Source organism: Mustela erminea, chromosome 14, assembly GCF_009829155.1.
Source record: "Mustela erminea isolate mMusErm1 chromosome 14, mMusErm1.Pri, whole genome shotgun sequence".
Lineage (NCBI taxonomy): Eukaryota > Metazoa > Chordata > Mammalia > Carnivora > Mustelidae > Mustela > Mustela erminea.
Genome location: NC_045627.1, coordinates 91,971,436 through 92,113,928, shown reverse-complemented (window position 1 = coordinate 92,113,928; position 142,493 = coordinate 91,971,436). Strand labels below are relative to the sequence as shown.

Below are 142,493 nucleotides of genomic sequence, written 5' to 3'. Positions count from 1 at the left end.
CAGGAAGAAGACCAAGTACAGACCAGGGTACAATCCCTCCCCTGATGGAGTAAATGCCATGAGTGCGGGTACAGGAGGCATTAGCAATGTGAAACACCAAGGTCGCCAGCTGAAGGCAGGAGCACAGATCAAGGCCTCTCCAGATACGGGGCTTGGAGGCGGCTCTGAGCTAACTCTGGGAAGAAGAGAGGGTAAAGAGTGATAAGGAGAAAGTATCTGCCCCTGCACTGGTCCATGCCAGCTGCCCACCACTCCTGGCCACATCAGTCTACACAGATGGCACAGCCTGGTCTCAGGATGGGCTGGCTCAGGTCCTGCAACCATCAGTGGGACAGCTGGCTTCAGGGCTCAGGGACATGCTGAGGGAATTGAGAAGGAAGGCTTCCCCTCTAAGGTCATCCCCTCCTTGAACAGACAGCCCTACAGGACTGCTAAAAACCCACTAACAGGTTCAAAAGACGTGGCATGGTTGAACCAGGGTGATGAGAAATTGAAAACAATATTCATTTTTTAACTTCAGAGCTGTAAGCTCAGGAAGTGGGGAGAGCATCCCTGAGGAAGACTGAGGGGAGGGCAGGCCAGGCTGAAAAGGGAGATGGCTCTCTTGATTGGGGACCTGCAGCCCCCTTTCAGGGCAAGGTATTATCCTCACCTCACAGGGGATCCATGGAAGTGTTCCATCAGGGTACTGACAAGGGCTGCCTCTTTAGAAGGCTACCCTGGCATCAGGTTTCACAGAGCAGAAGAGGAGGACCAAATGGAGGGAAAGCAATACCCCGAAGGTCATGGACAAGAGGGCAAGAGTAGAGGCTCATGACCATGAAGATGATGAAAAGTAGGAGGCAACAGCATGGGAGCCCGCCGGCACGAAACTACCATGGGCACAGTGTCCACAGCTACAGTGACTGGGTGTCTTCGGGCCAGGCATGACTGACCTCGTGAGCTCCAGATTAGTCCTGACCACAACCCCGGGAAGTATGCACCACCACATCCGTCCTCTCCCCGTGTTGCTCGTAGGAATCACAGTCCCCAGATCCCAGTCAGCTTTCATGGAAGTCAAATAGTGCCTCTCCCCACACACTGCCCTTCTAGTGGCACTCTAGTGTGACCCTTGTGCCTGGCCAGGGACTGCTGTCTACCTGACTCCACACAACTCAATACACAGGAGGGTGTCCCTGAATTCCACAGGACATGATGAGACAGATCCACACGCACTGCTACCCCACCCACCACCAACACCCAGTGGGTCACTCAGGACCTCAGCTATTGTCATGAAGCTCACCATGCCCTGTTTCAGTCACTTTCAACAGAAAGCCTAGTTCTAATCCCCCACAATACCATACATCCTGGTTGCTGACCTGGGGCCATGCCATGAACTCACATGGCACCTTTCAGTTAGAGAAGGGCACCCCTGCACCTCATATAAAATGCTTCTAATGAAGTACACGTCCATCAGGACTAAATTGTGAACAGTGATGCACAGCCTGCATGGTAGTCAGTACTTCTAATGAGGGTTAACCCCCACCCCGACTCCAGTCTCACAAAACCTCCCTCTGTCCCCACAGAACTCATGCTCTTCCCTCAGAAAAAAAAAAAAAAAAAAAAAAAAAAAGGAAACAAACATTTAATCTGAATGCTCCCTTCACCTTCTAGTTCAGATCTTGTCCAATCACAATGATATGAAACTGGCCATCATTCACAAAAAGAAAATGGGACTGTCAAAAATATGGGGAGATTGAACAACATGCTACTAAACAACCAACTGTCAAAGAAGAAATCAAGAAATTTTAGAGGTACCCTGAGACAAAAAGGAGAACCTACAAAAACTTATGGGATGCAATAAAAGTAGTTCTAAGGGGGAAATTCAGAAATTCAGATCCTTGTCAATCCAGAAGAAGGCTCTCCAATACACATCCATGGGAAAAAAGGAGGGGGGAGAAAAGCAAATCCCCAAATCAGTAGGAATAAGGAAATAACAAAACGAATGTGGAAATAATTCAATGGAGACTAAAAAGACAAAAGATCAATGAAATAAGAGCTGGGAGCCTGGGTGACTCAGTGGGTTAAGCCTCTGCCTTTGGCTCAGGTCATGATCTCGAGTTCCTGGGATCGAGCCCTGCATAGGGCTCTCTGCTCAGCAGGGAGCCTGCTTCCCTTCCTCCCTCTCTGCCTGCCTCTCTGCCTATTTGTGATCTCTGTCTGTCAAATAAATAAATAAATAAAATCTTTCTAAAAAAAAATAACGATGTATTATACCTTGCCTAATTGAATTTAAATTTTAAAAAATGAGGAACTTTTAAAAAAGGAATGAAAGATGATCCATGACGATGAATTCCACAAAAATACAAAGGATCATCGGAATACTATGAGCAAGTAGAGGCCAACACACGGGAAAACCTAGAAGAAATGCATAAGTCCCTACCAACAACCTAGAATGACAGAACCATGAAAGGGAAAAAATCTGAACAGACTGATCACTAGTAAAAAAAAAGATTGATTTGATAATCAAAAACCTCCCAAGAAACATATGTCCAAGACCGAAAAGTTTCACTGAGGAGTTCAGCCAGACTGTAGAAGAATTAATGCAAATCCTTCCCAAACTCTTTAAAAAATAGGAGAGGAGGGCATCCGTTCAAACTCATTTGAGGAACTAAGCACTATCCTGCTACCAAAACAATTTAAGAAAAGGATTCAATAAACATACAAGAAAAGGAAATGCCAATATCCCTCATGAACATAGATGTCAAAATCCTCAAGAAATTAATCAGCAAACTGAATTCAACAATACATCAGGAGAATCCCACAACATGATCCACTGGGATTTATCCCAGTGATGCAAGGACGATTCCACATCTGCACATCGACCAATGGGATACACCACCTCAACAAAATAAAAGATAAAATCATATGATTGTTACAATAGATGCAGAAAGAACTTCTCACAAATCTGGGTATTGGGGAACATACCTCAACACAATAAAGGCTCTATATGTTGCATGGAGCACTGGGTGTGGTACATAAACAATGAATTCTGGAACACTGAAAAGAAATTTTTAAAATAAATATTTTTTAAAGGCCCTATATGAAAGGCCCATAGCTGACACCATACTCAAGAGTGAAAAGCTGAAAACTTTTCCACTAAGACCAAGAACAAGACAAAGATCGCCACTTTCATTCAACACAGCACTGAAAGTCTTAGACAAAACATTTAGACCAAAAAAATATATGAAATCCAAATAGGAAAAGAAAACAGTCACTATTTGCAAATGACACGATACTATAAAAAGAAATCCCTAATGATTCCACCAAAAAAACTGTTAGAGAAAACAAATTCAGTAAAGCTGCAGGATACAAAGTTGACATACAGAGACCTGTTGCATTTCTTCTTTTAAAAGATTTTATTTATTTGACAGAGGAAGTATGAGCACAAACAGGGGGAGCAACAGAGGGAGAGAGAAAAGCAGGCTCCCCACTGAGCAGGGAGCCCAATAAGGGGCTCCATCCCAGGACCCCAGAATCATGCCCTGACCTGAAGGCAATTCTTCAGCAACGGAACCACCCAGGTGCCCCAACTTGTTGTGTTTCTATATACTGAAGACAAACTTTCACAAAGAGAAACTAAGAAAGCCATGCCATTTACAATTGCATGGAGAAAAAATATCTAGGAATAAGAGTAAGCAAGAATAAGAAAGACCTGGTACACTGAACACATGGTGGAAAATAAAGGAAGTGCATGTGTGCGTTGGGATGGGGAGGAATGCGTGGGTCAAAGGAATGGAAGAAGATGACACAGATAAACAGAAGCGTATGCCATGCTCATTAACTGGACATTAACATGTTCATCATAGCCAAAGCAATATAGAGATGTGAAGGAATCCCTATCCGAATCCCAATGACATTATACAAAGAAATAGAAGACAGTTCTAAAATTCATATGGATTCACAAAAGATGCCAAATACCCAAAGCAATCTGGGGAAAGAAAGCTGCAGTCGCCGCACTCCCAGATTTCAAACTAGAATACAATGTTATAGTCATCAAAACCGTATGGTACTGGCATAAACACACAGACACAGAATAGAATAGAACAAAATAGAAAGCTCAGAAACTAACCCACATGTATATAGTCTTAACTTACTATACAGGAGCAGAAAATGTACAATGCGGAGAGGACTGTCTCTACAGTGAACGATACTGAGAAAACTGGACACTAAATGCAGAAGAATGTAACCAGATCACAACACCGCACACAGAAATTTTGAACGGATGAATGACTTGAACATAAGACCTGAATCCATAAACCTCCAAGAAGAAAACACAGGTAGTAAGTTTCTTCACATTGGTTTTGGCAAAGTCTTCAGATCAGACACCAAAAGCAAAGGCAACAAAGGCAAAAATAAACAAGTGGAACAACATCAAACTGAAATCTTCTTCTTCACGGCAAAAGAAACCATCAAAACCTTAAAAGGCAACCTACCCAATGACAGAATCATCTGTAAATCATACATGTGAGAAGAGGCTAATATCCAAAATACACAAAACACACATACAAATCTAAACAAAAACTAAATTAAAAATGGGAAGAATAGGGGCGCCTGGGTGGCTCAGTGGTTAAGCCGCTGCCTTCGGCTTGGGTCATGATTCCAGGGTCCTGGGATCGAGCCCCGCATTGGGCTCTCTGCTCAGTGGGGAGCCTGCTTCTTCCTCTCTCTCTGCCTGCCTCTCTGCCTACTTGTGATCGCTGTCTGTCAAATAAATAAATAAAATCTTTTTTAAAAAATGGGAAGAATATGTGACTAGATACTTTCCAATGATAACATACATGTGGCCAACAGACACAGAAAAAGTTGTTCAGCATCACTAATCGTCATCAGGGAACTGTAAGTCAAAACAGGAGTCAGCTGTCACAACTTTTGGAACGGCAATTATCCCAGAGACAGATACCAGGTGTGGTCAAGCATGTGTAGATGAGGGACCCAATGGGCTGTTGGTGGAAATGTACATTGGTGCAACCACAGTGGCAAACAGTAGGGAGGTTCCTGAAAATAATAAACGCAACTACCATGAGACCCAGTAAATGCTCTATCAAATATTTTTTGGAGGACACAAAAACACTCCCTCAAAAAGAGAGATGCACTCCCAAGTTCACTGGAGCATCGTTCACAATAACCAGACATGGAAACAAACCTTGAGAGCATTATGCTAAGGAACGTAGATACAGAATGACAAACCAGATGCTCTCATGTCCAGTCCACATGGACACAAAAACATAATGAACACATACATACTAAAAACAAATTGGTGGTTTCCAGATTCAGGGAAGTTGGGGGCAGGAAACAGATGAAGGTGGTCAGAGGCGCAATGTTTGAGTGATAAAATCTGCAAGTCATGGAACGTTCTGTGTCACTAGGAGACTAAAACTAACCCTGCGCAATGTTTGAGTGATAAAATCTGCAAGTCATGGAACGTTCTGTGTCACTGGGAGACTAAAGCTAACCCTGCGGGAGGGGTCCAGGTTCCCCTGTTCTTTGAAAGTACATTTTTCCTAGGAGACCTTTCAAAGCAGAAATTGTGTAAAGAAGGAATTACCATTAAATTGTACAGAAAAATTAGTGAGTATGATCGGACTCTAAAAATTTCTTCTCCTTGGCCTTTCTTCGGCCTCAGGACACAAATTCCTAATGGATACCCAAGATAAATGGAGATAAAGCACAATGGATGCTCACAGACACAATTCAAAACAGTGGTGGCTGGATACGGAGAGCAGTGCCCAGGAAGGAGATGGTTGGGTTCACGCTGCCTCTGTAGGGGTTCCCCACAAAACAGATGCTGAACGCAATGTCCACTCTTTGACCTTTTTCATAAGAGGGAAATCCTCTTCAGGTTTCTTCCTGCTACTGAAGCTGGGTGAAAATGTAGATCTTTCAAAAGAGTCAAGTGTCTTACCATGAACTTTGAAAAAGTGGGGGAGACTTGTACTTGAAAGTTGCTGAGGGGGTAGAAGTTCAGAGTTCTCCCAGACACGAACATCGGCAGGTCCACTGTGAAAGGCTCCTTCCTCGGCATGTGGAACACAGACTCCCTCCTACTCCCAGAAACCTCCTCCTTCCCCTCACTTGGGGCAACCAACAAGAGCTGGGAGTTCTCTCAATTCCTCCTTTCTCCCATTCCCAATATCCAGGCCATCAGCAAATCCTGTGAACTCCGTCTTCGAAATGTACCCAGAATAGGATTAACTACTCCTTCCAAGGCCACCTGTCTGGTCCACACTAGAACCTATCTCTTGCCTGAGTTCCTAGAAAAGCTTCATTATTGACCTCCCTTGTCTATCCCCAACACTGTGTTATCTATTCTCAACACTGTAGCCAGGATGGCCCAGTGAAACAAGGTCCCATGGGATCAAAGCCCCATAATGGCTTTCTATCACCCTACTGTCACCTCCCGGAGGTCACGTCCTAAGCTGTCTCCTGTGGCCACAGGGCCTTCTTGCTGCTCCTGGACATACCTGGTATGCTCCTGTCCCAGGGCTTTTGCACATGCTTTTCCTTCCATTTAGAAGGCTCTTGATGTGCTATCAGTCACCTTCTTTAGATCTTGATTCAAGTATCACCTTCCTAGTGAAATACCACCTTCCCCCATGTGAACATTGACCACCACCCCACCTCCCTTTCATCACCCCGGCCCTGCCTCCTGCTTTGTATTTCCAGAGCAGTTATCATAGTCACCAGTCCATCTTGGCAAGGGAGAAACAGAGGCCTACATGGATGGTTTCACTTCTGACTCACTCCAATTTCCTCCTCCAGAGTCCTGGGGGAAAAGGTGACCAGAGCTCTTGCACAGTCAGGATGCCTGGGCCAAGGAGTCCACCTAACGCACCCTCCACACACCATCAGGGAAATGAGCCATAAGGGGAATCCACTTGCACATGAAACCTGAAAACAGACACCTTCCTCGATTACAGGTGAGCACACACACTTCCTCCCCTTGCCTGATGAGCTCACCTGAGAAAGCGGAGCAGAAAAGCATCCCAGAGCCCCAATCTCCCTCTGGTCCACGTCCTGGGAAACAGACAGCTCTCTCCCTACACCGGCTACCTGTGACGGACGTCCGGCGCCCCCCTGTGGTCAGGCAGAGCGCTGCACCTATCCCTCTTTCCTGGGATGTCGTCACAAACCAGACTTTGGTGCACAGTTTTCAGGAAGGAACCTGCAGCAGTAGCAGCAGCAGGCTGCCCAGGTTTGGCCTCAGTCTTGCACATCAGGTCCCAAGCGGAACTAGAGCTTCCTGGAGACTGGTGTGCTGTGTGGCCTTGGAACCTAATAACGGGAGCTGAGATTTCAGTTCCAAATGAAAACTGGCCTCTTCCACATAGCACAGGAAAGTGGAGGATTTCTCAGGGGTGTGGCTTTGGAAGAAGTTCTTCTGCTGGTTGAATTCATAGACACCAGGCAGAGGACACCTGCTGCACCTCGTTCAAGAAAGCAAGGGGTACTCGGGCAGGATCAATAAGGTTACCTGAGGACTACTTCCCACCAACCACCCTGCTGAGCCGAGGGCATGAGAACCAAAGAGAAAGTAGCTTTCGTGGTACATCTGCAGCAGTAGGGCTGGCCAGGAAGCAGAGCCCTGTCCCTGGAGCAGGATGGCCTGCCCTCAACAGTGATGGTCCACCACCACGGCCTCACAATCTCCCAGATATCTGATCTGACAATGCTTCCAGTCTCAGACCTGCTCACATGATGAGTCATAAGATCCAGAGACTGCGTTTCACCCCGGCTCAATGCTACTCACAAAGAAGCAAACTCCAGCCTCAGGAATGTATTCATCATTAGCTCTGGGATTCCCTGGGTTTGTCTACACTGGCCCACCCAAGTGTCCCATCCGATCATTCCTCAAGTGCCTTAGGGTTTCAAGCCACTTTCAAGCTGCCCTTATAAAGGCAGGAACTGGTCCGAGTAGAAAGACCAGCCAAGTGACTCTGCGTGCTGGAAACTAGGACAACATCCTCCCTGTACACCACCACTTCCAAGTCCAAGCTTCAAACCTTTGTTCACTGTGCACTGAGGACCATGTCAGCATGAACACTGCTCTGTCAAATCTCTTATCTCCCATTTCTTCACATCAGAAACCAGGCTCCAGTCACCACTTCCTTTTCCCTTCAGAGAAGTAAGGAAAAGGATAGAATAAAACACTACATGTGGGGGCACCTGGGTGTCCCAGTGGGTTAAGCCTCTGCCTTCAGCTTAGGTCATATCTCAGCATCCTGGGATCGAGCCCCGCATCGGGCTCTCTGCTCAGCAGGGAACCTGCTTCCCCCTCTCTCTGCCTACTGCTCTGCCTGCTTGTGATGTCTCTCCCTCTGGGAGACACACGCGCGCAAGATGGCGGAGAAGTAACAGGCTGAGACGACATCAGGTAGCAGGAGACCAGCTAGATAGCTCGTCAAACCATTGCGAACACCTACAAACCCAACAGGAGATCAAAGAGAAGAAAAGCAACAATTCTGGAAACAGAAAATCGACCACTTTCTGAAAGGAAGGACCTGCAGAAAAGCGAATCCAAAGCACAGGAAGATAGACCGCGGTGGGAGGGGCCGGCTCCCGGCAAGCGGCGGAGCAACGGCGCACAAAATCGGGACTTTTAAAAGTCTGCTCCACTGAGGGACATCGCTCCAGAGGCTTAACCGGGGTGAAGCCCACGCGGGGTCAGCACGGCCCCAGGTCCCGCGGGGTCACAGAAGGATCGGGATGTCTGAGCGTCACAGAGCTCGCAGGTATTAGAGCGGGAAAGCCGGCTACAGAGACAGAGCCGACAGTGAGCTCTCAACTCGGGGTTACCTTGGACCGGTCGCAGGCTGGGTGAGCTCGGAGCATGGCTGGAGACCAGGGAGACGGGAGTGATTGAGCGCTTTTCTCTGGGGGCGCACTGAGGAGTGGGGCCCCGGGCTCTCGGCTCCTCCAGGCTGGAGACCGGGAGGCCGCCATCTTCGTCCCTGTCCTCCGGAACTCTACGGAAAGCGCTCAGGGAACAAAAGCTCCTGAAAGCAAACCCAGCGAATGACTTAGCCCGGCCCCTGATAAGGGCGGTGCAATTCTGCCTCGGGCAAAGACACTTGAGAATCACTGCAACAGCCCCCCCACTCCCCCCGACCCTCCGCAGAAGATCAACAAGAAATCCAGCCAAGACCAAGTTCACTTACCAAGGAGAACAGCAGAATTCCAGAGGAGGAGAAAGCAAAGCAAGAATTCATGGCTTTCTCCCCATGATTCTTTAGTCTTGCAGTTAATTAATCTTTTTAAATTTTTTTTTCTTCTGCTATTTTTTTTAACTTTTACCCTTTCCTCTTTTAATGTTTTTTAACTAGTTTATCTTAACAATACCTTTCATTAAAAAAAGATAATCATAATCTTTTTTTTAAAGATTTTATTTATTTATTTGACAGAGATCACAAGTAGGCAGAGAAAAAGAGGAGGAAGCAGGCTCCCTGCCAAGCAGAGAGCCCAATGCAGGACTCGATCCCAGGACCCTGGGATCATGACCTGAGCCAAAGGCAGAGGCTTTAACCCACTGAGCCACCCAGGCGCCCCAATCATAATCTTTTTGAACCTTTGTTATTATAGTCATATTTTATCCTTCATTGTATCTAACTTTATTTTTTTTTTTTACACATAAGGTTTTTTCTTCTAAAAAAATTTGGGGTACAACTTCTAATAGATCAAAATATACCCTAAATCTAGCTCCAGGCCTGTTCTAGTCTCCAGCCCAAGCAAATTCTCTCCACTTTCTTTTTCTTTATTCTCCCAACCAACTTACTATATCAACTCCTTTTTTAGAAATTAAAATTTTTTTCACCTTTATGGGCATGTTCCATCCCTTCATTGTGTTTACCCTTAAATATGTTCTTCATTCTTTAAAATTTGGGAAGGTAGTTTCTTCTAAGAGACCAAGATACTCCCAAAATTAAATGGGTGACCCTGTTCGAGTCACCAGTCTAATACATATATATTTTTAATCCAGCTTCCAGGCCCCCAACTGGGGACACTCCTGCAGGATCCTGACCGGCTATGACCACCAACCCCAGGGCATGAGGCACAGTGCTGAAGTTGGGGGACTACTCTGAGGATTGTTGCCACCACACCTGTGCCTGGGGGAACAGGGACCTGGAGGACCCTTATGCACAATCCTGACAGCCTATTGCCACCATCCATGAGGGACACAGGGAACAATGCTAAAATTAGGAGATGCCTCTGGGGCATCTACACCTGTGCCTGGGGCGGGAGACAGGAACCTGGAGGACCCACCTGCATGATCCTTGCAGGCCTTTACCACCATCTCCAAGGGACACAGGGCACAATGTTGAAGTTGGGGGTTGGCTCTGAGGCTTGGTGCTGCCACACTTGTGCCTGAACAGGGGGACCCTGCTGAGCTGGAAATGCTGCTCAAGGTCCATTACCTGCACTGTGTCAGGGACCGGGGTGCAACCCACTGACGTGGGGACTGTGTGCCATCCTGACATGCAGTCTTCCAGGGGAACACTGGGAAACCTGAAATGTCCACAACTCATCCCACAAAACCAGGAGTGAGTGGGCGTCCTAGAGTTCAAGGATCTGGGGGGTATGGCCAATTAACGGATATAGGGCAGAAGGGACTTTCAAGGGAAAAAGGAGAACTCATCTGAGTTCCCAGGATTAGCTCATTCCATGCCCCCTTCCAGTACCCCCACTTCCCACGTGGAGCTCAACCTACCACCCGGGTCCCCACCCCGGCCCACAGCGTGTTCTCACCCACCAGGGAACCCCCACAGGTCAATCTCGCTTTCTCCTGCCTCACTGCTGTATCCAGGGGCAGCTGGGGGCCCACCCACAGAGAGGTAGCTCCACCCCCACATGGTGACTGGTCAGGGAGGGTGGTGCCCCAAGCCCATTGGTGGCTACACCTGCCTGCATCCAAGCACCAGAACTTATACCGGTGCCTCCCTGTAACTGCAGGGGGTCCTGGAGGCCCTACCCACCTGTACAGCCGGCTGCAGCTGGCTGGGCCACACAGGCATTGGCGGAGTTTGGGGCGGGGCCCCCACAAACAGGGCCCCTTCCCCGGATTCCTCTAGCTGCAGACCACCCTCAGAGCCTTGCCCCTTCCCTTCCTGCACCAACACTTCCTGAGGAGTTGTGCCTGGCTCCTGACAAGGTCAACTGTTCTCAGACCTTCTGAGGCTTGGGCTTCAGGAAATGCAATGGTTTCCCACATTTCCAAGACAATTTTAAGACCCAAATAGTAATGCTCCAAGTGGAAAGAACTTCATTTTCTGGTCTAACCCATGGAGTGGATAGTGCTTCTTAGACCTTCAAAACACCCTTCTAGGATGAGCCCATTTGTGATGGAATATATATTCCCAATTAAAACTCTTCAGAGTGTAGGGATAGAGGAACATTCCTCAATTTCATAAAAAACACCTATGAAAAGTCCATGGCACATGTCATTCTCAATGGGGAAAAGCTGAGAGCTTTTCCCTTAAGCTCAGGAACACAACAAAGATGTCCCATTCTTGCCACTATTTTTCAACACAGTACTAGAAGTTCTAGCATCAGCAATCATAAAACAACAAGAAATAGAAAGCATTAAAACTGACAAAAAAAGTCAAACTCTCTCTCTTCACAGATGACATGACACTATATGTAGAAAACCCAGAAGACTCCACCCCCATATTACTAGAACTCATACAGCATTTCAGTCATGTGGCAGAATACAAAATCAATGCACAGAAATCAGTTGCTTTTCTATACACTTAAAATGTAACTGTAGAAAGAGAAATTAGGGAATCACTTCCATTTACAACAGTGCCAAAAACCATAAGATACCTAGAAATAAACCTAAGCAAAGAGGTAAAGGCTATATACTCTAGAAACTATAGAACACTTATGAAAGTAATTGAGGAAGACACAAAGAGATGGAAAAATATTCCATGTTCATGGGTTGGAAGAATAAACATTGTCAAAATATCTATGCTGCCCAGGGCAATCTACACGTTCAATGTCATCCCTAGCAAAATACCATTGGCATTTTTCAAAGAGCTGGAACAAACAGGAACCAGAAAAGACTCCACATAACAAGGGAAAGGTTGAAAAAGAAAACCAAATCTGGGATCATCACATCACGATGCCCAACGTCAAGCTGTATTACAAAGCTGTGAGCATCAAGACAGCATGGTATTGGCACAAAAACAGAACATAAATCGATGGGACAGAGTAGAGAACCCAAAAATGGATCCTCACTTCTATGGTCAACCCATCTTTGGCAAATCAGGAATGAATATCCAGTGGAAAAAGAACAGTCTCTTAAATAAACTGTGCTGGGAAAATTGGACATCCACATACAGAAGAATGAAACTGGACCATTCTTTTACACCATACACAAAGATAAAATCAAAATGGATGAAAGACCACAATGTGAGACAGGAATCCATCAAAATCCTAGAGGAGAACATAGGCAGTAACCTCTTTGACCTCAGCCACAGCAACTTCTTTAAAGACACATCTCTAGGGGCACCTGGGTGGCTCGGTCATTAAATGTCTGCCTTCAGCTCAGGTCATGATCCCAGATTCCTGGGATCAAGCCCCACATAAGATTCCCTGTTCAGCAGGAGGCCTGCTTCTCCCTTTCCCACTCCCCTTGCTTGTGTTCCCTCTCTCCCTGTGTCTTTCTCTGTCTAATAAAAAATTAAAATCTTAAAAAGAAAAAGACTTGTCAAGGGAAACAAAAAAAGAAATAAATTTTGGGGACATCATCAAGATGAAAAGCTTCTGCACAACAAAGGAAACAGTCAAAAAAACTAAGAGACAACCCATGGAATGGGAGAAGATATTTGCAAATGGCATTACAGATAAAGGGCTCGTATCCAAGATCTATAAAGAACTTATCAAACTCAACACCCAAAAAAACAAATAATGAAGTCATGAAATGGACAGAAGACATGAACAGACACTTCTCCAAAGAAGACATACAAATGGCCAAAAGACACATGAAAAAGTGCTCCACATCACTAGCCATCAGGGAAATTCAAGTCAAAACCACAATGAGGTGCCACCACATTCTAACACCAGTTAGAATGGCAAAAATTAACAAGACAGGAAACAACAAATGTTGGCAAGAATGTGGAGAAAGGGGAACCCTCTTACACTCCTGGTGGGAGTGTCAGCTGGTACAGTGACCTTGGAAAACAGTATGGAGGTATCTCAGACATTAAAAATAGAGCTACCCTACAACCGACCAATTGCACTACTGGGTATTTACCTGAAACATACAGATGTAGTGAAAAGAAGGGACATGTGCACCCCAATGTTCATAGCAGCGATGTCCACAACAGCCAAACTGTGGAAGGAGTCGAGATGCCCTTCAACAGACGAACGGATAAAGAATATGTGGTCCATATATACAATGGAATATCGCCCCGCCATCAGAAAGGATGAATACCCACCATTTGCATCAACACGGGGAAGAACTGGAGGGGATTAAGTCCAGAACTGGAGTGAAGTAAGTCAACCAGAGAAAGACAACTATCATACAGTTTTACTCATACGAGGAACGTAAGGAATAACATGGAGGACCATAGGGGAAGGAGGGAAAACTGAGTGGGAAAAAATCAGAGAGGGAGACAAACATGAGAGACTCTGGATTCTAGAAACCAAACTGAGGCTTACAGAAGGGAGGGGAATGGGGTACCACGGTGATGGGTATTAAGAAGGAAACGTGTTGTGATGAGCTCTGGGTGTTATACACAACTAATGAATCATTGAACACTACATTGAAATCTAATGTACTATATGTGGCTAACTGAGAATAATAAATAAATAAATGTGCTTTCTACATGAAAAACAACAATGGGAACAGAAATTCAGATTTGTAAGATGTAATGTTCAGATTATAAGATGAAACGTTCTCAAGATCTGTTTCACAGCAGTGTAAACACACTTAACACTGCCAACTTTATACTGAAAATGCTTAAAATGGCAAAATCAATGTTCAATTCTTTATAATTTTTTAAAAGTACATTCTGTATGATGCCATTTTTATATTTTACTCATTTATTTCGGAGAGAGAGTGTGGGGCATGAGAGTGGTGGGAGAGGCAGGAGGGGGAAGAGAGAATCATGAGCCCAAACTGCACTGAACACACACCCTACACTGGGCTCAATCCCACATCCTGAGCCAAAATCAAGACTCCGTGGCTTAATTGAGCCACCATCCACCTCCATAGGCACTAGCATTGTTTACTCCGCTGCTATCGCCACCACTGCTGTGTTGAACTCTGTTGAAAATACATGTATGAGGGGCACGTGGGTAGCTCAGTGGGTTAAAGCCTCTGCCTTCAGCTCAGGTCATGGTCCCAGAGTCCTGGGATCAAGCCCCATATCGGGCTCTCTGCTCAGCAGGAAGCCTACTTCTCCCCACCCCACCCCCAACTGCCCCTCTACCTACTAGTGATCTGTCTGTCAAATAAATAAATTAATCTTTTAAAAAAATACATCTATGAAAAACTGTGCCAGAGCTTCCAGGGGTGAGTCGGAGTATAAGCACTGCCAGGTGACGGGTGCACCTGTGGCCTAGGAAGGGTGCTGCTCATCATTCTCCCAGACAGGGGTGTCCGTCACCCTTCTCTCCAGGGGAACTGCAGGAGACCCCCTGTCCTCAGGCACCTGAGGTCCACCTGACCCAGGAATTCACCTTCTCTAGCAGAGGACAGATGGGACTTCCTTCTCTGGCTAAGAATATGAACCTTGGGGGCGCCTGGGTGGCTCAGTAGGTTAAAGCCTCTGCCTTCAGCTCGGGTCATGATCTCAGGGCCCTGGGATCGAGCCCTACATCGGGATCTCTGCTCAGCAGGGACCCTGCTTCCTCCTCTCTCTCTCTCTCTGCCTGCCTCTCTGCCTACTTGTGATCTCTCTCTGTCAAATAAATAAAAATATTTAAAAAAAAAAAAAAAGGATATGAACCTTGATCCTGCGAAAGGAGAGCTCTGCTGGGACTCCTGGCCTAGTAAGGAAGCTGTGCCCACTGTGTATGTGACAGAGCCAGAGCAGCTGGGCATGGAGGGAATGAGTGCCTTAAATCAGCCTTGTGTGGGGCAGTGTGGGAGAAGCAGCCCCTGCTTCCTGGGTAGCAGTGATGTGTGCAAAAGGAGGGAGGCAAGGGTGGAGGCTTCTAAGCCACACCAGTCTCACCCTTGGTCCTGAAACCAGCAGGAAGAGAACGCTGAAGACAGAGACTCCAGGGGGATTCCCATCCAGGGAACGGGGGTCCACTGGAGGGCACTGAAGCTGCCAGCCCCGCCGACCACAGGCCATTGGCACAGGATCACCTCTGGCACTTCCTTAGCATGTTGTCCATGTTCGTGTGTGGATAGTGATTGACCCACTGGTGCACTTCCAGAGTCAGACTGGAAAACTTCCAGTGCCTGCTCATGGGTCAGAGGACCCCATGCCCAGAGAAGCAGAGGATGTCCCTCTTTCTCCAGAGCTGGAGAAGGCAGCCACCATCCTGGGGCAGGACCCGGTCCAGGCATATGTTCTTTCTGAAGCTCCCACTTTCGGTGGGCATTGCTGCACCTGAGAAAGGCCCCCTCAGCCCCAGAGTCAGGAGCCTTAAGGGGCTGTCTCCCATTCTGGCCCAGGATCATGACTAGAAACAATCCTGACTTTGAGATGAGGGGTCTTCTTCAGGAGCCAGAGAGAGGACTGGCCCCTCCCCCTTCCCAAGTCCAGGACGCCCAGGACCCTGCGAGAGCTCTTCATTCAAGGAGGAGTCATGGAGAGCGTGTGTGTCTTGTCAGCCCAGCAAGTGAAAGAACCAAACCCCAGTTCTCAGGTTCTAACAGAAGCAGAATTTCAATGTACTGCTTGGGGGCACCCACCTCCCCTCTTACATGGCCTTGGGGAACCCCAGAGAAAGTCTTCCTTGCTCTCCTGCCCTCAGAGTGAGGAGATGACCCCGTGTTCCAGGGTTCCACCCTGTCCCACTGCTGAGGAAGAGCCACACATAGGGACCTGGTGTCAGGAATGTGGTCTCTCAGGGCCTGACAGCTGCGTGGAAGGGCTGAATGGCTTTGGGAGGAGGGGTGCTCACTGGCAACACGGTGCACCGTCCCCCGCAGCACTCTGCAATCCAGACTCTGTGCCCACAACAGGTCAATCACCAGCATCCCATATGTTCCTGCCACGGGAGTGATTGATCATTCGGGATCACTGCATTGCACAGAGGCAGAGAGTGAGGCCCAGAGAGGGGAGGCAAATGACTCCAGTCACAGGGCTGCTCAGCAGAGGGGCTGGAAGGCCAGCCCTCCCGAGCCACCATTAGCCCAGCCAGGGATTCCCTGAGCCCAGGGCGAGCTCTCCCCTGCCTGCCCAGCCACACACTGGCCCCTGAGCTGGATGATGGGCTGTTCTTGGCTCTGAGGGTGTTGCTGACCAACTAGGAGAGGGAGTCCAACTGGCAGGACAGGCTGTAGCTATAGGACAGAGTGACAGTCTGAGCTAGCACAAGCCACACTCTGGTTTCCCTCCCAGAGCCTGCCTGGGAGCTGGAGTATGGGTGCCCTAGGGGCCAGCACACAACAGGGTCTGTGCAGACCAGGGAGCCATGGCCCCCAGGGAGAGTCCATTCTGCCCTCTCCCTGCTCCTGTGCCACATAACCTCTCCTCACTGTGGGACTCCAGGACCTAAAATCAGGCCCCATAGGGCTGGTTTGGCTCCAACTTGTAATGAGTTTAAAGCCTCCTGGAGCAGCAGAATTTCCTGGGGCTGGAGGGAGGTCTGGCTGCAGACGAGGACTGGGCTGGGGGAAATGCGGGCCTCATGGAAGGTGACGGAGGGGGCAGGGGCCGAGTCCTGGGGCCACGGCTCATGTCTAAAAAGGGCTGAAATCCATGCGCGTCCACAGGGTCCCTCATTACGGTAACAACACCCTCACACTTGGGCATCCTGGTGGTGACCCCTCCTGCCTGCCATCCTTCCCACCCCTCTGACTCTAGCCAGGGCTGAATCCAGGGACAGGCTAGAGCCCTGTCCCAGGGCACAACCAGGAAGACAAGCAGAAGGAGGAGAGGAGAACTGGAAGGGGCCCACTGATCTCCCTGCCCTGACTTGGCCTCCACTGATGTCGCCAAGTCCTCGTGCTCAACCCCGCATTTAGCTGGACCCTGTAATGGAGTCTGAAATCCAGACCAGCTGGGTGGGGGAAATTCAGTGACTTTCGCATCCCCGGATGTCCAACCCTCCTGGCCTTGCACACTGAGCCTAGCTTCCCAGGATAGGCACGGTTCCGGTGCTCAGCAGACTTTGGGGCCAAAGAGGACTTGGCAGTGGTGAGGGAACATGGGGGACCAGTCGGGGACAGCGCCATGGTGGGTACGCATCCACCACAAGGCTGGGTCAGGGGACAGGTGCTGTGTGCAGGTCTCCTGGGCACACCTGGCCCTCTCGGAATGGAGGTCTGTGTGTCTGATGCACCTTTCCTCCACCTTCACCTACCCCTGGAGGAATGGTCAGGTTCAAGCATTTCCATGTCCAACCCTCAGGGACAGTTGGGAACCTGGGCTCAAGAGAGGCAGCAACTGGCCCAGGACAAAAATCGGGTACAGAGTCCAAGGAGCAGAGCTTCCCTCCAGTCCTAGGCAATTCCTGACCCTCCCATGAGGTTTGCTTTGAGGATGAGAGCTCCTCAGATCCTTGGGGAGAGCTACCCACCCCAACCCATGTAGGGACATGACCTCGGGCATCCCCAGACATCTAGAGGCATATGTGTTTGAGTGTGCGTGTGTGTGTATGTGTGCGCACGCACACATACACACACACGCACACACCCCCACTCTGCCCAGCTAGGGGTCAGAGGGGGAGACACCTTGGGAAAATGGTGGGTAACAAGGGGGAAAGAAGTAAGAGGTTGGAGACAGCTGGGCCATGGGGTCAGGGGCATCAGGGCTCCTGGCAAGGACCGAGATCCAAAGCATGGGGAGGGGAGACAGGACAGGATGATGGTCAAGGGGTCCCCAAGGGGCCCAGGTGCTTTGCCAGGGCACTGGGTGGGGACAGGGTCTGGGGCCTGGTGTCCATCACCACCCTGGACTACTGGAAGTAGGAAGAGGTACCCCCCAGTGTGGACAGGCTACAACAACGAAGGCCTCCCCTTCCTCTTCTATCAGTGGGGCCGTAGAGACAGGGTGTCCCTAGTCTCCCACAGGCTTGTAGAAGAGCCTGTTGGCCTTGGATCTCTGTCCCTGACCCACTGTGCTCCCAGTCTTGGGAAAATGCTTTCTACTCCCTCGAGGTTCTTCTGAGCAGAAGACAGCCTGGGGGCTTGGGGGGCTGACCTTGTGTGCTTGCAGAATGTGGCAGAGCACTGGACCCCTGGTCTGGGGACCCAGGGCAGGACCCTTCTTGTTGCAGCCTCAGGGTCCCCATTGGGAAGAGGTTCCAGAGTCAGAGCTCTGCTCAGGGTGAGAAGGCCTTACTTAGCAAGGAACCGAGCGACAGCCCAGGAGAGGGAAACAGGGACAAGGGAGACTTTGGAGGTTTCTCCCATCACCCCTGGAGCCCACAGATCCTGCTCCTGGGAGACACCCACGAACAGAGACAGACGCAGGCACAGAGACAAAGACAAAGACAGAGACAGACACTGAACCCAGGAGAGAGGGAACCAGGAGAAGTCCCAGACTTTCCTTCATCGGCTGGGAAATGGCAGCCAAACATTTTGTCCCCTTCTCAGTCCCACACGCCATCCACCCTGGGAGGATGGATTCGGGAATTCCCGGGGTCCCCTGTGGGGGCTGGCCAGCACATGGGCGCAGACGAGGCCCTTGGACCTCAACCTAATGGGAGCCCCGGGAAGCCTGTGTCACCAAGGTCAGAAGCCATGCACTGCAACCTTGCCACGGGGGATGGGACACAGGCAGGAGGAGGGTGGCTTTGCCTGGATCCCAGAGCAGATCCAGGCCCCTCTGGGCTGTGTTCTATGCCCCCGCCCAGCCCCTGGCTCACCCGTGCCCAGCCAAGGGTGTGCACCAGCCTCCTGGGAGAGCGGGGATGGAACGTATGCAGGGGTCCTACCCCTGATGGCATCCCTAGAAGGAGAAGCCAGGACACCCCCAGTGTGCAGATGGGGAGAATGGGGAGGCCCTGAGAGCCACAGGGTGTGTGCGGGCTCACAGTCCTGGGCAGGAGCAGGAGCCCTGTCTGAACCCAGCTCTGGGCCTTCCCAGCAGGGACAACAGCTGCACCCAGGCCTCCCAGGGGCTGTGGGGAGGCTGTGTGGGGGTCACTGGATGGACAGGGCATGGGGTGGAGGGGGAGCCTTGAGCAACTGGGGGAGGGGCGCCCTCAGGGAGCTCTGGTGGGAGCAGGAAGTTGGGTAAGGAGCCCCCAGGCAGTGGTGACCTCACTTCCCTGACAACAGAGCCCAACGGACTTGGAACCCACGTATCCAGGCACCCACGTTCCAGAGAAAACCCCCCTGCCCAGCTCATTTCTGGGCAGATCCTGAAGGAAGCGACATGTTCTGCTGCTGCCTACCGAAGCCCAGAAGATGCAGGCAGAAGAGAGCTCGCCCGCCAAACACGTCCCCTCACTGGGCAGGTCGTGTCAGGCTTCCCCGACGACTCTGGCCCTTTGGCAAAAAGAATCAAAAGGTGACACCGAAAGGCTCAGAGTCAGACAGCCCCACACCTTCTGACCGACCCGTGTAGGCCTAGGGCTCCTCCCCGTTTGTGTGTGTGTGTGAGTGTGTGTGTGTAATGTGTGTGTGTGTGTGTGTGTGTGTAAAGAGAGCTAATCGGGGATGGAGACGGCCCGAGCAGGAGCAGGCTGATGAGGGGTCAGATGCCTGGTGGGCAGGTCATGTTCACACCCCAGGTTAAGGCTGGCTAGGTGGGACGGAGTGTGGGGGCTGCACCCTTCTGCCCAGGGTTGATCCTGAGACCCTGCAGGGACGGGTCACTGACCCAGGTGCGGGGCTGTGCACGCTCAGGTCTGCGTGGGATCTGGGAGAAGCAGGGGCACTGGGCAGGAGCACGGTGGGTACGGCCAGGCAGGGCTCTGACGCCTCTTGCACACTCCCCGTCTCCGCCTTGGCAGGCCACGGATGAACCAGGAAGGAGGTGGGAAGACACGCACTCCTCCCCGACCCCGGAGTCCCCGGTCGTGGGAAGGCCCCCGCTACCTCGCAGACCACTGCCCGCGGTACTCCACTGGACTGCGGTCCTGGACACAGAGCCCACGGAGGACAAGTCCGAGGGTGAGAAGGCTTGGGTGCGGTGCCTGTGGCTGTGTGGGGAGGGGTCGGTGCTGGGCCCCACAGGGAGAAGCCCCCATGGGCTGGTGTGGGGCCAGGAGCCACGACTTGGCTCGGAGCACCCAGGGGGTGGACTGCAGTCGGGGAGACGTCCCAGGGAGGGTTCCTTCGTGGCTGCGGCTTCTCCGGGAGGCCCTGGGCTGTGCTCGGTCTCTGCAAAGCCACAGGGAGAGGCAGGCCCGCGGGTGACCTTCTCTCCTCTCCCAGCTACTCCAGCCAAGGAGCTAGACCCAATTCCAACTTCAGCAGCTCCGGAGGGGCACATGGTGTCTGGAGTCACTTCGGCGGGAGACCGGGAGCCCACAGGTGACCGGGCGCCTGCCCACGGAGATGCTGATGCTGTCCAGGGAGAGCTGGCTCCTGCTCCTGCCCCCACCCCTGCTCCTGCCGCTCCCCCTACTCCTGCCGCGCCCCCTGCCCCTGCCCCTGCGAGAGCGACTCCCACTTCCACTGTCCCTGCCTGTGCTCCTATTCTGGCCCTTGACCCAGATCCTCCCTTGGTCCCACCCCTTCCCCGACCCCTCCCTGGGCCCCTGTTCCTGCCCCAGACCCAGCTCCTGCCCTTGACCTTGCACCGGCCATCACCCCTGCCCTTGCCCCAGCTCCTGCCCCTGCCCCTTCCCCTGCCCCTATCCCTTCCCCTTTCCCTGCCAGGGCCACTGCCCCGGCACCTGCCCCTGCACCTGCCCCAGACCCAGGTCCTGCCCCTGCACCTGCCCCTACACCTGCCCCAGACCCAGGTCCTAACCCTGGTCTTGCCCCTGCCCCTGCCAGGAAGTCCTCCACTTTCCCTGCCTGCGCCCTTGCTCCCGCCCCAGACACAGCCCCTGCCCCTGCGTCTTCCCCTTCAACTACCGCCATCCCTTCCCCTGGCCCTGCCTAGGCCCCTGTTCCCGCCCCAGACCCAGTCCCTCTCATTTGCTCCTGCTCCTTTCCCTGCCCTTGCCTGTGTTCCTGTTCCTGCCTCTGACCCAGCTCCTGCTCTGGACCCTGCACTGGCCACTACTGCTGACCCTGTCCCCGCCCCTAGCCCAACCCCTGCCCCAACACCTTCTCCTGCGGGGTTCCCAGACCCGCATCCGGAACCCACAACTCTGCGGGGAGATCTCCCCAGAAAAATGCCGTCAGTTCCATCCCCTGACCCCGACATCCCCCCAGAATGTTTCATCCCCTCCCCTTGTGTCCTTCCTCTCCTGTATGGAGCCACCGTTGTCGTCGCCGTCCATCTCCTGTATGCCGTGTATTATTTATTTTAAATAAAAGTTCTTGTTTTCCCTTGAACACGTCATGAGCATGAAGTGCATTCCCAACGCTGTGCCACCACGCCCCACAACATCGTTGCAGGCTATCTCCTTCCCCAAAGGAGGAGACCCTGAGCCCAAGCCCCCCTGCCCATTGTTCCCCCCAGCCTGGCCCCTCGCTACCCCTAAGCTGCTTTCTCTTTCTGGTCCCGCACGTGTTCTGGAGGTTTCTGGAAGTGGAATCCCTCAATAGGTGCCTTTGTGTCTGCACCTATTTTCAAAGGGCCCTTGTTTGGGGTTGGGTTGGGTTGGGTTTTTGTTCCTTCTGTCTGTTTGACATAGAATTTCCCTTATTGGATGTTGAGACGCCCAGTGGATTACAGAGGAGATGTCATCCTAGGGACCCCTTTAGGAATCTGGGCACAAGCTCGGGGCCAAGGCTCCTGTTCCTGCTGGGACACCACAGTCGGTCCCCAGACAGGACACGGCTGTTTCCTCCTGTGGCCCACACAGAAACCAGGGAAATGCAGAAAGCTGGAAGATGCTCCGCAGAGGGCAAAAGCATCACTCACAACCCTAGGCCGGAGAAAGATTTCCCATGAGTCTTCTCCAATCCATGCTCCAAGTCACTGGGTCCCACAGGGACAGAGACTAGACACGTGCAAGTTCAAGGGGGAGGAGAGGCACACAGGGAGTATGTGTCAGGAGATGTGGGAGCTCCCGGGGAAGGACTCAGGCAAAGGAAACCCTGGGGAGGCAGTGCTGGTCCCCCTCAGACTGGCAGGTGTCTGGTCTGGGGACCAGCAGCCCTGGGGAGAAGAAGAGGGGAAGAGGGGAAGAAGAGGTCCGATGCAGGGCCCCTGGAAAGAAGGCAGACAGGCACCCCTGTCTGGGACAACAGTGAGCAGCGCCCATCCCAGGCCACAGGTGCACCTACCTCCTAGCAGGGCTCAGCCTGGGACTCACCCCCAGAAACTCTGGCTCGATTGGCCACGGATGTGTTTTCACTAGTATTGGGCACAGCAGTGGTGGAGACAGCAGGGAATGGGACAGTGTTCGTGCCCAAGGAGATGGAGGGGATCCTCATCCCCGTCCTCCTGACACAATGTCCTGGGGCTCCTTTCACAGTGTTGTCTGGGGCACAGGATCGGGCAGCCCCTCTGAGAGCCCACTCCTGCCACCCTGTTCCTGGGGACATTTGTAAGAGTTGAAGGAGGAGGTGGAGAGGATCCAGGATGACAGAGGTCCAAGGGGAAGGAAGGTCAGCCCTGGGAGGACCGAGGGACGTGCCCCGAGCCACCATCCAGGGCCTGAGCTGTGGTTCCCTCAGACCTCACCCAAAATAACGGCTCCTGATGCACAGACTGGCCTCTGCGGTGTCACTCCCTCCCCTGTCATTCAGTCCCTTGCCATCCAGTCCATCCCTCTCCCTCTCTCTCCTTCCTCCCCCTCCCCCCTCCCCCCTCCCCCTTACCCCCCCCTAGTCCTCCCTCCTTCCCTCTCTCCCCTCCTGGCCCCTCCCCCTCCCCCCCATCCTTCCTCACGCCCCCCTCATTCAGCAGAGGATTTGGGGCCCCTGGTCTTTACCAAGCACTGGGGCTTCATCAGTGAGCACCCCCTCAACTCACGTGGTCACGTCCGTCATGGGAGGTACAGGGGCAGTCCTCAGGGCTCGCAGTGGGGACGAGCACCAGGAATCTGCTCCTGAAAACAGAGGCCAGTTGCACAGAAAGAATGGAGACCCATGCTTAGCACTCGCTCTACAAACACCTAGTCCTGAAAAAAGTGACAGTAAATATATCCTAGACTTGATGCAATGTGAGATCTAACAAACAGTAAATCAGCCAGGGTCAACTGGGGGGTTGTGACCAAATGACTGCGTTTCAGCAAACATCTCCAGGACCTCGGAGTTTTCCCAAAGGGCTCTTCGATCCTCTGACTCTTCCCTCGACGTCCTTGGGAAGCTCTGTCCTGTCACCTCCCACCTTCCTACCTCTTCTGGAATTCTCCTGTGGCCTCCCCAAACCCCACCCCTTCCAGAGCCTCCCCCGCTAGGACTTCTCATGCCCTGTGGCCTGGTGCCTACATTCCATGCTGGGTCCCATGAGCTCAGTGCTTTGTGCACAGCCTGAGCACTCCCCTGGGGTCACTTGGAATCTCCCTTGCAGTGGCCTCCATCTTCCAGTGCTGGGTCTCCTCGGATGAGTCTGGGAGGCCAGACTGCGCCCTTATTACAGGCATGGGAGCATGAGGGCAGAAGGTCCACATGACCTGCTCCCACTCCCAGCACGTGGAGTTGAGCCAAGGATGGTCCCAAGCAGAGGATGACTTGGACCCAGGGAGCCTGAGAGGACGTGGCACAGTGAGCCCACACGAGGAGTGAGCACCGTGGGGATTTGGCCTCAGGCCTCCTGGGAGACCATGTCCCACCCGCACCAGCTCTGTCCCCCGGGTATCACCCTCCTAGACTGAGAGCAGGCAGTGGCTGGCAGGAGATGAGGCACCGCTGGTGCAGGAGCGAGCCCTCCCTAAAGAGGAGGAACAGGTACTCCACCAGCAGCTGGGGGAACGTGGGCATCTCTGAGCCATACCAGAGGACTCAGCCTGTCACCCAGAAGGAAACTGTGCCACTTGGAATCTCTCCAAGGACTGACAGCAGGAGAAACCTGCATGCCTCCCTTGGCCACCCCCACATTCTGTACCCCCTCCCGGGACCCAAACCCGAAGCCTGACCCACCCTGACCCATACCCTCCACCCAGTCCCTGGGACGCTCGCCACACAGCTGGCAGATCAGACGTGCCGGAGCCCTCCGCCCTAACCCTAGCCACTGGGTGAGCTGGAGGCGTCCATCCCAGAGGCCTGGCTCCAGGAAGAGCCGTCACCACCAATCAGGTAACGAACTCGTTATGAACCAGGTCTGGCAGAAAGGGAGGAACCTATCAGGTCCACTTGAGCTAAGTTCGCTGCACCTCAGTGTCCGAGAGCACACGAACATACGGACTCTCTGTTCCTTGGGAAGTGCATTCCCTCCCTCTGAGGTGCCTGGTCCCTAATTCAGGTGACATACACGCCTCTTCTTCCTGATGGTGGAGTTGCCACGTCTCTCCGGGCTCTTCGTAGGCACAGAGGCAAATTCACTTTCTCCGGTCACTGTGCGTCCCGCCAACTGGACGCGCGTCCGCCGAGGAGGGCGCCGGCGGGTCCGGGCGCTCCCGCTCCTTCCACATCCACAGCAAACCATCCCAGGAAAAGTTGAGAAAACCGAGTCCCTGACCATGTCCTCAAAATCAATAAAACATCTAGGAACAAACTTAACCAAGATGTGAAAACCTGTCACTTCCCAAGTGGACGACGCTGATCCACCCCCGAAGACGCCAGCGAACCTGCGAGCTTCTCCCACTCTCGTCCGGCCCCGTCGGGAGCTCCAGACTCCGGAGGCATTTTCCGCGGAACAGCAACAGCCTGCGGCGCGTCCGAGAGCGCGTCTGAGGGCACGTCCGAGGGCGCATCTGAGGGCACGAAGGACCGGGCACAGCCGGACCCTCCCGAGACCGGGTGAGACACGGCGGAGCCCGAACAGCCCTGAAAGCCGGACAGAAGCGGCTGCAAGGGTCGCGGCGGCAGAACGAAACGGACCCCAGTCTGCACGCGCGGCGACTTCGCCAGGGAGCCTGCGACCTGGGACAGTCCACGACCGACCGGGGACAGCCCGCGACCGGGGACAGCCCGCGACCGGGGACAGCCCGCGACCGACCGGAGACAGCCCGCGACCGGGGACAGTCCGCGACCGACCGGGGACAGTCCGCGACCGACCGGGGACAGTCCGCGACCGACCGGGGACAGTCCGCGACCGACCGGGGACAGCCCGCGGCCGGGGACAGCCCGCGACCGACCGGGGACAGTCCGCGACCGACCGGGGACAGTCCGCGACCGACTGGGGACAGCCCGCGACCGACCGGGGACAGCCCGCGACCGACCGGAGACAGTCCGCGACCGACCGGGGACAGTCCGCGACCGGGGACAGCCCGCGGCCGGGGACAGCCCGCGACCGGGGACAGTCGGCTGGTCAGACGCCGGACGCGAGCCGCAGAACGCAGCACGTCCCCCCAGCACGGAATCCCGCCCCGCACACTGAAGGCTCCCACCCCAGGCCTTGCCTCCGCCCGGTCCCGCCGCCCCCGCCCCCGCCCCCGCCCCCCGCGGCTGCAAGTGTTCCCGAAGCCGAAGACTCCGCTGCGCCGATCGCGGCCGGGGCGGGGGGGTTCCTACAGCACCGGGAGGGGCGCCGTGCACGGGGCGCGCCGCCGAGCACACGCCGCGGCTCTTCCAGGCCGCAGGCCCCCGCGACCCGCTCCCGTCCGCCGCAGCGGAAGGGCCTCTTCTCGCCGGTTCTGCGGCTTCACCGGGGGTTCGCGTGCGCGGTTGTCCCCGGCCCCGTCCTGATTCTCTGCTAACCCCAAAACCCATCGTTTGCCGGTAGAATAAACAGCACTTTGGGGGCGCCTGGGGGGCGCAGCGGGCCCAGCCTCTGCCTTCCGCTCGGGTCATGGTCCTGGGGTCCTGGGATCGCGCCCCGCGTCGGGCTCTCCCTCGGCGGGGAACCTGCTCCCCCGCACCGCCTCCGTGTGATCTTCAAGTAAATAAATAAGATCTGTAAACACTAAAACCTAAAATCAACATGAAAGTGAGTAAATAAGATCTATAACCCTAAAACTAAAACAAATGAACGTCAGAGCAAGCGGCACTTCGCGGGCAGCGCGGCACGCCACACCGAAGCGGCCCGCAGCGGAGGACCGCGAGGGTCGGCGCTTCCGGACGCGCCCCGCGACGAGCGCCCTGTCGCCCTGTCCCCCGGGGCCGACCGCGCGGGCCCCTCGCCCCGGGCCGCGGCCCGTCCGCAGATCCCTCGCCTCCCCGCCCGCGCGTCGGCCCCGACCCCGTCCGCAAAGCCGCTCCGCCGCCCCGAGGCGCGCAGAGACGCTTCGGACAGAGCCCCCGAGCCTTGCGGGTTCAGCGCGCCCGGCGCACGGGGCAGCCGGAGGCCCCGACGAAGCGCCGCGAGCTCCAGGCGGGGCCGGCACGACGGCAGCCCCACGACGCCCGCGCTACCGGGGCCCCGCTCTCCCGAGGCCGCTCCCCGCGCCGGACGCCCGGAAACGCCACGCGGCGCAAAGCTGACGCCCCAGGACTTCCAGCGCCGCGAGCGCAGAGACGAGCTCCGGCGCCGAAGACCCGACCCCACGCCCGCAGCCGGGCGCACTTTCGCTCGCTCCAACCTCCGCCGCCGCAGCCACGGGGGCGGTTCTTCCAGAGCCGTCTGCGCCTGCGCAGGCCCCGACTTCTCAACTGGCCAATCGCGAGGCTGCAAAGCCCCGCGCACGCAGCCCCACCTCCCCCGAACGTGCGGCCGAAACGGCCTAAAGCATGCGCGTTAGCGCCCGTCCGCGGCGGTTGCGACCCGGCCCGCCGCGCTCGGAAGCGCAGTGCGCAGGCGTGCGGCCGGAAACCCCGCCGCGGGCGCGAGTTTCGGCCAATCCCCACCGAGGTGCCCCCGCCAGGCGCCCGCGAGCGGAGGAGATGGCCGGGCGGCCGGGGCCTTCGGACGCGGAACGGGCAGGAGCCACGGAGCGGGCTGAGAAGGCCGAAGGTAGCGCAGGGGAGCCCGCAGGGACGGCCGTGGGGGCCGACTGACCACGGGCGCGCGCTGTCGAGGGAACGACCCCGGCCGTTTGGGCCCCGGCGGCCAGGCCCCTCGGGAAGCCCCGGTGCTCCGCGGGCGGCGGCGTCGGGACGGCCCCAGACGCGCCCTCAGCGGGGCGTTTCGTTACCGACGTCGGGCCGCACCGGCTCCGCGCAGCGCCCCGCGGGGCCTCCTCCTGACGCGCCCTGCGGACCGACGGCCCCCGGCGCAGGGGACGCGGCTGGGCAGCCCGGCGCAGGCCCTCCGGAGCGCGCTCACCGCCCGGCGCCGAGGGGAAGCGGGGGCTGTCCCCGAGCCAAGCCGTCGGCGGCAGGAACCGGCTCGGACGCGTTCCCGGGAGCCCCCCGCGCCCCCGGGCCCCTGCTCGCAGCGCCGTCCGCGGCACGGGCCTTGCTGGTTCCCTTCACCGTCCTCGCCGGGGGCAGCCTGGGGTCCGCCGCGGCGCCTCGGTGTCCCTGCGCACGCGGGCTCTGAGCCCTGAGCGCGCTCGGAGCGGGGCGGCGCCCGGAGGCGGCGCGGGGCCGGGTACAAGGCGCTCCCCGCCCTCGAGTGCACCGGCCGCGGCCGCGCCGAGGGACCCGTTCCGTAGGGCCGTTGGGCGCCTCTGGTCCGCCGGCCGCTGGGTTACTCCGCCAGGCTCGGCTGCGCTGCTCGCCGCGAAGCTCCAGGCCCACTGGCCCTGCAGACCGCGGCTCGGAGGCCGGGAGGCCGGGAGTCTGCCGCCGGCGGAAACCCGCTCCCGGGGTCTGCGTCCTCGCAGCCGGGCGGTTCTGGCCGTGTCTCGTCGAGGCGCTCCGTCCGCCGTCACGACCCAGTCCCCTCCCGGTGTGGTCACAGCACATGCCGTATTTCTTCCTCCCTCCCTGGGATTTTATTTATTGGGGGCGGGGGCGGGGCACGACCGAGGGGAGCAGGCTCCCTGCTGAGCAAGGCTCCCGCACCGCGGGATCGTGACCTGAGCTGAAAGCAGACCCCTGACCGACTGACCACCGGGCGCCCCCAGACCAGACCAGTTCAACACCTGCTGTTCGGTGGTCACTGCCTGGGGGGGTGTCCGTGTACTTGGCACTTCACACTGGGGCGTCACGGGGTCATGAGGCGTCGTCTGCGACTTCTTCTCGGGTTCAGAGATGTTAGCAACGGGGGATGCGAGCTGTGGACCCTATTTCCACAACTTCTCAGTAAACGCGATCTCACTGGCCATTGTCAGATTTATTCATCTTTACCGATCGGACAGGTACAAGATGTTATTTTTAGCTCATTATGACTGGATTGTGCATCTTTTCAAATATTTAGTGGCCATTTGTATAATTTTTGCTTCACCGTTCGCTCCTTTTCTCCACCCTTTATAGGAATGATTGCTAGCCTGCTTTATATTGATTGAAACATACTATGGAAAAATTTAAGCATACACAAAAGTCAAGAACAAAGTATAATTACCCCGTGAACCCATCTTTCCACTTCAGCAGTTACCAGCTTCTGACCGACCTTGTTTGCTCTGTATCCTCCCCCCTCGCTGCCGCCCACTCCACTGTGGCATTGGAGGATCACGGGCCTCGTAGCCTGGCATCCCTAAATATTTCCATGCGTCTCTCTAACAGGTGTCTAAAGGGTAACGAAACACAGTAGTACGTCAGAGCTGAGTAACTACGACAGTAATTCCTCCGTTTCATCCATTATCCAGTCAGTTTCCAAAATGCCCTGATTGCGTCATCAACATTTTTTAAAGTGCATTTGAATCAAGATCTAAATGTGTCCATTTTTTAGACTGATTTCTTCGTCTCTTTAATCCGTTTCAGTCTGCAAGGCTCTTCTTTCTCCCTTTCCCCGCAGAAGCTGATAGAGGAACTGAGCTGGTTTTCCTATGAAGCTCCCAGTCTGGATGCGTCCCCATGGGTCCTGTGTCCCTGTATTTCCTCTGAGTTAGTATTTAGGTTGAGAGGATTCGCAAGATACTCGTCTGATTTTTTGGCAAAAATTCTATACTATATTTTTACCTCAAGTGGCTCATAGTGTCCAGTTATCTTTACTGTGATGGGTTAGTGCCATGAATAATAATGGCTTGGATCTGCCATTCATGAAGGGATGAAAAATAAGTGCCTGTATTGGTTATAAATGGGTTAACATGAAATATTGTCCTGGGAGGCTTCAGAAGAATGAATGAGTGTACATGGATGAACTGCATTTTTTAAATGAGATGTCTTGAATTTTCTTTTGTTCTTTGTGGGATTTTTCTTATAAGAACTCTAGAACTTTCTAGTTAATTAGCCACGTGCAGTTAGTGATTTTTGACTCCTTGTTTCCGGGGGTCTTTTGTACCCCTTCTTTTTTTTCACTGGTATATCATGAGCTTTGACGCAATCTTGACTACTACAGGCAGTGGGAGTTCACCCCTCCCCTTGGCCTGGGTTTTATTAAGGGGAAATCTGTGGTCTGGCTTCGTCACAGTTTAGAAGTTGACTGTGAAATGGCCTGACTCGTCTCTCACTCAGTATGCACCCACCTCAGGACACGGAGCAGGGGGGGCGTACCTCTCTGGCTGGAGACCTGAGCCCCCCTCGGTTCCAGGCCAAAGCTGCTGGACTCCCACTCCTCGGGATTCTAACATGTTTGGCTTTGTCTCCACAGGGCAAGCCAAATCCTCACAGAAAACGGAAGACTTGCTGGAAATGGTGAAGAAGCTGCAGAAAGGTCACATGTGCCCTCTGTAGCCCCCACAATTCACAGACTTGGGAAATCAGCTCATTTGCTCTGTCTTTTAAAGCTTAATTCCTTGAAGTAAAAATACAGCCCCATGATTCAAAATTCAAGTATGAGTGGATGGAAGGCCAGAGCTTTTCCCAAACCTCCTAACTCGCCGCCCATTTGGCCCCAACTGCCTTGGGTCCAGGTTTTCGCCTGCACCTCCTTCCCTCCCCCTTAGCTCTGCTGCTCTCCGCTTGCTGACCAGCCTCCTTCCAGCCGCGTTCCCACCTCAGGGCAGGCCTCACTGTCTCCACCCGCCCCAGGAACTGCCCTCCCGCGGACGGGGCCCTTACCAGGCCTTCCCCTATCTGAAGGGCAGGCCCCACTCCTTCACTCTCTCATTCTTTGCCCGTCTGTGCGTCTTGGCTGCAGTGACTACCGCCCGACTCAGTACCTGTATTAATTTTTGTCCTCGTCTCCCCTAGCCAGGGAAGCCCCCGCAGGGCCCCCAGCTCCCCCTGCCTGCTCTCCTCTCCACTCAACTTCTCTCCTTCCTGCAGCGGGAAGCCTGGAGCCCAGGGTTGAAGTCCTGATTCATCGGATTAATGAGGTTCAGCAAGGTGAGCTCAGGCACCAGCACCATGATGTGCAGGGCTCCTTGTTCAAAGATGACTGAGTCGGTCGTGACAGCAGCAGCAATCATTAAACCAAGGATGGGACCATCTAAATGCAGCTGCTGTGGTCACATGCCCATGAGCCTGGTGCTGCTCTCAGCTGAGCCCAACAAGAAAGGCTTGTGCTCTGGAAGCCTCATTTCTTGCTTTAAAATCTGCCCCCACCCCAGATTTCCTGGAAGACATGAGAAATGTCAGCTTCCAAGGAATAACGCAGTGGGAGGCTGCACTTACACATTGTTCTGCTTTTCGGCACAGCAAAAAAGAAGGCCAGTGAAGAGCTGGGAGAGGCCCGGGCTGTTTGGGAAGCCCTGCAGAGGGAAATGGACTCATGTAAGCATGCTGGGCTCACCCAGAGGTCTTAAGTGTCAGGCCTTCCTGAACTCAGTATTCCGGACACAACATTGTTGCTGTGACCAAGGGCTCCTACCCCTCTGCAGCCCCACTCTGTGGGTAGGAGTGTTTCCTCCAAGCATAATCCCACCTCAGGGCCTTTGCTAGGCTGTTCTGTCCCAGATAGTGCAGGTTGCTGGTGCCGACATCCTCAGCAGCTCTTACCTTCAGTGTCCCCTTCTCAGGTCAGCCTCCCCCGAGTCATCCCATCTAGAGACAGCACCCTGTCCCCACCTGATCGCATTCCCCTTAACTGCTTGCTGGGTTTCTTCCTAGCCCATGTCCCAGTCCGAGGGATGTGTTTTCTTGTTCCCGTTCATGAGGACACACTGGCCTTCCACAGGGTCCTCACAGTCAGCCTTGATCAACCCCAGGGCCCTCTGCTGCTTAGACGGAGTGTGGGCTCAAGAGGGGAGGGGGATCAACTCAAGGGGTCCACATTTGGGATTGAGGTGGTGCTGTCCCAACCTGCCTGTGTGACGAGGGGCAAATGCGCTCCCTGAGGATGGGGTGATGCCTCCTGATGCCTAAATGTGTTCCTGTGTTTTCCAGTGACTGGAGAGAAAGTACACCTGAAAGAGATCTTGAACAAAAAGCAAGGTAATTGCAGCCACTCTGTCTCCAGGCTTTTGCCCTTGTCACCCCGCAGAGGCCAATCTCTCCAGAGCAGCTGAAGCCCTTTGAAACCCGAATCAGCCTGCAGCCCTCCTGTGGCTTCCACCACACTTTCGGCAAATGACAAAGTCCTATCAGGGGTCCATAAGACCTCACATTATCTGACCCTGTCATGAATGCCCAATCCTGATGCTTCCATGGGTTTTCATGGGGCCCTTGGCTCTTCTCCCTGCAGAGACCCTAAGGATCCTCAGGCTCCACTGCCAGGAGAAGGAAAGTGAGGCACAGAGGTAAGAGCTTACATCTGGGACTTGCTCTGCTCTCCCCTTCCATGAAAGAAGGAAAATCAGTTCTGGATCCACAGGTCACATTGTCTCCAATCTGTGAAACAGAGAGGCCAGGTGCATGGCTTCCCACCTTGGCCCCATGGTGCACAGTAGTGTTGAGGGTACCCGGACTTACGGGGATAATCATTCATTTGCTAGAGCTTTCAGCTCTTTCGTATTCTATGCCTGTGACTCTTCTTAAAATCGGCTCCTTGGCTCACTCTTCGCTCGTCTGCCCCTTCATTTAGGCATCAAGCCACCAGTGTGTCTCTATTTGTCCACTGTCCTTCCATCCACCTCAGTATTTGTGAATCCATCTCTCCACTTCCTGAACCCTGATTTAGCTCATTCTGTGATCTGTGCCCCTAAGCCCTCACACACCAACATTGGAACTATGTGGGAAATTTGGATGAGATCCGTATGTATGTGTGCTTGTGCATGTGTGTCAGCGTTGAGCTCCCTGATTTCGCAACAGGATTCCAGGGTCATGGGCTCATGCCCCACCCCCCACGAAGTTACTAAAGAAGGGCCTCATCCCGGAAAGCCAGAACAGACCCAAGAGGAGGCAGGAGCCCACCCCAGCCCCGTCATTCAGAAACATTGAGAGAATATGACTGAGGGCCGCCTTGCCTCTTCCCAGGAAGCAGACCATGCTGCAGGAGTGCAAGGAGCGAATTTCTGCCCTGAATTCCCAGATTGAGGAAGAGAAGAACAAACAGAGGCAACTGAGGTAAAGCCCAGAGCCCAGTGCCCAGTGCCAGGCAGGATGGGGGCGATGGGTTGGGATGGGTTGTGGATGTGGTAATACTGGGAACGGTGGTTAGAAGAGGAGCTGGCGGGGCTGAGGCTTGGAGGGTCAAGGTGGTGCAGGTGCTTCCTGCAGAGCAGAGAACAGGAGCACGTCTCCCACGGTCTGTGCATGAAGACCCCTGGCCTGGGCCAAGGGGGGGGGGGGCGTCTCAGCCCGTGGTGCCTCATGTTGTGTGACTGGTCCACAGGTTGGATTTTGAGGAGCAGCTGGAGGATCTGATGGGCCAGCACAAGGACCTCTGGAAGTTCCATGTGAGTCACTCAAAGCTGCTCCTACCACTTTCCACATCTTCCTGGAAGTCCCAGGCCCAAAACTCAGGGTTCCACTGCAGGCCTCCTTCCTCACACCTGCCACACCCAGCTCCTGATCCAGCCCTTGTGGTCATACATAAAATGGCCCTCAGCTCAGTCCCTCGGCACCACCCAGTGCTTTCCACTTCACTGATCCTGCCCGTCCATCCCTGCTGCTCCCACCCCGCCCCCCGCCCTCTTCAGTGGCCAGGAGGAACCCTGATAAACCAGGGAGAGGTTATCCATAAGGGAGATCCCTGGGTGTGTTAGCAGCGATGACCGGTACAGGGCAGAGAGTGGGAAACCAAGGGTCCCGGTGCCAAATAAAAGGGGCAGAGAGGATCAGTGTTAGGCCGGAGGGGTTCGGTGGAGAAGCCATGCAGAGGGAAGAGGAGCTGCAGTTGCAGTCTGGTGACTGATTCTCCAGGCACAGACTGACTCGTAAGGTTTTCAGGATCCCCTGTAAGAAATACTTGCCTCAGACCTGATTTCAAGGCTTCCAAACCTCCTGGCCTCCCTAGCGCAGCATCACAGGATCTGGGGTGAGACCGAGACAGTGGTGGAGAGAAGCATTAAGGCCCTGAATCCGGAATGTGCCTTGTGTGCCCAGAGGCCCAGAGTAGGAGGAAGCGAGGCAGGCTAAGTAGGGACCACATCCAGGTAGGGTTCTCTGAGGTGCGTGAGAGGAGGACAGGACACCTGGACAGGCCTCCTCTCTACCTACTCAGAGGCCAGAGCAGATGGCCCAGGAGATAGGCACCCTGGACAGCAGCAAGGAGCAACTGCTCAAAGAAGGTGAGGCCTGGCGGGTGGGGCGACCCTGATGTGTCCTGCCCTGGCCTGCCCTGCTCATCGGTCCCTTCCTGCTGCAGAGAAGCTCGTGGAGGCGAAGCTGGAGGACGTGAAGCATCGCCTGTGCTCCCAGTTTGGGGCTGATGGCTGCTCGGCCATTGCTGAAGGGCTCTTTCTCCGCAGCCAGGAAGCAGCAGCTGCAGTGTAAGATAAAGATGACGGGGACAGGGGATGGGGAGGAGGAGGGAGCTGCCGTGGCTGACAGCTGCACCCTCAGGCATCTGTTTGAGGAGGAGAACAGGAAGGCCCAGGAGCTCCTGGAGGCCTCGGCACGGCACCACGAGCAGCTGCAGCAGAAGTGCCGGCAGCTGCAGCAGAGGAGGCAGAGGTGGGCATGGAGGCCCGGCCCCTAACCCAAGGGGACAGTGGCTGAGGGCATCTCGGCTCCCCTTTCATGGATCTCCTGGTCTCCTCACACCGTCTTGTCCCTTTTCCTCCCCCTGACCCTCCCTTTTTGGTCCAGGCTTAAGGAGGAGCTGGAAAAGCTTGGGATGCAGATCCCTGCTCAAGGCCAAAGCAAACAAGAGGAAGGGGCTGGCCCAGGAGAACCTGTGAGTCCTAGAATTAGGTGGCAGGGAGCAGAGATAGCTCACGAAAGGAACAGGGCACAGAAAAGCAAGGAAGGGGAACCACAGAGTCCTCAGAGGATCTGAGTCTTTGGGGAAGGGTGTTCTCAGGGCACAACCAAGACAAAAGTGCAGAGGTTGGCGGCGTGGGTTAGAAAGAGGCAGGTCCCAGTGAGGGTGTGGTCACAGGGATGCATGGAGGCTTCCCTCCTCAGACCCTGACCTCCCACAGGCCAATCCCAAGCTCCTAGGAGTCATTGAGGAGAAAGACCCAGAGCTGCCCACCAAGCAAGGCCCTGTGCCCTCCTAGGCAAGGACGACTCTCCCTGCCCTGGAGCATGTTCCATGAACTTCAAGAAATAAAAGCACTATTTCAGTACAACTGCCTCAGCAGAGTTTGTGCACGGGTGGAAGGGTTTGTCTGGCCCAAGACCCTTGACCCTCGAGACTTGGTAAAGCCCTGGCCACATCTCCTCTTGGCCTCGGCCAGAGTTCTGCAGCAGGTACTCAGTAAGTGCTTCCCTAACCTTATAGTCTCTGCTCTGCTCATTCCTAGGACTTAACCTGTGGTTCTAGGTCTCCAGGCAGAAGGATTCACATTCTGCAGACTCACCTGTGATTGTTTCAATTCCTTATTCAGGCCTGGATTATACGGGATCCCAGAAATCCCAAAAATGAGGAGCAGGGTGTTGGGGTTCTCGGCCAATCAGTCCTTTGCCCACAGTCCCCACCAATTAGCTGAGAAAAAGAAACACAGTTGGAGGCCAAGTGTAGTCTGTGCTCTTGTGGAACAAAATAGGTAACCGAGACACTACAACACAGTGTGTTAGGGTTCTTCAGTGTCCTGGGACTCAGTCACCCAAGACTGTTGTGTACTTCTGAAGTATGTTTCAAGCCACGTAAATGCACTTGCCCAATTCAGGGTAGCAAGGCTTGTCAGAGTCTGATCCTAAGCCAAAATACAGTGACTATGAAGAAAGAGATGCCTTCTCTTGAAAGGCTCCCGCATCCAGGTAGGACAGTAACGTGGTGGGATGGAGAGGGGTCCAAACAGGCCCCCAGTCTGGAGAGCACCGTTTCTGTGGAAGAATGGAAAAATATGACACACTAAGCATCAACCTCCCGGTGTTCTGAGATGGGGTTCATCAGACCTGTATCATACATGAACTGGTATCATCAAAGTAACTCGTATCTCCTGGAAACTGGTCTATTCCCCTGCACGACAATGGAAACATCACTTCAGAGAACTGCAGTTCAGCTAAGCCCACGATGAGAAATGCTGGCCCTTTCCTTGGAAACCCAAAGATCGTGTCGCCTGGAAAAGGAGGAATATAGCCCCATCACCACAGAGCTGGGCTACCTAGGGTGGGTCCCTAGCTGAGACGAACAGAAAAACGTAGCTGGTGGCGTCACTTACCAGAAGGTATACGTAGAGACAGATGAGCTAAAAGAAACTGTTCAGTCTTAAAGATGAATCTAGACAAAATACCAAGGAGCCAGGACTTCCCAGGTTTGAAAATGGAACTGTTCCTCCTTCCCAGGTTCTCCAGGCAGAAAAAAGGATCCCTGAGATAGGAAATGACTTCAGGCTAAAGATCACATTCAGGACAGTATCAGCAAAATGGAGCCTCAGGGTAAATCTGAGACCAAGGATGCTGCTTGAAGACCCTCTGAGTCTCTTAAGCCTTGTAAATCCTCATGACAGATGACACAGAGGGTTTTTGCAAATCTTAGGGGCATTGTCCCCACATCACTCTGCTTGAGGCAGAGTGGTGGGGGATGGCTTTCATCTAATGGAGTGGATTATAATTTAATAGATGAAAAATCCAAAAACTTTTTAAAGGAAATTAAATCAATTTGAAGTAAGTTTAGAAACAGTTCAAATGAAAAGAGCCCTCTGGGCAGGAAATACCCCTGAAGAAACTAGTTAGTGTAAAAACAAACAAAAAGCTGGTTATGTGTTGGTAGAAGAGAGATGACAGAGTGCAGAACCCAGAGCTTTGGAAGTCACTCTCAGACCCACTGCACCCTGATCGAGGGGCTGATGGGGTGCCCTGCTAGACTTCAGAGTTCGTGGGGACCACGGATGGCTGAGTGCCTCCCAGTTGCCCTCCCCTTTGAGTGGACGGAGTCTCCCCATCTCCATGCTATGCTGTGGACCATCTAAGTGGCCACTTGAGGTCACATGGCTTCAGGCTAAGAGGAACCACACAGAAGGCATGCTCCCAAAGAGACTGTGCTCCTTGTCCTGATACAGATGACGATGTCCTCAATGTTCAGCCAAACAGCTTTATAAGTTGGAATTCTTTGAGTGTTAGTGTAGTGTGCATTTATAAGTGATGTGAACTCTGCAGCCAGAAAGCAGGTGGTGTCCTACTGTATTTTCCAGAGACAGCCACACACTCTTGTGAGATGCCTTTACATCAACAGGTAAAGGTGGACTCTACTTCTCCACCACTTAGGATCTTCGTGGGCCCTGTAACAACCCCAAATAGAAAAATTCAGAAGTGACTGTGCTACTTACCAGGAGTAGCATTGCCAAGTGTCCCCATAGAGGCAAAAATCACCCCAGAGAAAAAATGGTCTATAGTCTTTCAAAAATCTTCTTTAATATAGTATCATTTCTATCTGAAATTTTTTTATCCACATTACCTAAGCTGATAGTTTTCGCTTCATGAAAAACTCAGATACAAAGTTAGACCTTCTGTTGAAAAGTGGACACATTAAAGGTATTTATAAGGTTTTACTTTATCCTCAGTGTTCAATGACCTGTCTCTGCCCAATAAAGTCATTCCTGCATTTATTGAATTTCTTTTTTCCTATGATTTCTTTGATTTTTCCATCCATTGCTTGGGGATGAAAAGTGACAACAAAAGGTTCTTTCCTGTGTGACTCTCTTACACAAGGACTGGTAACGTCTCGCAGAAGCCGACCTCAAATTCGCAAACTGAACTAGCTACAATGGACTCACATTGTTGGAAATAGGTCACACATAGGATCCAACAGTGACTACTTCTCCCTCAGGTAAGTGCAGGTGAAGATTTGTGAGGCAGCGTTGGGAAGATCTTTGCCCTCCCCAGTCAGTCCTTTCTGCCTTAAGTCCTGGTTGCCATCTTCACCATGTGGCTCCAAAAACATACCTGTGGGTAGTATGCATTCCAGGAATGAAAAATCAGCAAAGGCAAGTAAGTTTTTTTGTGGCCAGGCATGGAAGTAATGTGCATAATTTGTGTTCATGATCTCTTGGCCAGAGCTCAATTACGTGCTTCCACCCACAGTAAACGGGAGCCGAGAAATGCAGGCGAACTGTGTGCCCAACACAAAGAGAAAGTGAGTTTTGGTGTACATATCGCCAGTCTCTGCCACACATGGCTTCTCCCCAGTGTGAGTTCTCTGATGTTTGCTGAGGTGTGACTTCTGACAGAAGGTTTTCCCACAAGCATTACATCCATAGGGCTTCTCTCCTGTGTGAGTTCTCTGATGCACAGTCAGGGCTGACTTCTGGTAGAAAGTCTTCCTACATTCTTTGCATCCATAGGGCTTCTCTCCTGTGTGAGTTCTCTGATGCCTATTGAGAGCTGACCTCTCACAAAAGGTCTTCCAACACTTGTTACATTTATAAGGTTTCTCACCTGTGTGAGTTCTCTGGTGTACAGTGAGTTTTGATTTCTGGTAGAAAGTTTTCCCACATTCCTTACACTCATATGGTCTCTCACCGGTGTGAAGTCTCAGATGCACAGTGAGCTTTGGCTTTACACAGAAAGATTTCCCACATTCGTTACATCTATAAGGTTTGTCTCTTGTATGAGTTCTCTGATGTACGGTAAGAGCTGGGCGATGGCCAAAGGGTTTCCCACATTCTGGACATTCATAAGGTCTCTCTCCTGTGTGAGTTCTCCGATGCGCAGTGAGAATGGACTTCTTACAGAAGGTTTTACCACAATCACTGCATTCATGATGTGTCTCTCTATTGTGACTCCTTCGATGTACAGTGAGGGCTGACTTCTGGTAAAAGGATTTCCTACACTCGTTGCATTCATAGGACTTCTCCCCTGTGTGTGATCTCAGATGCACAGTGAGTTTGGTTTTCACAGAGAAAGATTTCCCACATTCGTAACACTCATATGGGTTTTCTCCCATGTGGGTTCTCTGATGAACAGTTAGGTGAGACTTACGGCAGAAAGTTTTCTTACACTCGATACATGCGTAGGGTTTCTCCCCTGTATGAGTTCTCCAACGTACTGTAAGAACTGTTTTACTGATAAAGGTTTCCTCACACTCGCTACATTGATAGGGTTTCTCCCCTGGGTGCATTTTCTGATGTTTACGGAGATTAGACTTTGCGTGGAAAGTTTTGCCACATATGTCACATTCAAAAGTTTTCTCTCCTGAGTTCTTGAAAGCCGAGTAAGGTGTAATTTCTTGCTGAAACTGTCCCCTCTTTGATCACGTTCACAGCATTGCTCCTCCAAATCAGCTCTGTGAAGATTCGATTGGGTTGGTTTTACACAGGTGTTCCCCCATTTGTTACACCTACAGTGAGCCTCCCCTATGTGAGTTCTCTCTCGGACAACGACAGCAGACTTGTCACAGGCTCTCCAACAGTCATCGTAGTTATAGGCAGTCTCTCCCACAGGAGCACTGCTATGTGTAAAGGTGGTTGTCTCCCTGTTCAAGTCATGCCCTTGCCCACCAAATTCAAAAAGTGGCTGCAAAATCTGACCCTTCTGATGAAAACTACGGTGTTCACACCCGAAGGGTTTGCCGCTCACATTACAGTCCTTGGGCTTCTCTCCACCATGCATCTCATCAGGCTCACCAGGGACAAACATGTTCTGACACACATCAAACTCCTCTGGCTTCATTCCTGAACAGTCTCCATTATTTATAACCAGGTCTGAAATGTGGATTGCACTCAAATTAAATGGTTTGCCCAAGGCGGTTCTCTTCGTAGTTGACCTTTTGTTGCTGGAGAACCCAACTTGCCCCACATGTCTGCTCTGATGGTCCTGCCAGGTCTCCGTCAGGTCACCTGCACCCTGGACATCTGAAATGAGACGAAGTAACCATGTTACCAGACACGTCTGGTAACCACCTCTAAGCATTTCTTACGGAAGGTTTGTGCAGGAGTAATGCCGTTTCTTTCCATCACAGTACTGGGGCCGAATCCACGTTAAAACCTGTTAAACCCCTAGGGCCTGCTTGGGCCTGCTTAGCCAGAGTGACTCCATGTTGCCTAGATAGCCATTTGGTTGTTTAATAAATGCCTCAGCAGTTACTAGTATCGGTTCCAGGTAACCGTTACTAAAACACACAGGTAGGAGACATCCAATCAGCCAAAGCCACCTATGCAGATGTCTGCGATTGTGCCCTATAAAAACCAGCCTGTAAGACCAAGGGGCATCGCTCTCTTTGGAGGCGGCCCTGGCCGGTCAGTCTGACTGGCCATTGCTTGGCATAGAATAAGGTTTTGCGTAACTTTGTCTCCGCCTCGTGCCTTTTATAACGGACCCAACAACAGCAGGATATGAATTTTGAAGAATCGATAATGGGTATGTTATGATAAGCATATTATTTTTCTCCCTAACAAAATCATGTAACAAATGACACTAATAGATTATTGAATATCAAATCATGGTTTTATTTGTCGGTTCTTTTTTTTTAAGATTTTATTTATTTATTTTACATACAGAGATCACAAGTAGGCAGAGAGGCAGGCAGAGAAAGGAGGAAGCAGGCTCCCCGCTGAGCAGAGAGCCCGATGTGGGGCTCGATCCCAGGACCCTGGGACCATGACCCGAGCGAAAGGCAGAGGCTTTAACCCACTGAGCCACTCAGGCGCCCTCAGTTCTGCTTTTTTAAGTTTCTTTTTTCCTTACTGGATCCAGGAGGAAGTCCCAACAGTCACCTACTCCCTAGCCGCAGTTTCGGCTGAGTTTTTCATCTGCCACCTGTGTTCCTTCTGTTTCCTGTTTTCTCTCACAATAACTGCGCAGTCCTTTTTGCTTGGCCTTTCCTCATCACTCAGCTTTGAAGGTGACAGGACTGTCCTGGATTGGCTACTTTAGGATGCAGTAGACGGCCATTTTTCACCTAAGCAGGGATACTGCTTAGGGACAAGGATCTGCACCCATGTTTATTTTTTCACTACTTCTTGGGGAATGTCTATGGGCATCCTCTCTCCTTCTCCATGCTAGCCAAAGACAGATTTCTGCTAACTCCTAATGAAACCCTATGCCTTGGCTTCTTACAACCAAGTTCCAATTCTCCTCCCTGGGCTACCCTCCCTGCTGGTCTAAACAATTTAGGTTCTGCAACACAGGCTGCACTCATGAGCTCTGAAAAGTCTTTTTCTGGCTGCTTCTTGGAAAAGCAGTCTCACCTGTTTTGCTGTGCTTTGCTTCCTGCTGGTGCATCCCTACTTGACAATGTGCTGTTTCTAAAGGCTTCTGTTTTGAACTTTGGACTATCAGCTGTGTCCTACTTTCAATGGAAATGGAGTCCATGCATGGACTGGATTCTCTCTGTTATATTTGGGCTACTTAGCAGGAGCAACTGCATCCTAAAACCCCTGGCTCCACTGGCCTTGAGAACGCATGAACTCCAGATTCTCCCCCCATGCCATGGATCACCCCTTTCCACACTGCAGCTTGTGCATGGTTCTCCGCCCCCTGTGACACTGATTCTGCGCTTGACAAGGCTTGGTCCTGCACTCCCTTACTTCCTTAGCAAGTACCTGGGCAACCTACTCTCATCCTGTGCCTCAGATACCAGTCAGGCTAAAGACTGTTCTAGTTTGCAGCTTCTAATAGTGACACCCAATCTCTACTGCAGACACTATACCCTGTATGGGTTATGTTGTCAACACTGGAAAATCTAAATCATCACCTCAGGTTAAAGCTATCCGAAAGTAAAGTCTTGATAATTCCCTCAAAAATACTTTCTCTGGGCTTCCCTACTAAAATAACACACCGCAGTTTTTCTCTCAGAGTGGTAAAACATTATTTCTGATTGTGACCCACTTCTTAGTGTTCTGTGTATTTGCTTCATTCTGACTCAACTGAAAGGAATCTCCTAGAAAGGACGGCATGTATTTGATTACCACTGCAATCCCCACAACTACAAAATGACCCATGCTTTACCTGTGTCGAAAGAATAAATGAGGGATAAATAAACACTCGAAAGGGAACAGTGTATGCAAGGAGGGCACCTCTGAACCCAGAGGCAACGGCTAATGAAGAAAATTCTGGAATGGATTTTGGGTAAGTCTAAGAAAAGAGTGGGCAATTAAGAAAAGAAGGGGACATTTGTGGGTGAGAGCCACACTGTGAGAGAGAAGGCAGGAGCGTGATCCATGCAGACTCCCTCTCCTGAGGTCCGGGCCTGGGAAAAGCACCTGGGAAAACAGCCCGGCACGGCCCACACTGGCTGTGCTCTTCTCTTCATAGACCCCTGCCCAGTATGCACTCACTGACCTGGGAGGCGCCGGGTTGGGGCTTCCCCTACAGCCCACGGCTCTGCTCCTTGCTCCAACTTGACAATCACCTCAGGTTTGGAAATGCAGTGTCCTGTTGATCAGAAATAAGTGGGACTTTTCACCAACTGCCTCAGTTTCAGGGCCTTTGAAGAATGACATGAGCACAGCTCCAAGGACTGTACGATGAAGGGCCAACATGAACCTCCGACTAGAGGGTGAGCACGCACATTCTCCTGGGCCGCGGAGCCTAACCCTGAGCAGCCTTTCACTTCATACACCACTGCACCTTTACCATGAAGAGGAAAGTGCCTGCCCCTGCCGGGACACTCTCACTCACCCAGGGACACCAGGCTCCTGTAGGTCTCCAGCATCACGGCCCTGTACAGGGTCCTCTGAGCATCATCCAGGTCCTGCCACTCCTCCCAGGAGAAGTTCACGGCCACGTCCTCAAAGGACACCAATTCCTGGAATGACATGTGCCTCAATTCAAGGCATCAGCCTGGATCAGAACAGGAAGTCTAGGAGTTCATTCTTTTTTGTGTGTTTGGTCTTGAACAAAATACACCCATGGTTTGTAGTCTGTACTGCCGGGTAAGGTAAAGAGATCCCACAGCAGAAATTTCCTACCTCAGACTGGAAACAACAGCAAAAGAAAGTCTCTGAACTTGGGAGATGGATCAACAGATATTTTCTAATCTTTATGAGAGAGAGAAAAAAATGAAGACAAATAAAGAGGCCCATGAACAATTTAAAAAACAGTCTAACAACATGTAACTGGAGTTCCGTAAGGAAAGGAGGAAAAATAGAGCATTTACAGATTTCAGAAATAATGGCTCCAACCTTCCCAAATTTCGTGAATGATCTGAATATACAGATTTATTAACTTCAGTGCCCATAAGTTAGATTTAGGAAAAAAACAAAAAACAAAAAGCCAACAAACTATTCTAGGCACATCACAGCCAACCTGCCAACATCCAAGAATAAAGAGAAATCTTGGGACGCCTGGGTGGCTCAGCTGGTTGGACGACTGCCTTTGGCTCAGGTCATGATCCCGAAGTCTCGGGATCAAGTCCTGCATGGGGCTCCCAGCTCCACAGGGAGTCTGCTTCTCTCTCTGACCTTCTCCTCACTCAGCTCTATCTTTCTCTCAAATAAATAAATAAAATCTTAAAAAAAAAAAAAAAAAAAAAAAAAGGAGAGAGAAACCTTGAAAGCAGCCAAAGAGCAAGCACGTTCAGGTTCAAGTACGGGGAAGGACGGGCAACTTATCGGAAACAACGTGGTGAATGTAAATCCTTCGATTCCTTGATTCTGCACCCACTGAGCAGTTATGCTACAAAACTGAAGTGAAATACATACATTTTCAGAGGAACACAAACTAACATAATTCATCATCAGAAGATGGCACTACAATGCCAAAGGACCTTCTCCGTGGTTGACACAAAGTGACACCAGATAATCTGGATCCATAAGACAGAATCAAGATCACTGGAAATGCCAATGTGTAGGTAAACATAAGGAACTCTATATATATATATATATATATGCACTTTTCTTCCTTACGTCTATAAATGACATGATCCTTTAGGGAAAACATTGCAACGATGTACAGGGCACTCATAACGTCTGTAGGCTCAGTATGTACACACGTGTCTACTATCCACAGTACACATGACGGGGCAGCAAATGGATTTATACTGTTCAAAAGTTCCTATTTTCTATGAAGTAGGGCACTACTACTCAGTATGTTTGGTAACGACTTGTGTGGTAAACCCTGTGAGGAGTGAATAAAAAGGTAACGGAATGAAGTGCAGAGTTTTAATTTGCTACGGCTGCCGTAGCGAGGCACCAAAATGGTTTAGCCATTTGGGAGATAGTTTGGTACCGTCTGCACAGGTAAGCACAAACGCCCAACCCACGATCCCTGCCCCGCACCTCTGGTGCGCATCTGGAGGAGCTGAAAACGCACGTCCACGTGGACACCAGCACAGGATGCGTACCGCCGCTTTATTCATAACCATCAAACCTGGATGTGACCCAATGTCTTCAGCGGATGCACGAATCAACTGCGCTCCCCTCTGACAACGGAATGCCACGTGGGGCTGAAGACAAAGGAGCTATCGGGGCAAGGGAAGAACGGGGGAGGAAACGCAAACGCACCCCAGGAAGTGAGAGGAGCAGGCGTCAAGGACCACACACTGTGGGATTCCAACTCCACGCCTGCCTGTCAAAGGCAGCACTACGGAGCCCGGAAAAGCGTCAGCACCGGCCAGAACGAGCGGAAAGAGCACGGGGACGTGGAGGACGTGGAGGACAGTGACGCTGTTCTGTACGACTGCAGTGGGGTGTGACTGACACGGAGGCTCCGTCTCGTGATCCAAGTGTCCAGATCTCGACGCCAGCCGAGGTTCGGGGGCAGAGAGCAGGAGAAGAGAAACTCCATTTTGGTCGTGTCGGTCGCTGGCTAACGAAGAAGGACACGTGAGAGAAGAAAGGAAGATGTGCTTCTCCCACAGGACTCACTCCGCGTGAGGTGCCTTCTGGAACGGCTGCACGAAAACATTCCCCAGGGGCGTGAACTAGTGGTCGAAAGGCTCGGGAAGAGGCCCGAGCTGGGGAGAGGCGCTGTCAGGACCGCCAACCGCAGAGGGCCGGACAAGTGCAGGAAAACCAGAGTGTGAAAAAGGGGCCCAGATCGGAACCCTTGGATGAGCTGCGTTCAGGAGAGGAAACAAGCAGAAGAAACCACCAGGGAGGCCGCCCCAGACGCTAAGAGACGAGAACGTCCAGGAGAAGACCCTGGACGGCACTTTTCCTACGGCAGAAGAGTCGAGTAAGGCACAGCCCACAGCACCGTCACTGAATCAGACATAATCTGGGTTGCTCTGTAGGTTGTAGGATTATTTCTTCACTTAGAAGACATGGATGAAGACGACACGGAGGAGGGTAAGGTGCAAACGAGCCGTGAACTCTCTCTCAGAAACCACCACTCTCCACAGTCAGACACACAGCCTACACAGACCGGCTGACAGAAACACGTGGAGGGTAAGACCTGCAGACACCCCAGGGTCTGACTCTAGCAGGGCTCGGGCCGTGGCTGCAGTGGGGCCGTGGACCCAGCAGAGCCCTCCAGAAGCTGCCTGGGACTCGACTCTAGCAAAGCTTCTCAGGCAAACAGCAGTCCAGCACCAGGTGACCTTCCGGACTGGTGGCAAACCGCTGTCCGCCCCCTCAGCCGTGTGACCAACAAAGGCACCACTTCAGACTTCTGGGCCTACAATGTTCAGGTCCTGTGAGAACGGGACACGTTTCTTCTGAGGGTCCTTTCTGAACAGGCAGCAACACTGTGTGTCATTCTGCTGCGGCGTCAGAAAGCCCAGAGACCAACCTGCACTCACCCTGGATGACTCGAAGGTCATTTAACCTGTCCACATCCGCATGCCACTGTTCCCGTGTTTCCGCGTATCACCCCGAAGCTGCATTTTACCGACTTCTACTTTTCTATTTTACAGTATGAGCCCTTATTAAGGAGGCACGTACCGCATGGAGCACTGGTGCGCTGCATAAACAATGAATCGGGAACACTGAGAAATAAAATAAAATTAAATAAATAAAGCCTGAGCCCTTCCTCTCCGAGCTCAGGAAGCGCCACGTCAAACAAGCGGACAACTCACCAGAGAGGTGTTCATCTTCCGCTGCTCCGGGAAACCACAGAGGGCTCTGGAGGGACCCCTGGGACAGGAGGCGAACGGACTGGCTGCGGGACCAGACGCTGGGGCTCGGCTCCCACTCCTGGACTCTCCTGTCTGAAGCTCTCCACAGTGGCCAGAGAAGACGAGAGGGAGCGAGCGTGCTGCTCCTGTGGGACGAGAGAATTTTCACCTTGAGAAAGGGCAGGAAAGACCCTATTACAGGCCCATTAATTTATACATACAGTTCATCAAAACACACACTCCCTACTGACTTATCAACAGTGAAGAGAAAGAATCAATTTAAGATCTTGAAGATGCTCATTAAAGCAACGACTGTTCATGATCCTATTAGCAGAGACGCAGACGCAGGGCTTCACAGTCGTGCCTCCGTGAGGACACCCGCGGTGTAAATAGCTCGTCTTCACAGAAGCAGACACCCTGCAACAACACTGCTGGCCCGTGACTTTACAGGAAGAGACTCCCGTAAGGGACATGGGACACTGTGCTGCAGGGCACTCTTCCAGTGACGGTTCTCCATGACCTGCTCCCCTCGGCTCACTTCCTCCAACAAGGACGTGGGCTTTGCCACGTGACCTGCTCTCGTCAAAAGGAACGCAGCGCACACCCTGGACACAGGTGGAGGAGCGCGTCTCCGCGGACATCCGTGAAGAGGCCCGGGACTGGCCTGATACGAGGCTCAGCCAACAGCCAGCACCGACCACCAGGAAGGAAACGAAATCCTCTTTCACCAACCGACCCCAGCCTTGGCACCAGAAGATCACGGCCTCTCGTGGGAACCAGGCACCGACGGGACCCGACCGAGTACACCCAGCCCCAAGTGCTGAGCCAGAGGACCTCAAAACCTAAAATGACTGTTGTTTAAAGCCACTGAATGCGGTTGGCCTGTTACCCAGCAAATGCTCACGTGATACACTTGAACCCCCGAACTCAGTATGTACACGGGGAGAGAGTCTTGAATTACACACCGAGGACCATCGACAGAACCTGACAACCCACACCGAACCTCTGAGGGGTGGGAAGACTGCCCGCTCGCTGGACGCCAGTGAGGCCCTGGAAGACCCGCCGTGGGGAGCCCGCAGACACCCGTCTTAACACCGGTACCTGGCGCCGCGAGTCTGTTGGTCACAGCCGGGCGCATGCGGGGTTGGATCTGCAGTCCCGGGAGATGCGTTAGACAAGAACACTGCGGCCGATTTTCCCACTTCACACAACGGAAAATGGAAACCAGGCTGCAGGCATCGCGCTGTAGAATCTTTGCTCTTCGCAGACAGGTCGCTGGCATTCGTGGGAACACCTGCCCCGGAAACGCCTCGAGCCCCGCAGGACAGAGAAGACATCAGGGAAAGTGGGACAGGCATGTCTAAGGCAGTTCCTCTAGGAAGCGGCTGTCCTAAGTGGCCGCCTTGGTCAGAACAGACATGGGCCGTGGCTTCACTGTGGCAAAAGAGAACGCACAGCACCCCCAGGTCGGGTTCCCCGACGCGCGCAAGCCGGGGAGCCCGCAGCCCACTCGCGTCCTGGAACCCCTCCCTCGCCGCACCCGCAGAGCCTTCCCAGGCCACCGCGGGGAGCGCGGGAGGCAGCGCCAGCCGCGCCAGCCGAGGGAGTTCAGGCAACAGAAGCCGGGAGAGGAGAACCGAGCCAGGCAGGGTTTGGGGTGAGCGGCCTCTCAGCCTCGGCAGGTTACCCCTCCCCCTCGCACCAGACCCCTCGGGCGCGGGACCCCTCGCGCCGTCGCCCGCCCCTCTCGGCCTGGCGCAGGTCTCCCGAGGGCAGGTCCACCCTTCCCGTCACTCGCAGCCTCTGGGGCCTCTGGGGCCTCTGGGGAGGTGGCACCCCCAGCCCTGTTCCGTACGCAGAGCCGGGGTCCTCTCCCTGCCGGGACTCTCGCGCCTCCGCTCAAGTCACAGGCGCCCCTTCCAGAGAAGACCGGACGGCCGTCGGGGGCCGCGCCATCGCGCCCGAGCCAGCGGCGCCTGCAAACCGGGTCCTGCACACGGGGCAGAGCCCAGCGCCCGGCAGACCGCACAGCGCTCGGCAGACCGCACGGGAGGCGCGGGGGGCCCGACCCCCGGCCTCGGGGGAGCCTCAAGAGAGCCCGCGCACGACCGCTCCCGCGAGGAGCTTCGCGGACGCCGCCGCGCACCGGGGCCCCCGCACTCCGCACCGAGACGCTCGCGCCACGCCCGAGCGGGAACCCGCACGCGCACGCCTGCAGACCCGCCCCCGCCCTCGCCGCCGCCGGGCCCAGCCCCCCGCAGCGCGCGCCGGGGGCCCCCCGCAGCGCGCCTTCTCCGGCCAAGCGACCGCCGCCAGCACAGCCCGAGGGCGCCCGGCTGGCGCCCGACCCGCGGGCCCCGAAGCCCCGTCGCCCCGCGCACCGGGTCTCGCTCCACGGGTCGCGCCTGCACTTCAGGCCCCGCCCCCGCCGAGCTCCCGCCGGCCGCAGGGCTCCCCTTTCTCCCTCGCACCGACCTTCGGGGACACAGGACCCGACGTACCGGGACCCGCAGCCACAGCTGCCGACACCCGCAGGGAGCCGGATTTCCGGGCGGAAGAGGCGGGGCGGGTCCGCACGTGCGCAGAAGGAACCCGAAGACCCAGGGTCCCGCGCGGGCCTCCGTCGTTGTCGCGGGAGACTACATTTCCCACAGGCCTCTGCGCCCAGTCCTTTAGGAGCCCTGGTGGGTGATGTGTCCCGCTGCGCGGGAGCGGGCGCGGGCCAGGGAGTTGGCCTCTAACCTCGTGAGGATACCGGGGAGATCCTGATTTCACCGAATGAGACACATTGTCCCTAACTGGTCAAATCCTCGTATGGAGGAAACATGAACACTTTCTCTGTAGCATGGGATGGTGTTGGACCGCATCTTACCCACAGACCTTCTTCTAGAGTTGCTGTCAGTCCTCTCAAGCCCCACTGCTACCTGATCAACTAGGTTTATCTAATAAACTAGGTTTCTCTGATATCCCAGTCTTTTGTTGTCATTTCAACAGTGTTCACGGCATCACCACCAGCAGTAGAGTCCTTCTCAAGAAACCACTTTCTTCGTTCACCCCTAAGAAGCAACTCCTGATCTGCTGAAGTTTTGTCATGAAATCACAACAATCCAGTCCCATCTTCAAGCCCCATTTCTGATTCAAGTTCTCTTGCTGTTTCTGCAACATCTTCAGTGACTTCCCGAGGGCACAGGACATCCTTCAGGACCTGGTGTCCATATAGCACGACACTTGGATGGGGGGCCCCAACACAGTGGTTACATGGGGCCATGCTGCTTAGCCAGCTGGGGACAGTGGCAAGGCACACCTGAACAACTGTCCCAACTCCTGGATGCACAGGGGCAGTTGGAAATGGAGACACTCCCTCCCAGCAGCCCCCATGTCTGGCCAGCACCTCTCCATCAGTGTCTCCCAGCCAAGATTCAGGGCTGCAGACGGGGGCCATGCTGACATGAGGGAAGCATGTCTGTGCAGGGACTCACACTCTGGCCTCTCAACCTCTTGTGCCTTTCCCTAATCCCTTCCTTTATTGGAAAGAACAAACCACTTACTAAGCGTTCGACAAATACTAGGTACTACACAGTGTCTCAGGACTGAGGAAAGACAGGGCATGGCAAGAAATTTATCTTCTTTGATACACATTCTAGTGGGCAACATATGACGGTCAAGTCCAGAGTATGCCTCCATGCAGACATGCCGTTGGGAAACACCAGTGAGGAGGGGCGGAAGGCTGGTGGTGCTCTCATCCTCAAGAGAAGGCCACTGGGGAGGGTCTCCTTCGAATGCAGCATTTTAACACCAAGAAAGATGGGAATGCCAGCCAGGTGGATATCTGTGGATATCTGTGGGAACAGTAGTCCCTGCAGAGGGGCCAAAAAAGCCTTGAGAATTGAGGGTGTTTGTGTTGGGAAGAAGTGAGGAGGCCAGTGGCCATGGTGGGCAGCGGAGGACAGGAGAGCATGGGAGATGGTACAGGGGGTTAGGTGGTGGGAGGATGGGTCTGGGGGAGTGGGAGGTCCAGGTCCCGTGAGGCCTTTTGTGTGTGTCAGAGAGGGGCACTGGCTGCTGAGGGAGTGGACTTCCCCCTCCAGGGTCTCCCTGTGTGGAGCATGGACAGAATGGAAGAAAGGGCCTCTGTGGGCAGGAAGCTGTGTTGGATTGATCCAGGTCCAGAGAGACCAGATTCCTGATGTCTTGGTAGAGTAAGGGGTTTGCTGGTGGCCACGATGTGGTGGGAGAGGGGAGTCAGGATGACTCCTGGCCTCTGGTCTGAGTAGTGCCGAGAACAAGAGCATTCCTTCTAGACAGAGGAAAGCCAGGGGAGGTGCAGAGTCAGGAAGCAGGGGCACAGATGCATGCCTGTCAGTGCAAAGAGCCCGTGAGCTTCATGGTATGGAAGCTGAAGAGCTCTGGGCTGCTGGCGTGGAAGCCTCAGGACGTGTTCTCTGACAGCCTGGTTTTCTCAGAGAAATGGAGGTGAGAACCACATGGGGGCCAGGGGGGACACTGATGGAGGTTTGAAGAAATAAGAGCAGGCAGGAAAGGAGAAATAGTCCCCTAGGAGAGCGGGGAAAAGGAAGGAGGGGACATCCTGGGGCTGCAGGAGTATGAAGGGGCCCCGGGAGCTTGGGGACTGTGAGTAGGGCCACCCGTGTCCCTCTGAGCCTGACCTGGCAGAGGCATAGATTCCTGGAAGGGAGAAAGGGGAGGAGAGTTGATGCCAGGGAGAGGAGCACATGACTAGCAGTAGAGTCCCAGCCAGGTTGGGGCAGGAAGGTGCCCAGATGGGCATGGCGAAAAGTGGAGACACTCCAGTGGGCAACACCGAGTGCCCACGGCCTTCTCTCCACCAGTGGGGATGAGGGACTTCATGAAGGCCCTGCAGAAGCTTCTAGACCACAAGGAAGTCTAGGACATGTTCATCCACCTCTCCCTCACTCAGGTCACAATCCACTGCTGTCTGAGGATTCTGATGCCCCTATACCCCTCATAGCCCTTCCTGAGTGGATGCCTTTGATCCCTGGGTCCACAAGGCACTAGACTAACCAAAGGGCAGGGATGTGGCAATAACATGCTGACAGGTCTCCCTGGAGTTGACCTCCAGATCTACAGTTGGAAAGCCAGATGGGTGGTGGGCACTTTGTACCATGACAATGGGGTGCAGCTTTGGCAACGACCACACTGTGCCGTGGATACAATCCTCACTAAACAGGTGCCCCATGTATTATGGGGCTCTTGTTCAGTGTCAGTCTGAATCAAAGCTGGAAGCTTCCTCTCATGTCAGAGACCATGAAAGGGACCTCAGAGAGCCGTCAGTTAGGAATGGAATCATGTTTGAGGGGTCACAACTCCTGGTCTCTTTAAGAGGATCAAATAAACAAAAAATGGGATATTCTAGTACAACTGAAAGAAACAAACTCTCCCCACCAACATTGGCTGGGAAATCTGAGTAAAGCACTTATATCAGCCCAGGGAGCAGCTGGTCATACCTGAGGGGGTCTTACCCTGGAGAGAGAGGTGGGCAGGTCCCGAAGTTCCACCTGCAGGATATTCCCAATGATGGGAAGAGGAAGAAGGCCAGGTGGGCCTCCTCTTCTCCACACAAAGGTGAACAGCAGGAAAGCCCCACAAGCCACCAGGAGGGTGGGCAGACTGAGCAGAGCCATGTCACCACCCTGTGTGGGCCATGGAACTGTCCCTTAGAATGTCAGCCACAGTTGAAGACAGTTTGTTGTAATTGCAAATCAAGTCTACAGGAGACCCACATGCTCCCTTGAGCCACGTTTAGAAATGTGATGGGTTTGGCATCTTCAAAGTCACTTAATTAAGACTCTACACTATCCCCAGGGACAGGACTCCTCCTTGTCCCTTTGTTTGTCCCCCATCTCGTCATGAGTTTGACTCTTCTCCTGGAATAGAAAGGAAACCCCAAAGGGAAAACTTGGGTGTCTCTTGGCAGCCGCCAGACTGAGTCCTACTCCAGCAGACATAGAGCAGGCAGATGGAACATGGTCTTCAACCGGAGGCCCTGAACCTCTCTTCTTCCCAACCACGTCCTGCCTGATCTTCTCCATCTTTGGCATTGGCAGTGCCTTCACCTGTGGCACCTTCTTCTCCCTTCCCGCTGGGTCCCTACATCATGCCTGCCCCATTAGGTCCATTTAGAACAAAGCAGTCAGAATCTCCTTTAAAGACATAGATCAGGGGCGCCTGGGTGGCTCAGTGGGTTGAGCCGCTGCCTTCGGCTCAGGTCATGATCTCAGGGTCCTGGGATCGAGGCCCGCATCGGGCTCTCTGCTCAAGGGAGCCTGCTTCTCTCTCTCTCTGCCTGCCTCTCTGTCTACTTGTGATTTCTCTCTGTCAAATGGATAAAAAAAATCTTTAAAAAAAAAAAAAAAAGACATAGATCAGGCCAGGTCATTCACCTGCTGAAAAACCCTCAGTGGGTTCCCAGGAATTTACCCGAGGGTAAAACCCAAAAACCTTACAAAGACCTTCAAGACCCCCCCACACACACACACTAGCCTGCACCTTGCCTTCCTGTCCTGTGGGGCCTCCCACCACTCAGCTCCAAGAACAGTCCACGCCATGTGGTCTCCAGGGCATTGCCCCAGCCCCTTCCTCTGCTTCTGATGATGCCCTTTCTGCCTCTTCTGCAGACTCACCTGCACCTCCAGCCCGCAGCCTCTCCCGCACAATCGCCACAACGACCTTGTCTTCTCTCATGTCTTAAGTGGTGATTATACATTAACTCTGATGGTCCGCTGGGTTTGGATAGAAACCGTGGAGTTCAGGACAGTGGGCTGGTGCCCACTTCACTGTGGACCTGGGGATTGGGTCCAGCTGTTCATGTCTCTACCATACAGGTGCTCTCCACAACCCCTGGCACCTGCACCTCAGGCACCTCCCCCCTTTCCGTAGCTCTTCCTTCTTTCCGCCCCACAGCAGGCTGCTTCTTCATTTCAAATGGCTGGTATTTGGTTATCAACAAGATTAACAATTAGTATTTTTAGGTTTATGGGTCATTGGTAATATCTGAACTGTTATTTGACCACTTTTCTAAGGAGATATTTACCTTACTGATTTTTCAATGATACAGCCAATTTTCAAAAAAAGGCGTTAACACCATCTACCCAAACAATACACACATTAACTTACTGGACATGTTCCCCAATTATATATCAGTTAGTCAAATTTCACGTCAGGATATTAAGACAATGTTTTACATGAGAAATGTAATGACCATTTATTCCTTTCCTGCATTATAAATTAAAGTCCATTTCTTTGAGATAGATCCTCATTTTAACTGAGGGAACAATGTGAAGGTGAAAAAAGTTACTACCTCTCCCATCTCTCCTCCGGACTCACCCCTGCAAAGTCCCTGGGGTCATCAGCCAGAGACACATTGCTCCTTTTGGCCACATGTATGGCCACATGGAGGTGGGGTAGGGGAGCCAGTGCTGCTGGATCATAAAAAACAGGGCCTTGCTGGACGCCTGGGGAGCTCAGTCAGTGACGCTTCTGCCTTCAGCTCAGGTCATGATGCCAGCGTCCTGGGACCAAGCCCCGCTTAGGGCCCGCTGCTCAGCGAGGAGTCTGCTTCTCCCTCTCCCTCTGCCACTCCCCCCATTAGTAATCATGCTCTCTCTCAAATAAATAGAATCTTTATTTTTATTCTTTTTTTATTTTTCATTATGTTCAGTTAGCCAACACATAGTACATCATAAGTTTTCGTTGTAGTGTTCAACGATTCATTAGTTGTGGATAACAAAATAAAATAAAATCTTTAAAACAAAAAACAGGGACTTGCTATTCCACTCCCCTACTTTTTATAAGACTTTTTTTTTTAACTTCTTTTCAACGTAACAGAATTCATTGTTTTTGCACCACACCCAGTGCTCCATGCAATCTGTGCCCTCCCTAATACCCACCACCTGGTACCCCAACCTCCCACCCACCCCCCGCCCCTTCAAAACCCTCAGGTTGTTTTTCAGAGTCCACAGTCTCTCATAGTTCACCTCCCCTTCCAATTTCCCTCAATTCCCTTCTCCTTTTTTTATTTATTTGAGAGAGACAGTACACACACAGAGGGAGAGGGAAAGTAAGAAGCAGAAGCAGACTCCCCTCTGAGCAAGGACCCCACTGTAGGGCTAGAGCACAGGACCCTGAGATCCTGACCTGAGCCAAAGACAGGCACTTAACTGGCTGACCCACCCAGGAACCCCTTGCCTATTGTGTTTTGTTCCTTCACCAAATATTTCTTGGGCATCTTCTTTGAATCAATAGATGCAGATTCTCGTTATTCCTTTAAATGCTGCATAATAGGGCGCCTGGGTGGCTCAGTGGGTTAAGCCTCTGCTTTCGGCTCGGGTCATGATCTCAGGGTCCTGGGATTGAGTCCCACATTGGGCCCTCTGCTCAGCGGAGGGCCTGCTTCCCCTCTCTCTCTGCCTGCCTCTCTGCCTACTTGCGATTTCTCTCTGTCTGTCAAATAAATAAATAAAATCTTTAAAAATAAAATAAAATAAAATAAATGCTGCATAATATCCCATGGTGTGATACATGAGAAAATAAAGGAAATTTTCAACTTTTAATGTTTTAAAGCCCTGCTCCTGGGTTCCCAGAGAAGCCATCCCTCAACACTTACCAAGGTCAAAATGACCAAAGTCTCAAAACATGGCTCTGTTTCTGCCCTAGCGCACTTTGTACATCTACTTTGTTTAAAATATAACCAAATAGGGGCGTTCCAAACACAAAGATAAGCAAAAGGAAGAAAGCTCTCCTGTGCCCATATAATCAAGGTCACACAGTCCCGCACACACCAGAAGCTGAAAATGAGGTCTGCAACCTTGTCTGATGACCTTTGTCTGATGACTTGTAACTTTCTATGTAAATGTCCACAGCCCTGTGCCAAATGCTGTTTCCTGGGGCGTCCCCTTCTCTGTGAAGTTCATGTTCCCCGGGCAGCTCCCCAGGCTGTCCTCACTTGGGCTCGAACAAAACTCTTCTTTTTAGAGATTCTAAAAGATTTGTTCATTTTTACATTGACATACACCACACTCAATAAATCATTCCCCCAAGAAGGTACATTTGTGTTGTTTCCAGTATTCTTGTTTGCTTTTTGCCCACAGTAAAAGAAGCTGTCTTAAGGATTTTCTCACATAATTTTAATTTTCTGTTGTTGCTATTTCTTTTTTTATTTAATTTTATTTTTTCAGTGTTCCAGAATTCATTGTTTATGTACCACACCCAGTGCTCTATGCACTCCGTGCCCTCCTTAATACCCATCACCTGGATCCCCCAACTCTCACCCCCTGCCCCTTCAAGACCCTCAGGTTGTTTCTCAGAGTCCACAGTCTCCCATGGTTTGTCTCCCCTTCCATTTCCCCCCAACTCCCTTCTCCTCTCCGTCTCCCCATGGCCTCCGTGTTATTTGTTATGCTCCACAAATAAGCAAAACCATATGATAATTGACTCTCTCTGCTTGACTGATTTCACTCAGCATCATCTCTTCCCGTCCCGTCCATGTTGCTACAAAAGTTGGGAGATAGAGAGGAGAAGGGAGTTGGGGGAAATTGGAAGGGGAGGTGAACCATGAAAGACTATGGACTCTGAAAAACAATCTGAGGGTTCTGAAGGGGCGGGGGTGGGAGGTCGGGGTACCAGGTGGTGGGTATTATAGAGGGCACGGATTGCATGGAGCACTGGGTGTGGTGCAAAAATAATGAATACTGTTATGCTGAAAGTAAATAAAAAATAAATAAAAAAAAATAATGTGGTATTTAACTTACTGTCAATAAAGAGATTTCTAATTATGAAAAAAAAAAGTTGGGGATTCATCCTTTCTGATGGAGGCTTAATACTTCATAGTGTATATGGACCACATCTTCCTTATCCATTCGTCCGTTGAAGGGCATCTTGGTTCTTTCCACATTTTGGCGACTGTGGCCATTGCTGCTATAAACATTAGGGTACAGATGGCCCTTCTTTTCACGACATCTGTATCTTTGGGGTAAATACCCAGCAGTGCAATTGCAGGGTCATAGGGAAGCTCTATTTTTAATTTCTTGAGGAATCTCTACACTGTTCTCCAAAGTGGCTGCACCAACTTGCATTCCCACCAACAGTGTAAGAGGGTTCCCCTTTCTCCACATCCTCTTCCAACACACGTTGTTTCCTGTCTTGCTGATTTTGGCCATTCTAACTAGTGTAAGGTAGTATCTCAATGTGGTTTTAATTTGAATCTCCCTGAGGGCTAGTGATGATGAACATTTTTTCATGTGTCTGATAGCCATTTGTATGTTTTCATTGGAGAAGTGTCTGTTCATATCTTCTACCCATTTTTGATATGATTGTCTGTCTATGGTCAAATAATCTTTGACAAAACAGGAAAAAATATACAGTAGAAAAAAGACAGTCTCTTCAAAAAATGGTGCTGGGAAAACTGAACAGCTATATGTAGAAGAATGAAACTCAACCATTCTTACACCGTACACAAAGATAAACTCGAAATGGATAAAAGACCTCAATGTGAGACAGGAATCCATCAGAATCCTAGAGGAGAACATAGGCACTAACCTCTTCGACATCAGCCACAGCAACTTCTTTCAAGATATGTCTCCAAAGGCAAAGGAAACAAAAGTGAAAATGAACTTTTGGGACTTCATCAAGATCAAAAGCTTCTGCACAGCAAAGGAAATAGCCAACAAAACAAAGAGGCAACCCACGGAATGGGAGAAGATATTTGCAAATGACAGTACAGACAAAAGGTTGATATCCAGAATCTATAAAGAACTCCTCAAACTCAACACACACAAAACAGATAATCATATCAAAAAAATGGGCAGAAGATATGAACAGACACTTCTCCAATGAAGACATACAAATGATTGACTTATTTCACCTACACAATCCCCTCCAGTTCCATCCATGTGGATGCAAATGGTGGGTATTCATCCTTTCTGATGGCTGAGTAATATTCCATTGTATATATGAACCACATCTTCTTTATCTGTTCATCTGTTAAAGAACATCTCGGCTCCTTCCACAGTTTGGCAGTTGTGGACATTGCTGCTATGAATGTTGGGGTGCACATGCTCCTTCTTTTCACTACATCTGTATCTTTGGAATAAATACTCTGTAGTGCAATTGCTGGGTCATAGCATAGCTCTATTTTTAATGTCTTGAGGAAACTCCATCCTGTTTTCTAGAATGGCTGCACCAGCTTACATTCCCAACACTGTAGGAGGGTTCCCTTTTCTCCACACCCTTGCCAACATTTGTTGTTTCCTGTCTTGTTAATTTTTGCCATTCTGACTAGTGTAAAGTTGTATCTCTCTGTGTTTTGATTTGTATTTCCCTAATGGCTAATGATGTTGAACATTTTTCAAGTGTCTGTTGGCCATTTGTATGTCTTCTTTGGAGAAGTGTCTGCTCACGTCTTCTGCCCATTTTTTTGATGTGATTATCTGTTTTGGGGATATTGAGTGTGAGGAGTTTTTATGGATCTTGAATATCAGCTCTTTGCACTGTCATTTGTGAATATGACATGATAGTTTATATGGAAAACCCAAAAGATGCCACCCCCAAACTACTAGAACTCATACAGCAATTCAGTAATGTGGCAGGATACAAAATCAATATACAGAAATCAGTTGCTCTCTTTCATACTAACAATGGAAATACAGAAAGGGAAATTAGAGAACTGATTCCATTTACTATTGCACCAAAAGTCATAAGACACCTGAGAATAAGCCTGACCAAGGAGGTAAAGGCTCTGTACTCCATTTCTCCCTTTTGACATGGGAGTGTCTATCAGACGCCTGCCCCACCACAAAACTCCTTTAGCATCATGGGTAACGACTGGAGAGGGGTTTTGCTTGAGAAGAAACAGTGCCTCCAGCCTCACCCCATTTGATTTAGTGGGTATTTAGAGGAGACAGGATTTTGGACTTAAACGCTGACTGCAAGCAGTAAGACTTTGAAGCTGCTGGGATGGAGGGAGTGTATTCTACACTAAGAAGATGTGAATTCGGGGAAGCTAGGAATGGAATGCTATAGACTAAATGTCTGTGTCCCCCAGAATTCCTATGTGGAAGCCCTAATCCCAATGTGATGGTCTTAGGAGGAGGGGCCTTTGGGAGGTGATCTGACCATGAATGAAACCAGTGCCCTTAGGAAAAGAGGCCAGAGAGCTACCTAGTTCCCTTTCTGCGCATGAGAACACAGCAGGAAGTCATCCATCTGCAACCCAAAAGCCATCTGCCCTCTCCAGAACCCCACTCTGCTGGCATCTGGACCTGGCACTTCCAGCCTCCAGACCTTTCAGTCAGTGATAAGCCCTAGTCTTGTGGCACCTCATTACAGCAAACAGACCAAGTCATTCCTCCGTTCCCTTGTCCACCCCACCCTTTCTCTTTCTGTTCTGCCAAAGGTGGTTCAGATCAGTGGAGGGTTTCTTAAGTTCAGACTAATTTTCCAGCTAGTTTTACCTGGCAGTTCATGCTTGCCCTTGAGGGGACAGCAGGGCTCGTAAGAGCTGGAGCTCAGGAGACCACAGCATGGAGGCATTCTGGAATGTGCTGACCAGGAACCAACCCAAGCCTATTGAGAGCTGGCTGCTGCCCGAATCCGTTGAGCGCTCACACCCCAACACCCCCCACTCTCCCTCCCAACGTTTTCCATCACTTTTGAGTACTTTAGGATTTTCCTAGACATTCTCTAGACATTCTCTCACTTTAAATTCCCAGAGAAAATGAAAAGACACGTTCTTATCTTTTTCTGTTGGAAGCAGTATTACCCTGTGTAGGTGTGTCAGGAAAATGACAGACAGCTTTCAGAATGGGGTAGCCATCCCTCAGTTTGTGATTTGCCTGTCTGTCAGTGTTGGTTTTGCTAGTGCCTCGTGATGGGTAGGATGGCACACACGTCCCAATCCCGGAGCCCAGGGCTATGCTATCTTACCTGGAGAAGGGGTTCTGAATGTGCGATGAAGGTAGGAGCTCTAAGACAGGGAGACTATCCTGTGTTATCTGGGGGGACCCATGATCCTCACAGGACCCGTATAAGAGGGAGGCGGGAGGTCAGCCAGAGAGAGACTGAAAGCTGCTACACAACTGGCTTCGAAAATTACTCATTTTATTAAGGAACATTTATGCAGGACTTCTGGTTGCCCCACAGGTTCCAAAGACTCTGCAAGCCTACACGGCCCAGCCCTCATAGGCTATGGGGTAAAGGGGCCTCCACCTCGTCCCACAGGTGGGCAGTCAGAGCATGAAGGCCGAGCACCCAGGGGGCTTTGGTGAGAGCCGACAGGGTGCGGACAGAGTTCTTGTTCCAAACTCCTCTTCTGCTTCACGACATGATTGAGTTCACTGAGCCGACTGATTGTTATCTCCTCACTTCTGCCTTATTCTACCCGGGGTTCCCACGAGCCTAGAATTTTTGTTCCAGGTACAAAGTCACATTTTAATGATAAGAGATAGAAACAGATGTCTATGTTGACTTTTCAGACATATTTTAATCTTAAAATTTCTCTTCTCACCCTTGTTTCCAAGGACCCCAGCACAGACTCAACTAGGTCGCAGTTTGTTTCAATTTGTTTAATTAGCTTTATACATTCTTTTTTGGACTTTGCTGCGAAATTTCATCTGATGCACATAACTGTGGAAAGCAGCATCTCTAGCCCAATTTATTCTCTGTGAAGCCGACTGCTTTCACTGAGACTCTGCAGAAAGGGCCTTCCTGGAGGGGCCGAGAGGGTGTGGGGGCCTGGGTTAACTCCAGGTTTGCCCCAAAGAGCCTGGGGCGGGGGTGGGGGTGGTGTTCAGCCTGAGCGGGGAGTGAGACAGAGTTTGTAATGGGGTGGGATCTTGGCAAACCCGATTGCGACAGGACTGAGGTCAATATCCTTGGGGTCAACAAGAGACTTCAGGTTAAAGTGTTGCAGAATAGCGGTCAAGAACAGGAACAATTCCATGCGAGCCAGGCCTTCTCCAACACACACCCGCTTTCCTGGAAGTGACAATAGTGCTCCTGAGATTCTGAGGCAGCACAGGTGAGGCGGGGTGGGGGGGGACTGGGTGGAGGGGGTTGTGGGTAAACTGTCACCCTCAAGCAGAACGGACCCCTCTCTGCCCCTTAGAAGGAAGCACATGACACCATTCAGTATAAAAATATCTGTGATAGACATATTTGGGGATAGGGCTTCATATGGTCTCCTTCACCAGGACTCAGCAGCATAAACCTATATGGGGTTGGAACAGTGATCTCTGCCCAGTGCTCCCCTAACATCCTGCAGGAAAGAAGTGGGGCCACAGTTGGAAGGTGGCCTCTAACACGGAGTATCAGGGATTTGCTTACATGGACTCCCTCCCACCAGCCGCTGAGGAAGTGCTCTGGGAGAGACCAAGGGTCTGAGAGAGGACGCCAGGACACAGCCTAGGGAAGGCCAGAGTGGTCCCAGTAACCAACCCTGAGGTTTCAGTTACTGGCCCTTGTTTAAAAGTATGGAGAATTAGGTAATAAAGTTTTGAGGCATTTTCACTAAGCACTATTGGATAGGATTTTAGCGCTGAAGAACGGTATCTGCTATGCAGAAGGGAAAATGCCTCTCGCTCCCAGGACCTCTGACGAGAAGATGCCATTCGGCCTCTGTGGATGGGAAGAAGACATCTGGGTCCCCGTACCAGTGCGTGACCACGGCAGAGAGCGGGAATGAAGGACAGTTCCCAGGGAAGACCCTACCTACATCTTCCCTCTTCTCACCTGCGGAAAATGCTTTAAAATAGTCACTATATTTGAACTTCCCGTTTTCGTTCAGAAAGTGCTCTGGCTTAAACGTCTCTGGATCAGGGAATTCTTGCTTGTCAAACAAGAGGGAGTCCAGGGTCGGAATTACAACCGTGCCCTAGAAGGAACAAAGGCTGGCGTCAGTGAAGTTGCCAGAACATGGGCTTTCCACAGGGGCTCCCGGCAGGAGACGTCGTCTGCTCCAGGACTAGATGGGAGGCAGTCAGGGGCCGATTCTAAACAGAAGCGAGAGCTCTAATCTCATCACGGGAGGAGCTCACCAGCTAGATGGTACTATCCGTGGTTCCTGGGGTGGAAGTACCACAAAGCCAGGCACTGGCCCAGGGGTCCCCTTCCATTTCCTCCACGGCTTGGTCACCAGGTCCATGTGAGGACAGCTGGGGAAGCAGCACTCCAGGGGGCAGAACACTGGCCTGCCCCCCCCCCATTCAGCCACATCTGTCAAGGGACCCTGCCTTCCCGTGGGCCAGCAGAAGGGCTGGCGGGTGGTGCTCAGACATGCATGCCAGGCCCCATCTGACCTTGGGGATGATGTAACCTCTGAACAGCGTGTCCCGGTTTGCTTCGTGGGGCAGGTTGGAGGGCAGGAGGTCGATGAACCGCTGAATCTCATGTACCACGGCGTCCATGTAGGGCATCTCCAGCCTGTCCTTGATGGCAGGGATGCGGCTTGGCCCGATCACCCTGTCGATTTCTTCATGGAGTTTCTCTGCCGAGATGTGAAGAGGACAGATGCAAAGGACCCGCTCCGGGCCGGCTCACACCCACCCACCGCCCAGCAGAGGCTTACAGGGCACCCTCAGCAGTGCTTGGGGGTGTCCTGGATGCTGGGGACCCTTGGATAATTCCTCCACGAAGGCCAATGAGAGTCACGCTCTGTGAGGCTAGGGCCAGCTGCTAGCTGATGGCAGCTAACCCAGTGCCTGACCTGACGCCCGGAGTAGAGGGTAACAAAAAGGTCTTAGAAATTTCAGTCGGAGGGAAATCTCTGTATTAATTATTACCCCAGGCTGGTTTACTGCATGCTTCAGGAGCTGTGGAGGTGAGAGGCAGAATAGAAACAGGTGCATGTGGCCTTCTGCATGAAGAATGGAGGAGCAGAGTCTGGGACCCCCTTACTGACAAGTTGCTGGGGCCTTTGCAGTATGCTGAGTGAATGACAAAGTCGTGTGCTGTATGGTTCCCAGGTAAAAGTGTGAAACTCATGCTGACACTGAAGCAGCACTAAGGGTACGAAGCTGAGTGCAGAGATGACACACAGTCCTGGGACAAGCCTGGGGTGGGCAGGGCTTTGGCAACAGGTTTCCAAGAGCCCCAAAGCAGCTCCTGTGAAGGCTAACACGTGTCAGATCTGGCAATGGTGTGTGGGTGTCAGTCCTATTTACTTTCTGTCTTTTTCTCTATATGGGAGATTGCTCACAACTAATCACAGTTTCTCAGGCTATAGTCCCCCCAGTCCAGACTGGTCAGAAGTTCTCAGATCTGTGGAAGGCTTTGCTCCAGAGACTTGGGCTCCTTCACCCCTAACCCTTCTGTGAGACAGAAAAAGCAATGCCTTTGGGGCCAGGTCTGATCCTGCACAGGTCACAGTCCGCATCCCTGAGGGAAATTACCTCATATCCAAAATACCTGCCCTTAAGAACACAGTGTATTTCAGGGCTCCTACCCATGCCTGGCACACAGCAGGAGCCAAGTTATTATGGGCAGCAGCAGCAAGCTTGCCTCAGGGTGATGAGTGTTCCCGGAGCAGAGCCCAGGGGCAGCCGGGACGCTGGGGCAGGTCTTAGGCATGAGGACACCCTCACCCCATCCTGCCCTCTCTCTCTGTGCTATGTGTAGCCAGCCAGGTCTTGTTCCGGGGCAAGGTAGACATTATTTTCACTGTCAAAAGTAGGTTATTCTGTGGAGCAGAATGCAAAAGGCATGGCTTTTCCACACGCTGCTGCAGGCTCTTCCGTTCTGAAGTCAGGTATGTGTCAGTGGGACGCGGGGCATGGCATCCCAGAGCGCCAGGCACCCATCATACAGCAGCGCTTCCGCCGAATCCAGGCGGTGACCCCCGTGTCACTGCCATGAGGCTTAGCAAGCACGGCCAGCCTTTCATTTCACAGGCAGAAAGCTGCACCCCGAACACTCCGGCCTGACAAAGTGTGGCCCCAGAACCCTGTCTCCTATGCAGCATACCTTCGACCTCTGGATATTTCATGAGAACCAGGAGCCCATATCTCAGAGTGGTGCTGGTGGTCTCTGTGCCCGCAAAGAACAGGTCAGCCACAGTCACAGCGATATTGTCCAGGGTGAACCAGGGCTCCGAACTGTATCTTTCCTGCAGACATCAGAGACCCACAGGGACCCCATAAGAAGAGCTCTTTGGTGGGTGAGAAAGAGACCCCTGTCTCCTCCACCTCAAACACACCCAACAGCCTTGCCGTCAGCTCCACAGAGAGAAGAGGGAAGATGTGCATGAAGTGATCCTGTGGAGACATGATCATCTCCATGGCACAATTAGGGAAGCCAAAGCTCCCAGAAGACCGGCCACAGGCAGGACTGTGCTCCTCCCTTGGGCTGTGCAGCTTTGGTGTTCCTCCTACAGAGCGGAGTCATGGGGCGTGGGGGAGCAAGGAGTGTAGTAAGAATCTCCCTAGTCCTGAGCCATGACCTCCAGCTGCCCGGGACTGAGCTGTGGGGTCCATGCTAACAACCCAAGGGCCACACGCTTCCCTGGGCCTTCTCCACACCTATAGTCAGCACCACTGGGTCTAGGAGGCAGGGAAGTCACCAGGACGCCAGACACCCAGGAGGGGCAGTGAGGAGCCCCACTCGTGGAAGAGCTTCTCAGACAGCCCCCCGCAGTTGTCCAGGAATTCACATACTGTTCTAGAAGCAAAGAGATGTCAAAGGAGAGAGGAGAAGCTTCACCATCTGGGTGGGGGTCCCAGAGGGCTGTCAAAGAGATGATGCTGGAAGCCCGTGAAGTCATGTACAATTTGGGGTTTACATGCTGATGAGGAGGGTGGAGGGCTTCTCCCCAAAGGAGACACAGTCATCAAAGTCTGAAATGGTGAGGAAGTACAGCCTGGAAGGAATCACCATGAGGGGCCCACACACCCGCCTGGCAGCCACTGAGGGCGTCCCCAGCAAAGCCACCTTGCTGCCCAGCGTGTGGACAGTGAGGCCAGCTGGGCAGGCAAGGTCTGCGTCCCCACACTTCTAGCACAGGTGGGATGGTCACATGAAGCCAGGGTGCGGTCAGACCAGGAACATCAGAACATGCCCCCGGGGGCCGCAGGAGTGTCACAGCGTCAACCACCATGTGCACTGCACGCCCCTGCCCACGAGCAAACGTGTCTAGCTGGGTGGGGTCGGGGGCCGGCGTCCGCACCGCACCTTCTGTAGCTCCAGGAGCAGGCAGTCCGTGAAGTCCCGGGGGCAGCCGGCGTCCAGCGACCGCTGGTGTTCCCTCACTCTTGCCGAAGTGTAGTCTTTGATTTCAGACACGTTTCTTAACAGTTTCCAATGGCTTCCAGGCAGGTAGTGCAGATAGCTTGGGAAAATGTTATAAAGCTAGAAAAAGAGAGGGAGGGATTTCTATTTTCTTGTCCAGATGCAACATGGTTTTATGTACTGGGCTATTTATTTCCTCTGACTTGAACTCATGGATGTCATATTGTGATATTTAGAACATTTGGGCTCACAGTTATCTTTTCCGCACCACGCTGTGGGTGTGTGGGGTCGCATGTTAGCAGGGTCCTGTTTTAAAGGGTAAAACGGTCTCCCGTGGTCAGCAAGGCAAACACTGGGCCCATGGATGCCTCCAGAAGCAACATCCAGGCTCTCAGATGGTGAGTTGCACCAGCCCTGGGTGTTCCCTGGCTTTTGTGGTCCTGTCTTCCTGTCCCCAGATCCCGTCCCCATCCTTTTCCTAACCTCAGAGGAGCAGACATGGGCAAGTGCAGACTAAGGGGCCTCACTTGGAGCCAGCCGGTGCTGAGCAGCCTGAAGTTCTCGTTGAAGAGCCTCTGGATCCTCAGACCCGTCTCGTCCGTGTAGTCGAAGTGCTTACGGAAGAGGATGTCAGCGATGACGTTGCAGGGGGCAAAGCCCAGCAGAAAGGTGGGGTCGAAGGGCTGGCCTGCAACACAGTGGAGTGGTCAGGCTGGCTCCCACCCACTCACACTTTCCAGAGTCTGTGATCTGTCATCCTAAGCATCCCCGTAATTCTACAAGGCTTGTGGGAGGCTATTGCGGTGCGGGGGGGGGGGGGGGGTGTTCCCTTTACGTTCCAGTTATTCCAGATAAACACACCGGACATGGAGAGGACCAGAGCTGCAGACAGTGTCTGTGGATTAGGGCAACCCCCTCAGCTCCAACTGCTTCGGTTCAGTCCGGGGTCTCGCAGGCCCAGCAAGGCTGCCCCCAGACCATGTGTGCAAAGACCCGGCGGCCACACGCACCCCGGGTGCCCCTGAGCGCCCCCAGCAGGAAGGGGATCTCCCTCTGGATCCGCTCCTCGTTGCCGCGCTTCCCCATGCCGAAGTCCCGGAGCACCGTCAGGGAGAGTCTCCGGGTGTCCTTCCAGCCTGGCCCGTTGTTGAAAGTAATCCCTGGGGAAGAGGGGACAGCAGAGCACTTACTGCACGCCCTGCGGCAGAGGGACAAGGTGAGCGGCTCCAGGCGGGAGACCCAAGTGGTGAACTGACCGGCCTGGGCACCCAAGCATCTGGGTGTCCAGATGCCTGGCTGGTGCCCCGAGGCTGGCTTTCCACCTGACACCTCACCTCCCCCGGTGCTCTTCCCACCATCAGTTTACTGCCTTTGTCCACTTTGCCCAGAGTCTTCCCACGTGAAACAAAACCACAGCTGCCCACCAGTGAAAGCCCCTGCCCCTTTCCCAGAAGCTGTGCTGTTTCCACTGGTTTCGAACTTCCACACTACAAATTAGAAAGTGTCCTTACTGAAACCTGAGCTGTCATTCGGCTCCCAGACTCTGCCAGCCTCTGGATATGGGGAGACCCCGTGCACATGCCCCTCGGAGGGGCAAGCAGAGGTCTGAGGAAGGCCGAGGCACTGCGCGTCCTAGAAGGAAGCCTGGAGGGTCTGAGAGGGACCGGGAGGTGCGAGATGAGGCGGGCAGGGGGCACTGGACACACCGGGGCCCAGTTCCACCCGAAGGGAACATGAGGTAGAGACAACAGCTGGCTGGACAGCATGGCCCCTGACTGGGTGGGAGTGCTGGGTGGGTACATGGCACCCAGGGTCCTCCTTAGAGGGGCCGTCCATCGAGGGATGGCATTTGGGTTCCTGCATTTGGGTCTGTGCATGAGGAGCTTTGGGTGCCTGCAGGGCCCTATGGAGCCTGCTAGGTGGATGCCAGGGACACAGCTGGGCAGCCCAAGAGGAATCCCAGACATGTGTGACCATACCCCCACGTGTCTGTGGGGTCCACTGACGTCTCAGCAGTGGCTCCAGTGGCTGCAGCAGACAGATCCTGCCCCAGGACGTGGGGCAGACAAGCGGGGGTCACTAGAGAGTGTGCCCTTGGCAGGCCAGAGGCCAGAGCTGTGGGCTAAGCGTTGAGAAGCTGGCAGGGAATGCAGAAAGTGGGAGTGCCCTGGACCTAAATGGCTGTGACATGGGGGATGGACGGGGTGGACAAGGAGACAGACAATTTTAAGATGGTTCTGGAAAGAATTGTGTAGCAGGGGGAAGGTGGGAGAGGCCAGAAAATGTGAGCAATGGACAGAGAGACAGAGAGACAGAGACAGAGAAAGACAGAGGGACAAAGGGGAGACAGAGAGAAAGAGTTGGAGACTGAGACAGAGACAGAATGACAGAGACAAAGAGAGATAGAGACAAAAAGATAAGACAGAGACAAAGAAACAAGACACAGAGAGATGAGAGAGAGACAGAGACAAAGAGAGACAGAATGACAAGACAAAGAGAGAGACAAAGACAGAGACATAGACAAAGAGATAAAACAGAGACAGAGAGACAAGACACAGAGAGACAGAGGAATAAACAAGGAGAAGAAAGAAAAACACTGACAAAGACAGAGAGACATATGAACAAAGACAGAGACAAAGAGACAGAGAGGGACAGAGAGACAAACACAGACGCAGAGAGACAGACAGAGATAGAGAGACAGAGAGGGAGATCCCAGAGGAGCTAAGACTTTGGAACCCAAAACAGTCTGAAATAGAGACAGTAATGCTTCTGGGTCAGAGCCTCATAAACATTCACTGAAGTGAAATTTATTGGAATTAATGTGGGCCCTGTGCTCAGTATAATGTTGACAGTTAACATTTGCATAATTATGTCTAGGGCATCAGAGGTGTCCCATGGACAGGGTCTGGGCCATGTGGCACATGTGAAAATAGGACTTGGGAACCACAGCCAGGACAGGACAAAGCCCCCTGAGTCCAACACACAGAATGTGAATATGGCCCCTGCCTGGCTGCATTCAGGGGCCCATGACTTGGACCAGGGGTGGCAGATAAGGGCTCCCTGGAACCAGGATGGAGCTCCTTGACCCCACAACTCCTGCTCTTGTGGGGCAGCAAAGCTCCTCTTGTGTTAATGATAAAAACTGAGGAAGTTAACTTTGCTTTCGGCAACCCCAAAGATGTAAAACCAGCCCACAACGTCCAAAAAAGAAAATCAAATGTCACTGACAGTGACAGGGTTTGACCTTGTGCATGTCGATGGGAATGAGGGGACAGCACATAAGAACAGCAGACACAGCTATAAGCACATCAATTGGAAATTTCTGCATAAAGTGGATACAGGTATTCTAGAGATTTGTCACCAAAGTTAACTAAGGAAAAACTAGAGGCTTCTGAGTTTTTAGGGTAGATGGGAGACTGCTTTCTTCCTCGTCTACTTTAGAATCTCACTAAAACTACATGAGCCAGCACCATGCTGTCTTGGTGATCACAGCTTTGTAGTAAAGCTTGAAATCTGGCAACGTGATGTCCCAGTTTTGTTTTTCTTTTTCAACATTTCCTTAGCAATTCAGGGTCTCTTCTGATTCCATACAAATTTTAGTATTGTTTGCTCCCGTTCTTTGAAAAACGTCGGTGGAATTTTGATCAGAATAGCATTGAGAGTATAGATTGCTTTAGGCGGTATAGACATTTTAACAATGTTTATTCTTCCAATCCATGAACATGGAATGGTCTGCTATCATTTTGTGTCTTCTTCAATTTCTTTCATGAGTGTTCTGTAGTTCCTCGAGTACAGATCCTTTACCTTTTTGGTTAGGTTTATTCGCAGGTATCTTATGGGTTTTGGTGCTATAGCAAATGGGATTGATTCTCTAAGTTCCTTTTCTGTATTTTCACTGTTAGTGTATAAGAAAACAATTGCTTTCTGTGCATTGATTTTGTATCCAGCCACATTATTGAATTGCTGTATGAGTTCTAGTAGTTTGGGAGTGGAGTCTTTTGGGTTTTCCATATAAACTATCATGCCATCTGCAAAGAGAGAGAGTTGGACTTCTTCATTGCCAATTTGAATACCTTTTATTTCTCTTTTTTGTCTGATTGCTATTGCTAGGACTTCTAATACTCTGTTGAACAAGAGTGGTGAGAGTGAACATCCTTGTCATGTTCCGGATCTCAGTGGGAAGGCTTTCCCCTTTTCCCCATTGAGGATATTTGCTGTGGGTTTTTCATAGATAGATTTTATGAAGTTGAGGAATGTTCCCTGTATCCCTGTACTTTGAAGCATTTTAATCAGGAATGGATGCTGTATCTTGTCAGATGCTTTTTCTGCATCAGTTGAGAGGACCATGTGGTTCTTCTCTCTTCTCTTATTAATTTGTTCTATCACATTGATTGATTTGTTAATGTTGAACCACACTTGCAACCCAGGGATAAATCCCACCTGGTCATGGTGGATAATCTTTTTAATGTACTGTTGGATTCTATTAGCTAGGATCTTGTTGAGAATGGGTACAGAAGGACACTACATCATTCTTAAAGGGTCTATCCACCAAGAAGATCTAACAGTTGTAAATATTTATGCCTTCAATATGGGAGCAGCCAACTACATAAGATATCTGTTAATCAAGATGAAGAGTCATATTGATATTAATACATTAATAGTAGGGGATCTTAACATGCCACTCTCAGTAATAGACAGATCATCCAAGCAGAAAATCAATAAAGAAACAAGAGCACTGAATGACACATTGGACCAGATGGACCTCATAGATATATATAGAACATTCCACCCTAAAACAACAGAATACTCATTCTTCTCAAGTGCACATGAATACTTTTCCAGAATAGAACACATATTGAGTCACAAATCAGGGCTCAACTGATACCAAAAGACTGAGATTATTCCCTGCATATTCTCGGATCACAATGCTTTGAAACTGGAGCTCAACCACAAGGAAGAGTTCAGAAGGAACTCAAACACCTGGAAGCTAAAGACCACCTTGCTTAAGAATGTTTGGATCAACCAGGAGATCAAGGAAGAACTGAAACAATTCATGGAAACTAATGAGAATGAAGACACTTTGGTACAAAACCTATGGGATACAGCAAAGGCGGTCCTAAGGGGGAAATACATAGCCATCCAAGCCTCCTTCAAAAAAATTGGAAAAATCCAGAAAACAGCAGCTCTCTTTACACCTTAAAAAACTGGAGAATCAAAAACAAATTAAGCCAACTCCACACATAAGAAGGGAAATAATCAAGATTAGAGCTGAGATCAATGAGGTAGAAACCAGAGATACAGTAGAATGTATCAATGAAACTAGAAGCTGGTTTTTTGAAAGAATCAATAAGTTCAATAAACCATTGGCCACACTAATCCAAAAGAAAAGAGAGAAAGCCCAAATTAATAAAATTATGAATGAAAAGGGAGAGATCACAACTAACACTAAGGAAATAGAAACAATCATCAGAAGTTATTATCAACAGTTATATGCCAATAAGCTAAGCAACCTTGATGAAATGGATGCATTCCGGAAAACTATAGACTCCCAAAATTGAACCAGGAAGAAATTGACAACTTGAATAGACCAATATCTAGTAACGAGATTGAAGCAGTGATCAAAAACTCCCCAAAAACAAGAGCCCAGGACCTGATGGATTCCCTGGGGAATTCTACCAAACTTTCAAAGAAGAAATAACACCTATTCTCCGGAAGCTGTTTCAAAAAATTAAAGCAGAAGGAAAACTTCCAGACTCTCTCTATGAAGCCAGCATTACCATGATCCCTGAACCAGGCAAAGACCCCACCAAAAAAGAGAATTTCAGACCAACATCCCTGATGAATATGGATGCTAAAATGACAGTGAGCAAGTGGGAAAGAATCAGCATACACGGTCGGGGGACAGGCAGTGGTGGGCAGCAAGTTCACGGGGCTGTGAGCTGGAGGAGCTATGAGCAGGTGCCCGCAGGGGCTCCAGGATGTCCCAGGAGACACAGGAGGTTGGCACTGTAGTCGGGAGTCCGATAAACACTCAGACCACCAGATCCCTAATACGAGGTAACTGCCTATTCTCGATATGGGAACCCAGGCTCTGGAGACACAGGCTGCCAAGAGAGGTGAGGCCGGCAAGACGGGATCCCGTGGAAGTCCCTTTGCGAGCCGGGGCTTCTGTGCTCAGAACAGCACAGGTGGCGTATCAGAGGCCTCCAGGGTTAGAATGTGAACTGCAGCTGCCCACCGCCCCACAGACCTCGGGGGCATCCGTGCCTGGTCTTAGGTGAGGGGCCTCGGGGCACGGAGCACCAACACCCAGAAGCAGGGGGCGCTGTGAGTGAGAAGAGCTTCCCAAACTGTGGCCCCAGGAGGCTGGGAGCTCTGGGAGGAAAGCACAGCTCATCCGCAGGGGCATTTCCCTCTGTGGTATTTCTCTATAACACACCTGTCCTGCTGGTCAGAGCGATGGTGCGGGAGGGCCTGTTTTTTTGGTTACAAGTCTGTCATGGAAGCTTTCAGGAAAGTCTGTCCTAAGCACCTGAACTGCTGAGGGTCTCTTTCCTCTTCCATTTGGTTGTACGCTGTGCTAGGTGGTCGTCTTCCCTGGTATTTCCCCGGCTCCCACCCACCACAGGGTCCTCTGAAAAGTGGGGCTCACCTCTGTCTTTGTGCATCTGGAATGCGAATATTTCTCCTCTGCCGGAAAGGTCATTCTTGTGGTCAAGCAGAGCTTCCTTCACCGCCTTGTAGCCGTACAGGACCACAGTGCGCTGGGAGCCCAGGTACAAGGTGAATACCGGCCCGTACCGCTCTGCGAGCTGCAGAGACGAGCAAGGAGCCAAGTGAGACCACTGGGAACTCAGGGAGGAGGTGGGCCACGCTTAAAACCCAAAGTTGTTGTTGACCAAGAGAACACAGAGGGATCTGGAAAAAGACACTCTTTGTCCAGCCTGACTAGGGAAGACCCTTCGCATAGAAACTTTCTTCTGCAGGGAGCAAGGGTCCAGAATGCCTGGGCTCCTTGACAAAATTAACTTGGTGGGCTGGCTCCTGTCCCACCCCTGAGGATCCTTTGCCAACATCTGCCCCATCACCCCCACTGTCTGCTATCCCCCCGAAGTCCCCCCCCGCGGTGCTGCAGGAGGACCCTGCGTCAGCACTGTCCTGACCTCCACAAGTCCATCCTCCATGGTGCACAAAGCACTGTCAACATCTCCCTTACCTCAAACACTTTCCCCACATGTAAGGTGATTTATGGCATTCTTTTATTAACTCATGGAATAGATTTAGCAACTCATTCAGTTTTTAGATTCGTTAGCTCATTCACTATTCACAACAGCTGTGGACAGTGGTACCACACCAGAGGTGGGTCAACACCACTTTGTACCCTGTAGTTTGGCATCTACAGTGTGCATCTTGTGGGAACACATGGTCCTCCTTACACTGGGATGGTGACCAGCAGCAGCCCCAGACACACTGGCCTCACCTAGCCATCCACTGACAAAGCATTTAACCCACGACTCAAGCAGGCTTCTGGGGCCAGCCACGGCCAATGCCCACTCAAGAGCTCAAGGTCCAATCTGTACCACTAACGAAATATCGTTAATATCCCTCTTGGATGCTACTGTTAAATCAGTTCACTCCTAACAGGCTGGAATTGAATAACAACTTGTCTGACAGTGAATTGAATGCACACACACTATGTCTAATCTCTGAATTCTCCTCCCCTAACCAACAACAATTCTCTTACCTTGGCGAAAGACTTTGGAACATTCTTCATATCTAACTGAAGAAGATTCCCAATAATGGGCAGTGGAAAGGGGCCTGGGGGCAGTTTCCAGCTGCTGTAGATCTGTTTCCAGATAGATATAAGCATTAGTGTGGCCATCCACACCAACAGGGCAACTGTGATGCCCAAGGCCGCCATGGTGCCTTTGGGGTCACTGCTGACTTGTGTGAGTGCTGTGAAGCCACAGCTTTTATAACGCACCCTCGGGAAGGAGGGCGACCAGCCAGCCAATGCCATCTTCCTTTTCTTCTCGCCCAGCGTATTAGTTTATTATTAGCTACTGTTGGCCATCATTTCCAGAGCTGACTCCTGAGGTGGTTGCATCAGAGAAACTCTGTCCTGGCACCCACCTTATGATGTTCAGTATCTATCAACCCTGGGTGCTGGCACCTGCACCAAAGTCAGCCAACAGCATCCAGGGAAATACCACGCTGGACCTTGGGTCAGAAGATCACCCTGGTTTGGACAGGGGGGTTCAGATTATGTTTACAGGGGTGGCTTAGGGGCCAGATCTAAGGCAGCATTGATTATGTGCTGGTGAGGGCCTCCACGGCAGAGTACTGGATCTCATGCATTAAGAGTCTTCACGTCTGCTCAGGCTCCCACTGGCTGAGAACAGCTGTGTCTGTACACATTTCCTGAGGGTGTAAATGTGGGGAGGGAGCCCGAGGGCAGGCGCTGGTGAGCCTGGACCACACAAGGGTGCAGCTGTGCTCTGGGGCAAGGTCCCACTGTTCCAGGGCCTCTGGCCATAATGGTGCAGAGCGCCCAAATAACATCAAATTCTAAATACAGGAATACGTATCTTTTGAAAATAGTGACATTTTTGAGTACTTCTTTTCAGAAGCAAGGCCTTTTTGTTTGTCTTGCATCTTATTCAGTTGCCTGGACCTTCTAGGACGATGCTAACGAACGGTGATGACAGGGCTGGTCTGGTAGGAATGAGGTCCTTCGGCAGGCTTTCCATCACATCTGCTGTTGGTACTTTGTGGCAAAGACTCAGTCACACTGGAGCTACCTTCTTGTCTCCCCAGCTAACTAAGAGGACCTTGGGTGAGTGCAGAGAGGATAAAATAGTTTCTAGCTGAGACAATCCTGTGACTTTTCTCCTTGGGTCTGCTGCACGGTGCTGGCTGCGGACAGGGTCTCATGTGACAGCACTCACAGCGCGACATCACCCCCAGTGTTTTCATGGGGTGACCCTCTTTTCACATGCTGGTGGACTCAACTTATTAACAGTACTTTTGGTTATTTTGTATCTGTGTCTGTAAATAGAATTGGGGGGCAGATTCTTACGTTTTATTAGGTTCTTGCATAAGAATTGTGGGTGAGCAGGGTGGTGGGTATTAAGGAGGGCACATGCTGCACGCAGCGCTGGGTGCTATATGCAAACAATGAATCTTGGAACACTGCATCAAGAACCAACGATGTACTGTATGGTGACTAACATAACATTAAAACAAACAAAAAAAAGAACTGTGCTAACTCAAGAAAACAATTGAAATACCCTTCATCTTTCTTTATGTCTGAGATGCTTTAAACCATCAAGAAATTATCTGGACTTGGAAATGTTGTTAGAACTCACTAGTGAAACAACATGGAGAGACTTTATTGAAGTTAAACAATTGTTTGTAAATATTAAAAGACCATCTTAATTAAGAAAGTAAAACATGTTCTTTGTAACAAATTCAAACAATACAAAACTGGATAAAGCGAAAAGTGGGAGTCCCAGATTCTCCCTACAGAGGTGGCTTTCTTACTTTAAGACTTATTAAGAAAGAAAAATTGCTACCAATTCTTTTTTGTTATTTCTGATTTTTGTTAGACTTATTGAAAGATTTCCTTTGAGGGCATCTGGGTGGTTCAGTTGGTTAAGTGTCTGTCTTTGGCTCAGATCAGGATCTCAGGGTCCTGGATAGAAAGAACTTCATGCCTAGTTCCCTGCTCAGCAGGAAGTCAGCTTCTTTTTTTTTTTTTTTTTAAAGATTTTATTTATTTATTTGACAGAAATCACAAGTAGGCAGAGAGTCAGGCAGAGAGAGAGGAGGAAGCAGGCTCCCTGCCGAGCAGAGAGCGCAATGCGGGGCTTGATCCCAGGACCCTGGGATCATGACCTGAGCCGAAGGCAGAGGCTTTAACCCACTGAGCCACCCAGGTGCCCCAGGAAGTCAGCTTCTTTCTCTGCCATGCCCCCTGCTCATGCTCATACACTCTCTCTCAAATAAATAAATAAAATCTTTTTTTAAAAGGTTTTATTTATTTATTCGACACACAGAGAGAGAAAAATCACAAGTAGGCAGGGAGGCAGGCAGAGAGAGGTGGGGAAGCAGGTTCTCCACTGAGCAGAGAGCGTGATGCGGGGCTCGATCCCAGGACCCTGAGATCATGACCTGAGCCAAAGGCAGAGGCTTAAGACACTGAGCCACCCAGGCACCCAATAAAATCTTTTTAAAAAAAGACATAAAGAGTTCTTTTACACTGACTTAATTCTGTATATCAACTTCATGCGTACACCTAAAAGGGAAGTTAGGGGCGCCTGGGTGGCTCAGTGGGTTAAAGCCTCTGCCTTAGGCTCGGGTCATGATCTCAGGGTCCTGGGATTGAGCCCTGCATTGGGCTCTCTGCTCGGCACGGATCCTGCTTCCCCCTCTCTCTGCCTCTCTGCCTACTTGTGATCTATCTCTCTGTCAAATAAATAAATAAAAACTTTTTTTTAAAGGGAAATTAAACAAGTGCCTTGGTTGCCATTAACTTTAAACAACTTCCCGTGTGCTGATAGGACCTCTCACTCCTGGTAAGAGCCTTCAACACTTGAAGAATTAGCAGTAGGGAATTGAAATTAAGTCCTAGGAGACTAGCAGAGCCTTCTTTTTAAAAAGGTTGCCTGCCTGGGTGCCTGGGTGGCTCAATGGGTTGAGCCTCTGCCTTCGGCTCAGGTCATGATCTCGGGGTCCTGGGATCGAGCCCTGCATCAGGCTCTCTGCTAGGAAGGGAGCCTGCTTCCCCCTCTCTCCCTGCCTCTGCCTACTTCTGATCTGTCTCTGTCAAATAAATAATTAAAATCTTAAAGTAAAAAATAAAAATAAATAAATAAAAAGTTTGCCTGCCTAAAATCAACAGCACAGGAAAACAGGTGTTGGTGAGAATACAGAAAAAGGGAACCCACCTACACTGTTGATGAGAATGCAAGCTGGTGCGGCCACTCTGGAAAACTGTATGGAGGTCCCACAGACGAACTACAAATACCACTTCCATATGACCCAGGGCTTGCACGACGGGCTATTTACCCAAGAAATACAGAAACACCAATTCAAAGGGACACACGAACCCCGATGTTTTTAGCAGCATTATTTACAGTAGACGAGAGATGGAAGCCGCCCAAGGGTCCCCTGACTGATGAACGGAGAAAGGAGAAGGGGTCTGTGAGTACAGTGGAGAATTATTAAGCCATAAGAATGAAATCTCGCCCTTTACAATGACAAGGATGGGGCTAGACAGTGTTGTGCTAAGCAAAGGAAGTCAGAGAAAAACAGATGCCATAGGATTTCACCCATATGTGGAATTTAGAAACAAAATGACCCGACAGAAAAAGACAAGCCAAGGGACAGACTGTTAACTCTAAAGAATGGGCTGATGGTCACCAGCGGGGAGTTGGGGGGACGGTTAGGTGACGGGATGGAGGCATGCCCTTGTGCTGAGCTCGGGAGACGTGTGCAAGTGTTGGGCCATGATGCTGTGCACCTGAGACTCGTACAACACTGTGTCAGCCATACTGAAGTTAAAATAAAATATAAATATAAGTAAAAAAAATAAGTAGATGCTACATACAATGCCCCTAACATCACAGAGGACGCAATCATGCAGGGAAACCGCCATGAACATTGACAGCTCAGATGGAAGATGAGCTTGAGCCGAGCTGTACCTGAACAACAGATCCCTTGTCATACATGCAATTTGCAGAGGTTCCCTCCCATTCCAAAGGCTGTCTTTTTACTTCCTCGGTAGTGTCTTCTGAGCACAGAAGGTGCAAATTTTGATGAAGTCCAATTAATCTATTTTCCCTCTTGCCATTTGTGCTTTTGGTTTGTGTACAAGAAACCATTCCCAAATCTAAGGTCACACAGACTTGCTGTCTGGTTTTCTCTGGTCTCTGATCGACTTTGAGGTAAGGGTTTTCATGGCATGAGACGTGTCTCCAACTTCATTCTTTTGCTCCAACACCCCTTGTTGAAAAAACTATTTCAGCAATGGAGAGAGCCCTGAGAGTGTCCTTTGTCTTGTCAAAAACCAATTGGCCATAAATGTGAGTGCTTATTTCTGAACTTTAAATTCTATTCTTCTAATCTATGTGTCTGTCCTTATGTCAGTGCCACATTGTCTTGATTAATGTAGCTTGCCATAAGTTTTTGAGTCAAGAAGTGAGTCCTCCAGGCGTTGGCTGCAGCCTGGCACCAAGGGGGCGGCCCCGGCGGAATGCAGACCCAGTGGCCCCTGTGATTATGGGCCCAGCCGAGGCGGTGCTGCAGGAAAAAGCGCTCAAGTTTATGTGCTCTATGCCCAGGTCTCTGTGGCTGGGCTGCTCCAGCCTGGCGGACAGCATGCCTTCGCTGCGATGCCTGTATAACCCAGGGACTGGCGCACTCACAGCTTTCCAGAATTCCTCAGAGAGAGAAGACTGTAATAATGGCGAACCCCCTAGGAAGATAATACCAGAGAAGAATTCACTTAGACAGACATATAACAGCTGTGCCAGGCTCTGCTTAAATCAAGAAACAGTATGTCTAGCAAGTACTGCTATGAAGACTGAAAATTGTGTGGCCAAAACAATACTTGCCAATGGCACTTCCAGTATGATTGTGCCCAAGCAACGAAAGCTCTCAGCAAGCTATCAGAAGGAAAAAGAACTGTGTGTCAAATATTTTGAGCAGTGGTCAGAGTCCGATCAAGTGGAATTTGTGGAACATCTTATATCCCAAATGTGTCATTACCAACATGGGCACATAAACTCGTATCTTAAACCTATGTTGCAGAGGGATTTCATAACTGCTCTGCCAGCTCGGGGTTTGGATCACATTGCTGAGAACATTCTGTCATACCTGGATGCCAAATCACTATGTGCTGCTGAACTTGTGTGTAAGGAATGGTACCGAGTGACATCTGATGGCATGTTATGGAAGAAGCTCATCGAGAGGATGGTCAGGACAGATTCTCTGTGGCAGAACAAAGAGGGTGGGGACAGTATTTATTCAGAAACAAACCTCCTGATGGGAATGCTCCTCCCAACTCTTTTTACAGAGCACTTTATCCTAAAATTATACAAGACATTGAGATAATAGAATCTAATTGGAGATGTGGAAGACATAGTTTACAGAGAATCCACTGCCGAAGTGAAACAAGCAAAGGGGTTTGCTGTTTGCAGTATGATGATCAAAAGATAGTCAGAGGCCTTCGAGACAACACAGTCAAGATCTGGGATAAAAGCACATTGGAATGCAAGCGAATTCTCACAGGCCACACGGGTTCTGTCCTGTGTCTCCAGTATGATGAGAGGGTGATCATAACTGGATCATCGGATTCCACAGTCAGGGTATGGGATGTAAATACAGGTGAAATGCTAAACACATTGATTCACCATTGTGAAGCAGTCCTGCACTTGCGTTTCAATAATGGCATGATGGTGACTTTGTGCTCCAAAGACCGCTCCATTGCTGTATGGGATATGGCCTCCCCAACTGACATCACCCTCCGGAGGATGCTAGTCGGACACCGAGCTGCTGTCAATGTTGTAGATTTTGATGACAAGTACATCGTTTCTGCATCTGGAGATAGGACTATAAAGGTATGGAACACAAGTACTTGTGAATTTGTGAGGACCTTAAATGGACATAAACACGGCATTGCCTGTTTGCAGTACCGAGACAGACTGGTCGTGAGTGGCTCATCTGACAACACTATTAGATTATGGGACATAGAATGTGGTGCATGTTTACGAGTATTAGAAGGCCATGAGGAACTGGTGCGCTGTATTCGATTCGATAACAAGAGGATAGTCAGTGGGGCCTATGATGGAAAAATTAAAGTGTGGGATCTTGTAGCTGCTCTGGACCCCTGTGCTCCTGCAGGGACACTCTGTGTACGGACCCTTGTGGAGCATTCTGGAAGAGTTTTCCGACTCCAGTTTGATGAATTCCAGATTGTCAGTAGTTCACATGATGACACAATCCTCATCTGGGACTTCCTAAATGATCCAGCTGCCCAAGCTGAACCCCCCGGCTCCCCTTCTCGAACATACACCTGTATCTCCAGATAAATAATCATACAGTGACCTCATATTTGCCCAGGACTCATTAAAGTTGCGGTATTTAACGTATCTGCCAATACCAGGGTGAGCAACAACAGTAACAACCAAACTACTACCCGCTTCCCCGGACTAGCCGAGGAGTGGGGCTCTGAGACCCCTGCTGGGACACAGTTGGTCTGCAGTCGGCCCAGGAGGGTCTGCCCAGCACAGCTGACTGCTTCCGTGCTGCTATCAGAAGATGTCTTTTATCTTCTGTGAATGATTGGAGCTTTTAAACCTCACCTCGCCTCCCTGCTCTCCTCTCTGCACCTGTTTCTCCTCACTTGGTTCCAGACAAAGATGACTTATAAATATATTTAGTGTTTTGCCAGAATCTCTCTGGCTTTGCTGTTAAGCAGAAGAACTAGTTTCCCTATACCTTCTGTGAGACCCAACTTCTAGGGGACAGGGGGTACAACTTCAAGCCAGACAGCACCCAGTTTCTCCCTGTGAACTCCAGGAACGCCCAGCACCTGGCAGGACCAGCCATGCCCCACTGTGCTTAGGAGAAGACAGCTGTCGTATGGCCTTTGGGGCGAAAAAGCAAGAAAAACAATACACAACTGGAAGATCTGGGCCTCTTGCCTTCCATCTCATTCTGTTTCTGTCCCTCCTCCCCTTCCTCCCACCCTCCTTCAACCTGTTTCTCTGCTGCACCTGCGAAGAAAGCCTATGAAGAGAGGATCTCAGTTAACATGAGGCAAATCAGCAAGAAAATGGCCACACTCGGAGGAGTTAAATGCTGTCCAGTCAAAATTTCAAACCCAGGCTTTTGCTGCAAGTGACCCTGTGTGGCAGCAGTGGGTTCTTAGAAGGTACTCTCATCATATTTGCAACTCTTCTCTCTCTCCTTCTAACAACACCCCCCTACAAAAAAGGTGGGGGCAGGGGCAGAAATTGCCTGGGCTCCATCAATGGCCACATCTTTTCTGGACTCAGCAGTCTCCTCGATTCCATGTAGAGTGTGGAAAGGAGTTGCTGATTGCATTTCCTCTCACTAACAATTAGATGTGTAATAAAAAGCATTGTACTTCATTTTAAATCACTGGTAAGGCTCAGCCTCAAGAAAGATTTGAAATGGCCAGAGCCAGTCCTGGGTGCATTCTGCATAATAGTTCCCATCTCTGACTTGCTCATCAGGGTCTCTGGGCACCCAGCTCCTGTGTCTTTGCCAAGACCACGATCAGAGTAGCTGAAGAGGTGGTCAGAGATAAAAGTGGATTTCTCTCTCATTTAGAACAGTAAATATCATCTCTCAGAAAGCAAGCTAATCGCCTCAACCTTGCACTGCAGAACCTTCCTCCTGCTTTTCCCAAACCCAGTATTTACAAAAGGGCAAAGCTGCCAGAAAGAGGATCAGGGTGACGTTTGGCACACAGGGTTTACTAATGGGGCAGAAACTGCCTTTTCATTCCTTTTCTTTCTCCTCTGGCCTTATTTAACTCTCCACTCTCCCCAGCCAATAAAATTTCTCTGGAAGTTGGTAAGCAACAAAACAAGTGGACCTCAGCAAGGGCCAGGCCACCCTGGCCACTTGAAAGGCAGCTGTATGAGCGTCGGGCAGGGCGCACGCATGTGCCTCCCCAACTCGGGAACACAGGGAATACTACCAGCATGGGCTGTGCCAGCTTGTTTCCCGGGAGAGACATGGCACTGCACCAGCCCTCTAGTGTGGCTTGGGCACACCCATCGCAGGTCCAGAGCCACACTGCAGTGTCTAGCTTCCCTCGGAAGCTGAGCAGTCAGTCAGGCCTGTTGTTTCTGTTCCTAAGCAAAGCAGTTGAGTGAAAGAAGAGCCTGTTTTTAATCAGCTGCTGTAAAAACATCAGAATGGAAGCCAGTTGCAGATGACCTCAAAGCCAGACCACCTTTAGTTCAGCAAGGGGGAGAGGGAGAGAAAGCCATCTTCACCTTTCCCTTCGGATTTGACTGAATGTTGTTACTCTGTATTGAGAGGCAAGTTGTGCATATGCGTTTTTCCTTTCCCAGATTACATTCAGAAAATGTTTCGCAGTGTGATATGTCGTTGCCTGGGAAATACTTCCTGAGTATAATTCCTTTCCCAACCACCCAAATGTTACAGAGAAATGTTTTCTATTTAGCTGTCCTCAGAGTTCCTTGTCTATTGTGTTGATTGACTATTTTTGGCTTTTTGATTGGTTAAGGATTTTGCTACAGGTGAGGCAGAGGGCTGTCCGCCCTGAGTAACATACAGGTCAGGCATTAAAGAGGCATGGATTTCAAGCTGTTTGAAGAAAAAAAAAAAAAAGAAGTGAGTCCTCCAAATTGCTTCCTTTTTTTTTTTTTTTTTGCGTTGCTCATTTTTTAAAATTTTTATTATGCTCAGTTAAATACCGTACAGTACATCATTAGTTCTTGATGTAGTGTTCAATGACTCATTAGTTGTGTACGACACCCAGTGCTCATCACAACAGGTGCCCTCCTTGGTATCCATCACCCAGCTACCCCCTGCCCCACCCCATCCCCTCCGAAACCCTCAGATTGTTGCCCAGGGTCCAGAGTCTCTCATGATTTGTCTCCCTCTCTGATTTCCTCCCATTCAGTTTCCCTCCCTGTGGTTCTCCATGCTATTCCTTATGTTCTACATATGAGTGAAAACACATGATGATTGTCTTTCTCTGCTTGACTTACTTCACTCAGCATCATCCCCCCAATCCCGTCCGTGTCGATGCAAATGGTGGGTATTCGTCCTTTCTGATGGCTGAGTAATGTTCCATTGTATATATGGACCACATCTTCTTTATCCATCCCTCTGTTGAAGGACATCTCGGCTCCTTCCACAGTTTGGCTATTGTGGACATCGCTGCTATGAACCTTGAGGTACATGTGTCCTTCTTTTCACTTTTTAAAGATTTTTTTTTAGTTACTCTGAGTCCCTTGCATTTCCACATGAATTTTCAGCTTGTCAATTTCTGCAAAAAAGACAACTGAGATTTTGGTAGGAATTAATAATAATAAATAATAATAATAAACATAATAAATCTGTGTGTCAGTTTGAGGAGGATTGCCATGTGTTTTAGTTTTCTGGGGCCACTGAAATGAAGCACCAGAGACTGGGGGCAACAGACATTTATCTCTCACAATTCTGGTGGCTACACCTCCAAGATCACAATGTCTGTAGGTGTTTCTCCTGGGTTTGCAGACCACTGTCCTTGTGCTGCTCCTTCACATGGCCTCTCCTCTGCATACAGGCACCTCTGGGGTCTCTCAGTTCTTCATAACCCCCACTTTAGTTCATGTGATATAAAATCTCCTATGCTCAGTCAGGCCTTATACAGAGACGGTGGGCTACAGGGGGGCACGTGTGACTACCCACAGAGTAGTCCTCCCTCTCAAGATGATTGTCAAACCATAGTGCTCCTTGACTGCCTCCCGTTATGCCATTCTCTTCAGTGGCAAATCCTGTGGGGGAAACAGCTTCTGTTAGGCTGACTCGTGTCAAGAGGGAGAATAGAGGGAGAGGGAGAGAGAGAATCCAACATTCCCCACTGAGCATGGAGCCCAATACAGGGCCCCACACAGGGCTCAGCTTTACAACCTTGAGATCATGACCTGAGCCAACATCAAGAGTTGGATGTTTACATAAGTAAGTCACCCAGGCGTCCAATCTCAGAAGTTTTTTAAGAGACAACTTGGGGGCACCTGGGTGGCTCAGTGGGTTAAAGCCTCTGCCTTCAGCTCAGGTCATGATCTCAGGGTCCTGGGATTGAACCCCACATCAGCCTCTCTGTTCAGCAGGGACCCTGCTTCCCCACTCTCTCTCTGTCTGCCTCTCTGTCTACTTGTGATCTTTCTCTGTCTGCCAAATAAATAAATAAAATATTTTTCTAAAAGAGGCTACTCGGTAACCATAAATCCTTAGATCACAGAGGAGAAAGGTAGAAGAATATGATATCTCTGGGCACCGAGAAGGCTCTGAATAAGCAAGAAGGGAATGTCATAGAAATGGAGTTGAAAATGTGCTTGTAAGAGTTAATTTCAGAAATTTCTCCTGAAAGGGCACCTAGTTGGCTCAGTTGGTGGAGCATGTGACTCTTGACCTCAGAATTGTGAGTTCAAGCCCTAGGCTGGGTGGAAAGTTTACTTAAAATAAAAATTAAAAATCTTTAAAGACTGAGAGAGAAATAGAAACCTCCCCTGGAAATTTCCTCTCATTTTGTATGGTGAAAGGGTTGATAACACTAAAATAGAAATTTGTGCAAATAAGTATGTAATGTTTAATGAACTCTTGATTAGAAATAGTGACTTTTGACGAAAGCCAAAAATCTTTTCCAAGTGAAACAAAAGCGGAGAACACACAACATCACAAGGTCCAAAGAGCAAACCAGCTTGACCAAGGATTGTTTTTCCACATCAAGGGACTGGGGACAACATGTAAGTGTTCTCTTATCTGTCAGTTGGCTCTGATTCCATCTGTGAGCTGCCATTTAAGGTTCTGGGAGCAAGGAACACTGTTCTCTGACACGCAAAAGCCTTAGCCCCTCTGAGTGGAAGAAGAAGCCTCTTGGACTTCATATGTGTAGCTTCAACTGACCAAGACTCCAAAGGAGATGCCAACACACCAGTGACCAGTGGTGGGGAGCGGGGCAACAAAAGGGTCCCCAGAATACATGATGCCCAAGGAGGGCCGGTAGCTATGGTAACCACCAGAGGACAGCAGAAGGAAAGAGCAAGAACAAAGAATCTCTGAAGCAACTGGGTCCTTTATTATCTTTAAAAACATGTTTGAAAAGAATGTTGAAGGGACACCTGGGTGACCCAGTCAGGTAAGCACCCACCTTCAGCTCAGGTCTTGATCCCAGGGTCCCTGCTCGATGGGGGGTCTGCTTCTCCCTCTGATGCTCCCCCTGCTTGTGCTCTCTCTATCTCTCTATGACAAATAAATAATAAAATCTTTTAAAAAGTGTGAGGTATCTCTTTTATAAAATATACAGTATTATAACATCGTGAACACCAAGCAACCCATCCTAAATCCAAAAACCACAACCCTGCATTCTAAACTTCACCTGCCTGCACACTTCTCTCACACGTGACTGCCTCCCTCCAGAGGCAGCCACTGTCCTGACTTCACTTCTAATACTCTCAGTGATTTTTCTTATGTTTTTATACTGTTTATTTTTTCTTACTTTTAAATTTCTAAAAGATATTTCATAGCATTTCTATTATCTGAGGCCTGAATTTTTTACTCATCTTTACCTCCATGTGCCTGTTGTCAGATGTGGTTGCACCAACTGCATGACTTACCCAACACCCTATCATATTATTCTCAAGTTTTTGCTGTTGCAGAGGGTTGCTTGGAACATTTTCATGGGTGCTTCTGGAACACCCTGCAAGAATATCTCTAAGCCGTTATGTTCACCAACATAACACATGATACCATATCATTTCTCAGTATTTGAACACGTTTATACTCTTACCACTATGTCTGCATGGTCCTGTTGGTTCACTATCCCTCCAACACTTAATATAGACAGGTTTCTTAATTTGTGCTCATCTAGTGGGTACAAGATGATATTTAATTGTGGTTCCAATTTGCATTCCCCTGATTATGAATAAAGCAAAGAATCTCTTTATATGATTATTCATCATACTTGTGTCCTTTTCTATAAAGCGCCTACTCATGTACTTGGCTCCCCTTTCTTCTTGGGATTCCTGTTTTTATCTCACTGTAGGAATATTTTATGTCTTCTTTTTTTAATTTTTTATTTTTTAAGCATAACAGTATTCATTATTTTTGCACCACACCCCGTGCTCCATGCAATCCGTGCCCTCTCCAATACCCACCACTGGTTCCCCCAACCTCCCACCCCCCGCCCCTTCAAAACCCTCAGATTGTTTTTCAGAGTCTCATAGTTCACCTCCCCTTCCAATTTCCCTCCATCCCTTCTCCTCTCTAACTGCCCTTGTCCTCCATGTTATTTGTTATGATCCACAAATAAGTGAAACCATATGATAATTGACTTTCTCTGCTTGACTTATTTCACTCAGCATCATCTCTTCCAGTCCCGTCCATGTTGCTATGAAAGTTGGGTATTCATCCTTTCTGATGGAGGCTTAATACTCTATAGTGTGTATGGACCACATCTTCCTTATCCATTCGTCCATTGAAGGGCATCTTGCTTCTTTCCACAGTTTGGCGATCGTGGCCATTGCTGCTATGAACATTGGGGTACAGATGGCCCTTCTTTTCACTACATCTGTATTTTTGGGGTAAATACCCAGTAGTGCAATGGCAGGGTCATAGGGAAGCTCTATTTTTAATTTCTTGAGGAATCTCTACACTGTTCTCCAAAGAGGCTACACCAACTTGCATTCCCACCAACAGTGTAAGAGGGTTCCCCTTTCTCCACATCCCTCTGGTGTAAGGTGGTATCTCAATGTGGTTTTCATTTGAATCTCCCTGATGGCTAGTGATGATGAACATTTTTTCATGTGTCTGATAGCCATCTATAGGTCTTCATTGGAGAAGTGTCTGTTCATATCTTCTGCCCATTTTTTGATATGATTGTCTGTTTTGTGTGTGTTGAGTTTGAGGAATTCATTATAGATCCTGGATATCAACCTTTTGTCTGTACTATCATTTGCAAATATCTTCTCCCATTCCGTGGGAGAAGACTACAAAGCCGTGATCACCAAGACAGCATGGTACTGGCATAAAAACAAACACATAGACCAGTGGAACAGAGTAGAGAGCCCAGATATGGACCCTCAACTCTATGGTCAATTAATCTTCGACAAAACAGGAAAAAATATACAGTGGAAAAAAGACAGTCTCTTCAATAAATGGTGCTGGGAAAACTGGACAGCTATATGCAGGAGAATGAAACTCGACCATTCTCTTACACTGTACACAAAGATAAACTCAAAATGGATAAAAGATCTCAACGTGAGACAGGAATCCATCAGAATCCTAGAAGAGAACATAGGCAGTAACCTCTTCGACATCAGCCACAGCAACTTCTTTCAAGATATGTCTCCAAAGGCAAAGGAAAAAAAAGCGAAGTTGAACTTTGGGGACTTCATCAAGATCAAAAGCTTCTGCACAGCAAAGGAAACAGTAAAAAAACTAAGAGGCAACCCACGGAATGGGAGAAGATATTTTATGTCTTCTGGTTAATGATCCTTTTTCAGTTTTGTATGTTGCAATAATTTTCCACTCTTTGGGCTACCTTTTCATTGTGAAAAAAATACTTTTAAATTATTGATATTTTATTTTGAGGTTAACACTTTTGGGGTTTTTAAAAAAAAATCTCTCTTTGTCCCAGAAATATCAGATGCTTGCCCATTTTTAAAAATTGTCTTTCACAGACAAAAGGTTGATATCCAGGATCTATAATGAATTCCTCAAACTCAACACACACAAAACAGACAATCATATCAAAAAATGGGCAGAAGATATGAACAGACACTTCTCCAATGAAGACATACAGATGGCTATCAGACACATGAAAAAATATTCGTCATCACCAGCCATCAGGGAGATTCAAATGAAAACTACATTGAGATATCACCTTACACCAGTTAGAATGGCCAAAATTAGCAAGACAGGAAACAACCTGTGTTGGAGAGGATGTGGAGAAAGGGGAACCCTCTTACACTGTTGGTGGGAATGCAAGTTGGTGCAGCCTCTTTGGAGAACAGTGTGGAGATTCCTCAAGAAATTAAAAATAGAACTTCCCTATGACCCTGCCATTACACTACTGGGTATTTACCCCAAAGATACAGATGTAGTGAAAAGAAGGGCCATCTGTACCCCAATGTTCATAGCAGCAATGGCCATGGTCGCCAAACTATGGAAAGAACCAAGATGCCCTTCAACGGATGAATGGATAAGGAAGATGTGGTCCATATACACAATGGAGTATTATGCCTCCATCAGAAAGGACGAATACCCAAATTTTGTAGCAACATGGATGGGACTGGAAGAGATTATGCTGAGTAAAATAAGTCAAGCAGAGAGAGTCAATTATCATATGGCTTCACTTATTTGTGGAGCATAACAAATAGCATGGAGGACATGGGGAGTTAGAGAGGAGAAGGGAGTTGGGGGAAATTGGAAGGGGAGGTGAACCATGAGAGACTATGGACTCTGAAAAACAATCTGAGGGTTTTGAAAGGGCGGGGGGGTGGGAGGTCGGGGTACCAGGTGGTGGGTATTATAGAGGGCACGGATTGTATGGAGCACTGGGTGTGGTGCAAAAGTAATGAATACTGTTATGCTGAAAATAAAAAATAAATTTAAAAAAAAAGAAAGAAACCAGAAACCAAATGGGATTACCCAAAGTAGTATTAAGGAGGGCACGTACTGAATGGAGCTCTGGGTGTGGTGCAAAAACAATGAATACTGTTACACTGAAAATAAAATAAAGAAAGAAAGAAAACAAAAAAAATTGCCTTTCACAATTATATCTTTTTTAATCAGTGTTCCAAGATTCACTGTTTATGCACCACACCCCATGCTCCATGCAATACATGCCCTCCTTAATACCCACCACCAAGCTCACCCATTCCCCCATACCCCCACCTTCCAAAACCCTCTGTTTGTTTCCAAGTCCTAGTCTCTCATGCTTCATCTCCCCCTCTGATTTACCCCAATTCGCTTTCCTTTCCTTCTCCTAACGTCCTCCGTGTTACTCCTCATGCTCCACAAGTGAGTGAAACCACATGATAATTGTAAGTCAAGCAGAGAAAGTCAATTATCACAATTACATCTTAAATCCATGTGAAACTTATCTTTATGTATGGTAAGGGCTAAGGATAAAATTTGTTTTTCCCATATAGATATAAATCGTCCCAGGACAAATAACTAGTCCTTGCAGCTTGCAGCTTGGTACAGTGCTGCTTACCATGTGGTACACAGACCAGTGCTGTCTGCAGTGAGGACTCACAGAAACAGAGAAAACAGAAACCCATGCACATTAACACCACTGTGATTTCTAAGCACATGGTCCTTTTTCTAGTAATTCACTTTATTCTAATTTTAAAATATTGGCCTATATTGGACTGGAAAGCAACTGAAACCACAAAACAAACCAACTCTTTACTACAGACAGTTTGAGAAGTACTGGCCTAGATGAGGCCCATCTAGTAAATGTTCAGCTAATGGTTGAAAAGTTGCATGTTCAATAATGGTAGGGTTATTCAAATGTCTTTCCTCCCTTAAAAATATTTTTTTTTTTTTATATTGGAGCAAGATGGTGGAGGACTAGAAGACCTAATTATCATCGGGTCCCAGGAGTGCAGCTAGATAGTTATCAAACCATTCTGAACACCTACAAATTCTACAGGAGATCGAAGAGAAGAAGAGCAGAAATTCTAGGAAAAGAAAACCAACCACTTTCTGGAAGGTAGGATGTGCGGAGAAGTGACTCCGAGGTGACATATGGAAGATAGACCACGGTGGGGGGGGGGGGAGGGCCAGCTTCTGGCAAGGGGCAGAGCAGCGAGCACAAAATCAGAACTTGTAGAGTCTCTTCCACCAAGGGATTTCGCTCCAGAAGCTAAGAAGGGGGTGGAGCCCTTGTGGGGACAGTGTGGTCTCAGGACCCACAGGGTCACAGAAAGACTGGGAATGCCTGAGTGTGGCAGAGCCCCCAGGTATTGGAGTGGAGAATCCAGCAGCAGAGACAGAGCTGAGGATGGGCTCTCAACTTGGGTTTACCTTAAACCATGATCTGAGGTACAGCCAGGCCACTGCTCTTCAAGCAGGGACCCCACAAGGGGTAGATCCGGAGAGACTTACCTTCCTCTTCCTGGAGAGGCAGTGTGGAAGTGCTTGGCAGGAATCTGCTGGGTTTGGAGACACCAAACGGGGCCATGCTTCATAAATAGAACAGTCACAGGATGGGTGAACTCGGAGCACAGCCAGAGACCAGAGAGATGGGAGAGATTGACTGCTTTTATCTGAGGGCACACTGAGGAGTGGGGCCCTGGCTCTCAGCTCCTCCAGGCCAGAGACTGGGAGGCTGCCATCTTCATTTTTTTTTTTTTTTAAGAAACTGTCTTTTTCTCATTGGACATTCTTTCTTGCTTTGTCGAAGATTATCTGACCATAAAGTTGAGGGTCCATCTGGGCTCTCTACTCTGTTCCACTGGTCTATGTGTCTGTTTTTGTGCCAGTACCATGCTGTTTTGGTGATGACAGCTCTGTAGTAAAGCTTGAAATCAGGCAACGTGATTCCCCCAATTTTGTTTTTCTTTTTCAACATTTCCTAAGCAATTAGGGATCTCTTCTGGTTCCATACAAATTTTAAGATTGTTTGCTCCAGCTCTTTGAAAGATGTCAGTGGAATTTTGATCATAATGGCATTGAAAGTAAAGATTGCTCTAGGCAGTAAACAACATGCGTTAGAGAGGATGTGGAGAAAGGGGAACCCTCTTACACTGTTGGTGGGAATGTAAGTTGGTTCAGCCACTTTGGAAAACAGTGTGCAGATTCCTTAAGAAATTAAAAATAGAGCTTCCCTATGACCCTGAAATTGCACTATTGGGTATTTACCCCAAAGATACAGATGTAGTGAAAAGAAGGGCCATCTGTACTCCAATGTTCATAGCATCAATGGCCACAGCCACCAAACTATAGAAAAAATCAAGATGACCCTCAAAAGATGAATAGACAAAGAAGATATAGTCCATACATACTATGGAGTATTATGACTCCATCAGAAAGGATGAATACCTAACTTTTGAATCAACATGGACAGGACTGGAAGAGATTATGCTGAGTGAAATAAGTCAGGCAGAGAGAGTCAATTATCATATGGCTTCACTTATTTGTGGAGCATAACAAATAGCATGGAGGACATGGGGAGATGGAGAGGAGAAGGGAGTTGGGGGAAATTGGAAGGGGAGGTGAACCATGAGAGACTATGGACTCTGGAAAAGAATCTGAGGGTTTTGAAGGGGCGGGGCGGTGGTGAGGTTGAGGGAGCCAGGTGGTGGGTATTAAGGAGGGCACATATTGCATGGAGCACTGGGTGTGGTGCAAAAGCAATGAATTCTATTAGGGTTGCTGAAAAGAAATTTTAAAAAAATAAAAATCATTTTTTTTAGGTTTTAAAAAATTTATTTTTTAAAAGTTAACATGTGCATAAAAGGAAATTGAAAAACACAAGAAGCAAAGAACAAAGTCATCCATAATCACAAGCAGTTTACAGTTTGACTTCTAGGTCCCATGTGTGTATCTACAAAAGTAAGCATTTTAATGTAATTAAGATCGTAGTGATGTATTGTGCTTTTTTACACACCATGAATATTTACCATTTCAAAGTCCCCAAACTATGAGTATTTCAATAACCAAGAATACACTACACAAACTCCATCTGAAAGAAAAAAGTGTAATCCTGCCTTTCTCAGCGACAAAGTTTTCAGAGAAGACAAAAATGGCAATAGGCCTCTCGATAAAGATCCTGGCAGGGTTACCATTAAAATACTGCATTCCCTTAATGTTCAATTAAAACAGACATAAGAGTACACAATGTATAATGCTTCTAAAAGAATTCATTATCCAATCTATACTATTCAAATATTAGCAACGGAGTATGTTTCCATTGAATCACTTAATGTATTCCTATAGTACAGCCAAAGAGACGCACACATATTAACAGTTATTATAATGTATGTATGAACGCATCCGCGTACAGCTCTCCCTCTATACTTCCTCCATCTTCTGCCCATTTCTTTTTTTTTATTTATTTTATAAATTAATTTATTTATTTTCAGAAAAACAGTATTCATTATTTTTTCACCACACCCAGTGCTCCATGCAATCCGTGCCTTCCATAATACCCACCACCCGGTACCCCAACCTCCCCCCCCCGCCACTTCAAACCCCTCAGATTGTTTTTCAGTGTCCATAGTCTCTCATGGTTCACCTCCCCTTCCAATTTCTCCCAACTCCATTCTCCTCTCTAACACCCCTTGTCCTCCATGCTATTTGTTATGCTCCACAAATAAGTGAGACCATAGGATAATTGACTCTCTCTGCTTGACTTATTTCACTCAGCATAATCTCTTCCTGTCCCATCCATGTTGCTACAAAAGTTGGGTATTCGTCCTTAAAAAAATAAAAATAAATTACAAAAAAAAGAAATGGGCAGAAGACACAAACAGATATTTCTGCAGTGAAGACATCAAAATGGCCAACAGACACATGAAAAAGTGTTCCACATCACTCAGCAAAAGGGAAATACAAATCAAAAACACAATGAGATACCACCTCACACCAGTCAGAATGGCTAAAATTAACCCATCAGGAAACCACAGGTGCTGGCGAGGATGTGGAGAAAGGGGAACCCTCCTACACTGTTGGTGGGCATGCAAGCTGGTGCAGCCACTCTGGAAAACAGTATGGAGGGTCCTCAAAAAGTTGGAAATAGAGCTACCCTTTGACCCAGCAATTGCATTACTGGGTATTTACCCTAAAGATACAAATGTAGTGATCCAAAGGGGCATGTACACCCAAATATTCATAGCAGCAATGTCCACAATAGCCAAACTATGGAAAGAACCTAGATGTCCACCAACAGATGAGTGGATAAAGAAGATGTGGTATATATATGCAATGGAATACTATGCAGCCATCAGAAAACCCGAAATCTTGCCATTTGCAATGATGCGGATGGAACTAGAAGGTATTACGTTAAGCGAAATAAATCAATCAGAGAAAGACAATTATCATATGATCTCTCTGATATGAGGAATTTGAGAGGCAGGGTGGGGGTCATAGGGAAAAGGGAGGGAAAAATGAAACAAGATGGGACTGGGGAGGAGGTCCCTTCTTGTCCCATAAGAGACTCTTAATCTCAGGAAACAAACTGAGGGTTGTTGGAGCGGTGGAGGGGAGAAGGGATAGGGCAGCTGGTGATGGACACTGGGGAGGGTGTGTGCTATGGTGAGTGCTGTGAATTGTGTAAGGCTGATGATTCACAGACCTGTACCCCTGAAAATAAAATCCATTATATGCTAATAAAAAACAATAAATAAAATTTTCCTTTTGATGTTTCTCAAAAGGCAGATTTGGTTTGGCCCTGACCTATTTTATTGTGGAAAAAATGACAGAAAATTGCCTTGCTCATGGCTTTCACTGCTTCAGTTTGAAACTGCAAAGTCCTCAGAGACCTCCAGTGCATCTGTGACCTATCTGTGTGCCACATCAGGAGGAGGGAGGAACCCAGCAGTGTGGTTTGATTTCTAAGTAGGTCAGGCTCTTTAAGAGAAAGAGGCAGTGAGCCTGCAGCTGGGGTTTTGTGAATCTAGGAGGGCAGCCGGCCACGCAGGCAGATAGGTATGCCTATCTGCCTATCTGGACTGCCAGAGGGAAGCTCAGGCAGCTCAGATGCTGCAACCAGAAGAGGCCTTAGGAATTCCTGCTTGCACGCGCTGGTCCTGGGTGACTGCTGAGAAGGGGTGTGTGTGGCATCTGGCATGGGACAGGGCCAGCGGTGACAAGCAGGTGGGAAGCCCTATCCTTCTGACTCAATGGCACCTCAGCCCTGCAGGGGAAGGAGCTGAGAGGGGAGATGGTTAGATATGCAGCAGGGGCTCTCAGGAGCCCAGAGCTCTACAGCATTGGAGTTCCACCATGACTGACCGCAGCTGGTGACATATTTCTGTGAACTGGCATGTCTTTGTTCAGATCCCACCTGGGAAAGGACAAACTTTCTCTGTTTTTGAGACGCACCATGTTGTTAACTTGTGCCTGGTAGCCCACAATCCGTGTGAGCCCAGAGCGCAGGCCATGGATGCTCCCACCTGACGCCCCTGGGACTGCAGGGGGTTGTCCCCAGGGAAGGAGGTCAGGCTGGCCTTGTTTTCCTCATGCACCATCTGATTGTTCCATGGGCATGAGGAAGATTCTCTCCTCAAATGAGCTAGGCCCTGTCCTGCCCAGGGAGACTGGGTGTCCCCAGAAGGGTTGAGGGCTGCTGGCACACAGGCCTGGGAGCTAGGTGGGTGTGTTGGCCAAGGTTGTGTTGCTGCACTGAACTGGGTCTGTGCCTTTCTTCGTGTATCCCAGTCTCTGGCCCAGAGAAGGGACAAGCTTCTTGTCCATCCCAGGAGCAGGAGCTGGGGTTAGAACCAGGAATCTGGGTGACCTACATTTGCCCATCTCAACCCAGAGGTGCAGCCTAGACTGGCCCAGGCAGGGTTTGGCATCTACATCTTCAACTAAGTGCTGGGTCCAGTCAGTCTGGACCCTGAGGTGACCTTTTCAAAGCAGCCAAACCCTGACTAGGCTGGGGCCCAAGCCACTCTCCCCTCCAAGACCCCGTGCTCCCCCTGAATCCCCAGCTCGAAGACCCCCCTAGGTGAAAATCCCATCCTGTCCTTAAGGCCCCAGCTGACTGGGTTCTCCTTCTGGGAATCTGGAGTCCAGTGCCTGGCTTGCTGATGGAGATGCGCCCCCGCCCACCACAGTGCCAGGCACACATGCAACAGTGAGCCTCTTGTCCCTGGATCATGTAGATGTTTGAATTCAAAGTGAGGAAAGTCTCATGTTGAGCTTTCTGTGTAATGTGTGGTGTGATGCCGGCCCAGCCATGGGAAGGGGTGTCTGCAGGGCTAGGAAGGACTGGAAGGGAGTCCAGGAGGAGAGTTAATTCTCCGTGAGCCTGGGGACCTTTGTTGGCATCTTCATTATGTGCTTTGTGCAGCCGTTTCGGGGAGCAAGCATTCCCACCGAGGCTGCCCAGCCCACCCTGTGCTTCCCTTTGCAGGCAGGGCTGAACCCAAGGGCCAGAGGACCAAACAACCCCACAGCTGTGGAGGGGTTTGTCCTGTAACACTTCTCAGGGGACCCTGGGCTGCGGTGGCCCTTCTTGGCTGTGTCCTTCCTCCTGTACCTTGGGGCTTTCACAGGAAATGCCTTCATTGTCAAGGCCATCCGCCTTCATCCAGGCCTCCAGGCCTCAGTGAACCTCTTTTTCACCAACCTGGCCCTTGTAGACACTACCCACACACTCACTATTTCCCCCAAATTGCTGGAGAACTTGGTAGTCAACCAGGCTGACAGCATGGTCCAGCTCTTCTTCCTGATACAGCTCCTGGGAGCCAAGCCTCTGCTGCTCCTGGCTGTGGCCTGTGACTGCCATGTGGCCACCTACCACCCAATGCACTACAGCATGCTGAGGAGCTGGCCCATCTGTGCCCTACTCTCAGGCGGCATGTGGGCAGTCACTGCGGTCAGCACATCTGTGCACACAGGCATGATGATCAGGTTAACATTCCATGGTCCCTGTCAGATCCATCATTTTCTACATGAAGTTCCCAAGCTGCTGCTGCTCTCTGGTAGATGAATGACCCTGAACAACATTATGATCGTCACTGCGGACATTTATTCTGGAGTAGTCAACTTCCTATTCACCCTGGCGCTCTACAGCTACATCATCACCAGCATCCCAGGCACCTGCCAGGTGTGGGCAAGTGGTGGGCATTTCTCCACCTGCTCCTCTCACCTCCTGGTGGCCGCCTGGTACCACTCCACCGTCATCTATACATACATCTGCCAGGCTTCAGCTCCTCCATGGAAAACGGCAAAGTGGTCCCTGTGCTGGACAAGACAATCGGCCCCACCTTGGACCCCCTCATCTACTCTCTGTGGAACAAGGATGTCAACGTGGCCCTCAATAAAGTATTTTCCTGTGTCTAATAAATGAAGGGAAATGGCCAATACGGAATTTTAGGGTGTTAACCAGCTAATCTTAAAATAGGACTGATAGAATCTATTTTAAGTGGAAAACTGCAAGAAAGCAATAGATTTGTACATAATGTGCTTTCCCTATAGTCACTGCAATGTTCCACATGCCACTTCAGCTAAGCTGTCCAAAGTCCTAAGAGCAGGTACTCTCAGAGATCCAGGGAGCTGGAAAAGCCAATGGGCAGCCTGCCCACTGTCCTGCCCCTTTGCCCTGCTTGAACCTTGGTCTTACTCAAGCCTCAGATGAAATGTCACCCACAGAGCCTCAGTGTGTTCCCTTATCTGAAAGTTCTCTTACAGCTATTCACACTATATTACTCTGTTTATTTTTTGAAATCTTATTGTTTATTTACCCAGGTATATTTTACTAGAACACAAGCCGCATGAGTTCATGGACTTTTGTCTGTTCCATTCCGTGTGCTACTCCCAGCATCTAGAACAGTAATGTGGCAGTCATCTGAAGTCAGTTGAATGCATGAATGCCTCACATTCTTGAATGTGGACTTTGTGTCCTCAAAGTTTCCATCTGCTTCGTTCAAGCTGAGCACAGCACAGTAATCATGTCCTGAGTGAACAATGTACCCATGTCCTGCTGGAGAACCACAGTACAGGACTTTACCCTGTATATGTGGCTTTGAGGAGTTTAGAATTGGCCAAAAGTTTGTTTGGGTTTTAGGGCTGCTATGACAAGCTTTGCCTGTAATTAAAAAGTCAAGAAGCTAAGTGCAGTTTCCAAAGCCCGAACTACATGTCCAAGCATGTCTGCATGCAGTCCTCTCCAGGAAGACCTGTCCCCAGGAGGCTCCAGTGGACAGGGAGGGAACCTTCCAGTGGCATTGAGGGTGAAGATTGTGAGGGGATATTTCTGAAAATAAGACTTAAAAGTCACAGCCATCCCTTTATTTTTAAAAAAAATTTTTTATTTCTTTTCAGTGTTCCAGAATTCATTGTTTATGCACCACACCCAGTGCTCCATGCAATACATGCCTTCCGTAACAACCACCACCAGGCTCAAACAACCTCTCACTTGCCCCTCCCCCTCCAAAAACCTCAGTTTGTTTCTCAGAGTCATCCCTTTAAATGGAACTTCCGGGAGGAAGGAATTGTGTGGAAGTCTTGGAAGTGCTGAGTCTGTTTTGGTCCTTGGTGAGCTGGTGCTGCTTCTTCTGCAGTGGCAGCCCCAAGGGCTCCCCATTATACATGCTCCCCACAGGTGCTCTTGTTTGCTTGAATTGTAGCAGCTCCTCAGCCTGATTACATGTAGCCAGCCATTGCTGACTGCCTTGGGGGACTTCCTAGAAGTAGGCCCTGAGATAGCACTTTGTGGAAGTGATTTATGAAAGCCAACATAACCAGGTCACAAAAAGAATAGGAGTGCCTGAGTACAGCAGAGCTCCCAGGCATTGGACCAGGGAAGCTGGTTGCAAACAGTGAGCCCAGGCGCCAGCTTTCTGTTTGGTATTGCCATAAACTGGGAACCACTGCGTAGTCAGCGGTCACAGTGAGTGACCACTCTCTGAGCAGGGGCCCAGCAAGAGGCAGAACTTGGGCGGGACCCCCTCCATCCCCTTGGAGGAGCAGCTCTGGTCCACCCTGAAGTAGTCCATGAAGTTTGGAGACTCAAAGTGGGGTCACGAGTCTGATATAAAACACTCAGTCACAGGGTGAGTATACACAGAGTGTGGACAGAAACCAGAGAGAGAAGAGTGATTGGCTGCTTTTCTGTAAGAGTACACTGAAGAGTGGGAGGTGCTAACTGTCAGTTTCAGGGCTAATGATGGGGCACCACCATTTCTATACCCCCCCCACCAGCTCTGGTGCCACTTACACTGAGCTCAGCCCCACGGACAAGGGGCAAAGACACCTGAGAATCAGCTCAATAGGGCCCTCCCCCAGAAGAACAGGAGGAATCTTGGGTGAATACAAAATTTACCCATCATAGAGAGCTGCAAAACTTCAGACTTGAGGAAAATGGTATATTTGTGCGTTTTTTTAATTATTCTTTGGTCTTCCAGTTTTATTTTTTCTTCTCTTTTTTTTCCCATTATGTTCAGTTAGCCATCATTAGTTTTGATGTAGTGTTCAGCAATTCATTAGTTGCTTATAACACCCCGTGCTCATCACCACATGCACCCTCCTTAATATCCATTTGGCTATTTTCTTATTTTATCAATTCTTATTTAAGCCCTTTTTAATTTTAATTTTTATATTTATGCCATATAGATATATTTTTTAATTATGGATTCTTTCACTATATTCAATTCTATTTTTGCATACATATTTTCTTTCTTTCTTTCCTATTGTGGGATCTAGTTTCTTCTAATAAACAGACTAAAATACAGCCTTACACCAGATAGAATGGCCATAATAAACAGGACAGGAAACAACATGTGTTGGAGAGGATATGGAGAAAGGGGAACCCTCTTACACTGTTGGTGGGAATGCAAGTTGGTGCAGCCACTTTGGAGAACAGTGTGGAGGTTCCTTAAGAAATTATAAAATGAGGGCGCTTGGGTGGCTCACTGGGTTAAAGCCTCTGCCTTTGGCTCAGGTCGTGATCCCAGGGTCCTGGGATCAAGCCTCATATCGGGCTTTCTGCTCAGGAGGGAGCCTGCTTCCTCCTCTCTCTGCCTGCTTCTCTGCCTACTTGTGATCTCTGTCTGCCAAATGAATAAATAAAATCTTTTTTTAAAAAAAGAAATTAAAAATGAGAGACTGTGGACTCTGAGAAACAAACTGAGGATTTTGGAGGGGAGGCGGTGGAAGGTTGGGTGAGCCTGGTGGTAGGTATTATGGAGGGCACATATTGCATGGAAACGGGTGTGGCGCATAAACAATGAATTCTGGAACACTGAAAAAAAAGGTAAAAATAAAATTTTTAAATTTTTTTTTATTTATTTATTTTCAGTGTAACAGTATTCATTGTTTTTGCACCACACCCAGTGCTCCATGTAATCCGTGCCCTCTCTAATACCCACACCTGGTTCCCCCAACCTCCCACCCCCTTGCCGCTTCAAACCCCTCAGATTGTTTTTCAAAGTCCATAGACTCTCATGGTTCATTTTTTAAAAAGGACTTAAAAATAGAGCTTCCCTATGACCCTGCAATTGCACTATTGGCTATTTACCCCAAAGGTACAGATGTAGTGAAAAGAGGGTCCATCTGTACCCCAATGTTCATAGCAGCAATGGCCACAGTCACCAAACTGGAAAGAACCAAGATGTCCTTCATCGGACAAATGGATAAAAAAGATATGGTCTATATATACTACGGAGTATTATGCCTCCATCAGAAAGGATGAATACCCATTTTTTGTATCAATGTGGACAGAACTGGAAGAGATTGTGCTGAGTGAAATAAGTCAATTAGAGGGGCACCTGGGTGGCTCAGTTGGTTAAGCAACCGCCTTCGGCTCAGGTCACGGTCCCAGAGTCCCAGGATCGAGTCCCCCATCAGGCTCCCAGCTCCACGGGGAGTCTGCTTCTCCCTCTGACCTTCCCACTTCTCGTGCTCTCTCTCACTGTCTCCCTCTCAAATAAATAAATAAAAATCTTAAAAAAAAAAAAAGAAAGAAGTCAAGCAGAGAGAGTCAATTATCATATGGTATCACTATTTGCGAAGTATAACAAATAAAGTGGAGGACATGGGGAGATGGAGAGTAGAAGGGATTTGGGGGAAATTGGAGGGGGAGATGAACCATGAGAGACTGTGGACTCTGAAAAACAAACTGGGTTTTGTTTTGCAGGGGGCCTGGGTGAGCCTGGAGGCGGGTATTCAGGAGGGCACATATTGCATGGAGTACTGGGTGTGGTGCATAAACAATGAATTCTGGAGCACTGAAAAGAAATTTTTAAAAAGAAATTTTTAAAAAACAGGTAGGATAGGGGAAAAATAAAAACAAAATAAAATACAGCCAGGACCTAGTTTATTGTTTGTTCTGTTTTACTTTTTATTTGATTTCTCTCCCTCTCCCTCTTCTCTTCTCTTATCTCTCTCTCTCTCTCTCTGTCTCTCTCTCATTATCTCCTCCTCCTCCTCCCCCTCGTTGTTGTGGTTGTTCTTCTTCTTCTTCTGATTTGTTTTGTTTCTCTTTTTCTGGTGTTGTTATTGCTATTTTTGTATTTTCTCTCTCTTTCATTTGTTCTTTTCTGTACATAATGATGAGATGGAGAAACTCATCCCAAAAAATAAACAGGAGGCAGGCATTTAATCAATATGAATATAAGTAAGATTTGGAACTAGAATTCAAAACAATAATTATAAAGATACTAGCTGGCTGCACCAACTTGCATTCCCACCAACAGTGGAAGAGGGTTCCCCTTTCTCCACATCCCCTCCAACTGGAAGAGATTATGCTGAGTGGAATAAGTCAAGCAGAGAGAGTCAGTTATCATATGGTTTCACTTATTTGTGGAGCATAACAAATAACATGGAGGACATGGGGAGATGGAGAGGAGAAGGGAGTTGGGGGAAGTTGGAAGGGGAGGTGAACCATGAGAGACTATGGACTCTGAAAGACAATCTGAGGGTTTTGAAGGGGTGGGGGTGGGAGGTCGGGGCACCAGGTGGTGAGTATTGGAGAGGGCACGGATTGCATGGAGCACTGGGTGTGGTGCAAAAATAATGAATACTGTTATGCTGAAAATAAAAAATAAATTTAAAAAAAGATACTAGCTGGGCTGGAAAAAAGCATAGAAGACACTAGAGAATACCTTACTGGAGAAATAAAATAACTAAAATCTAAACAAGTCAAAATCAAAAGACTACACTGAAATCAAATATAGGCTCTAACTGCTAAGATAAATGAAGCAGAAGAGAGAGCCAGTAATATAGAAGAAAAAATGATGGAAACTAAGAAAATGAAAAAAAGAGAGATAAATAATTACTGATTCCTGAGGGGATAATTCAAGAGATAGGTGATACCATAAAGTGAAATAATATGGAGAAGAAGGAGGAGGAGGGGGCAGAAGGTTTATTTGGATAAATTATAGCGAGAACTTCCCTAATGTGGGGAAGGAAACAGTATACAAGTCTAGGAGGCACAGAGAACCCTCAACCTCAAAATCAAGAAAAAAAAATGGTCAATGCCTAGACATATAACAGTGAAACTTCAAAATTTCAGAATTAAAGAGAAAATCCTGAAAGCAGTTCAGGGCAAAAGGGACTTAACCTACAGAGGCTGACAACAGACCTCTGACAGAGACCTGGCAGGCCAGAAAGGACTGACATGATATATTCAATGGGATAAATGAGAAAAATATGCAGCCAAGAATACTTAATCCAGCAAGGCTGTCCATCAGAATACAAGAAGAGATAATGAGCTTCCTAAACAAACAGAAACTGAAAGAATTTGTGATCAGTAAACCAACCCTACAAGAAATATTAAAGGGGATACTATAGGCAAAGAGAGATCCCAAAAGTAACAGAGACCAGAAAGAAACAGACAATCTACAAAAACAGGACTTTACAGGTAATAAAATGTCACTAAATTCATATCTTTCAGTAATTACTCTGAATGTAAATGGGCTAAATGCTCCGATCAAAAGACACAGGGTATCAGATTGGAATTTTTAAAAAATGACCCATTGATATGCTGTTTGCAAGAGACTCATTTTAGACCCAAAGACACCTCCAATTGAAAGTGAGGGTGTGGAAAACCTTTTATCATGCTAATGGACATCAAAAGAAAGCTGAGGTAGCAATCCTTATATCAAACAAATTTGATTTTAAGCCAAAGACTAAAATACAAGATGAGGAAGGACACTATATCATACTTAAAGGGTCTCTGCAACAAGAAGATCTAACAATTTTAAATATCTATGCCCCTAACATGGGAGCAGCCAACTATATAAACCAAATAATAACAAAATCAGAGAAACACATTGACAATAATACAATAGTAGTAGGGGACTTTAACACCCCATTCACTGCAATGGACAGATCATCTAAGCAAAATATCAACAAGGAAACTAGGGCTTTGAATGACACACTGAACCAGATGGACTTCACAGATATATTCAGAGCATTTCATCCTAAAGTAACAGAACACACATTCTTCTCACATGGACATGGAACATTCTCCAGAATAGATCAGAATAGATTTGTACTGGGTCACAAATCAGGTCCCAACTGGTACCAAAAGATTGGGATTATACCCCACATATTCTCAGACCATAATGCTTTAGAACTTGAACTCAGTCACAAGAGAAAATCTAAAGGAACACAAATACATGGAGGCTAAAGAGCATCCTACTAAAGAATTAATGGGTCAACAAGGAAATTAAAGAAGAATTTTAAAAATTCATGGAATGTTCCCTCTATCCCTATACTTTGAAGCATTTTAATCAGGAATGGATGCTGGATTTTGTCAAATGCTTTTTCTGCATCAATTGAGAGGACCATGTGGTTCTTCTCTCTTCTCTTATTAATTTGTTCTATCGCAAATTGATTGATTTGCGAATGTTGAACCATCCTTGTAGCCCAGGAATGAATCCCACCTGGTCATGGTGGATAATCTTTTTAATGTGCTGCTGGATCCTGTTTGCTAGGATCTTGTTGAGAATCTTAGCATCCATATTCATCAGTGATATTGGTCTGAAATTCTCCTTTTTGGTAGGGTCTTTGCCTGGTTTGGGGATCAGGGTAATGCTGGCTTCAGAGAAAGAGTCTGGAAGTTTTCCTTCTGCTTCAATTTTTTGAAACGGCTTCCAGAGAATAGGTGTTATTTCTTCTTTGAAAGTTTGGTAGAATTCCCCAGGGAATCCATCAGGTCCTAGGCTCTTGTTTTGGGGGAGGTTTTTGATCACTGCTTCAATCTTGTTACTAGATATTGGTCTATTCAGGTTGTCAGTTTCTTCCTGGTTCAATTTTGAGAGTCTATAGTTTTCCAGGAATGCATCCATATCATCAAGGTTGCTTAGCTTATTGGCATATAACTGTTGATAATAACTTCTGATGATTGTTTCTACTTCCTTAGTGTTAGTTGTGATCTCTCCCTTTTCATTCATAATTTTATTAATTTGGGCTTTCTCTCTTTTCTTTTGGATTAGTGTGGCCAATGGTTTATTGATCTTATTGATTCTTTCAAAAAACCAGCTTCTAGTTTCATTGATACAGTAGAATTACTGTATCTCTGGTTTCTACCTCATTGATCTCAGCTCTAATCTTGATTATTTCCCTTCTTATGTGTGGAGTTGGTTTGATTTATTGTTGATTCTCCAGTTCTTTAAGGTATAGAGACAGCTGGTGTGTTCTGGATTTTTCCATTTTTTTGAGGGAGGCTTGGATGGCTATGTATTTCCCCCTTAGGACCGCCTTTGCTGTATCCCATAGATTTTTGTTTTGTTTTGTTTTGTTTTTAAATTAACTTATTTTCAGAAAAACAGTATTCATTATTTTTTCACCACACCCAGTGCTCTATGCAATACATGCCCTCTATAATACCCACCACCTGGTACCCCAACCTCCCACCCCACCACCACTTCAAACCCCTCAGATTGTTTTTCAGAGTCCATAGTCTCTCATGATTCACCTCCCCTTCCAATTTACTCCAACTCCCTTCTCCTCTCTAACACCCCTTGTCCTCCATGATATTTGTTATGCTCCACAAATAAGTGAGTCCATATGATAATTAACTGTGGAAAGAACCAAGATGCCCTTCAATGGACGAATGGATAAGGAAGATGTGGTCCATACACACTATGGAGTATTATGCCTCCATCAGAAAGGATGAATACCCAACTTTTGTAGCAACATGGATGGGACTGGAAGAGATTATCCCATAGGTTTTGTACCAAAGTGTCTTCATTCTCATTGGTTTCCATGAATTGTTTCAGTTCTTCTTTGATCTCCTGGTTGAACCAAACATTCTTAAGCAAGGTGGTCTTTAGCTTCCAGGTGTTTTAATTCCTTCTGAAGTTTTCCTTGTGATTGAGCTCAAGTTTCAAAGCATTGTGATCTGAGAATGTGCAGGGAATAATCTCAGTCTTTTGGTATCAATTGAGTCCTGATTTGTGACCCAGTATGCGGTGTATTTTGGAGAAGGTTCCATGTGCACTTGAGAAGAATGAGTATTCTGTTGTTTTAGGGTGGAATGTTCTGTATATATCTATGAGGTCCATCTGGTCCAAAGTGTCATTCAATTCTCTTGTTTCTTTATTGATTTTTTGCTTTGATGATCTGTCTATTTCTGAGATAGGTGTGTTAAGATCTCCTACTATTAATGTATCCATATCAATATGACTTTTTATCTTGATTAAAAGCTTTCTTATGTAATTGGCTGCTCCCATATTGGGGGCAAGGTATTTACAATTGTTAGACCATCTTGGTGGATAGTCCCTTTAAGAATTATGTAGGAGAGGATGTGGAAAAAGGGGAACCCTCTTCCACTGTTGGTGGGAATGCAAGTTGGTGCAGCCACTTTGGAAAACAGTGTGCAGATTCCTCAAGAAATTAAAAATAGAGCTTCCCTATGACCCTGCCATTGCACTCCTGGGTATTTACCCCCCAAAATACAGATGTAGTGAAAAGAAGGGCCATCTGTACCCCAATGTTTATAAGCAGCAATGACCACGGTCGCCAAACTGTGGAAAGAATCAAGATGTCCTTCAACGGATGAATGGATAAGGAAGATGTGGTCCATATACACTATGGAGTATTATGCCTCCATCAGAAAGGACGAATACCCAACTTTTGTAGCAACATGGATGGGACTGGAAGAGATTATGCTGAGTAAAATAAGTCAAGCAGAGAGAGTCAATTATCGTATGGTTTCACTTATTTGTGGAGCATAACAAATAGCATGGAGGACAAGGAGTGTTAGAGAGGAGAAAGGAGCTGAGGGAAATTGGAAGGGGAGGTGAACCACTAGAGACTATGGACTCTGAAAAACAATCTGAGGGTTTTGAAGGGGCGGGGGGTGGGAGGTTGGGGGAACTAGGTGGTGGGTATTGGAGAGGGAAGAAACAATGAATACTGTTACGTTGAAAATAAATTTAAAAAAATCTAGAAATATTCATGGAAACAAATGAAAATGAAAACACAACATTCCAGAACCTTTAGGATGAAACAAAGGCAGTCCTAAGAGAGAAATAGATAGCAATACAGACCTTTCTAAAGAAACAAGAAAGGTGTCAAATACACAACCTACCTTTATAGCTAAAGGAGCTGGAGAAAAAAAACACCAAATAAAGATTAAAGCCAGAAGAAGAAGGGAAATAATAAAGATCAGAGCAGAAATCAATGAAACACAAATCAAAAGAATAGTAGAGCAGATGAACAAAACTGGGAGCTTGTTCTTTGAAAGAATAAATAATATTGATAAACCCCAAGGCAGACATCAAAAAGGAAAGAGAAAGGACCCAAATAAATAAAATCATGAATAAAAGAGGAGAGATAACAATCGACACTGAAGAAATACAAGTATGAGAGAATATTATAAGCAATTATATGCCAACAAATTAGGCAACTGGAAAAAAATGGATTCATTCCTAGAAATATATAAACTTTATCTACCCATCTGTTGACGGACATCTTGCCTCCTGTGGAAAGAGCTGAGACGCCCTTCAACAAATGAACGGATAAATAAGATGTGGTCCATATGTACAATGGAATATTACTCAGCCATCAGAAAGGATGAATACCCAACTTTTGTATCAACATGGATGGGACTGGAGGAGATTATGCTGAGTGAAATAAGTCAAGCAGAGAAACTTAATCATATAGTTTGACTTACCTGTGGAACATAAGGAATGACATGGAGGATATTATCAGAAGGAAAGGAAAAGTAAAGGGGAGGAAATTGGAGGTGGAAATGAACTTTGAGAGACTATGGACTCTGAGAAACAAACTGAGGGTTTTGGAGAAGAGGAGGTTGCGGGTTGGGTAAGCCTGGTGGTGGGTATTAAGGAGGGTACATATTGCGTGGACCACTGGGTGTGGTGCATAAATAATGAATCTTGGAACACTGAAAAAATAAAATAAGTAAATAAATAAAATAAATGCACAGAAGTCAGTTGCATTTCTATATACCAACAACGAAGCAGAAAAATAGAATCAAGGAATTAATCTCATTTACAATTGTAGCAAAAACTATGAGATACCTAGAAATAAACCTAACAAAAGAGATGTAGGATCTGTACTCCAAAAACTATAGAACATTCATGAAAAAAAATTGAGAAAGACATAAGGAAAAGAAAAAACATTCCATTCTCAAAAATGCCATTGACATTTTTCACAGAGCTGGAACAAACAGTCATAAAATTTGTATGGAACCAGAAAAGACCCTGAATCGCCAGGGGAATATTGAAGAAAGAAAACCAAAGCTGGTGGCATCACAATTATGGACTTCAAATTGTATTATAAAGCTGTAACTCATCAAGATAGAATCCCATCACCGGAGAAGAAGACAGAAAAGGGCAAAACCTACTTGGAAAAATAATGGCTGAAACTGACCCAAGTTGGGGGTTGGGTAACAAATGAACATGCAGATACATGAAGCTCAAGAGAACCCAGGCAAGGTCAACCTGAAGATTACCCTGAGACACATCATAAACAAAGTGTCAAAAATCAAAGACAAAAGAGTTTTGAGAGCAGCAAGAGGAAAATGACTCATCATATACAAGGGCTTCCCTCATCCCTTGTCTGAGGCTGTCACTGCATTGTTCAGCAGAAACATTGCAGGTTTAGAAGGAGGTGGGATGACAGATGCAAAGTGCTCAAGAAAACCTGCAACCAAACACTAAAGAAGTCCTTCAGAAACAAAGGAGGGATAAGACATTCCCAGACAAATAATAGTTGAGGGAGTTTATCACTACTATATCTGCTTTACAAAAATTACTACTTGGAGTTCATCAAGTTTGAATGAAAGGAACTTATTAACATTATGATATCTTATGAAAGTAAAAACTTTAAAAGGTAAATATATAGTCAAATTCAGAATACTCTAATGCTGTAATGGTAGTGCTCATATTATTCTTTTTTTCATTCTCAGTTTTTTTTTTAATTTCTTTTCAGTGTAACAGTATTCATTGTTTTTGCACCACACTCAGTGCTCCATGCAATATGTGCCCTCCCCAATACCCACCACCTGGTTCCCCCAACCTCCCACCACCCGCCCCTTCAAAACCCTCAGGTTGTTTTTCAGAGTCCATAGTCTCTGATGGCTCACCTCCCCTTCCAATTTCCCTCAACTCCCTTCTCCTCTCCATCTCCCCATGTCTTCCATGTTATTTGTTATGCTCCACAAATAAGTGAAACCATATGATACTTGGGCTCTCTCTGCTTGACTTATTTGACTCAGCATAATCTCTTCCAGACCCAACTTTTGTAGAAACATGGATGGGACTGGAAGAGATGATGAACATTTTTTCATGTGTCTGTGAGCCATTTGTATGTCTTCATTGGAGAAGTGTCTGTTCATGTCTTCTGCACATTTTTTGACATGATTATCTGTTTTGTGTGTGTTGAGTTTGAGGAGTTCTTTATAGATCTTGGATATCAGCCCCTTGTCTGTAGTTTCATTTACGAATATCTTCTCCCATTCCGTGGGTTGCCTCTTTGTTTTGTTGGCTGTTTCCTTTGCTCTGCAGAAGCTTTGATCTTGATGAGGTCTCAAAAGTTCATTTTTGTTTTTGTTTCCTTTGCCTTTGGAGATGTATCTTGAAAGAAGTTGCTGTGGCTGATATCGAAGAGGTTACTGCCTATGTTCTCCTCTAAGATTCTGATTCATTCCTGTCTCACATTGAGGTCTTTTATCCATTTTGAGTTTATCTTTGTGTACGGTGTAAGAGAATAGTAGAGTTTCATTCTTCTACATATAGCTGCCCAGTTTTCCCAGCATCATTTATTGAAGAGACTGTCTTTTTTCCACTGTATATTTTTTCCTGATTTGTTGAATATTATTGGACCATAGAGTTGAGGGTCCAAATCTGGACTCCCCACTGAGAGCAGGAACACGACAAGGATGCCCACTCTCACCACTCTTGTTCAACAAAGTATTAGAAGTCCTAGCAACAGCAATCAGAAAACAAAGAGAAATAAAAGGTATCCAAACTGGCAATGAAAAAGTCAAACTCTCTTCACAGATGACATGATTCTTTATATGGAAAACCCAAAAGACTCCACCCCCAAACTACTAGAACTCATACAGCAATTCAGTAACATGGCAGGATACAAAGTCAATGTACAGAAATCAGTGGCTTTCTTATGCACTAACCATGAAAATACAGAAAGGGAAATTAGAGAATCGATTCCATTTACTATAGCACCAAGAACCATAAGATACCTGAGAATAAACCTAACCAAAGAGGTAAAGGATCTGTACTCGAGGAACTACAGAACACTCATGAAAGAAATTGAAGAAGACACAAAAAGATGGAAAAGGATTCCATGTTCGTGGGTTGGAAGAACAAACATTGTTAAAATGTCTATACTGCCTAGAGCCATCTATACTTTTAATGCCATTCCGATCAAAATTCCACCAGTATTTTTCAAAAAGCTGGAACAAATAATCCTAAAATTTGTGTGGAATCAGAAGAGACCCCAAATCGCTAAGGAAATGTTGAAAAACAAAAATAAAACTGGGGGCATCACGTTACCTGATTTCAAGCTTTACCACAAAGCTGTGATCACCAAGACAGCATGGTACTGGCAAAAAACAGACACATAGACCAGCTCATATTACTTTTAACTGCAGCATAAATGTTAAAAGACAAAAGTGTTTTAAAAAAAACAACTATAGCTACAGTCATTTCTAATAGATATGCAATATGAAAAGATGTAAAGTGAAATATCAAAGCATAAATGTAGAGGGAGATGAAGGAAAATGTAGATTTTTTTATAGGCTTCGAACCTAAGTTGATCTAAGTTTAAAGTAGACTTTTATAACTATTATATGTTTTATGTAAACCTCTTGGTTTAAAAAGGGTGAGAACTACTAGTAGATACACAATAGATAGAGAAAAGGATAAAAGCAAACCACAAAAACAACAACAAACTAACAAAGCACAAAGGAAGACAGCAAGAGAGGAGAATGGGCCAAAGGAACTGTCAGTCAAAATAACAGAAGGGCACTTGTAATTTCCTATCTTCCAAGAATCACTTTAAATGTACATGGATTAAGTTCTCATGCTTGAGTAGATTTAAAAAAAAAAAAAAAAAAAAGACAGGATCCAACAACATGCTGCCTAGAAGAGATTCGTTTTAACTTAACCTCACCCATAGGCTGAGAATGAAGGTATGGAAAAAGGTATTTTGTGCAAATAGTACCCAAAAAAGTGAAGGTGGCAATACTTACACAAGACAAAATAGACTTTCAGTCAAAATCTGTCTTAAAAACAAAGAGTAAGACTATGTATATATAAAAGACTATTTAACAATAAAGGGGTCAATTCATTAAGATAATACAATAATTATAAACTATATGCACCCAACATTGGAGCATCTAAACACAAAGTGAACATTAACAGAAATGAAAGGGGGAATAGAAAATAACAGGATAACCGTAGAGGACTTCAATACCTCATTTTCATAAATGCAGAGATCACCCATACAGAACCAATTAGGAAACCAAAGTAAATAATGCTATGGACCGAATGGCCTTAACAGAGATATTCAGTGGGTTCTATCCATTAGCAGTAGGATACACATTCTTCTCAAGTATATAAGGGACTTCTCCAGGATAGATCATATATTGCCATATATTGGGCCACAACATGGGTTTTACCAAATTTAAGATTAATATTCTACCAAATATATTTTCTGGCCACAATTATATGAAATTAGAAGTCAAGAGCAGTAGGAAAGTTGGAAAATTTGAAAATGTGTGAAATTAAATAGCACACTTCTGAACAGCCAGGGAGTCAAAGAGGAAGTCAAAACTATCTTGAGACAGAAGGGAAGGAAAAAATAGAACAAGGTGAAAACAGAGATGGAGAGAAACCATAAGAGACTCTTAACTCTAGTGAACAAACTGAGGGTGCTGGACGGGAGGTGGAGGGGTGATGGACATTAAGGAGGGCACTTGATGTAGTGAGCACTGCATGTTATATGCAACTAATGAACCACAGAATTCTACCTCTGAAACTAATTTTTTAAACTACCTTGATTTTCTTTTTTAACATTTCCTTAGCAATTCAGGGTCTCTTCTGGTTTTATACAAATTTTAGGATTGTTTGTTCCGGCACTTTGTAAAATACTGGTGGAATTTTGATCTGAATGGCATTAAAAGTATAGATGGCTCTAGGCAGTATAGACATTTTAACAATGTTTGTTCTTCCGATCCATGAGCATGGAATCCTTTTCCATCTTTTTGTGTCTTCTTCAATTTCTTTCATGAGTGTTCTGTAGTTCCTCGAGTACAGATCCTTTACCTCTTTGGTTAGGTTAATTCTCAGGTATTTTATGGTTCTTGGTGCTATAGTAAATGGAATCAATTCTCTAATTTCTCTTTCTACAGTTTTATTGTTAGTGTATAAGAAAGCCACTGATTTCTGTACATTGACTTTGTATCCTGCCATGTTACTGAATTGCTGTATGAGTTCTAGTAGTTTGGGGTGGAGTCAGAATTATGAATGAAAAGGGAGAGATCACAATGGACATCAAGAAAATAGAAACAATCATCAGAAATTGTTATCAACAGTTATATGCCAATAAGTTAAATAACCTAGAGGAAATGGATGTATTCCTGGAAACCTAAAAACTTCCAAGACTGAAACAGGAAGAAATTGACAACCTGAATAGACCAATATCTAGTAATAAGATTGAAGCAGTAATCGGAAACCTCCCAAAAAACAAGAGCCCAGTACCTGACAGATTCCCTGGGGAAATCTAACAAGCATTCAAAGAAGATATGATACCTATTCTCCTGAAGCTGTTCAAAAGATAGAAACAGAAGGAAAACTTCCAGACTCTTTTTATGAAGCCAGCATTACCCTGATCCCCAAACCAGGCAAAGAACCCATCAAAAAGGAGAATTTCAGACCAATATCCCTGATGAATATGGATGCCAAGATTCTCAACAAGATCCTAGCTAATAGGATCCAATAGTACATTAAAAAGATTCTCCACCATGACCAGGTGGGATTTATCCCTGAGATGCAAGGGTAGTTCAACATCCACAAATCAATCAATGTGATAGAACAAATCAATAAGAGAAGAGAGAAGCACATGGTCTCTCAATTGATGCAGAAAAAGCATTTGACAAAATACAGCATCTGTTCCTGATTAAAACTCTTCAAAGTCTAAGGATAGAGGGAACATTCCTCAAATTCATAAAATCTATGAAAATCCCACAGCGAATATCAATCATTCTCAATGGGGAAAAGCTGACAGCCTTCCCTTTGAGATCAGGAACATGACAAGGATGTCCACTCTCACCACTGTTGTTCAACATAGTAGTAGAAGTCCTAGAAACAGCAATCAGAAAACAAAAAGAAATAAAAGGTATTCAAATTGGCAAAAAAGAACTCAAACTCTCTCTCTTCACAGATGACATGATACTTTATATGGAAAATCTACCAAACATTTAACGATTTACACCCATTCTTTCAGAATCTTCTGAAAATATGAAAAGGAGGTCACTTAACCAGGCCCACATTACCCTGTTACCAAAGCCAGGAAATGACACAACAAGGAAAGAAACTGTGGGCAAATATCTCTGAGGAACATAGATGCAAAAACCTCAACACACCTGAATTCAGCAGCTCATTAAAAAATAATGAATACTGTTTTTCTGAAAATAAATAAATTAATTTTAAAAAAGGAACACAGACCTTTGGTGAGCACTGTGAATTGTGTTAAGACTGATGAATCACAGAGCTGTATACCTGAAACAAATAATACACTATGTGTTAATACAATAGCATCAAAAAGAAAAAGTACTTAAGATTAAATTTATGATGGTTGTGGAAAGGGAGGTGAGTGGGGGGATGGGGTAACTGTGGCACATGATGTGGGGTAATGGGCACATGATGTGATAAGCACTGGGTGTTATAAGCAACTAATGAATCATAGAACATTACATCAACAGTGAATGATGTGTTATATGTTGGCTAGTTGAATTTAAATAAAAACATGAACAGAAAAAAAGGAGCATACACCAAGATCAGGTGGGATTATCCCTGATATAGGGATGTCTCAACATATTCAAATCAATCAACATGATGACCACATTAACAGATCCAGGATGAAACCATATGATTATCTCAATAGAAGCAGAAACAGCATTAGACAAAATTCAATATCCTTTCTTGATGACAATCTCTCAGCCATTAGGTAGAGTAAGAAGACACCTCAGCACAGTGAGGTCCATTCACAAGCCCTCCAGCTAACATCATACTCAATGGTGGAAAACCACCAACCTTCCCTTGAAGATCAGGAATGAATCAAGGGTGCCCACTCCCACACTGTTATTCAACAAAGCAGTGGAAATCATAGCTAGAGCAAACAATCAAAAGAAATAAAAGGTTCCAAAGGCAAAGGAAACAGAAGTGAAAATGAACTTTTGGGACTTCATCAAGATCAAAAGCTTCTGCACAGCAAAGGAAACAGCCAACAAAACAAAGAGGCAACCTACGGAATGGGAGAAGATATTCGCAAATGACAGTACAGACAAAGGGCTGATATCCAAGATCTATAAATAACTCCTCAAACTCAACACCCACAAAACAGATAATCATGTCAAAAAATGGGCAGAGGACATGAACAGACACTTCTCCAATGAAGACTTACAAATGGCTCACAGACACATGAAAAAATGTTCGTCATCACTAGCCATCAGGGAGATTCAAATTAAAACCACATTGAGATACCACCTTACACCAGTTAGAATGGCCAAAATTAACAAGACAGTAAACAAAATGTGTTGGAGAGGATGTGGAGAAAGGGGAACAGCCTTCCACTGTTGGTGGGAATGCAAGTTGGTTCAGCCACTTTGGAAAACAGTGTGCAGATTCCTTAAGAAATTAAAAATAGAGCTTTTACGAAGATGGCGCCGAAAGCTAAGAAGGAAGCCCCTGCCCCTCCCAAAGCCGAAGCCAAAGCAAAGTCTTTGAAGGCCAAGAAAGCAGTGCTGAAAGGCATCCACAGTCCCAAAAACAAAACAAAACAAGATCCGCACATCACCTACGTTCCAATGACCCAAGACTCTGCATCTCCGAAGGCAACCTAAATACCCTTGAAAGAGCGTCCCCAGGAGAAACAAGCTTGATCACTATGCCATCATCAAGTTCCCCCTGACTACTGAGTCAGCCATGAAGAAAATAGAAGACAACAACACACTTGTGTTCATTGTAGATGTCAAGGCCAAGGAGCACCAGATCAAACAGGCTGTGAAGAAGCTCTATGACACTGATGTAGCCAAGGTCAACACCTTAATCAGGCCTGATGGAGAGAAGAAGGCATACATTCGGCCGGCCCCTGACTATGATGCTTTGGATGTTGCCAACAAAATTGGGATCATCTAAATGGAGTCCAGCTGGCTAAATCTAAATACGGTTTTTTTCATGATAAAAAAAAAAAGAAATTAAAAATAGAGCTTCCCTATGACCCTGCAATTGCACTACTGGGTATTTACCCCAAAGACACAGATGCAGTGAAAAGAAGGGCCATCTGTACCCCAATGTTCATAGCAGCAATGGCCACGGTCGTCAAACTGTGGAAAGAACCAAGATGTCCTTCAACGGATGAATGGATAAGGAAGATGTGGTCCATATGCACTATGGAGTATTATGCCTCCATCAGAAAGGACGAATACCCAACTTTTGTAGCAACATGGATGGGACTGGAAGAGATTATGCTGAGTAAAATAAGTCAAGCAGAGAGAGTCAATTATCATATGGCTTCACTTATTTGTGGAGCATAACAAATAGCATGGAGGACAAGGGGTGTTAGAGAGGAGAATGGAGTTGGGAGAAATTGGAAGGGGAGGTGAACCATGAGAGACTATGAACTCTGAAAAACAATCTGAGGGTTTTGAAGGGGCGGGGGGTGGGAGGTCGGGGTACCAGGTGGTGGGTATTATAGAGGGCACGGATTGCATGGAGCACTGGGTGTGGTGCAAAAATAATGAATACTGTTGTGCTGAAAATAAAAAATAAATTAAAAATAAGTAAGTAAAAATAAACAAATCAGAAAAAAAAAAGAAATAAAAGCTATCCAAATTGGAAAGGTGGAAGGAAATTGTGTCTGTTTGCAGATGACATGATCTTACAGAAAGAGAACAATTACATAGAAGATTACCTGAAACAACCCCTCAAAATGCACCCTGATATATCCAACATGGATAAGACTAGAGGACATTATGATCATGAAATCTGCCACACAAAAGTGAAAAACAGTGTATAGTATTACTTACATGAAGAATCTGAAAAAAACTTGAACACTAGAAACAGAGTAGAACAGTCTGCCTGGAGCTTAGGGTGTGGGGAAATGGAGAGATTCTGAATGGAGTACAAGCTCTCGGTCATAAGATGAGTGAGTTCTGAGGACTGAGCATACTACACGGTGACTATATACTGTACTTACACTTGTATTTGCTAAGACAGCAAATATTAAGCTTTCTCACCAAAACAGTAACTCTATGAGATGATGGATGTGTTCTTTAACTCGATTGTACACACGTATCAAATCAAATCATCACATCACATGCCTTAAAAACCTTATGTGAAGAGAAGTATATACAACTTTAAGTGTCATTCATTCCTAAGTGAAACTAGGGGAAAACCTGGGCCCACCCCAAGTGAGAGGCTAATCCCTTCTCTGAAACCAAGCAGTAGAGGGTTAGGGAGAGTGAACCCTAGATTACACCCAAACTGGTAAGTACTCTGACCAGGAACTGAAGATGTCCAGCCAAGATCAGCACTTTGGACAGGTCTGACAAGACCTGGTGACCAGCCAGCCACTGCTTTCACAGTAAATGTCCTAGATGTCTGAAAAGCCACCCACCATCAGAGGCACCTTTTCCGGGAGCAGGGGCAGCCTATTGTCACTAGCCTGGGTCAGCATGGTTTGACCAAGGCTGGGCAGCTCCCATTCCTCCAGGTTTGTTGAGTAGGGAGGGGAGCATTGCCAGACTAGTTGAAGCTGCACTCACTCTTTATGTGAGACAGGTGGCACTGAGTACACAAAATGCTGTGAGCAATGCCCACTGGCCACTGACACCTGGCCTTTAGCTACTCCTAGGTCGGAGGACCTGGCAGTGTCCAGCAACAGCCCAGAGCCATTGACCAGCTTGGGGGTTGGCCTTGATTTTTTTTACACACTTCTACCTGGGAAGGAAGGACAATGTCTACCCGTGGCAGAAATGGTGGGTTGGTGTGTTCCCTGGCTCAATGCCATGACAGTCTCACTGTCTGACATATCCATCATCTTTTCCTGATGTTGCCACTGGTCAGCCAGTCCCTGGGTGATTACTGTTGAGCACCAGTCCCTGTTGGAGCCTAGAACACCATCAGGTGCCAAGAATATCTTCTGTTATTACTTGGTTGGTGATTAGATCTGTCCCCCAGGTGCTGGTCAGCTTCTCCAGAGAGTCCTGAATCCATAGGCTGGTTCTGCCCAATCAGGAGGAGCTGGTTTTGTGTTAATTGGTCCCTCAGGGTGCACCAGCACTACCTGTGAGCAGTGTCTACCTATTTCAGATGACACAGAGTATCTCTAGCCCTAGGTTACACATCTCCCGCTCTTTACTACAGGTGTCATTCACTGTACTTTTTCTTTTTTTTAGGATTTTATTTATTTATTTGAGAGAGAGAGAGAGCATGAGAGTAGAGAGGTCAGCAGGAGAAGCAGACCCCCTGCCGAGCAAGGAGCCCAATGTGGGACTCGATCCCGGGATTCCAGGATCATGACCTGAGCCGAAGGCAGTTGCTTAACCCACTGAGCCACCCAGGCACCATAATCATATTTTTTAGAAAGGAAAATGAGCAACACGGACAATACGTAGTATAAAATCCACTTCTGTCTCCTTCTCTCTCTCTTCTTTCCCACCCCCAGTCGTTTTTTTTTTTTTAAAAGAACCAAGATTTTTGGTTGAAATATATCAGCATTTTCTACACCAGTGAGCAGATTCCAGTGGGCAATCTGGGTCGTCATTCCTAGACCACCCCTCACAGGGACATGTCCTGTAATGTTTAGTGAAAGTCAGACACCCCCACAATGACTGTAAAGCTGATGGCTGGGGAGACAGATCTCAACCAACATCAGCAAGTAGAGTGCCAAGCCCCTGGTTTTATGCAGATGTATGAAAGTCTTCTTTTTTTTTTTTTTTTCATTGAAGGGCTATGACATAAGTAGTGAAATACTTTCAAGATGCACTGTTTTGAAATACACACAGTGCCTCCACATTGACATAATAACTGATAAAGAGCCATACCACCAGCACTGGCATCATTGCCAGAAGCTGGCATGGATGAGCCTGAGTCCCCAGTACTCCAGGTTCAGCTTGGTGGACTTTTTGATGCAGCTGAAGTGTTTGGTGGTGAATTGCCTCTGACTTGGGGGGGACCCTGTTGTGGGCTGTCCTGCACCTACAGAGAGGCCTGCCCCTGTGCCCAGTGACCATGTGTGTGAGGACACTTGGTGCCTCTCAGCCAGTGCTGCCTGGAGATGGTCAGTCCTGGAAGAAGATAGCTGGGCTTTGGAAGCAGGTTCTTTCCCATTTAATATGCTCCCTTTTCCCCCCTCTCTCCCATCCCCCCTCTGTTCCCAGACTCTATCTGAATGGATGAGTGGGCTGTAAGCACAATCTCTGTGGTCTTCATAGAGCTCAGGTCCCCTGGTTCTCTCTAAGCCCCACAATGCCACACATAATCAGTGCTCTGTGTGGCTGGGAGACCAGCCCTCAGTGACCAGAGCTCCAAGTCTGGTGACTTTGTGAGTGGCCGTCACAGTCCTGCACCAAGAAGAGAAGGGTGAGGACTAGGGTTTCTCAGCACATCAGGGGGCAGCTGCTTTCTCTGTGATGCCCCTGATCTCCAAAGTTTTCAGGGATACAAAGCTCCATTTTTATTACCAAAATAATATTTGACGTTCTCTTCCTAAGTGGGTCACACACATATTTGCAGGACAGGATGCTTGGAACAAACTGTGACTACCTCTTTCCTTCACAGCCAGGCTCAGAGCTCCCCTCCCCAGGGCTGCAATGAACCAGACATGGGTCACTGAATTCCTCATTCTGGGATTCTCAGAAACACCTCAGCTGCAAATGCTGCTCTTTCCTGCCTTCCTCCTCCTCTACATGGTGGCCCTCTCTGGAAACCTGCTCATCGTGGTGGTCATTGTCTCCAGCCCTGCCTTGCACACTCCCATGTACTTCTTCCTGGTGAACCTGGCCATGGTGGACATCCTCTGCACCTCCACAATCCTGCCTAAGATGCTGAGCAGCATGATGGCCAACAGGAGCATCTCCTATGGAGGCTGCATAGTGCAGCTTTTTTTCTTCACCTGGTCCCTGGGGGCTGAGCTACTGCTCTTCTCTGCTATGGCCTATGACCGCTATGTGGCCATCTGCTGGCCCCTGCGCTACAGCGCCCTCATGGACCCCAGGGTGTGCAGGCTCTTGGCCATGGCTGTGTGGACAGTCAGCCTAGCCAACACCAGTGTACACACTGGCCTCCTGCTGCGCCTGCCCTTCTGCCACTCCAACGTGGTCCAACACTTCTTCTGCGAGATCCCCCCTCTGCTGAAGCTCTCCTGCGCCCCAACACACCTGAATGAAGCGATGGCCTTCACTGCAGACATTATCCTGGCAGTGGGGAACTTCTCTGTGATCATGCTCTCCTACGTCTGCATCATCGCCAGCATCCTGCGCATCCGCTCCGCAGCGGGCAAGCGGCGGGCCTTTTCCACCTGCTCCTCCCACGTCCTGGTGGTCACCTTGTACTACTCCACTGTCATCTACACCTACATCCGCCCAGCGTCCAGATACTCACTGGACAAGGACAAGGTGGTCTCTGTCATCTACACTTCGGTGGCCCCCTCCCTGAACCCCCTTATCTACTCCCTGAGGAACACGGATGTCAAAGCTGCCCTCAGGAGACTGTTCTCCTGAGCTGAGGTCTGTGTGTCCAACGCCCAGGCCCCACCACCTCTCCTGGAGGGTGTGGCAGCAGGCATGGCCCCAGGTGCAGGTTTCCCTAGAGTGGGGTGTATCCTGGCATCTGGGAGCCCCATCCTCCTTCCAGAAGACACACTCTGGTGCACTATGCAGTGTCCATGGAGCCCAGCTCTGACACCACTTCACCCTGACACCTCAGGAAGCCCCTCATCCTCCCAGATCCTGGGTGTCCTGCCCTGTAGGGTCAAGAAATGACCTGTGTGGCAGCTCTGTGAACTGAGAGGCATGAAGTAGATTTAAGAAATTCTCATGGGGACATGGCCCTGTCCCCAGCCCTGGCTAGCAATTTTCTCTCCAACATGCCTCTGCTCATTCTGCCCAGAGGCAGAGGCTTTGGGTGAAGCCTGTAGCCGCTCCTCCCAGCACACTCAAGGCTGCCTCTGTTGCAGGGCGTAGCGGGTGAGAGGCAGCAACCCGGAGGGCAGTGGGCGGTGACACTTGCGGAAGTGTTTCAGGAGAATAGGTTCTTCCTGGAAGCAGAGGCTCCAAGAGCGGTCTTTTTAAAAAAAAAAAAAAATTAGCACTTTTTAGGGTAATAATTTGGCAAGGCTTTTTCAAGTCTAGGATGTGAAGATGCTATAGGCATCACTGTGGGAAAGTAAACCAGGGCTGCTGGGCCCTGTCCTCCCCTACCACACATGATGAACCCAGTCGTCCGCTCTCCATGGACCCTGGATCCAGGGAGATTTGGGTTCAGGAGGATTTGGGCATGGGAAATGCCTGGCGTAGGGAAGCTCCTTATGGCCCAAACACTCTGTTCCCCCTCAGGATTTAACTGTGCAGGGCTGGCGGTGGGATGTAGGAACATATTGCTTCAGAAGTACGTGGAGAGAAAGGTCCCTTTGAGGGAATAGGGCTGCCATCTCACTTGCAAGCTCTCTCAATGTGTTTCCTGGCCTCCCCTCCTCCACCTCGCCTTGTCTGTCTTCCTCTACAGACTCGAAGATCTTTGAGGACAAGGACAATGTCTTGTTCACCTTCTTACTCATTCCCACCAGGGGTTATTTGTCTAAATCAATTCATTTGTAAGCGTTGTGCACCAGGCACATGGCAGGAACCCAGTAAATACTAGCTGACAGAGAAAACAAATGATCCAGAGATGATTTCTACCAATTAGAACTAATTTTGGAAAGGCTGCACAGAAGTGTTTTTGTGACATGGTTAGTCAGGGGACAGTGACCTCTCTTTTTATTTTTCCCTGATTGGAAGTGAACCTCACATTTATGAGGTTTATAAAACCTGTGGAAATTGGGCACAGTATTAGGATGGTGGCCAGGAACAGAGTTTGCAATATACTCCTAGAGCTTCTGAGCTTCACACAGGAGGTCACCGGAAGGTGTCCGGTCAGCAGAGTTTTGCTGGGACTGGCTGTGGCCACAGAGGTGTGGGCTTTTCCTGCCTTGCCTCCCTGACCCCAGAGGGAGAGAGTTGTAGGAAGTGCTTCCAGAAATTAACTCTGGGGCCAGAATTCTGCACGAGGGGTGCCCACGCCCCCTCCTCAGGTGGGGGTAGGCATTCTACTGAGCTGAGGATCTAGAACCACCATGGAGGGCCACCAGCCCAGGAAGCTCCAGTATGGCCTCCACCCTTCACTTGTGTCTGCTCCCAGGTTCTCTGTTGTTCTGTGTTGTAGGAATTCCCTGAAAAAGATCCATGGGGTTTCTTTTCTTTACAAATGTGTGTTTTATGCTAATAGAATTGGGAAACAAGGATATTAAAAGAAGAAAGTAAGAAAGCAAATCCTTGTGCCAGTACCATGCTCTCTTGGTGATCACAGCTTTGTGGTAAAGCTTGAAATCCGGTAGTGTGATGCCCCCAGTTTTATTTTTGTTTTTCAACATTTCCTTAGCGATTCGGGGTCTCTTCTGATTCCATACAAATTTTAGGATTATTTGCTCCAGCTCTTTGAAGAATACCGGTGGAATTTTGATCAGAATAGCATTTTAAGTATAGAGTGCTCTAGGCGGTATAGACATTTTAACAATGTTTATTCTTCCGATCCAAGAGCATGGAATGGTCTTCATCTTTTTGTGTCTTCTTCAATTTCTTTCATGAGTGTTCTGTAGTTCCTCGAGTACAGATCCTTTACCTCTTTGGTTAGGTTTATTCCCAGGTGTCTTATGGTTCTTGGTGCTATAGTAAATGGAATCGATTCTCTAATTTCCCTTTCTGTATTTTCATGGTTAGTGTATAAGAAAGCCACTGATTTCTGTACATTGACTTTGTATCCTGCCACGTTGCTGAATTGATGTATGAGTTCTAGTAGTTTGGGGGTGGAGTCTTTTGGGTTTTCCATATAAAGAATCATGTCATCTGCAAAGAGAGAGTTTGACTTCTTCATTACCAATTTGGATACCTTTTATTTCCCTTTGTTGTCTGATTGCTGTTGCTAGGACTTCTAATACTATGTTGAACAAGAGTGGTGAGAGTGGGCATCTTTGTCATGTTCCTGATCTCAACCGGAAGGCTGCGAGCTTTTTCCCATTGAGGATGTGATTCTATCCAGTGGATGCCATTCTGGTGTGAGCAAGTTTTGTTTGATATGTATTTGTACATATACACAGGCTTTAATAAATATAGAATAACTGTGATTGTTTTATAAGATGCTGCTTCAGTTTAGAAAACACTGTGTAATTCCTTCCATGTCATTCCAGGTTCTTCCACGTTAGTTCATATTGGAAGTGCTCAGTTTCATTACTCGCTTGTGTATGCAGGTGTCAGGAGTCCATCAGAGCCTCAGATACATGTCCTAGAATGTTGGCCTTCTTCCTTTTCTCAAGCCCTATATTCAAAATCTCAGCAAGTCCCTATTCTTTTCGTCCTTCATAATAAAATGTATCTATATTTAAGGATTTTTAGAAAACACGGATTTAAAAAGGACACAATGGGTTGCTTCTAGTTCTATAATCTTTAAGTAGATTTTTTTAAAGATATTTTTTATTTATTTGACAGAGAGAGAGAGAGGTCACAAGTAGGCAGAGAGGCAGGCAGAGAGAGAGGAGGAAGCAGGCTCCCTGCTGAGCAGAGAGCCCAATGCAGGGCTCGATCCCAGGACCCTGGGATCATGACCTGAGCTGAAGGCAGAGGCTTTAACCCACTGAGCCACCCAGGTGCCCCTTTTTAAGTAGATTTTGTCAGTAGCCCTCACACAGATGACAATTATAATCTCCATAACAAATGTTATTTTTTTCTGTCACAACTCTTTCTAGAACCTGAAGGTGACCTAAACCAGGCAAAACTGGATAAGAATAAACCTCAAAAGAATGGACTCAGTGTAAGGCTCTGTGTCTAAGCTCAACTATGTGCCACATTCAGGCACTTATGACTCATCACAGAGCCATAGGCCAGTTGGTTTAAGGACAGAAATTGTGGCCACCAGGCATATAGAAATTAAGGATAAATGAGGAGAAAAAAGAAAAAAGAGGAGGTGGCAAAGGTCTTCCAGCCATTGGCCATACCTGAACTGTGGAAGAGAAGGGGCACTGAAAGGAGACAAAGGAGTGTTGGTAACTGGAAAGCTCAGGGGGCTGATATGTGAGCTACTTCTCATCATGGGACAGACAGAGTTTGAAATTTAAGTCCCACCTTGGTAGAGGGGCTTGATAAATACCTCAGGATCTCCATGAAAACCCAAGAAGGGTCACACCTAAGGAATAAAGTCTATGTCACAGAACCAAAAAAATTATCTTAAGACTAAAATCATTCAAATACAAATCAAAACCATAATGAGGTGTCACCTCACACTTGTCAGAATGACATCAAAAAGACAAAAGGTAGTATATATTGGTGAGAATGTGGAGAAAGGGGAACCCTCATGCACTGTTGGTGGAAATGTAAGCTGGTACAGCCACTCAGGAAAAGAGCATCCAAAAATTAAAATAGGATTACCTTATGATGCAACAATTGTACTTCTGGGTACATATCCAAAGGAATTGAATCAGAATCTTGTAGGGATATCTACAGTCCTATGTCCATTGCAGCATTACTCATAATAGCCAGGTTATAGAAACAACCTAAGCATCCATCAGTGGGTAAATGGATAAAGATGTGATTTATATATGGTAGAATACTACTATCCAGCCATATGGAAGGAGATCTGTCATTTGTGAAACTCGGATGTACCTTGAGAGCATTATGCTAACTGAGATATTTAGACAGAGAAAGATACATACTGTATGATATCTCTTACATGTAGAATCTAAAAACAAATAAATAAAGAAAAGAAAACTAGAAGAAACAGGAAGTAAGGTGATGATTAACAGGGGCTGGGACTTGTGGAGTGGGAAAATGGGGAGATATTGGTCAAAGGGTACAAACTTTCGGGTATAAGATTAACAAGTTCTGGCGATCTCACATACATCATAGTTATTACAACTAATAATACCATATTATACACTTGAATGTTGCTAAAAGAATAGATGTTAAATGTTCTTTACACACATACAAAAGAAATAAATGGTAATTATTTGACATGATGAAGGTATTAGCCAATGCTCTTGTGGTAATATTTCTACAATACACAAATTTTTCAATATAAAAATATACCAAATCAACACGTTATACACCTTAACTTACAAATGCTATACATCAATTATGTCTCAATAAAGCTGGAAAAATAAATTTAAAACAATGAGAAAAAAAATGAGGTTAAAATGGAACAGAATAGAGACTCCAGAAATGGACCCTCAATTCTATGGTCAACTAATCTTTGACAAATCAGCAAAAAAAAATATCCAGTGGAAGAAAAAAACAGTCTCTTCAATACGTGGTGCTGGAAAAATTGGACAGCCACATGCAGAAGAATGAAACTGGACCATTCTGTAACACCATACACAAAGATAAACTCAAAATGGATGAAAGGCCTCAGTGTGAGACCAGAATCCATCAAAATCCTAGAGGAGAATATAGACAGTAACCTCTTCAACACCAGCCACAGCAACTTCTTTCATGACATGTCTCCAAAGGCAAAGGAAACAAAAGCAAAAATGAACTTTGGAGACTTCATCAAGATAAAAAGCTTCTGCACAGCAAAGGAAACAGTCAACAAAACTAGGAGACAGCCCACAGAATGGGAGAAGATATTTGCAAATGACATTACAGATAAAGGGCTGATATCCGAGATCTATAAAGAACTCCTCAAACTCAACACTCAAAAAACTAATAACCCAGTCAATCAATGGGCAGAAGACATGACAGACACTTCTCCAAAAAAAAGACTTACAGATGGCTAACAGACATATGAAAAAATGTTCAACATCATTAACCATCATGGAAAAATACAAACCAAACCAAAACTGCAATGAGATACCACCTTGCACCAGTTAGAATGCCAAAAATTAACCAAACAGGAAACAACAAATGCTGGAAAGGATGTGGATAAAGGGGAACCCTCTTACACTGTTGTTGGGAATGAAAGTTGATACACCCACTCTGGAAAATAGTATGGAGGTTCCTCAAGATGTTAAAAATAGAGCTACCCTATGACCCAGCAATTGCACTACTAGGTATTTACCCCAAAGATACAGATGTAGTGAAAAGAAGGGGCATGTGCACCCCAATGTTTACAACAGCAATGTCAATAGCCAAACTGTGGAAGGAACCAAGATGTCCTTTGACAGATGAATAGATAAAGAAGATGTGGCTCATATATACAATGGAATATAACTTAGCCATCAGAAAGGATGAATACCCACCATTTACATCAACATGGATGGAACTAGAGGGGATTATGTTAAGTGAAGTAAGCCAAGAAGAGAAAGACAATTATCATATGGTTTCATTCATATGTAAAACATAAGCAATAGCACAGAGGACCATAGGGGAAGGGAGGGAAGTCCAAAGGGAGAGAAATCAGAGATGGAGATGAACCATGAGGGACTATGGACCCCAAGAATCAATCTGGGGGATTCCGAGAGGAGGATCATGGGGGAAGGGGGTAACAAGGTGATGGGCATTGTGGAGGACATATGCCATGCTGAGCTTTGGATGTTATACTTAACTAATAAATCACTGAACACTACATCAAAAACTAATTATGCCTGGAGCACTGGATATGGTACATAAACAATAAATCTTGGAACACTGCATCAAAAACTAATGAGACAGCTTCAGGAGAATAGGTGTTATTTCTTCTTTGAAAGTTTGGTAGAATTCCCCAGGGAATCCATCAGGTCCTGGGCTCTTATTTTTTGGGAGGTTTTTGATAACTGTGTTGGAGAGGATGTGGAGAAAGGGGAACCCTCTTACACTGTTGGTGGGAATGCAAGTTGGTGCAACCAATTTGGAGAACAATATGGAGATTCCTTAAGAAATTAAAAATAGAGCTTCCCTATGACCCTGCAATTGCACTACTGGGTATTTACCCCAAAAATACAGTTGTAGTGAAAAGAAGGGCCATATGCACCCCAATGTTCATAGCAGCAATGGCCACGGTCGCCAAACTGTGGAAAGAATCAAGATACCCTTCAATGGACAAATGGATAAGGAAGATGTGGTCTGTATACACTATGGAGTATTATGCCTCCATCAGAAAGGACGAATACCCATCTTTTGTATCAACATGGACAGGACTGGAAGAGATAATGCTGAGTGAAATAAGTCAAGCAGAGAGAGTCAATTATCATCTGATTTCCCTTATTTGTGGAGCATAACAAATAACCCAAAGGACATGGGGAGATGGAGAGGAGAAAGGAGTTGAGGGAAATTGGAGGGGGAGACGAACCAAGAGAGACTGTGGACACTGAGAAACAACCTGAGGGTTTGGGAGGGGATGGGGAGGGGGCATGGATTAGTCTGGTGGTGGGTATTAAGGAGGGTATGTATTGCATGGAGCACTGGGTGTGGTCCATAAACAATGAATACTGTTACGCTGTAAAGAAATTAAATTTAAAAATACTTGCAGCAAAAAAGAAAAAAAGATGTATTTTGTGGTGACTAATATAACACAATAAAAAAGAAAATTTTTTTAAATGGGAAAAAAACTAATTATGGACTACTATACAGTGGCTACTGAACTTAAAAATAAAAACTGAGCTCAAAACCAAAAAGACCTAGCCTGACAAAATAAAAAGTAATCCCTAACAAATAAAATAAAGCCTCCATAAAAGCTCCCAGTAATTTAACTCTGCTAGAACAAAAAGTCAACCCTCTTCACAGGAAGGTAACATAATCAGAAGGTAACATAATCAGAGTCTTTGTAAAGTATCATTTACAATGTCTAGGAATACAGTGTTATACATAAAATAAAAAAGGTGTGACCAAAAGACAAAGAGAAAATATAGTTAATAGAACTAGACCCTGAGACAACCCAGATGTTGGTATTATCAGACAAGTACTCTAAAGTAGCTATTGTCTCTGTCATTGTTGCTTTAAATATTTTTGCCATTCCTTTCTCTCCTTTTTCTCCTTCCAGTATTCCCATTATATGTATGTTTCACCTTCTGTAGTTGTCCCATAGTCTGAAGATATCCTGCTTTTATTTGTTTCAATGTTTTTTCTCTTTGCTTTTCAGTTGTTGAGGACTCCACTGATTTATTCTCTAGCTCAGAGATTATTTTCTCAGCCATGTCCCATCTACTAATGTGCCCCTAAAAGGCATTTTCCATTTCTGTTATGGTGATTTTTATATTTAGAATTTCTTTTTTGTTCTTTCTTAGGATTTCTCCTCTCTGCTTACATCATCCACCTATTAATTAGAGGGTTTTTTTTAATTGTTGGTCTGATAATTCCAACATCCCTTCATGTCTGGTTCTGATGGTTTTTCTGTGTCCTCAGTTTGTACTTTTTGCCTTCTGATATGCTAGTAACTTCTTTGCCATAGCCAGCTATGATGGAACGGGTAAAGGGAACTGCTGTAATTAGGTTTTAGTTACATAGTGGTGAAATAGAGACAGGAGAAGCCTTCTACAGGCCTATGATTAGGTCTCAATCTTTTAGGGAGTCTATGTCAAAGGTACAGGCCATGGGAAACTCTCCACCTCCTGTCTGGGTTTGGTTCCATGGCATTCAACTTCTGTGCACCTCAGCTTTCAATTTCCACCCCCATACAATTGATTCGGCTAACATGCACTGAGTTTTTCCAGGCTGTACCAAGATCCATTCTGAGGGGCCAGGATTGAGTGTGAGGGAACCAGTAGCTGGAACCTGGTGGGGCCTCCATTAAGAGAGTCACCTGAGAGTGTATGAGCATGCTTGTGGCTCAGTGACCTGGTTCAGTACATATTTTTCTGAAAAAATCAGACACAACTGCGATGGCTTAGCCTTTCTAGTCTTAGGTAAAATCTATTAAATTAGATAAAAGCAGCAATAAAACACCAATAATGTATAATTTCAGCCTAAAAGTGCCATCTTTAAACTTTCTGGGAGCAGTGCAGTCCTAGATGGAGTTTGGGGTCAGAGTAGTTTAGTTTGTCAAAGATGATGTGAGTTTATAGGCTCCAAGAAGCTGAGCATGGATTTTTTCCATCAGGAACATCCTAGTTACCCTAACAACAGCACCAACAATCCCTTGTTCCTCCCTGTGTCAATAATCATGCTGCTATGAGACTAAACATTATTTCCTCATCAACCCTTGAGCTAGTATGAGTAGGTGTTCTACCTTCAGATCCTTTTACAGATGGTGTGTGCCTTCCATTTTCCCCACCACCACCACCACCACCACCACCACCTCTGACCTGCAGATGTACACTGCCTGCCTGATCAGCCCACACTCTGTGAAGGAGGGTGGTCAGACATTCTATGCAGAGACCCTACTCTAGGAATTTTAATGCTCAGGGCAGGTGGGTTGCCTTTATACAACAACAAACAAAAGAATGAGAAGAGTGATGCCCTTGCACCTCTATAAAAGTTGGACATAAAATACCTGGATTTCAGGGCTGCGTGACAGGGAATCTAACCTGTCCTGTGAGGCTGTGGGTAGGGAGAGTGCAAGGTCAGAAGACAAAGGGCTGGATTAGCACACTCTTGGCAGAGCAAAAGGGAGGAGCTGGAGGGAGGAGCCCGGGGTGAGGGGTCTTACAGAAGCAGGGCATGTGACAGGAGACTGCAGGATGGGCAGTCTGCCCATGACTGGCAGATGTCTTAGACCATCCACTCCCATCACAGTGATGGGAGCAAGAGCCCCTTCCAAGAGGTGCCCCAGTGCAGGCAGGAGCGCGAGAGAACAAGGCAAGGAGTGCCTTTGAAATGAAGGTCTCACAGATGGTCCTTCAAAACCTCAGGCTGTGAGGGCATGTGACTTCCAGGAAAAATTGTTTGGTCTTTTTGCTTATTTGCTTTAAATATGTGAGCAGTGTGAGAAGGAGTCAGCAAGGGGGGAAACGCATGTTGCAGGGGAAAGAGGGCAGAGCCAAAGAGCAGGTCTCTGAAAGGGTGGGAGAGAGGCATCCAGTGCAGAACAGGGGAGAGACCAGGAGGGCGGGAAAGCCAAAGTCAGAGGGTGAGGGACTCTGCCAGACACATGGGGATGAAAGGCCCAGTGCAAGGGGCAGGCTGAGTGGGTCCCTAAGTCTCTGTGCATATCCCAGGAGCGTGGTGGTTGCAGGAAGCCTGGGTGGAAATGCAGTGAAGATTGGACAGGCCCTCTGTCTCTCCCAAAGCCTATGCTCTCACCACTTGGCACTCTCACCTCCCAAGCCGCATGCCCACTTCTTAAACACTGGGAGTTAGAACTGGTGGCAAGTCCCCACTGTCTCTCCAAATTAATCTTTATACCATTTCTTTGGGTAAGTTTATCCACACTTTATGAATAAGAGAATCCATCAGTGAAGTCACTTTCCAAATACTCTCACTACTGTCAACTCTTGACACGGACCCTTCATGACAGAAAAGTGTCTGTTCTGCCTGCAGTACGAAGGCAGAAAGTCCCCACTATGTGCAGTCTCCTTGGACTTGAGCTTCGGGGATGATGAGAAGAGCAATGCTGTGCTCGTGTCTCGAGAACCCATGGGCCCACCCCACGGCCATCCTGGCTCCTCCTCTGTCCCTTACACCTCCTGGGCACCCACCGACCTCCTCAAACACCTCAAGACACATCTTCCCTTCATGCCCCACTCTCCTGCCTTCCCAATTTCTTTCCCTTATTCCTATAAAACTGCTCACTGCTTTCCTTCCCTGCAGCCTACCCTATCTACTTACCATGCTGGCCTCAGGGGAGCTTCCTCAAAGCCTAGTTTTCTCCAGCTCAGGATCCTTCATTCATACCAGTGCTTCTGAAGTCATGGTCTGACTTCTCACCTGACACCCAGAGCACCTGCTTAACCTGGCCGATCTCACCTGGCACACACAGTTCTTGGTTATTTGGCTGACCTTTCTGACATCAAGCTGCCTACTCTTCCTGGGTCCCAGCATCTCCTGATCCCCTGGTCCCCACCAGGGCCCCAGGTATGCCATCAGGCTGCCATGCACTCACAGTAATTCTCACCTCTGCTCTGGTGATGCCCTGAGCCCAGACACTCAGTTCCCTGTGGATGGAAAACAGAATGCCAGGAGTAAGAAAACCTCATCAGCTATGTATGCAGGAACTTTGCCAGGCCCCTCAATGTGTTATTGGTTACAGACACAAATACACACAGTGTTCCACAATTTGTTGATTAAGACACCCATCAGACCTCCCAGATTGCTAGTCTACTGCCTTGTATCTTCCTCTGCAGTCAGCTAATGTGTGAGGACCACTGGGCACCAGGCAAGGCAGAGGCCAGAGTCTCTGCAGGGTGGGTGCTATACATGACAGACATGGTGACCATCATGTCCATCCTGACATCCCCAGAGACAGGTGTTTTCCACCCTCTGACCAGGTCACTTTTTTCCTAACCCCCACCTCCCTGCCTAGGACTGAGTCTGGCTGATCCCTGCCAGCCTTTTCGGACTAGCCCTCTACAGTGCTCGCTTCGGCAGCACATACACTAAAATCGGACTAGCCCTCTACATGCCTCACAATTCCCTCACCTCCAGCCTCCTCAGCCACAATCTTGTGTCCATCCCGTAGGCAGGATAACATCAGAGTTTTGTCTGTGGGATTTGTGTTCAATCTGGGCTGGAAATATCATCCATTCTTAAACAGACCACCATGATTCTGAGTGGACATGTCCCTGGGGCCTGGAGTGAGGGAGGTAGTGGGGACTGTGCACCAACAAGAGCAAAATTCTCTATTCTCAGGGGCCTATGGAGGGGCCTTTCTGACAGCAGAGAGCAGGTATGTGGTAACAAGAGTGATGCTGCTGAGGGCCCGGGGTGAGGGAAGGCAGGAGCTGCTGGAGGCACTTAGTCCACACTGGGGTGGCTTTGGCACCCATCCCGTAGGTTTGCTTTGAGAAATGGAATGAAACTTGATTAAACTTGGAAATTTTTCTCTGAAATCTAAACACTGCTTCTAGAGTAAGACTCAAAACAGCAGTTTCATTCTGAACTGGCCTCTGGACTTTGCAATGCTGGGACCAGCCCGTAATCACCAACCTTCAGCTTATCACTCACTGGAATTCCCACTCTCACACACCTCATGCTGCAGATTGCTGAATCACAATGGAATATTACTCAGCCAAGAAAAAGAATGAACTCTTGCTATTTGCAATGACATGGATGGATCTAGGGAGTGTCATGCTAAGCGGAATAAGTCAGTCAGAGAAAGACAATTGTCACAGGATCTCACCCATATCTGGAATTTAAGAAGCAAAACAAATGAGCAAAAAAAGAAGGAGAGAAACTAAGAAACAGACCATTAACTCTAGAGAACACACTGATGGTCAGCAGAGGGGAGGAGGGGGCAGAAGGAGTGTAATTGTTGTGGTGAAAAAAATAAAATTAAAAACAAAGCAGTCCATGCTGTCTGGCTCTGAAGAGAGGGGGGCCTGGCCAGCTATTCCTCAAGGTGTCCCAATGCCTCTGTCTCTCTGTGGGCTGCCCTTCCTGCCTTTTACTTGTCACATTGGTCCCTCTCTTCCACTTTTTCTGTTTTCTCTCCGTTCAATTCATTATATGGACACAGTCCACAAACACATTCTGCTTGGAAGCTGAAACATTACCAGACAAACCTGAGGCCCTTTGATCACGCCCCCAGCACCACTGTTGTGTACTTGTTGTGCGTCCGTGCAAACTGCTGCCTGTGCATTTGTGTGCCTGTGTTTATATAAAGAATGATACCCCTGCCTCATAACTTTTATGTTAACAATAGGATATGCTTTTTGTTCTGTAACTTGCTGTTTTCAACATCTGGAAGATGGCATCTGGATACCTTGATTCTAACAGATGCACTGCCCTGGCAAGAGGTGCTGTGGCTTAGCTGTGGCCCCACAGTGGTCTTCAGTACATGTCTTGTTGCTGTTTCTCCTGCTACAGTGAGGATAGAAAGTGTCCATGACAAGAAATACCACCACATGCCACAGTGCAGACTGATGGTTGCCCGGCCATGGGAGGTGATATGAAGTGACCACTTCATAGCTCCAGGGTCTCTATTTGGGCAATGAGAAATCTCTGGACCGAGACAGTGATGAGGAGTAGTCAATGCCACTGAATCGTTTACTTTAAAATAGTTAAAATAGTAAACTTTTTGTTATGAGTATTGCACCACAAGAAAAAAAAAATGTAGAAATCCTTAGAAGAAAACATTAAGTAACACACCTTGAATAGATATAATTTTTATTTACTAATTTTACTTTTAAAAGGTGGGGAAATGCAAATAAGATGTCAAAAAAACCCACAGACAGCATAGACATTTTCAAAATGTTCATTCTTCCAATCCATGAGCATGAAATATTTTTCTATCTCTTTGTGTCTTCCTCAATTTAATTTCTTCTGTAAGCGTTCTATAGTCCCTAAATTGTAGATCATTTACCTCTTAGGTTAGGTTTATTCCAAGGTATCTTAAGGTTTTTGATGCTATTGTAAGTGGAATCGATTCCTTGATTTCTCTTTCTTCAGTCACATTATTAGCATATAGAAATGCCAGTGATTTCTGTGCATTGATTTTGTATCCTGCCACGTTGCTGAATTCCTGTTGAATTCTAGTAATTTGAGCGTGGAGTCTTTTGGGTTTTTCACATAAAGTACCATGTCGTCTGCAGATAGAGTTTCACTTCTTCTTTGCCAATTTGAATGCCTTTTACTTCTTTTTATTGTCTGATTGCTGAGGCCGGGCCTCTAGTGCTATGTCGAACAACAGAGGTGAGAGGGACATCTATGTCATACTCATGACCTTAAGGAAAAGCTCTCAAATTTTTTAAATTATTTTCAGTCAGCCATTGTATAGTGCAACATTAGTTTTTGATATACTGTTCAATGATTCATCAGTTGCGTACAACAGCCAGTGTCCATCACTACATGTGCCCTCCATAATACCCATCACCTTGTTACCCTATCTTCCGGCCCCACTCCCCTTTGAAACCCTCAGTTTGTTTACCGAGTTCCAGAGTATCTCATGGTTCATCTCCCTCTCTGATTTCTCCCCCTTTAGATTTCCCTCCTGTGCCCTTTGGCCCTCCATGTATTTCTTATGTTCCACATATGAGTGAAAGCATGTGCTAATTGTCTTTCTCTGCTTGAGTTACTTCACTTAGCATAATCCCCTCCATTTCCATCCATGTCAATGCAAATGGTGGGCATTCATCCCTTCTGATGGCTGAATAATATTCATATAATATATGAACCACATCTTCTTTATCCATTCATCTGTCGAAAGGCATCTTGGCCCTCATTTTTTCCCCACTGAGAATGATACTCACTGTGGGCTTTTCGTAGATGGCTTATAAGACATTGTCATATCTTCCCTCTATCCCTATATTTTGCAGAGTTTTAATCAAGAAAGGACGTTCAGATCAATCCACATATTCAGTGCAATCCCTATCAAAATACCATCAACATTTTTCACAGAGCTGTAACAAACAATCCTAAAATTTGTGTGGAACCAGAAAAGACCCCAAATCGTTTAGGGGAATACTGAAAAAGAAAACCAAAGCTATGGTATCACAATGCTTGAATTTAAGCTATATTACAAAGTTGTGATCATCAAGACACATGGTATTGGCACAAAAGCAAACATATAGACCACTGGAATAGTATAGAGAGCCCAGAAATGGACTCTCAACTCTATGGCCAACTAATCTTCAAAAAAGCAGGAAAAAATATCCAATGGAAAAAAAGAAAGTCTCTTCAATAAATGATGCTGGGAAAATTGGACAGCCAAAATGCAGAAGAATGAAACTGGACCATTTCTTTACACCATACATGATGATGTACACAAAATGGATGAAAGACCTCAATGTGAGAAAGGAATCCATCAAAATGCTAGAGGAAAACATAGACACTAACCTCTTTGACCTTGGCCACAGCAACTTCTTCCAAGACACCTCTCTAATGGCAAGGGAAACAAAAGCAAAAATGAACTATTCAGACTTCATTAAAATAAAAAGCTTCAGCACAGCAAAGGAAACAGTCAGCAAAACCAAAAGGTAACCTACAAAATGGGAGAAGATATTTACAAAAGACATGACAAATAAAGGGCTGGTATCCAAGATCTATAAAGAATTTCTCAAACCCAACACCCAAAAAAAACACCAAAGGCACTGGAAACAAAAGTGAAAATAAACTTTTGGGACTTCATCAAGATCAAAAGCTTCTGCACAGCAAAGGAAACAGCCAACAAAACAAAGAGGAACCCATGGAATGGGAGAAGATATTCTCAAATGACAGTACAGACAAAGGGCTGATATCCAGGATTTATAAAGGACTCCTCAAACTCAACACACACAAAACAGATAATCATGTCAAAAAATGGGCAGAAGACATGAACAGACACTTCTCCAATGAAGACATACAAATGGCTATCAGACACATGAAAAAATGTTCATCATCACTAGCCATCAGGGAGATTCAAATTAAAACCACATTGAGATACCACCTTACACCAGTTAAAATGGCCAAAATTAGCAAGACAGTAAACAACATGTGTTGGAGAGGATGTGGAGAAAGGGGAGCCCTCTTACACTGTTGGTGGGAATGCAAGTTGGTTTAGCCACTTTGGAAAACAGTGTGCAGATTCCTTAAAAAAATTAAAAATAGAGCTTCCTATGACCCTGCAATTGCAGTACTGGATATTTACCCCAAAGATACAGATGTAGTGAAAAGAAAGGGCCATATGTACCCCAATGTTCATAGCAGCAATGTCCACAATAGCCAAACTGTGGAAGGACCCTAGATGTCCTTCAACAAATGTTGGATAAAGATGTGGTCCATATACGCTATGGAGTATGATGCTGCCATCAGAAAGGATGAACACCCAACTTTTGTTAACACCATGGACAGGACTGGAAAAGATTATGCTGAGTGAAATAAGTCAAGCAGAGAGAGTCAATTATCATATGGTTTTACTCACATGTGGAGCATAAGGAATAGCATGGAGGACCATAGGGCACAGGAGGGAAATCTGAAGGGAGAGAAATCAAAGAGGGAGATGAACCATGAGAGACGATGAACCCCGGGAAGCAAACCGAGCATTACCGAAGGGGGGTGGGGGACGGGGTAGCCGAGTAATGGGCATTAGAGGAGACACGTGCTGTGAAGAGCACTGGGTGTCATATGCAGCTGTGAATCATTGAACACCACATCAAAGACTAAGGATGTACTATATGTTGGCTAACTGAGCTGTAAGGAAGGAAGGGAGAGAGGGAGAGAGAGAAACCCCATGGAATCGTCATGTCGTAAGTGCTCAGACGGGCTCAGCCGCCCTCACTGGCTGCTGCTGTGTGGCTGTTATTGGCCTGTCCTGCCTATGCCCAGCCATGGCCAAGCCTCCTGCCCCCACACCCACTGGCACACCTGTCCCTGCCAGTGTTGCCCAGAACTCCCGCTGTTCCCTATTCTGCTTCCTGGACAGCCTCCCAGCCTAGTGGCCGGAGGAGTGTGTGGTGCTGTGTTGAGCCTTGTCATCCACGGGCCTGTGACGTAGGCTGATACCCCCCACCGCCCGCACCTGTGGTCCCATTTGTACACTAAGGGTCAGTGTCGTCACCTCCAAGGAACCCTCTAGTGCTGTGTTTCCGGGAGAAACCAGCGCTCAGAGTGGGCACTGGGGACGCTGGTGTCTGGCAGACACTGCCCGTCACAGCCCCGTCGGAGGAAGTAAGTTTTCTGTCTAACTTGGAGTGGCGGCTCCCCGCCAATACCGCTTGCCTTGTCCCTCAGTACAAGTCACTCTGCGCTGAGGCCAGAGGCTCAGGCTCCAAGGCCCCCAGGGCTCCTGAATCCCTCTAAGTGACAGAATCTGGAGCTGGATCCCAATGGGTTAACACTTTCACTCATGACATCACACAGCAGAGCCGCCTGGCTGAAAGCAGGCCACGCTGGGCTCTGGCTGCTGTCCTCAGCACAGACCCCACCGACCCCACTTGCCACTGAACGAGGCCTCTGAAGAGCCAGCACAAGGTCACGTGTTTGTTTCTTCTGAGTCAAGCCCGAGGGGACTCCCTAGGCAACTTAAGGGCCATCTGCAATGCTTCCGGGACTCAGAAAGAAGCTTTCATCTGCTCCACAACTGTCTAAGTCGTGCTGTGTATTATTCTTGATAACGGATCTCTTGCTGTTATTATTAGATTCATTTCACAAAACAAGTGGAACAAAATGACTTAGGGCATGAAACTTTTTGTTTGCTAGGTCATAAATTATTATTATAGCAATTTTTAATTTTAGGGGTAAGTTTTCATCATTTTCAGGGGCCACAGAGAGAGCAGGACAGGGAAGGAGGGAGGGGCTAGGACTTTGTGGCCAAGGCCCACGTCCCTGCGTTTTGCAGGTCAGAGCAGGTGTGAGTGTGGGGCTGTGCACCATCCTCTCCAGGACACCAGCGGACACCTCCGAACACCTGTCCGGGAGGCCCGGGGCAACGCGGATCCCCTCTGAGGTGGGTGCTGCTCCACTTGTCCCTTCTCCTGACCCCGAGGATGTAAGACAGATCCGAGGCTCGAAGGTTGTTCCCTTTTCCCTCTGGGTGATGCACCTTCTGTGAGGTCTTGGGTGCGAGCGTGATCGTGTCTGCAGTGACCTGATGCCTCCCGGAGCCCAGTGTCCTGAAGGGCTCCCATGTCTGCTTGGAGGGGTCCGTGTACCCTGGCTGTGCCCTGGTGTTGCGTGCAGGTCTGTCTGGTTTAAACACAACTGACTTCTGCTTTTTGAGAGTACATGTTGTTATAATAAATTGCCATGTCATCAAGTTTTTAAGCCGATTGCTGACCACACAGTGTCCGGGCTCAGACTGTGACGGGGAAGGAGAGCACGGTTCTCCACCAGATGCTTCTGTGCTCCCCCGGCCCTCCTCTGACGCTCCGACTGCGACCTCTCTGCTCCTCGCGGGCCCCACATGCTCACAGCACAGCCCAAGCCAACGGCAGCAGCAGAAGAGCGTGCTCTGCGCAGTGTTCTCTTCTGGGAAAAGCCTGGGAGGGTCTGACTTTGGGTCCAGTCACCAGAATGGTGTATTTAATAACACTTCCAGGAGTGCCCCTATTAATACATGACTGCACAGGACACGAGCAATTGACAGGCTCTTTCAGAAGATGGGGTGGCTTCCCCTGTGCCTGCCTTTCCAGCATGAAGGTCTCTTGGGGTTGTAAAAATGAAGATGCTGGGGACCCAGTCACATGTGCTATTTCAAGCAGAGATATTTTTTCCTTTTTTTAAGATTTTATTTATTTATTTGACAGAGAGAGATCACAAGTAGGCAGAAAGGCAGGCAGAGAGAGAGGGGGAAGCAGGCTCCCCGCTGAGCAGAGAGCCCGATGTGGGACTTGATCCCAGGACCCTGAGAACATGACCTGAGACGAAGGCAGAGTCTTAACCCACTGAGCCACCCAGGTGCCCCCAGAGATATTTTTCTTAAGTCTGGGTTGCCCCTGTGAACTTGGGGCAGGTCTGTACCTTTATAGTACCAAGTCAAAATTAAAACAGTGAAGATACAACCTGTCACTCATTTGTGGTGGAACCCTTAAAAAGGTGCTTTACTCACAGATGTAAGTGGCAGGCACACAGAGTTGGGCTGTCTCTGGCTCCCGATGGACTTCCCCGGAGGCTGATCTGGGCTTCGGTTGGAAGATGTCCCCACTCAGTAGTAACACTGTCATCTGTTCTGCAACCGCTGCACAGCTTTCTCGGAAGTCCCTTGCTGGCCATCTGAGAAGGGCCAGTGCATCTGCAGATACGCAGAGTGTGCTTGTGGCCGGGTGCGGTCCTGACCACAGGACCACGATGACTCTATCTGCTGTGTGACTGTGTGCCTGCCTTCTCAATGAGCCCTACATATCCCCTTGTCATTTACAGGTTCATCCTTGAACTGTTACCCTGTGTCTGTTTTCATACAAGAAACATGACTGAGAAATATAAAACACACCAAAAATCGTGCTAATCTCTGTTGTGCCAGCACAAAACCAGCCGGAATAAGGGCTATGGACAAGGTCACCCCTGCAGAAGCAGCTGGGAGTTGCCATCAGGCTCTTTGATGCCTGCCCTGGACTGGATGCCCCCTTCCCAGGACGGGGAAGTCACGGGGACAGAATCAGCGACACTGCCCTCGGGGAAACCCTCCGTTCTGCTCTCTTCTGGTGGGACTGCCCTGGACCCTCAACCTGTAAGATCCTCCCTGCTTCCAAGAAGGCCTGTATCCCCTCTGACCTTCCCAGGCTGGTCCCGACTGTACCTCCCAGCCTGCACCTCATGTTCGTCCCCCTCGGTGACTTAGGTCTCCCACCAGCCCTCCTGCCTCCGTCATCCTCTGCCCCCCTAAGCAGAGCCCAGGCTCCATGTCGGGTGTGACGTCCACTGATGTCCACTGCCTCATGTCTGGGGCAGCTCATCAAGGAATGTGAAGGGACCCGGGGGGACCGGGCAGAGGAAGGGGCGGAGGGTGGAAGAGCGGGTAATGCCTGGTACTCCCAGGCCAGGACAGGACATGGAGATACTTTCAGGCCGACCGTGCACACTGGGCATCGTCTCCTGAAGGGCCTCACAGGGACATGGCATGGTCGGGGGACCACTGCGGGAGGCCGTCATGCCGCGGTGGGGTGTTTGTGGGCAGGGGTCCCGGGTGCCGTGGCGGCAGGAGGAAGCAAGGGCGAGCACACCGGCCCATTTTCCTGCGAGGAGCTTGTTAGCCAGTGATGTCTGAGTCTAATGAAATACGAAAGGATTAAATTCTGGGAGAGTCTGCATATTCACTTATTCCACACTTAGACCACTAATTCCACACACTTTTCCAGCCCAGCTGCCGAACAGGAAAGAGCTTGAACAGACGGGTCAAAGGCCATGAGGAATCAGACGCGGGTGACGGAATTCATCCTGCAGGGCTTCTCGGAAGGGCCACAGCTCCATGTTCTCTACTTCATCCTCTTCCTCTGCCTCTACGCCACGGCCCTCTGTGGCAACTGCCTCATAATTGTGGCCATCGCCTTCAGCTCCAGGCTCCACACACCCATGTACTTCTTCCTGGTCAACCTGTCTGTGCTGGACATCATCTGTGCATGCACCGTGGTGCCCAAGCTGCTCGCGATCCTGGTGGCAGAGAAGAGAAGCATCTCCTACAGAGGCTGCATGGCCCAGATGTACTTCCTGTCGTGGTCAGTGGCCGGGGAGGTGCTGCTCTTCACCGCTATGGCCTATGACCGTTACGTGGCCATCTGCCAGCCACTGCACTATAGCTCCATGATGGGCCCCGGGGTGTGCGCCGTGCTGGCTGGAGCCGTGTGGGGCATCAGCGTGCTAGGAGCTGGCGTCAATGCCTGCCTGATGTTGCGGCTGAACTTCTGCGGCCCCAACGTGATTGATCACTTCTTCTGTGAGATCCCCCCTCTGCTGTTACTCTCCTGCTCCTCCACATATGTGAATAACATCATGGCGGTCATGGCCGACATCTTCTTTGCCATGCTGAACTTCCTGCTCACCATGGTGTCCTATGGCTTCATCATCGTCACCATCCTGAAGATTCGCACAGCCGAGGGGAAGCAGCGAGCCTTCTCTACCTGCTCCTCCCATCTCACCGTGGTCACCTTGTACTACTCCACCATCATCTACACCTATCTGAGCCCCGGCTCCAGCTACTCCCCCGGGATGGGCAAGGTGATGGCTGTACTCTATTCCACGGTGAGCCCCACCTTGAACCCTCTCATCTACAGCCTGAAGAACAAGGATGTCAAGGCAGCCCTCAGGAAAGTCTTGATACTCGTGGTCAAAAACCTGTAAATTGGCAGTCTCTAAAGTTGTGTTCTTTGTTGTTCTCTGACCACTGACCCTTATGAGATGTATCCCACCTGTTACAAATACCCTCTTTCTATGTGACTCAAAACACAGCTTTATTGAGAAAATATTCCTGTATGAGTTCTCTCTAACATCGCAGTGACTTGTGGCTTTTGCCCACCTGTCACTGAAAGTTTGGAGTTCCTGGAATATAACACACGGTAAGGTACAAGGGATGTGTTGGTTACTTCTCAGACCCCTGGACCACACACCAAACCAGAGTCTCTATCTTTGTCTTGCTGACTTTCATGAGGTGGGAGCCAGCTCAACTCCATCATAAATGCCCCTGCAAACAAACAAACAAAATGCCCCTGAAAACCTACCCGAAGCTCTGCTCAGGCCACATGGGTCTCAGCTCCAGATTGCAGAGGAGGAGGCTCCTGCCGTGGTGGATCTCGTGTGTGGACCTGACTGCGCTCTGGGACACACAGACAGCCGGTCGGACGTTATTTCTGGGTGTGTCTGGGAGAGATTAGCATCTGAATGGACAAACTGGGTAAAGAAGGTCATAGCTCTTCCTCCCCAGTGGGGGTGGGCATCACGAGGGCCCTGAGGGCCAGATGGCACAAAACAGGGAAGGAAGGGTATGTTTGCTTCCTTGGCTGTGAGACTCAGAAGAGGACTACAAATTGTCCCCGGTTTGTAAGTCTGGTCTTGGACTGAATGGCTCCATCAGGTCTTGTGGTTCTACAGTTTGCAAACGGCTGGTAGTGGGGCTTCTTGTCTTCCATAAATGCATCAGCCACTCCCCAATAATAAACCTCCAAATCTATGTATATATGAACATAAGTAGATACATACATATATGCACACCATATTGTACCATATCATGCGTGTAATTACATGTGCATATGTGTATATATGTGCATGTTATCTTGTGTGTGAATGTGTGTGAATAGATATAGATACAGATCACCACAAGTCCAAGGTACGTGTACCTCCTACTGGTGGTTTCTCTGGAGAGCACGGACTACACCCTCTCCCGTCCCGTGCAATGACTGCCTTGGAATCCCCGGCCCAGGGACGCGACAGAAACCTCATGAGCCACAGCAACACCCCCTTCGAGTCTCGTGTGCACATTGCTCCTTCCACGTGGGACACTATTTACTGCTTAACACATGCTCTTTTCACACCCCTGCTGCACATTCAATCCTGAGTAGTTTTTCCCTAGCCAGCCTGAGTTCGGTCTCTCCACTATCTGCTCTCCTAGTGCTTTCTTATTTCCCTCACAGCTAATCATTCAATCGATTACGTAATTAATATCTGTTGCACTGGGTTTCATTAAGAAAGGGGCTCTGGATTTTGCACACCACTGCATCCTCACAAAACACGGGACCTGGAGCACAAGAGGTGGTAAATAAATGACAAATGATGCACAGCGCCTCTGACTTGTCACATCTGTCCAAGACGAAGACGCACAAACCCCACTATGGGACAGTCTCCCTGCTGGCTGCTCCTGCCTACAGACACAGGACACGGGCTCACCGTTGTCCGTTCCATCACTTCGTGTGGTGGCAAAAAGTGGAAACTGCCTAAGTGCCCATCAGTGAGAACATGAGGAAGCGAGCCGTGGATTTACCACACCTGGGCTATCATCCCGAATCCATCCATTTAATGTGGAAATACATCACACATGGAATTTCCTGTTGGGTGTTTTATCCATGGGGACAATATAATAAAAGCATAATGTAAGGAAGAAAAACAAGTTGGAAATGAATATATGTAGGTGGCAAACATAGCCATATTTATAAAAATACTGAAATAATGGGGCACCTGGGTGTCAGGCAGTTAAGCATCTGTCTTGGCTCAGGTCGTGGTCTCGGGGTCCTGGGGTCGAGTCCTGCATCAGGCTCCCTGCTCAGCTGGGAGTCTGTTTCTCCCTCTCCCTCTGCCAGCCGCTCCCCTGCTTGTGCTCACTTTTGCCCTCCCCCCTCACACTTGCTTTCTCCTAAGTAAACAAATACAAAAAATTTTTTTAAATCACTGAAGGGTGCCTGAGTGGCTCAGTCAATTAAGCGTCTCCCTTCAGCTCAGGTTATGATCCCAGGGTTCTAGGCTCAAGTCCCACATCCGGCTCCTTGCTCAGCAGGGAGCCTGCTTCTCCATCTGCATGCCCCTCCCCTTTTTTGTTCTCTCTCTCTCTCTCTCTGATAAATAAATAAGAGGTTTTTTAAAAACTAATGAATCAGAATTTTCATTTTAACAGGTTCCCTGGGGGGTGCTTCATAAGCTAAGGTATGAGTACACCTGACTCAGGATAAAATCAAGACTTTCCTGTCTCCCACTATGTGCCCATCATGGTATCTGGTATTCTTCCTCAACACAGAGAAAGCTATAGGAAGCCCTCAATGAAATTCCTCTGTTTAGCAGATAATTCTAATTCATATCCTGTTTGTTTAAAGAAAAGTTGTCATAGCAGCAATGGCCACAATCACCAAACTGTAGAAAGAGCCAAGATGCCCTTCAACGGACGAATGGATAAAGAAGATGTGGTCTGTATACACTATGGAATATTCCTCAGCCATCAGAAAGGATGAATACCCAACTTTTGTATCAATGTGGATGGGACTGGAGATTATGCTGAGTAAAATAAGTCAAGCAGAGAGAGTCAATTATATGGCTTCACTTACTTGTGCAGATTAAGGAATAGTGGAGGACATTAGGAATAAGAAAGGAAAATTGAATTGGGGGAAATCGGAGAGGAAGATGAACCATGAGAGACTGTGGGCTCTGAGGAAAAAATTGAGGGATTTGGAAGGGAGGGGTGGGGGGTTGGGTGAGCCTGGTGCTGGGTATTAAGGAGGAAACGGATTGCAGGGAGCACTGGGTGTGGAGCATAAACAATGAGTCTTGGATCACTGAAAAAATAAGATAAAATAAAAAGATGTCAGTATCATTGATCAGAATGGCTAAAATTAACAGCACAAAAAAAATTAACAACACAAGAAACAGCAGGTGTTGGCGAGGACAGGAAGAAAGGGGAACTTTCTTACACTGCTGCTGGGAATGCAAGCTGGTGCAGCCACTCTGGAAAACAGTGTGGAGATTCCTCAGGAAGTTAAAAATAGAGCTACCCTATGACCCAGCAATAGCGTTACCGGGTATTTATCCAAAAGATACAAGCATAGGGATCTGAAGGGACACCTGCACCCCGATGTTTATAGCAGCAATGTCCCTGGTAGCCAAACTCTGGAAAGAGCCCATCTGTCCATCGACAGATGAATGGATAAAGAAGATGGGATAGATGTACAATGGGATGTTACTCAGCCACCACAAGAGTGAAATCTTGCCAACAACATGGATGGAACTAGAGGGTGTTGTGCTGAGCAAAATAAGTCAGTCAGAGAAAGACGGTTATCATATGAGCTCACTCATGTGGACTTTAGGGACAAAACAGAAGATCAGAGGAGAAGGGAGGGAAAATAAAATAAGATAAAAACAGAGAGGGAGGCAACCATAAAAGACTTTTAAATCCAGGAAACAAACGGAGGTTTGCTGGCGGGGGCAAGCGGGGAACAGGGTAACTGGGGGAGGGGCACCGAGGAGGACACGTGACGTGAGGAGCGCCGGGTGTTGTGTGCGACTGATGAATCACTGAACTTTACCTCTGAGACTAATAATATAGCATATATATGTTAACTAAATAGAATCTAAGTAAGTACGTTTTTAAAAAAGAAAAGTTGTCAGTATCATAATCTGAGTTTTTGAAGGTACCGTTTTTAGTAAATATGGGTAGTTTAGCCAGCTGGGCTGTGCTGTAGTCCCCCCGAACACGCCGGTGGTCTGTAGGCCATGGGTCACCTCTCTATGGCATGGCTCAGCCACAGGCAGTTCCCAGGGGCTCCATGGGACAGACACCACACAGCACACGGGTCCCCCCGTGACCAGGTCCTGGATACACCATTGGCAGGCTGTGGGAAGCACCATAGGCTGCTTTGAAGGGTGACACTGTCCTTGAGTGCTGAAAACAGTATCGTAGGGAAAAGAGTTCTTCTAAATCCCCTCAAAATAGTAACCACATGAATGTTTCCAACCAGCCAGCCAGCATCTGAGTTTCTGTCATTCTCATCTTGCCTGACTCCAGGAGACAAATGAACTGACCACAGGATGTTGCTTGGCACTAGCCGCTGGCGACTCAGCACAACAAAATGGCTTCAGTTGCTCCCTCTGGGCACTCTACCACTTAGAATTCATCTCCCAATTTTGCAAGCACTTAGTCGTATTTCTAAATTGTAACTGATTTTACCACATAAAGCTGTGAAGATCCCTAATTTAGCACATCACCTCAGTGGGTTAGGACAATCAAGCAAAAAATCTGATTATAATTAACCTTGAATAATTTTTCCCACTTCTTCTATACAAGAGTAGATATGTATTTATCATCACTGTGAACTGTTACATGAAGACAGTGGGAACAGTTCCAACAGACCCTTGGTCTTCCCTGGACCTGCCCTCCCCCTTGCACACACACCCCATTTCTATCCCCAGAGTAGTCCCTGTTAACTTATTCTTTTATGTTCTACCAGAAAACTTTTGTTGTGCATTGCTAAACAAATACTGGATAGCTATTTATCATAGCATTTATAGATTTTTATAATTTTTTTCTTTTATAAAGTGATTTTATTTAACCAGGTATTTATTGGCCACAGCGACTTTCAAGACACATCTCCAAAGGCAATGGGAACAAAAGAAAAAATGAAATTTGGGAGCTTCATCAAGATCAAAATCTTTTGCACAGCAAAGGAAACAGCCAACAAAACAAAGAGGCAACCTACAGAATGGGAGAAGATATTCGCAAATGACACTATAGACAAAGGGCTGATAAAGAAGATCTGTAAAGAACTCCTCAAACTCAACCCTCAAAAAACAGATAATCATGTCAAAAAATGGGCATTAGACATGAACAGACACTTCTCCAATGAAGACATACAAATGGCTAACAGACACGAGAAAAATGTTCAACATCATTAGCCATCAGGGAAATGTAAATCAAAACCACAATGAAATACCACCTCACACCAGTTAGAATGGCAAAAATCAATAAGACAGGAAAAACAAATGTTGGAGAGGATGTGGAGAAAGGGGAACCCTCTTACACTGTTGGTGGGAATGCAAGTTGGTTCAGCCACTTTGGAAAACAGGGTGGAGATTCCTTAAGAAATTAAAAATAGAGCTTCCCTGTGACCCTGCAATTGTACTACTGGGTATTTATCCCAAAGATACAGATGTAGTTCATAGCAACAATGGCCACAGTCGCCAAACTGGAAAGAGCCAAGACACCCTTCAGTGGACGAATGGATAAGGAAGATGTGGTCCATATATAGAATGGAGTATTATGCTTCCGTCAGAAAGGATGAATACCCACCATCTGCATCAACATGGATGGGACTGGAGGAGATTATGCTGAGTAAAATAAGTCAGGCAGAGAAAGACAATTATGACATGGTTTCACTTATATGCGAAACATAAGGAATAGAGCAGAGGACCATAAGGGAAGGGAGGGAAACTGAAGCGGGGGAAATCAGAGATGGAGTCGAACCATGAGAGACTCTGGACCCCGGGAGACAAACAAGGGTCGGGGCGAGAGGGGTTGGAGGGGCGTAACAGGGTGCTGGGCATTAAGGAGGGCACATGTGATGAGCACGGGGTGTTGTACACAACTAATGAGTCGTTGAACACTACATCAAAACTATGAGGTGCTATACCTGCCTAACTGAATTTAAATTGTTAAGAAGTTAAGCATGGGGCGCCTGGGTGGCTCAGTGGTTAAGCTGCTGCCTTCGGCTGAGGTCATGATCCCCGGATCATGGGATCAAGTCCTACATTGGGCTCCTTGCTCAGTGGTGAGCCTGCTCCTCTCTCTGCCTCTGCCTCCACTCTGCCTACTTGTGCTCGCGCTCTCTCTCTCTCTGACAAATAAATAGATAAATAAAATCTTAAAAAAAAGAAAAGCTGGGTGAAGTAGAATAGACTGAAAAGTGAGCATCTCAGGTGACCCATAAGGCAATATTGAGCCATCTGTCAGATATGTAAATGGATTCCCAAAACTGGAGTGGGGGGTGGAAACAACAAAGAAAATTGGTCAAAAGTTTTTCAAAGATTTTCTAGATACAGGAATCTCCACAGTCACCACAAGCAGCATGAACACACAGCAACACATCACAACTCACCATTATGAAATGTTTGACAATCAATAGAGAATCGTAAGAGGAATCAAAGGCGTAAAGAAAAGTCACACATGAAAGAACAAAGATAGAAAATCGCAAGCAGATTTCTCGTTGGAAAATGTGTGAGCCAAGGGCGCCTCGGTGGCTCGGTCGGTTGAGCATCTGACTCCGGCT

General features: G+C 48.1%; 7 protein-coding genes across 12 annotated transcripts; 5 read left to right on the top strand and 2 right to left on the bottom strand.

Annotated features, from left to right (window-relative positions):
- The first annotated feature begins 27,021 nt into the window (after nt 1-27,021).
- On the top strand, nt 27,022-34,874 carry SYCE1 (synaptonemal complex central element protein 1). The gene is made up of 13 exons (XM_032312659.1): nt 27,022-27,224; nt 29,907-29,969; nt 30,524-30,583; nt 30,896-30,970; nt 31,583-31,630; nt 31,881-31,935; nt 32,612-32,701; nt 32,970-33,033; nt 33,801-33,867; nt 33,945-34,068; nt 34,142-34,252; nt 34,388-34,475; nt 34,723-34,874. Exons 1-13 carry the CDS (start codon nt 27,155-27,157, stop codon nt 34,798-34,800), a joined length of 993 nt encoding a protein of 330 aa, XP_032168550.1. The 5' UTR covers nt 27,022-27,154; the 3' UTR covers nt 34,801-34,874.
- A 3,654-nt stretch (nt 34,875-38,528) lies between these two features.
- Nucleotides 38,529-48,244, bottom strand: LOC116573041 (zinc finger protein 717-like). Of its 6 annotated transcripts, XM_032312653.1 has the most exons (7): nt 48,156-48,244; nt 45,642-45,826; nt 45,366-45,551; nt 42,595-42,663; nt 42,305-42,431; nt 41,966-42,058; nt 38,529-39,537 (listed from the first exon to the last, which is right to left on the bottom strand). In XM_032312653.1, the coding sequence occupies exons 3-7, from the start codon at nt 45,384-45,386 to the stop codon at nt 38,651-38,653; spliced, it is 1,197 nt and encodes a 398-aa protein (XP_032168544.1). In that variant the 5' UTR covers nt 45,387-45,551; nt 45,642-45,826; nt 48,156-48,244; the 3' UTR covers nt 38,529-38,650. The 6 variants fall into 6 exon arrangements, with proteins under 6 accessions (XP_032168544.1, XP_032168549.1, XP_032168546.1 ...); XM_032312658.1 differs by lacking the exon at nt 42,595-42,663 and having other exon boundaries at nt 44,128-45,551; XM_032312655.1 differs by lacking the exon at nt 42,595-42,663.
- LOC116572847 (translation initiation factor IF-2-like) lies at nt 47,099-48,372 on the top strand. Its single transcript, XM_032312213.1, has 2 exons — nt 47,099-47,337; nt 47,442-48,372. Exons 1-2 carry the CDS (start codon nt 47,099-47,101, stop codon nt 48,370-48,372), a joined length of 1,170 nt encoding a protein of 389 aa, XP_032168104.1.
- Nucleotides 48,373-59,263: 10,891 nt separating this feature from the next.
- LOC116573040 (cytochrome P450 2E1) lies at nt 59,264-71,905 on the bottom strand. Its single transcript, XM_032312651.1, has 9 exons — nt 71,677-71,905; nt 70,585-70,744; nt 64,943-65,092; nt 64,460-64,620; nt 63,876-64,052; nt 62,673-62,814; nt 61,010-61,197; nt 60,444-60,585; nt 59,264-59,690 (listed from the first exon to the last, which is right to left on the bottom strand). Exons 1-9 carry the CDS (start codon nt 71,851-71,853, stop codon nt 59,503-59,505), a joined length of 1,485 nt encoding a protein of 494 aa, XP_032168542.1. The 5' UTR covers nt 71,854-71,905; the 3' UTR covers nt 59,264-59,502.
- A 4,249-nt stretch (nt 71,906-76,154) lies between these two features.
- On the top strand, nt 76,155-78,160 carry LOC116573338 (F-box/WD repeat-containing protein 1A-like). Its single transcript, XM_032313398.1, is given in 3 exon segments — nt 76,155-76,367; nt 76,446-76,929; nt 76,932-78,160. Coding segments are annotated over 3 exon segments (1,731 nt in total). The 5' UTR covers nt 76,155-76,214; the 3' UTR covers nt 78,026-78,160.
- A 36,752-nt stretch (nt 78,161-114,912) lies between these two features.
- On the top strand, nt 114,913-115,821 carry LOC116572846 (olfactory receptor 13G1-like). The gene has a single exon (XM_032312212.1). It carries the CDS (start codon nt 114,913-114,915, stop codon nt 115,819-115,821), a length of 909 nt encoding a protein of 302 aa, XP_032168103.1.
- Nucleotides 115,822-135,162: 19,341 nt separating this feature from the next.
- LOC116573637 (olfactory receptor 13A1-like) lies at nt 135,163-136,158 on the top strand. The gene has a single exon (XM_032313824.1). The coding sequence runs from the start codon at nt 135,166-135,168 to the stop codon at nt 136,096-136,098; it is 933 nt and encodes a 310-aa protein (XP_032169715.1). The 5' UTR covers nt 135,163-135,165; the 3' UTR covers nt 136,099-136,158.
- Nucleotides 136,159-142,493: the final 6,335 nt, after the last annotated feature.

Bases quoted from the DNA above. Each gene is read 5' to 3' on its own strand.
- LOC116572847 (XM_032312213.1), top strand. From the start codon at position 47,099: ATGGGCCGTGGCTTCACTGTGGCAAAAGAGAACGCACAGCACCCCCAG. The intron at 47,338-47,441 runs GTGAGCGGCCTC...GGCCTGGCGCAG, and splicing joins CGAGCCAGGCAGGGTTTGGG to GTCTCCCGAGGGCAGGTCCA.
- LOC116573041 (XM_032312652.1), bottom strand. From the start codon at position 42,708: ATGGGCCTCTTTATTTGTCTTCATTTTTTTCTCTCTCTCATAAAGATT. The intron at 42,059-42,304 runs GTGAGTGAGAGT...TCTGATCAACAG, and splicing joins CAGGAGCCTGGTGTCCCTGG to GACACTGCATTTCCAAACCT. The intron at 39,538-41,965 runs GTCAGTGAGTGC...GTCTCATTTCAG, and splicing joins CCCAACCCGGCGCCTCCCAG to ATGTCCAGGGTGCAGGTGAC.
- SYCE1 (XM_032312659.1), top strand. From the start codon at position 27,155: ATGGCCGGGCGGCCGGGGCCTTCGGACGCGGAACGGGCAGGAGCCACG. The intron at 30,971-31,582 runs GTAAGCATGCTG...TGTGTTTTCCAG, and splicing joins GCAGAGGGAAATGGACTCAT to TGACTGGAGAGAAAGTACAC. The intron at 33,868-33,944 runs GTGAGGCCTGGC...TTCCTGCTGCAG, and splicing joins GGAGCAACTGCTCAAAGAAG to AGAAGCTCGTGGAGGCGAAG.
- LOC116573040 (XM_032312651.1), bottom strand. From the start codon at position 71,853: ATGGCGGCCTTGGGCATCACAGTTGCCCTGTTGGTGTGGATGGCCACA. The intron at 65,093-70,584 runs GTGAGCCCCACT...CCTCTTCCCCAG, and splicing joins CCAGATGCACAAAGACAGAG to GGATTACTTTCAACAACGGG. The intron at 59,691-60,443 runs GTGAGAAGAGGG...TGTCACTTCCAG, and splicing joins TTTTAAAGCATTTTCCGCAG to GAAAGCGGGTGTGTGTTGGA.
- LOC116573637 (XM_032313824.1), top strand. From the start codon at position 135,166: ATGAGGAATCAGACGCGGGTGACGGAATTCATCCTGCAGGGCTTCTCG.
- LOC116572846 (XM_032312212.1), top strand. From the start codon at position 114,913: ATGAACCAGACATGGGTCACTGAATTCCTCATTCTGGGATTCTCAGAA.